At 35.7% G+C, this 124,862-nt stretch overlaps 9 protein-coding genes across 11 annotated transcripts; 5 read left to right on the forward strand and 4 right to left on the reverse strand.

The window, feature by feature from the left end:
- Positions 1 to 7,746: 7,746 nt before the first annotated feature.
- LOC113399280 (uncharacterized) lies at positions 7,747 to 10,904 on the forward strand. Its single transcript, XM_064219587.1, has 3 exons — positions 7,747 to 7,900; positions 9,834 to 10,079; positions 10,693 to 10,904. The coding sequence occupies exons 2-3, from the start codon at positions 9,863 to 9,865 to the stop codon at positions 10,902 to 10,904; spliced, it is 429 nt and encodes a 142-aa protein (XP_064075657.1). The 5' UTR covers positions 7,747 to 7,900; positions 9,834 to 9,862.
- A 4,405-nt stretch (positions 10,905 to 15,309) lies between these two features.
- LOC113399277 (phenoloxidase-activating factor 2-like) lies at positions 15,310 to 36,115 on the forward strand. 3 transcript variants are annotated; one of them, XM_064219849.1, is made up of 11 exons: positions 15,310 to 15,398; positions 19,124 to 19,230; positions 20,463 to 20,504; positions 21,013 to 21,133; positions 21,828 to 22,018; positions 27,874 to 27,988; positions 28,245 to 28,359; positions 32,321 to 32,426; positions 33,489 to 33,670; positions 35,044 to 35,212; positions 35,903 to 36,115. In XM_064219849.1, the coding sequence occupies exons 1-11, from the start codon at positions 15,388 to 15,390 to the stop codon at positions 36,064 to 36,066; spliced, it is 1,323 nt and encodes a 440-aa protein (XP_064075919.1). In that variant the 5' UTR covers positions 15,310 to 15,387; the 3' UTR covers positions 36,067 to 36,115. The 3 variants fall into 3 exon arrangements, with proteins under 3 accessions (XP_064075919.1, XP_026494155.2, XP_064075918.1); XM_026638370.2 differs by having other exon boundaries at positions 35,044 to 35,208; positions 35,896 to 36,115; XM_064219848.1 differs by having other exon boundaries at positions 35,044 to 35,208; positions 35,899 to 36,115.
- A 5,112-nt stretch (positions 36,116 to 41,227) lies between these two features.
- On the forward strand, positions 41,228 to 49,365 carry LOC113399281 (phenoloxidase-activating factor 2-like). The gene is made up of 9 exons (XM_064219869.1): positions 41,228 to 41,310; positions 43,657 to 43,802; positions 44,331 to 44,436; positions 44,936 to 45,133; positions 46,415 to 46,532; positions 47,183 to 47,288; positions 47,829 to 48,010; positions 48,643 to 48,807; positions 49,176 to 49,365. The coding sequence occupies exons 1-9, from the start codon at positions 41,306 to 41,308 to the stop codon at positions 49,338 to 49,340; spliced, it is 1,191 nt and encodes a 396-aa protein (XP_064075939.1). The 5' UTR covers positions 41,228 to 41,305; the 3' UTR covers positions 49,341 to 49,365.
- Positions 49,366 to 54,195: 4,830 nt separating this feature from the next.
- Positions 54,196 to 63,089, reverse strand: LOC113399273 (phenoloxidase-activating factor 2-like). Its single transcript, XM_026638367.2, has 9 exons — positions 63,017 to 63,089; positions 61,198 to 61,343; positions 60,629 to 60,734; positions 59,405 to 59,605; positions 58,472 to 58,586; positions 57,757 to 57,862; positions 56,443 to 56,624; positions 55,274 to 55,438; positions 54,196 to 54,398 (listed from the first exon to the last, which is right to left on the reverse strand). The coding sequence occupies exons 1-9, from the start codon at positions 63,019 to 63,021 to the stop codon at positions 54,234 to 54,236; spliced, it is 1,191 nt and encodes a 396-aa protein (XP_026494152.2). The 5' UTR covers positions 63,022 to 63,089; the 3' UTR covers positions 54,196 to 54,233.
- Positions 63,090 to 73,321: 10,232 nt separating this feature from the next.
- On the reverse strand, positions 73,322 to 78,653 carry LOC113399269 (phospholipid phosphatase 5). Its single transcript, XM_026638362.2, has 6 exons — positions 78,483 to 78,653; positions 77,436 to 77,622; positions 76,400 to 76,469; positions 75,401 to 75,529; positions 74,174 to 74,341; positions 73,322 to 73,569 (listed from the first exon to the last, which is right to left on the reverse strand). The coding sequence occupies exons 1-6, from the start codon at positions 78,557 to 78,559 to the stop codon at positions 73,349 to 73,351; spliced, it is 852 nt and encodes a 283-aa protein (XP_026494147.2). The 5' UTR covers positions 78,560 to 78,653; the 3' UTR covers positions 73,322 to 73,348.
- A 4,925-nt stretch (positions 78,654 to 83,578) lies between these two features.
- Positions 83,579 to 91,531, reverse strand: LOC113399270 (pyrimidodiazepine synthase-like). The gene is made up of 6 exons (XM_026638363.2): positions 91,375 to 91,531; positions 86,807 to 86,977; positions 85,656 to 85,822; positions 85,106 to 85,208; positions 84,424 to 84,557; positions 83,579 to 83,794 (listed from the first exon to the last, which is right to left on the reverse strand). Exons 1-6 carry the CDS (start codon positions 91,400 to 91,402, stop codon positions 83,675 to 83,677), a joined length of 723 nt encoding a protein of 240 aa, XP_026494148.1. The 5' UTR covers positions 91,403 to 91,531; the 3' UTR covers positions 83,579 to 83,674.
- Positions 91,532 to 92,359: 828 nt separating this feature from the next.
- On the forward strand, positions 92,360 to 96,053 carry LOC113399271 (gastrula zinc finger protein XlCGF49.1-like). The gene is made up of 4 exons (XM_026638364.2): positions 92,360 to 92,571; positions 92,866 to 92,974; positions 94,387 to 94,577; positions 95,169 to 96,053. The coding sequence occupies exons 2-4, from the start codon at positions 92,877 to 92,879 to the stop codon at positions 95,459 to 95,461; spliced, it is 582 nt and encodes a 193-aa protein (XP_026494149.1). The 5' UTR covers positions 92,360 to 92,571; positions 92,866 to 92,876; the 3' UTR covers positions 95,462 to 96,053.
- A 3,291-nt stretch (positions 96,054 to 99,344) lies between these two features.
- Positions 99,345 to 105,222, forward strand: LOC113399268 (phenoloxidase-activating factor 1-like). Its single transcript, XM_026638361.2, has 10 exons — positions 99,345 to 99,504; positions 101,011 to 101,111; positions 101,900 to 102,025; positions 102,118 to 102,256; positions 102,647 to 102,804; positions 103,353 to 103,477; positions 103,827 to 103,976; positions 104,163 to 104,292; positions 104,520 to 104,639; positions 105,012 to 105,222. Exons 1-10 carry the CDS (start codon positions 99,435 to 99,437, stop codon positions 105,210 to 105,212), a joined length of 1,320 nt encoding a protein of 439 aa, XP_026494146.2. The 5' UTR covers positions 99,345 to 99,434; the 3' UTR covers positions 105,213 to 105,222.
- Positions 105,223 to 108,655: 3,433 nt separating this feature from the next.
- On the reverse strand, positions 108,656 to 119,829 carry LOC113399278 (salivary plasminogen activator alpha 1-like). Its single transcript, XM_026638373.2, has 10 exons — positions 119,660 to 119,829; positions 118,167 to 118,205; positions 116,976 to 117,064; positions 116,050 to 116,185; positions 115,458 to 115,523; positions 113,872 to 113,985; positions 111,145 to 111,329; positions 110,299 to 110,438; positions 109,388 to 109,522; positions 108,656 to 108,816 (listed from the first exon to the last, which is right to left on the reverse strand). Exons 2-10 carry the CDS (start codon positions 118,172 to 118,174, stop codon positions 108,673 to 108,675), a joined length of 1,017 nt encoding a protein of 338 aa, XP_026494158.1. The 5' UTR covers positions 118,175 to 118,205; positions 119,660 to 119,829; the 3' UTR covers positions 108,656 to 108,672.
- Between the last annotated feature and the right edge of the window lie 5,033 nt (positions 119,830 to 124,862).

The raw sequence follows: 124,862 nt of genomic DNA on the forward strand, positions 1-124,862 counted from the left end.
ACAAAAAATGTTATTTAGGTAGGTTATTTTAATATTACAGACACTCCAATTTTATTATATGTATAGATTTGTATTTATTTATTTTCTGTTTGTGGTGTACAATAAATCATAAAGATAGTGAGTAAGTAAGTATTTCTTACAATTATAATATATAAATGTATTTATACTTTTTTTTTTTTTACTTTAGGAAATAAAAAAAGGCTTAAAGCAAAGGCTAAATATATAGAGAAATGACAAAAACATTAAAGAACTCATATAATATGCAACCGACTATTCAATTCTATCTCTTCTATCAATTAAAGATGGCCGCCTCGCCGCTCGCGTATCATATATTTTCTTATGGCGCGTCGTCTGTCCGGTGACGTCACTTCCCCGGCGACGTCACTCAAACTTCGTTCAACAATAATATTATTATATACAATACAATATATTTTTCTTCTCTTACAATTTCAAAATAGACTATCATTAATAGTGAGTTATTTTTTATGTTCTCATGACATACTAAACCCCTCTCTCGCGTACGGTTACGGCGTTGTATGGGTAGAGGTTTGTGTTAACGTCTGCGATTGTATAGCGAAGCTGCTCGTACGGGCAGGTCTTCGTTAAGGACATACGGCAGCTGAGTCCTCTGAACAGCTTCCAGTGGAAAATCTTGCTCCTCGAACATATTCTGTAAGAAAATGTCAAAATAGACAAGAAATAAACGATGGGCTGACAGTAATTCACACAGACTGATGATCAGATAAAGAACGAATGGACCACCTGATGTCGCCTGGTCCCCTTTATTCACAGTGTAAAATACTGACAATACAACCGCCTCCAAATATATAGATATATCACACAAATATGCGCCGTAAATCCGTTCTCCACGACAGTTGGCAGTTGACTTCCCCTTCCCAACCTCTGTACACTATTTATAAGCTACACTACACACAGTATATTTCTTATTTTTTTTAATGTATTACGTAGATGGATTGGCAAAGGTACCACCTGAAGGTAAGTGGTCACCACCACCCATAGACATGGCGCTGTAAGAAATAATAACCATTTCTTACATCACACAAATGTGTGAATGCGTCATGTCCCTTGTGCCGGTAGTTACACTGGCTCACTCATCCTTCTAACCGAAACACAACAATACCAAGCACTGCTGTTTGGCGGTAGAATTTTGATGTGTATGATTTCGACCGTAAGAAGTATAAATAACTTCTTAATCCGATATAACAACATTTTGAACAAATATCACCTGAAACATATCCGGATCCCTCTTCCTCCTCAGATAGTTGAAGCAGCAAGACCGGAAGTGCCTCGTGCCGCACGCTGGAGCGCACTCCATCCCGCACGAGTTGCATGAGCGACCCGCCGCCAATAACTTGCCTGGGTTAAGTTTAGTAGTTAAAACCTCACAGGAAAATTTAACTTTCTTCGCGGATAAACAGTTGGTAGGTATTACATTAGCTTACAAGGTTAGCGGTGAATTGACGCGTGTAATACTTAATATTCTTACACTGCAAATGTCTGGGGGCGGAGCTTTTGTTATGAGGCGGGCGGGCGAATGTGTTACCTCATGGTAAGCAGTCAGCATCGGCATAAGGCGCCGTAAGAAATTTTAATCATTCCTTTTTATAGCAACCTTCAGAAAGGCAACCGGTTCCCGGAAATAGAATCGGTTTATGTGGGATTCGTTCCCTACCGACATCGGCGTGGGTTCGAGGGGGGTATGGGAGCGTTTCGGTTTACCGCATTCGAGGTACCTGCAGCGGTCATGCAATTTGTACGGCGGCGTGACCTAAACTAACTTGTCTCCTTGTAATATGATATTTATGCCAAATAACTTGATAACCTGTTATCTTACAGCTATTCTGCCACGGCAGTTATTAATAAACTCTTTTAAATAAACTAATATTATATATTTACCAACAAACATCAAAATCAAAATGGCGGTTATCTTCGACATGTTTATAGCTGTAACGAAACGCGGTACAAAATGGCCGCTGAACAGCTGACGACTGAATAACATCGGCACGTAACAACCCGTTTTTATATAAAATGAGAGTTTACTTAGATGTAGACGGCTAGACTTGTACGTAATACTATTTGATTTAGAGTATTCTCTTACGTACTCCATTTGGTGCACTCAGGAATTTCAATATTTAGTTTGGACAGTATTTCATTTAAACGAAATTGTTCTGAATACTCTTAGTGTAGGTCCTTGGATTAAGACCAGTGATGAAGTTGGATCGTTCCAATCGAACACATCTTTATTACTACTAATGTTTCATGTGGAGCACATTATTAATAATGTTGTTCTAATTAAAACTGCTTCTGACTGGGGAACATAGACAGAGTGACCGAATCAGTCGGAAAATGGAAGAATCCGTTACGCACGTCCCCCACATGAAGGGGTCCAGGGGACGTATCGGTGCCCAGGCCGCCTAGTGCACCGTAATAAACCGGTGTATGTATGTACTAGAAAACCTCCTTCTTTTCGGCAGTTACGGGATCGCTTTAACCATGTTACATGTACAATAATAATAATATTTTTGTTATTTGAAACAGCCTGGAGGCGAACATTTCATTCCCAAGGTGAGCAGTCAGCTAAAAAGTCTTTAGCGTTGTAATATCCTTTAGCACACGAACGATCCTTTTGAGTTTTATAATTGAATAATTTTGAACGTTTTCTGGGATCCTGTTGTAAAAACGTATACATAGTCCCAAAAAAGATTTACTAAACCTGTGTAATCGGGTACTTCGAGTAACAAGTTTATTCTTGTTCCTAGTATTAATGGAATGTACGTTACAATTTCTGGAAAAAACATTTATGTTTTTGCGTACATACATACATACATACATTATCAAAAACAAATAGAGAAGCGACAGTCATTATTTTAATTTCTTTAAATTTACCTCTTAACGAATCATTTGGACCCAGGTTATAGATTGCGCGAATAACTCTCTTCTGCAGTACAAAAATGGTATCAATGTCAGCTGCATTACCCCAGAGTAGGATGCCACACGACATTATACTGTGGAAATAACTAAAATACACAAAGCGAGACGTATCCACTTCAGTCAAAAGTCTAATTTATTTTACCGCATAGACTGCAGAGCTGAGTCTATTCGCCAATTTATTTATATGGGGGCTCCATTTGAGCTTAGAGTCTATTGTCATACCAAGGAACTTACACATCTTACATTGGGAGTAGTGAATTTAATATATTTTGTCTTTTTACTATCTAGCATTAAATTATTAACACTAAACCAATGTACTATTTCAGAGAGAGCATTGTTCACATCGTCATATATTGAAAAACGTCTTTTTAAAGAAGTATCATCAGCAAACAATACTATCTCGAGTTTATCACTTAGGAGATGTGGCAGGTCATTTATATAAACAAGAAAGAGAAATAGTCCAAGAATTGATCCTTGAGGGACCTCCACAGTAACTGGAGCCCCGGGAGATCTATTTCCATTTACATCAACCATCTGAATCCGATTATTTAGATACGAAATTAGAAGAATGAGTGCAGTGTCCCTAATTCCATAATGACGTAGCTTCCTGACCAAAGTTTCGTGTTGCACACAATCAAAGACCTTAGATAAATCACAAAATATGTCGAAGGCATCCTGTGACTCCTCCCAGGCCTTATTTTTAACGAGCTCAACACCAGCGTCAGTTGTCGAGCGACCCCTTGTAAATCCAATTTTTTTCTTGTGTAGTAACTTGTTATTGTTAAAATGTACTAGCAATTGAAATCAATTTTAGTAATAACTTTTCAAACTTGTCTTCGTTAAACAAAGTCTCGAACTGGGGCCGGCTAAACCTAGTCCATTTCAACCCCAAAAGGACGCAAGTTTGCGCGTTAACTGCTAAAAAACACCATGTCGTATGTCCACTATTTGAGAACATTCCATTAGCCGCCACAGCTAGTATAGGAATACTTGGCGTCGATATTTCAAGCCTCGTTCAGTTCCGCGGTCAATTGTAAGGCAAAGCCAAATTGTCATCAAAAAAGCTCGGTGTGCTCAGCAAGGCAACTCAGTATTTCACGTCGGCCCATCGTCTAAGACTCTACAAGGCACAAATTCGGCCACACATGGAGTACTGCTCTCACCTCTGGGCGGGTGGTCCCCAGTACCAGCTCCTTCCATTCGACCGTATCCAACGTAGAGCGGCTCGAATTATCGACGATCAAGCCCTTTCCGATCTGCTTGATCCTTTGGCTTTGCGTAGAGATGTTGGATCGCTCTGCATCTTCTACAAAATTTATCACGGCGAATGTTCGGATGAATTGTTCGGATTAATCTCGGCTGCTGAATTTCACCTTCGGACATCTCGCCAAAATTCAAAATATCACCCGCACCACCTAGATGTCCGAAAATCCACAACAGCGCGATTTTTAAGACATTTTCTGCCTCGCACAACCACTCTGTGGAACCAGCTTTCGCCGGCGGTTTTTCCGAACCGATACGACTTCGGAACCTTCAAGAAAAGAGCGTACTCTTTCCTGAAAGGCCGGCAACGCACCTGCAAGCCGCCCGGTGTTGCAGATGTCCATGGGCGGTGGTAGTCACTTTCCATCAGGTGAGCCTCCTGCTCGTATGCCATCTATAAAATTAAAAAAAAAAAAAAAATTCAGCAGCCGGGATTAATCCGAACAATTCCTCACAACATTCCCCGTGAAAAAATCTGTAGAAGATGCAGAGCGATCCAGTGACGGTAGGGGTTGCCTTATGCCCGCTCCGCTTGTCCCGAACAGTGGTGAGCGCAAAAATGACCCCCCCCAGAATTCAAAGAGCAGCCTGGGTATCCCTGCTCAGGCTGTGTACGTCCTGAGCATGGTTGTTACCGAATCCTTTTTTTTTTGTTTTTTGTAATCACAGGCACAAGGGACATAACATCTTAGTTCCCAAGGTTGGTGGCGCATAGGTGATGTAAGGAATGGCTAATATTTCTTACAGCGCCTTTGTCTATGGGCGGTGGTGTCCACTTACCATCAGGTGGCCCATATGCTCGGCTGCCAACCAATGCCACAAAAAAAAAAGAAGATTTACCTGATATGAAATTTGATGAAATTAATATTGATATTCTGGAACAAGTTACAAACAAAATACATAATTGGTAAGCTCTAGTAGCTTATATGTACCGTGTATACATACATATGCATTTAGTTAAACGCGGTTATTTTAATATTACAAACGGACACTCCAATTTTATTACACGTATAGATTTGTTATAAATTTTAATTGTGTAAATATGGGAAATAAAGTGAAACCCGTGAGGAAAACTAAAAAACGTTCATATAAATTAAGCGCCGAAAGATATTAAAAGTTAAGAGTATTTTATTAGTAAAAATATATATTTTTTTTATAAACCATGAATATTGGAAACATCTATTAGAAAAAAAAGTGCAATCAGTTCGCATAGAAGCAAATTTTTCAACATCTTTTAACGATTACGATAGAGTATCTGGTCAAAGTAAAGAATTCCATTGTGAGTGACTAGTTCGCTCCCCACGAATTTGAAGTAATATGTATTATATTTTTTATTAAAAGTACTACGGGGCATCTTTAGATACAAAAAACTTTTTTAAATACTTATATAATTAATAAAATATAATTACTAACATCTATTCATTTTTACAGAATAAAGAAAGTCGAAAACAATAACACGGAAGCTATTTATATTGCGTAAGAGTTTAATTTTATCGATTTTGTTTATAATAGGAATTAAAGTTATGTATGAATTAATTTTAATAATGAAAAAAATAAAGTTAAGTCGACAAAAAAAATATCTAATTGTTGTGAACCAAAGAACTAGAATATTTAGAAGTGTCGTTTGTATGTAATTCAATTTTTTCGAAGCATCAATGTTGTATGGCATTTTTCCACTCAGTTATTATTATGTAACTCCTCTATCTGAAGTCTTTCTTCATCATTGTAGAGATCTAACTCTACTAAGGGCGAGCTTTGTATCCCAGGTATAGAACAGCGTAATTCAGCCCTTGGCACGTACTTACTTAACATTGGGTGAAGGCATTTGACAAAAGTCATTAATCACTTTTTTGTAACGTCCGCCATATTGAATCTAGAATGACGTTACTTTTCTTGTTGCATTTTTTTTATCGCGATCTTTCATTTGATACCCATATCATAGGGATTGCTGAAAAAAATTCTATCGCCATTTTGTAACGTCCGCCATATTGAATTAGATATGGCGGCAATTAATGAATCGTGCATTGTCCTCGAGACTAAATATGTATGTCAAATTTCAGCTCCATAGCTTCAGAAGTTGAAGCTTGGAAGTGGGTGAAATATTGATTGCAAGATTCCAGGACATACATACATTCATACATACAAGTGAAATTAAATAAAAAAATTATTATTTTAATAAAAAAAATTAAAACTAAATGTTTTTTTCTTATTCGTAGTACCAAATATAAATAAAAATATTTTAAGAATTTAATCAGTTATATTTTTTAATCCTTTTCGAATAACAGTCAAAAGCAATACAAATAATTCTAATATCCTATACATTTTTTATGAGATTATAGTAAATATTTAAATTTTGTTTTTTTTTTAAATATAATATATATTTTTTCTTTGTGAATCGATATTAATAAAACGAACAAACACTACGCTATATGTTACCCCGCGGTTACTGCACTACAGATTTCGAATAGTTACGATTTTATTATATTTAAATGGATTATCAATAAAATTAAGATCGAGATTATCAAACTTTTATAAAATGTTAAAAATAGGTATGTTTTAATATAACAACTATTTGTGGTATAATATAAATAAAAGAAAAAAAAAAGGTTAAAACTGTCTATTTTTTGTATACAAAATATAAATAAAAATATTTAAAGTTTAATTGAATCAGTTTAATTTTAAAATCATCTATTAATTAACATCAAAAGAATTAAAAATAATTCTGTTGTCCTATTTATTTTTATGAGATTTATGATTGATCTCACTTCGCTCGGTTTGGCGCCATCTATTAGAATACTCGGGCGTAACTAACCTCTTAAGAAGACTACAAGAGCTAAGTGCCCTTGAGAATCGCACGCACACACTTACAAAATCAACAAAAGCGGCAAGCCCGTGAACTAATGGTTAAGCGAGGTAATGAAGTTACGCCCAAATATTCTAATAGATGGCGCCCAACAGAGCGAAGTAAGATCAATCATAAATCTCATAAAAAATAGATAGGACAATAGAATTGTTTTTATTTCTTTCGATGTTAGTTAACAAATTATTGTAAAATAAACCTAATTCAATTAAACTTACAATATTTGTATTTTTATTTTGTATACAATAAAATAGACAGTTTTAACCTTTTTTTTCTTTTATTTGTATTATTATACCACAATTAGTTCTTATACTAAATATTAAACATAAGTACCAATTTTTAACATTTTATAAAAGTTTGATAATCTATTTATATAATAAAATCGTAAGTGTTCGAAATCTGTAGTGTAGTAACCGTGTGGTAACATATAGCGTAGTGTTTGTTTGTTTTATTAATATCGGTTCACAAAGAAAATATATATATTCAATTAAAAAAAAAACCATCTAAATATTTACTAGAAAAAAATGTCGTCAAGTCGATTTGGTTGATTTTTCCCCATGCACGTGATATGGACTTTTAATGTACAATCTTTGCCTAAAATAACTAAAAAAAAAAATTATGTCAAAGTCGAAATGTCATCACTAACTTAATGTATTAACAAAATGTATTTTTAGTAATATTTCACCATCACTCCCGACAGTGATAGTTTGCAACTAGAGCTGATCCACGCAAGGTCCAAAGACCCAACATGAATATAAACGAATAAATGTACTTTATTAAGGACATTTAACATGTAACAAAAACCATTGCACGAATTATGTTTTTGTGAGTAATGATAATTTCGAAACATTATATTTTGAGTATAATTATATTTTTCTAGCGACCCGCCTCGGCTTCTATGCTTATACTAAAATAAGTATACTACAGAATATCTTACAACGTTCACAGTTTTTTCAGTCATTGGACAATACAAACCGCCATGTCCCTGCGTTTTAAATCTGTGATATCTTCGAAAATATTCATTCAAATTACGCGCTGTAAAGGACCTTATTGATTTATATTAACATATACCATTGCGGACTTTTTTGAAGACCTTTTTAAGGTGTACAATACTGTAGAACATTATTTTGATCTATCTCGTAGGGCGCAAAGCGCAAAAAATGTGTTTATTTATGACATCGCTTCATAAACCTCTAAAATGATCAGTGCTTCTCTACTATATCGTGCGTGTATTATACATATAAACCTTCCTCTTGAATCGATCTATCTATTAAAAAAAACCTCATCAAAATCCGTTGTGTAATTTTAAAGATCTAAGCATACACAGGGACAGACAGCGGTAAGCGACTTTGTTTTATACTGTGTAATGAAGTTAAGCAAATTACAAATTTTATCTTACGCGCGACTTACTAATATTTCTGTTATATAATATACACTACAAACAGTTATCTGTTAATATTTCCTCATTCAAAATCAAAATGTACTTTTTTCACGTAGGCTTTTGCAAGCACTTTTGAATCGTCATAGAAAAAACTATATTAAGTGAAGCTACCACCGGTTCGGAATGTTGATTATACCGAGAAGAACCGGCAAGAAACTCAGTAGTTACTCATTTTCGGCAACATTAATAATACTTCAATTTTACTTCGAACGTTCTGATAATAATTATATCAACCAATCATATCTCGTCAGTCCAATGTGAAGATTATCTTTCTTAATTTTGTATATGATTGGAATACAGTTGTACAAGAGCCATTACAGTACAAGAGCCGAGATGGCCCAGTGGTTAGAACGCGTGCATCTTAACCGATGCTTTCGGGTTCAAACGCAGGCAGGCACCACTGAATTTTCATGTGCTTAATTTGTGTTTATAATTCATCTCGTGCTCGGCGGTGAAGGAAAACATCGTGAGGAAACCTGCTTGTGTCTAATTTCAACGAAATTCAGCCACATGTGTATTCCGCCAACCCGCATAGGAGCAGCGTGGTGGAATATGCTCCAAACCTTCTCCTCAAAGGGAGAGGAGGCCTTTAGCCCAGCAGTGGGAAATTTACAGGCTGCTAATGCTAAAAAAAAAAAATTACAGTTATGATTTTTCTTGGTGGTAGGGCTTTGTGCAAGCCCGTCTGGGTTACCACCCACTCATCAGATATTCTACCGCCAAATACACTATATAACAGTACAGTGTATTGTTGTGTTCCGGTTAGAAGGGTGAGTGAGCCAGTGTAATCGCAGGCACAAGGGACATAATATCTTAGTTCCCAAGGTTGGTGGCGCATAGGTGATGTAAGGAATGGTTAATATTTCTTACAGCGCCTTTGTCTATGGGCGGCGGTGACCACTTACCATCAGGTGGGCCATATGCTCGTCCGCCAACCAATGCCATAAAAAAAAGCTGGATCAAGGTACCGTTTCATGTTGATTATCTAAAAAAAAAAAAGAAAATAGAAGATTATATTTAAGCTTAGCTTAGTAGATCGCCTCAATTCGAATTATATAAATATACGTCTGTATGTCTGTACGTGTGAAAATCTAAGACTCGAACAATCGCTGTGTCAAGTTTAATTACGTTAGTAATTAGTTGTACGGCAGTAACACTCAACCACTGTTCAGTTGTAAAGTTTTTGTTGGCGCAATTGTTGATCGAATCGTACTTAATATAAGTTGATTTTTATGTGTTAAACAAATGCCGTTTTGGAACGAAGATTCTACCGAGACTTATAACAGTATAAATACTAATTATATATTTCACATTCAGGCCGACCCTCTAGCGGAGATTGCACGGAAATGTCGGATTACGAAAGTATGCTTAAGGAAATCGACGAGACGTCACTGCTGAAGTTACAAGAAGGAAACGGCCCAGTTGATCAGTGCCTGTGCCCCCTATTTTCGTCACCAGACAAGAAGAGTCTCGCGGAGTCAGTCAAGAAGGCATTCAAATCTATTGGGACTCGGATAGCTAAAAACAAGAGCAAAAATGTTCCCATTCATTTTGATAACGCCGGTAAGACCGTCACTCCTTATTGTATCAGCTATCTGCCAGTGAAATATCCATCAAAATCGGTCCAGCCCTTCCAGAGATTAGCCGGAACAAACAGACAAACTGGCAAAAATCATAAAAAATGTTTTTTTGTCACATTCTCCGTAAATACATACATTCAGTACAAAGCGGTTATTTTAATATTACAAACAGACACTCCAATTTCAATATATGTATAAAGCATTTTGTGCTAAAGCTTTTAATATGATTAACCGGAATATTATAATTATAATTTAAGAGGAACCGACCAAACCGACATCACTTCAGAAACCTCTAAAATAATCAGTGTTTCTCTACTATATTGTGCATGTATTATACATATAAACCTTCCTCTTGAATCACTCTATCTATTGTAAAAACCGCATCAAAATCCGTTGTGTAATTTTAAAGATCGTTATGGCTGTATATGAATAAAAAATTAAAAAACCCAATTTAAAACGTGCAAACAGACGTCGTCAGTTTAAAATGGAATTAAATCAAAACAGAACCCGTCATGGATTTCGTAATTCGACCCTCTAGTATATATTTAATCTTATTAGTAAATCTTCCTTACGTGTGAACATTGGTTCTTTGCCAGGATTCAGCAGCACCAAGGAAGTGGTGAAACGTGTGAGATCCTGCCGGAAGTGCGGGTGTGACAACGAGAAATTTATCCTCAAGCACTCGTATGCCAATATACGTATCACCAGCCCTGATATATCAGCCATTTGCCCTTGCCCGTTAGATTGCCTACCAGGTAAAACGTCACGAGTTACTGTGCCCATCGCCCATCGCGGCCATGCCAGTTAACAGAATCTTTAAATGCCAATCGTAGTCTTCCGCATCTAGTCCAATGTGATCTTCAAGCCATCGATAGTTCCTTATCCTTGGTAATATTGTAAAGCTGAAGGTTTGTATGTATTTATGTTTGTTACTACGCAAAAAGTACTAAATGGGTTACGATGAAACTTAACAATAATAGTCTGTACAACAGAATCGGCTGTAATTTATAAATATACTAGCGACCCGCTCCGGCTTCGCACGAGTGCAATACTTACAAGACATTTTTCAGATGTAAAAAGCTGTAATACATTATTTTGAACTATCTCGTAGGGTTCGGCCAGCGTTTGCAATGTAAGGGTAAAAAATTATGTTTATTTACATCAGTCTTTCTCTACAATATTATGCATGTATTATACATAAACCTTCCATTTGAATCACTCTATCTATTAAAAAAAAACGCATCAAAATCCGTTGCGTAGTTTTAGAGATCTAAGCATACATAGGGACAGACATACAGACAGCGGGAAGCGACTTTGTTTTATACTATGCAGTTATAGTGCGAACAATACCGAAACTAGTCAGGTTTCTAGTATAAAATTAATTAATTGAGTTAATTTTAATTCACTTTACAGATAAAGCTAAATTAAAAGATAATATCAAAGTCATCATTGAACATGCAAATGTGACTAATTCATATAATGGCGTGGAATTATCGAATGAAAATAATGAAATGGATTTGAAACAAGATTAATAAAGAAATATTTATTAAAATGTATCTTAATTTCGACAGTCATTTGACATTTCAACTGGTCTCATTTGAAATGTCAAAGACCGTTTATTTTACCCTGTACAAGATGGCATGATCTTTTTGACAGATATAATTTTTTTTCTGATCGACATAACCTTGCAATGACGGACATATTATTTTCTTATTTTAATGATTTTAAAAATTGTAAAAATATTTAAAAAAAAATACGTATAACACAAAACTCTGTAAAGATTCGAGCGTTATCCGAAAATTTTAAGACGTTTTATTGCTTCATAGAAAAATTTAAATAGAAACACTGATAATAATAGACGCTTGTACAACGTTACATCGGTCGGACGGTCGGGACACGAATAACAGGCAGTAACTGTTACAAATATCGATTACAAAAAGTCGTTATTAAAGATCATTGTTAAGTTATTATTACGAACTGGGTTCATTTTGGTTGGTGTTTTTTTTTGGCTAGTGGTTGGGGTCTCTTTAGCTGGTATAACTCTTTTTAGAAAAATAAGGTTTAAAACAAAATTTGAATTCTTCTTTGAATTACGCATTCCATCGTTCCATCGACTGTGATATATGTTACATTTTCTGTTTCCCATCATTAGCCCGTCTGTCAAAAACATCAAGCTAACTTGAACAGGGTATAATTAGTTTTTTATGTTAATCAAATCCATACAACTTCAAGTGTCTGTACTTGCAGATGAATCTTGTATTTGTAGATGAATTCCATAAAAGATTGATCTAAAAATAAGAAGGTTATTGTAAGGACTTGGCCTCAACTTAGAAATAAATCTATTGTTAATAGGTTTTCTTATTTTATCTTATAATAAATTATATTAATAATTTCGTGAAGGTATACGATAGACCCGCAAAATTCATACAATCGAGATATTTCGATATTAAATCCGTGAATTTCAATGACATGACACTTCAACGGGCGGCCATGTTTGACAAAAGGAACTTAACGAATACTTACTATATACTTTTGAACGGAATGTCAAAATTAGTTAAATTTCATTATTTTCACCACTTAAATAAAAATTATAGACGTTTGATAATTATATGTTATTTAAAAAGGAAATGATAAACCGTATTTACATTAGCAGCCTGTAAATTTCCCACTGCTGGGCTAAGGCCTCCTCTCCCTTTGAGGAGAAGGTTTGGAGCATATTCCGGCACGCTGCTCCAGTGCGGGTTGGTGGAATGCACATGTGGCAGAATTTCGTTGAAATTAGACACATGCAGGTTTCCTCACGATGTTTTCCTTCACCGCCGAGCACGAGATGAATTATAAACACAAATTAAGCACATGAAAATTCAGTGGTGCCTGCCTGGATTTGAACCCGAAATAATCGGTTAAGATGCACGCGTTCTAACCACTGGGCCATCTCGTGTTTGTTTAGTTTAATTTATTTCACCCGAGCGAAGCCGGGTTTTCATGTAATAACATTTTACTCGATCAGCAATGAAAAATCCGAGAGTCAATTTTCCCGCCATGACGAGTATCTGTCAATTTTTATGTTGACAGATTAAAAAGATAATATCAATATACAACAGTGACAGGCACGTGACATTGGCGAAATAATCTGTGCCTTTTTGGCACAAACAAAAGCGACAAAAAAATGTCTGTGATATAATACAGATAAAAATAATTCATATAATATTTCATATAACGAAATCCAAATTGAAAAAAAGTCTTTATATCATGCTAACATCTAGGTGACACGTCGTGATGTGTGGTTGCTAAAAGAACACTTTCTTTTCTTTTGACATAAGTTTTTTTTAATCGTAATAATGACAAGATATCGTCTAGTTGAGCCTAATTTTTTCTCTTTCGATTCGATGTATCACATACATATTTTCGTTAGCCAAGAATCAGTCGACTTTCGACCATTGAGTGATATTAATTAAATAACTATGTCAAGATTGTATATTTAAAGCCAGACATATCAAAATATAACCTTCATCGTTATAAGTTAATAAAAAGCTTCGATTAAGCTAAACAAATAACATTATTTGTTACTATAATACAAAATATTTGATGTGTTGTGCAAAGAGTCGACGAACTCTGGGAGAGATTTTTAAAAAAATATAGATACATACAAATATTTACACAAATAATAATAATCCTTATACTTAATCTTAATTAATGCCCCCACCGTGACAGCTTCCACGTAACTATGATAATATATTTTTTAACAGCTTTAATAAATAAATTTCAATGCATTAAAGTATTAAGTGTTGTTAATATTTTTGATATATTCAAACTACTTTTACGCGTGAGAAGGGATGTTAGTAAGGGTAGGGGTTGTGTCTTCCTAGTACGTCATCAGTAACTATGATCTCAAAAGTAGGTAGGAAGCTGGGATTAAAATTCCCTTGTTTATTCTAGAAGTATTACACTTTTTATAACATAACATAAACATAATCAGCCGGTAAATTTCCCACTGCTGGGCTAAGGCCTCCTCTCCCGTTGAGGAGAAGGTATGGAGCATATTCCACCACGCTGCTCCAATGCGGGTTGGTGGAATACACATGTGGCAGGATTTCGTTGAAATTAGACACATGCAGGTTTCCTCACGATGTTTTCCTTCACCGCCGAGCACGAGATGAATTATAAACAAATTAAGCACATGTAAATTCAGTGGTGCCTGCCTGGGTTTGAACCCGAAATCATCGGTTAAGATGCACGCGTTCTAACCACTGGGCCATCTCGGCTCATATATAATACTTTTTATATAATAAATAATAGGCCATCTGATGGTAAGTGGTCACCACCACTCAGAGACATTGGCACTGTAAGTTTAACCATTCCTTCCGTCGCCAATGCGCCACCAACCTTGGGAACTAAAATGTTACGTTCCTTGTGCCTTGACGACCTCCGTGGTCGAGTAGTGTGTACACCGTACACCGTGTTTTCATGGGTACGCCACTCCGAGGTCCCGGTTTCGAATCCTGGTCGAGTCGATGTAGAAAAAGTTTATTAGTTTTCTATGTTGTCTCGGGTCTGGGTGTTTGTGGTGCCGTCGTTATTTCTGATTTTCCATAACACGAGTGCTTTAGCTGCTCACATTGGGATCAGAGTGATGTATGTGATGTTGTCCAATATTTATTTATTTATTTATTATGCCTGTAGTTACATTGGCTCACTCACCTTTCAAACCGGAACACAACAGTACTGAGTACTGTTGTTTGGCGGTAGAATATCTGATGAGTGGGTGGTACCTACCCAGACGGGCTTGCACAAAGCCCCACCACCAAGAAAAATCTATTTATCTTATTTATTAATAGTTTTTTTTAATTTTATTAAACGATGGATTGAAATTTATATGTAGATTTTTTTTTATATGAGCGGAAACCAAAACATAACATATCTATTTTTTTACTATGACATTTCGAGGGCGCCATTTTGAATAAATGTCAAAGCGTTAAAACCAAAGCGCCTCTAACGAGACCACATTTGTCGAATTATGGTAAGCATGATTAAAAACATAATACTTAACAAAACATCAGAACATAAATACAATTAAGTACTATATTGAATCGATTCAATTATATATATATTAGAATATGACTAATACACATATATATATGATTATTATGTTAACCTTTACGATCGTATATGTTATGTCTAGATAAATATGTGTAAGCAGATCGAGGCTCGCCAGTTAAGCGTCAGACGCCAGCTGAATCGCGTCTATCCGTAATAAAAAAATATAAAAAAGCGCTTAAGCGCTTCGAGCAATGTATTCGAGGTAGGCAAATATTATAGTGGATTTTACGTCACGTTTTTTTTATAACAGGAAAATATATTTAATATATACAATGTATACGTGTATCTTTGTAATATATAAAATATTCGAACTTTGTATATTTAATGTGATGTTTATTGATATTCTGTGGTACGTTTTGAAGGGTGAGTGAGGTGATGTTATTCAATAATCTACGGTAATTTTCGACTCTTGAATATCATAATAATACTGATGATGTGACGTCGTTAACGCCAAAAGTGTTATTTGATATATTTAATGAATCAAATAAAACTCTGCCGTTCGACTAATTGATATAATATTAAATATTATTAATTAATATACAATTACGTCAAGCGGGTAAGGGTAATGTTACATATTTATTTTCGCACTGGAGTCCCATACGAAAGTGAGGGAAGGATTTTTAAAATTTCGTCAAATCAAATCAAATCAAATCGAAATGTATTCTTTATTCAAGTAGACTTTAACGAGCACTTTTGAATCGTCATTTAACAAACTATATTAAGTGAATCTACCGGTTCGGAATGTTGATTCTAACGAGAAGAACCGGCAAGAGAATCAGTTGTTACTCTTTTCCAATATTTTAGTTAGATACAATCATATATAATATTATATTTCCTGTCTGAAAGTCAACAAGTATTAGCTCCACGACTTTATATCATTCATATAATCTTGTATTGAATAATACGCTTAATTTATTAAGATTCTTTTTTTAACAAATGATTTGAATTTTTAAATTTAATTTAAAAAAATACCAATAGGTTTCAGGGATAGGTTGACCAAACAAAAAACACGCAAAATTTGACCTAGATAAAAAGACTTTTTTATGGTATAATGGACCACCTGATGGTAAGTGGTCACCACCGCCCATAGATATTGGCGCTGTAAGAAATCTCGAATATTGGGTGGTACCTAACCAGACAGGCTTACACAAAGCCCTACCACCGAAAAATATTTTTATTTTTCATACAATCAAATTGTCAAATATTTTTATTTCTTTTTTGGGTCCTACGATTTCTGTGTAATATGTTTGTCTTGTACAATCAGTTATACTATTATTAAAGTAGAATATCCTCTTGAATTACTCTGTTTATCGATTGAAACCGCATTAAAACGCGTTGCGTAGTTTAAAAGATCTCAGCGCACAGACAGGAGGACCACTTACCATCGGGTAGCCTATTTGCTCGTCCTATATATTTCATAGAAAAACATATATAAACACCGGACGAACTTATGGCTAATCTGCCATCTCTAAAACGTACGAACGTAACCAGGGCCGGTCGTGCAACCGAAACACTATAGTAGCGGCACGCTATGATGGCCGTTTTGACGTTTGCCCGCTCATGAAGTTTCGTATTTAATAAATAATCACATCAAAGGAGCCAATTGTTGTTCTTTATTGTCAATGGTGACGTGCAGTTAGTCATAAAATTTATCGAATGTGATTTCTAAACTACAAATATTAGGGTACCGCGAAGATAACTTTTTTATTTATTTTTTCGCGTAAACGTGTACGTGCGTGTTGTGTGTGTGTTTTTGGTTTCTTTTTTTGTATCGATTTATTTCTTGTATGTAATGTGTTTATAAAGTTATTCATTCTAATTCAAATTTTTGATTTAAATTGATTTCGTTCGAATATATTACTTAAACTTATTTTATATTTTTTTTTATTAAACCTTTTTAATCAGATACTACTTGCAACAAAAACTTGAATTAAATTACTTGCAAAAAAACAAAGATTTGAATATATTATATCGATAAGAAATTTACATTTCACATCACTTTTTTAATGTGTCTAAACGGCCATCGTATCTTGCCGCTAGAATAATGTACGAATTAAACATATACGCTTTGTGTTTTTTTCTTGTTTTTTGATTTTTATGCCGTTTTAGTCGTTATTTAAATATATGCAGCTTTCGTTGTATGAACGTGACATAGTTAAATTTTAAAACTTTAAAATAATCATTGATGTTATCACAGAACTGTTTTTAGAGTACGTGCGTATTGAAAACACATAGCGACTTTTGTCAGGCGCAACGCCGATGTAAAATATAAATAAATAAGTATATCTTGGACAACATCATATACATCACTCTGATCCCAATGTGAGTAGCTAAAGCACTCGTGTCATGGAAAATCTGAAGTAACGACGGTACCACATACACCCAGGCCCAAGACAATATAGGAAACGAATGAACTTTTTCTACATCAACTCGGCCGGGAATCGAAACCGGGCCCTCAGAGCGTACCCATGAAAACCGGTGTACATACTACTCGACCACGGAGGTCGTCAAATATATAGCCTATTCCGATCGAAGTAGGCATAAATATAAACAAACCTTAGATTTACGTATTTCATGCGATTTGCTAAGACCTCGGCTATATTGTGCGCTGCTATGAGTTTATGATTAATATATCTTTATTTATAATACGACTCTTTTACACTTAACTACTTATTTTCACATAAATTTTACTCCGGATTTCGAAAATTCCGATAGCAGTTTCGACGACGTTCAAAACGCCATTTTTTCGCAAATCCATAGTGAATATCACAGAGTAATCAAGCTCTCGACCGACGATGTCGCGTTAATTTGCTGTCAAATGTTGTTTATTTGGCTTTTCTCCTTTTCTGTTGGAACGCTTCTGTCTTTTAAACGTCAAATAAACGATAGTCAAAGCATTTTCTGTCCTCTTCTAACACACATTACATCATATGCGTGTTCTCGCTCATACAAGATTACAGTGTAGTTGGTAACTAGAATCCACAGATAATTAAAATTAAAGTAAAATGCGTCCATTCTGTTTGTATTTTTAACAATCAGATAAGGTAACTCGCTGGTTAATTTGGTTAAAGGATGATTAAACAATCTTCCTTTATTTATCTCAATTATTATTTGGTTAATGATATTCAGCAGATTTTGAAGTGATAACTTCTTATCGGAGGGTACACCGCTTCGTTACGTAACGCGTTACGGCGCCAGTCTGCGGCCTCCTTTCTCTTAAGCATATTAACAATGTATATACACAAAATTCTAATGTACATAATCAAGAATTGTAACTGATTAAAAAAATATATTTTATAATCAATAAAATGTTATGTATAAGCATATGTAAAAGCCGAGATGGCCCAGTGGTTAGAACGCGTGCATCTTAACCAATGATTTCGGGTTCAAACCCAGGCAGGCACCGCTGAATTTACATGTGCTTAATTTGTTTATAATTCATCTCGTGCTCGGCGGTGAAGGAAAACATCGTGAGGAAACCTGCATGTGTCTAATTTCAACGAAATTCTGCCACATGTGTATTCCACCAACCCGCATTGGAGCAGCGTGGTGGAATATGCTCCATACCTTCTCCTCAAACGGGAGAGGAAGCCTTAGCCCAGCAGTGGGAAATTTACAGGCTGATTATGTTATGTAAAATGTTTTGTTAATAAATAACCTTCCGTTACATTGTAATATTAATATACATAAAATTCAATTGATAACCGAAGGTATTCTCGAGTTAAATTTCAATATTAAATAGTTCAATTTAGATTAGTTTAAGTTATCACTTCTGTCGGACAACCCGAGACGCAGAATTTGTTTTTTTTTTTAAACATAGAGCTTTATATGTATGTTATATTAGAGAAAATCCTGAAAAAGCAAGAATTTCTCTCTCTCTGTTTGTTGTCCGGGGCGATAAGTGCTATAATTAAATTTAATTTGCAGGCCCAGTTTGATTGCCGTCCTAATAATCTCATATATATCAACCAGCCTAGCAGCCAATGACGAAGATACGTCAAAATGGATTCAACAAACCTTTAACAAAACAAAGGGTAAGGTGTTCATGTGATTAAGTTAGGTCACGGACGAAACCAATCACTGAACGATAAAAAAGGGCAACGCGTTCTAAAGAAGTAAATTTCAGTTAAATTATAAAAAAACAGTTTTAATGTTAAATAAACGTTTACAATAATATTTCGACAGTTTACTGCGCGAGGTAGATTACAATCTAACGGTATTTGCTAGTGTTGCATATCTATAGTTAAGGTGTTAGAGATACTATCGATATTATCGATAGTATCGATAGTATTGCCGTAATCTATGATAGTACTATCGATATCCTGAATGGCTTTCGAGGTCAACTATTCTGCAACGCTGATTTAAAATTCTACGGTGACAGATACATGACTGCGCACTCGTGGCGCCATCTTTTGAATTACGTCGGAACTAGATTTGACAACTACTCGTAACTGTCAAAATCTAACGGAGCGTCGTGTGGATGGTTAGCGCGGCCATGTTGACGGCCAACTGACGAACACGACGAATCGCTTTTGTTCCGCGTAATCTACGATAGTTTTTGTTAATTTCGTTTGATTTGTGATATCAAAGTGTTTATTGAGACTATTAAATTGATCCTTGGAATAAACTTTGATTACAATTTTATTTGAAGAAGTAAAGTGATTATATAATCGATTTTGGAGTTTTATCTCGCTCTCCGATTGCCCACGTGTCATAAATCGTGGCTAATCCTGACAGAGGTCATCATTCCCCTCAAAATTAAAGCTAGAATGATCTTTGATTGCTACGCTATGCTACGCCAACGCTGTCAATTAAGGTAGCAGTATCATTCGCGCTAACTGCTCTCTAAGGCATCGAATCACTAAATGAGCCCTTTTCTCAATCTACCTTATTGATTATTCTAGCTTTATAAACGCGCGTAATAACCTGCTTCCTTTAGATTTTCGTGTTGCCATTCAGTGTGAAATTGGCAGGTATTACAAAAGATATCTTAGGATAAAACTCAGTGGTACTTAATCTTCGAGATAACTCATGATGATGTTTACAACTTCAAATTCGAAAATATGGTCAAGTATATATTACTGATATTATAAGTCCAAAAGAAACTCTGTCTGTTTTTCATAGCCAAACCACTGAATTTGGTGAAATTTGCTGCCTATTTCATACGTAACACCCATGACCGTGCAACATCCCCCCCTTTCGAAAGTATTTCTTCATAGGACTATGTAAACTTTCGGTGTAAAAAATTGTATTCTTTTGTTTGCAGAGGAAGAAGATGAAGTCCTTGACTTGTCACCAACGGGAGACAGTGAGTATAAATTTAATTGAATAATATAGGTTGTGAAGTTAGTTATCCAAAAGCGTGATGAAATATTAAAAAGAAAATGACTCAGGAACTGGACATTTTTAACGTCGGTAGGTGGACGTGATCATCTGATGGTCACAACCGCCTAAAGACGTTAGCGTCTGCGTTCGAAATCTTTAGTTCAACAATGCGCCACCTTGAGAACCTATTTTAAATCCTACTGAAAATTGCCTAGACCTAGGGTTTGAATCAAGACCTCTGATTCTACGGCTTTATTGACTAGCCAGTCACTAGGTCAAGTATGACCAACCAGTATTGAAAAAGAGTAACTACTGAGTTTCTTGCCGGTTCTTCTCGGTAGAATCTACATTCCGAACCGGTGGTAGCTTTACTTTAAATTGTTTGTTAAATGACGATTCAAAAGTGCTTGTAAAATCCTACTTGAATAAAGTATATTTTTATTTTGAGTAGCCAGCTAAGGCCGAGACTTAATTTCTTAATTTTTCTGCAGAGTTAAATGATCTAGACTGTTTGACGGACAGCGGTGACGTAGGTACCTGTGTGGTATATTATCTATGTGATCCGGACACCCACACGATCATCTCAGATGGGACAACGATCATTGATATGAGGTAAGTTTATCTGTTAAAATAGCCGTAAATACCCTAATTTTGGACATGACCTTCCTAACCTTTTTCTTGTATAAATAATAAGGCCCACCAGTTCTGGTAACTAACATGTTATGTCCCTTGTGCCTGTAGTTATCTAACTTATTCTTCAGACGGAAATACAATAATATATATATATAAAAGAGAAATACAACTCACCGATTAATCACGAAATTTCAGATATTGTAACACCTAGAAATTTGAAATTGGGAAATAGGTTCCTTATAGGCTGTTGACATCCGCTAGGATTCCGATACGGATTTTACGAAACTCCACCCCTTGGTAAATTTCCCACTGCTGGCCTAAGGCCTCCTCTCCCTTTGAGGAGAAGGTTTGGAGCATTCCACCACGCTGCTCCAATGCGGGTTGGTGGAATGCACATGTGGCAGAATTTCGTTGAAATTAGACACATGCAGGTTTCCTCACGATGTTTTCCTTCACCGCCGAGCACGAGATGAATTATAAACACAAATTAAGCACGTGAAAATTCAGTGGTGCCTGCCTGGGTTTGAGCCCGAAATCATCGGTTAGGATGCACGTGTTCTAACCACTGGGCCATCTCGGCTCTTTCCGTCTATAAGTGTATGTTTAATCTATCTTTTTGGTCTGCGATAAAGCATATTATTTTCGATTGGTTACACTTAATTTTCTGTTTCAGGCAGAGGCAATGCCTCTCATACCTGGACGTTTGTTGTGGACACAAGAGTGTTCTATCGGAAAACATGTTGGTTACAACACCAAATCAACCGACTCTGAACGCTCACGATATTATCAATTTTAAAGAAGAAATTAAAACAACAACAGCAGCTTCTATGGATAACAAAATGGAGGACACCTCACCTCTTAAAAGTACGTAAATAATTAGAGAAATGCTGACAGCGATGTCGTCCTGACCGATTTCAGTCACGGCGGCTAATCAGAAGACCAGTCAACTACGCACACGGACACTTTAATCCCTCGCTCTGATTTATTTTTATTTTTTAGATAGGTGGATTAGAGAATGGGTCACCTAATGGCAAGTGGTCACCACTGCCCATAGACAATACCACTGTAAGAAATAGTAACCATTCCTCGCATCGCCAATGTGCCACCAACTTTGGGAACGAATATATTTTGTTCCTTGTGCCTGTTGTTGTTGCCTGTCCGTTCATTTCAGCGAATGAACTCATTCCTTTCTTGTCGAATTTGGGTACTGACCCAGTGTTGTTGTTTTCCGCTTTGAATTGTGAGTGAGCCAGTGTAACTACAGGCACAAGGAACATAACGTCTTAGTTCCCGAGGTTTGTGGCGCATTGGCGATGTAAGGAATGGTTAATTTTTCTTATAGCGCCATTATTTGGGCGGTGGGGACAATTTACAATCAGGTGGCCCATTTGCTCGTCCGTCAAACTATACCATAAATAAAATTGTAAATCAAATTTTCCCTTTTCTCTTTCTCTGTTCCTCATATCTTCCTTCTCGCTCGTGTAATGAAGCGTGGCTAAGCGTGAGGCGTATTTAAAATTTTCCTCTCAATGCTCGTCCGCTTTGTCCGAAACTTCGTACAAATTTTAAGTAGGCACCTTTTCAAGAGATCGAAATCGATCAGACGAGCCGTTATGGTCTCGCTCGATTTAAACGTACACAGGATAAACTTTGCTATAAATTATGTCGCCGTATATTATACGCCTTATGTAAACACTAGCTGAACCTGCGGCGTTACACGCGCGAGAAATATAAAACTACATATATCACAAAAAGCGTTACGTCAATTTTATTCCACTCGAGGAACATATAAAAAAAAGTAGCCAAAGTCCTTTCATTTGTAACCAAATACCATAGACTTGCGCTAACGAACTAGGGAACTAAGATATTATTTCCCTTGTGCACGTAGTTCCACTAACTCAGCCCTCAAACCGGAAAACAACCGTACTAAGTGTTTCTGCTTGGCGGCAGAATATCTGATATCAGTGATGATGCACATGTAAGCAGGCATTATTACAATAAAAATATCTCAACTATCGAATGTTAACTTTATATAATACTAGACGAAAACCCGGCTTCGCTTGAGTGGAATAAATAAAATTAAATACGTTTTATCATTTACTTTTCGTATATATTATTTATAAACACTGACATTTCTTTTTTGGGTCTTTTATTTGTGCCAAAAAGGCACAGATTATTTCGGCAATGTCACGTGCGATGGAGAAGACACGACGGAGATTGATCGGTACGGTCGAGATTACAGGCTCGAATTAATTTTGAAGGCATAATAATAACAGTACTAGATTGGTAACCCATAACCTAAAACAACACAATACTAATAATTAGATAAAAAATTAATAAAACAAATAAAACTTCTATTAAAATACATAAGAACAATCACAAAACTATTTTACAGCTTAATCTTATTACGTTCAATATATTTACATAGAAATTTACAAAATGGACTAAACCCAAACATTAACAAACATTCAACATTAATTGGACGAGGGACTTTAGGAGGGAGAACGTTGTATATAGGATAGATGAGTTTGGGGCAGGAGAACAGTATATGGGATAAGGAACCTTCGTCTAGACCAAAACACTGTAATTATCAAACCTCTATATTTTGTATTTAGGTGATGAAAACTTATAATAATCACTCTTTACGCAGCTTTGTGAACGCACCCGTAAACGTCAAACATGGCCGCCCGTTGAACTGTCACGTCATTGAATTTCACGGATTTTATACCGAAATATCTCCATTATTTGAATTTTAATGATATATGTTGTTGACTTAAAATCAATATTTTTTAACGATATATACTTGTGATTAGGTTTCGGTCGAATCTATCGTAGACCTGCACGAAATTATTAATATAGAATTAAATACATACATTACATTACATTAGCAGCCTGTAAATTTCCCACTGCTGGCCTAAGGCCTCCTCTCCCTTTGAGGAGAAGGTTTGGAGCATATTTCACCACGGTGCTCCAATGCGGGTTGATGGAATACACATGTGACAGAATTTCGTTGAAATTAGACACATGCAGGTTTCCTCACGATGTTTTCCTTCACCGCCGAGCACGAGATGAATTATAAATACAAATTAAGCACATGAAAATTCAGTGGTGCTTGCATGGGTTTGAACCCGAAATCATCGGTTAAGATGCACGCGTTCTAACCACTGGGCCATCTCGGCTCATTAAATACATATCGTGTAATTATTATTTATTATTAAAGTATTATTTGTTTATTCGTAAAAATCTTACTCTTGTTGTATTGACGACTGACTTACAGTGATACGCCATTTTGATACGTTTATTTTGGTTATTATTATAGTCAGCATCTAGAAACGCGGTAGCGTGTCAGCCAAGTTCAAGTAACAGAACTGGCGAGCAGCACCGTGTGTAATATTACACGAACCATTTGGAGCCACTTTTGACCTCCTCATAACTCAAAAACTATTTGACATAAACGTGTCAAATATATTAAGACTCGCGAGATACATTTGTGTTCCAAATTTCAAAAACGCATCTCAAACGGTTATTTAGATATTAACGTCTAAAAATCGTCATTTTTATCACTGACTGACATATAGATCAAAACTATAACCTACTTCCAGGTGACCTAGAAAATTCAAATTTGGCATGCAGGTAGATAATTAGGCCAATACAAAGGAAAAAATCTGAAACTGGTAATTTTTTATCATTTTATTATAATTTTTCATTTTTTTGGGTATATTGGGAACACTTATATACTTAGTTCCTGTAATAACTGTAAAAAAAATATGTAAGAACCAGCAATCAAAACTTATGACAGTCGGTCTTAATGTGGATTTTAAGGTCTTCACATGAATATATAACGAGTTGAATACCACCCTTAATTTTTTTAAAGCCAAATATTTCTGTTTTAGTACTTATGACAATATTCGACTTTCGTATTAATTACGATATTAACTGACATTTGGCGCACATCAATGGTGCAAAATCATTATACTTTAAAAAATAATAATAATAGGCATTTCGGTACACGGCGTGCGACGCGACGCCGGAGCAGCGGGATAGGAGCATTGCGATAAAACCTTGACGCGGACGTGTCCGAGCGAGTGGCAACCGCACTCATACGAATTATTCCAATGCCTTCCGATGGAAGCTGTCTAGTCTATTCGATTGCATATGCTTTGTTTGAGTATACTAGTATACAACATAAAAATAGGTTTCGTGAGACTGTAGTGGGTATGTATATCGTAACTGGGATAATTTAAGTATGTACTCTAGCGCTACAAACGGGGATTCTTATTGTTTGGAAGAACAGTATCGAACAAGCATGCTGATAGATAGATAAGAACTAGCCAAGAGAGACCTTACGCTACAATATATTATCCTAAGTTATAAGAAGAAATGATATTTTATGTAGTTATAAATAAATTTCAGGAAGGACCATTGAACTTGGCACCCATTTAGATCTCACTTCTTTTGTCGTTGAAGTCAACAACCTAGGTATATATCATAATATTGGACTTGGCTCTCATTTTTACATTTATGTTTTTGATGGGATAGTATATCACATTCGAACGTTCCACGATCGTGTTCTGAAATGAGTTGCGAATAGGCTATTCGACAATGCGAAAAATAAAGTGTCAATTATTATAATCAGTATATATTATGAGTTTAAAAATGGAAAATAATAATTAATTTATTCAGAAATTCATTAATAAAAATGTTTCAATTTTTTTTAAACGTTTGTCCCGTGACACAAAACGCTCCTGATTGGTCGGGTTTATGATGACGTTACTTGCTTGTTAACCTCGTTTGCCTACTGTATGTGGATTATATGTGCCACAGATTACAATGCAGGCAAGTGACGTTACCGCATTGCAGCGCCATATTGTCAAAGTAGCGTTTTCGCGCCCTATTTAAATATGGAATTTTTAATTTGATATTTTTCAGCAAATATGTACTAGAATTAAAAATAAACAACTTTTACTGGGTTCCTTAACCTCTACTAAATAATATAAAATTGATTTTAAAAACCAGTCAAATAGTCTATTCTTTCGACTGAATTAATATTTGTTACGGACACTAGACATCACGTCTACGGACAGTTGTTTATGGACTATTATCAGCATAATTATATTAATCATGACAAAGTATAAAACAAATTCGCTTGCCGCTTACTAGCACAACGGATTTCGATGCGGTTTTTCTCAACAGATAGAGTGATTCAATAAGAAGGTTTATATGTTTAATACATGCACAATACAGTAGATAAACATAGATAATAAATTTAGAGTATTTTAATTATATATCGTAAGTAAACACATTTTTTTGCGCGTAAATTGCAAACGCTGGCTTAACCCTACGAGATATCTCAATATAATGTACTTCCTACAGTATTGTACACCTTAAAAATTACTTCTCAAAAGTCCACGATGGTGATATGTTATCCTTTACTTTTTATTAGTAGTAATGGCTTGTTTACGTAGCAATTATAAGCAATCCATCAATAATCCTTATCCAATTAAGTACCTTAAATATGACCCTTTACGGCATGTAATTTAAATGAATCGTTTCGAAGATATTAAAACGCAGGGACATAGCGGTTTATATTGTCTAATGACTGATAAAATGTGAACGCTATAAGACATTCTGTAGAATATTTAAAATAAAAACAATAAATGAACGATGTAAGAGACAGGTATACAGATAGAGAGAGAGAGAAAATGTCGAAGCTTAATATACGAATCGGTGATATCACAGACGTCAGTTAGTTTACAATTAGTACAGGAAAATGTTTCTAATATTAATAGCTTCGGCCTAATGAGATTAATAAGGTGGTGGAAACCCAGTACCTGTCACGTGTCCTCAAAGGTCATTGGCATCAGCGGAAGGTTATCGAAGCTGATTTTGTTTTAATAACTAACTGTTATTTGCGATAAAATATCAAGCAGAGGTCGCTTCTGATTCAAAACAATGAATATTTATATATTTTTTTTAAATATAGATAAGCAGACAGGCAAACAGGCCTTACGATAAGTGGTCACCATCGCCTGTAGGCATTGGTGACGTAGCTAATATTTATCGTACCTTAATGCACCACCAACCGAGATGGCCCAGTGGTTAGAACGCGTGCATCTTAACCGATGATTTCGGGTTCAAACCCAGGCAGGCTGGAAGGGCTCTGTGCAAGCCCGGCAGTAACCCTTCTATATTCTACCACAATACAGGCTCAGTATTGGTGTGTTCCAGTTTGAAGGGTGAGTGAGCCAGTGTTACAGGCATGAGGTTAACATCTCCGTTGTCAAGGTTGGTGGTGCATTTACCTGTAAATTTCCCACTGCTGGGCTAAGCCCTCCTCTCCTTTTGAGGAGAAGGTTTGGAGTGGAATACACATGCGGCAGAATTTCGTTGAAATTAGACACATGCAGGTTTCCTCACGATGTTTTCCTTCACCGCCGAGCACGAGTTGAATTATAAACACAAATTAAGCACGTGAAAATTCAGTGGTGCCTGCCTGGATTTGAACCCCATATCATCAGTTTATATATCATACGGCTCCAATGTCCATATTTGAAAGGTCAAGAAAAATCGTTGTCACAGTGGCACACTTTTTTTTTAAACCTGCTTGTGTCGTGATTGTGACGTAAAGGATCGAAACTATCTCCTTAACTGGAGATCTTAGCCCAGTATTGCCAGCCTAGATTCTAAATTATGATATTAATAAAACACTCTAATTACAGAGGATTTGTCCATTCAGTGTGGCTGGGACGAGCCGAGTCTGTTCGTATTTCCGAAGAATGATGCAGCAATTTATGCGAACTATGGCGAATTTCCGTGGGCTGTCGCTCTTATAAAGTAAGTTGTATTCATAATTATTCTACTTGGTGGCAAGAAATCTTGCAAGTCTGTACAAATTTAAGCATACACATATCAAAAACAAAATATTCTCTATTCAAGTACGCTCGTAAAAGTCGGGACATACGTGTCATTAAACTAACAACCGTTCATCCTCGTGTCAAAGCAATGGTGGTCACCGTTTCTCTCGAAAACATCTATATTGTGAATATACGTGTATACAATAAATTGTCTTAATATTAAAATACATTGTCAGGAAAAGGCACACCACAGCATGGTCACCGAACGACTACCTCGGTGGCGGCACCATGATACATCCGTCGGTGGTGCTGACAGTAGCACACAAGGTCGATAAAATGACTGCTAATAAGGTATGTATCTGACACACACAACACACAGTAAGATTTAACACAGTCAAGATGAAATCGACAGCGCAACGCCGCATCCCTTGTCCCAACGTAGTCGTATACATATAAACATAATCAGCCTGTAAATTTCCCACTGCTGGCCTAAGGCCTTCTCTCCCGTTGAGGAGAAGGTATGGAGCATATTCCACCACGCTGCTCCAATGCGGGTTGGTGGAATACACATGTGGCAGAATTTCGTTGAAATTACACACATGCAGGTTTCCTCACGATGTTTTCCTTCACCGCCGAGCACGAGATGAATTATAAACACAAATTAAGCACATGAAAATTCAGTGGTGCCTGCCTGGGTTTGAACCCGAAATCATCGGTTAAGATGCACGCGTTCTAACCACTGGGCCATCTCGGCTCTACAACGTAGTCGTAGTCCCAAATTTTAGCGCGTAGGCTATCTTGAGATACTGAGGCGTATATTATTCAGAAACGTCGTTCTGAGATGCCGAATGAGTTGAACATCCGCTCTGCTGCGCGGCGAGGATACCCATTGTTGTTTTCTTACGATTCAGTACTTAGAATCAGCCGGAATCTTTAAAAAATCACGTCAGCGTCGCCACTTTAGTGCGTAGGCTATCTTGAGATACTGAGGCGTTAATTATCCAGTGACGGATCCATGTAGAAATAATATAATTTATCTAAGACACGTCACAACTATTCGAGTACCCCGTACTAGGAATGTGTCCGATCGAAACTAATTTAAAATCGGTTGTCGTTGGAATATCAGATGTCATTGTGACCGGCAACGGGTTTCACCACAACTAGAATGTAAATGAACGATATATATCTTTCTGGTACGTCAATGCGTTCAAAGTACGATAAAATTAAACGCATGAAACGTTCGTCCTGTCTCTCTTTAACTTTACGGCGACCCGTCTGTGGGAAAGAGACGAAGCGAATCTGAAACCGATTTCGTTATCACATCCGTGTCATCTCTTTCTCACAAACCGTACAATCTAAAGTTAAACAAAGACAGCACGATATCTGCAATCGGATGTCATGGATATTTAATCGATATATCCGTTTTACAAGCTATGTCACAAAATTCGAATATCGCCTATGCCTGTTCTGACTGACAATATTAAAATAATGCAATGAGAAATAATGATTTCGACATTATGCCGAATATGAAGTACAATAAAAATGGCGGGGACTGACGGCGCAGTCATTGACCTTAGAAAAATGTACTTATACTATAAATTACAAATATTTCAATGTAAACAGTTAATACGTAATTAATTTCTTATCTCCTATGTTATATAATTATAAAAAAAAAAATATTTTGTACTATATGTTAAATTTTTTGTAATTATTCATACATTTATAAGGTATGCTACGAAGCCTATATTTTAAAATAAATTAATTTATTATAAAAAAAAGGAAATTAACAACCTTTAAACGACCCACTGCTGGGCTAAGGGCTCCTCTAACTTTAGGGTTAGCTTGGAGCTTACTACGCTTTTCCAATTTTTTTACTTATTAGTTACAGGCAGGTTTTCTCACGTCGTTTTCCATCACCGACCCCGAGACGAATAATAAACACAAATTAGGCAATTAGGTTTGAACCTATAATCATCGGTTAAGACGCACGTCCTAACCACTGGGTCATTACGGCATTCATGCTCAAAATTGTAGTAACAATAGTTTTAATTGTGTTTCTTTAAAAAAAAAAAAGATGTGTAATTCACACGGAAAACTAAATAATTGTAATCTTTTTAGATTTTCTCTGTGTCGTGCAGTTTCATATTATTGACTTTAAAACATACAAACATACATTCTAGATAAGATTAACTTCAAAACATAATGGCACGGATAAACCACCATGGTATTTAATCAATACCACCAAATGAACATAACTTAACAAATTTTAGGTATTCTACTTTGTTTGAAAAAGAACTTTCCTAATAACGAAAAATATATACTTCGGCAAAAAAAACGCGCCGTAAAATTAAATTAAATTTTAAACATTTCCTTTATCCCGCAAAAACGCTGTCAGACATATTGGTGACGTCACATTGGTAAAAACAACAATCGTGTAATTTTGAATTATATGTATTTTTTTTAATTATTTTAAAATTTTTGAAATCATTAAATTAAGATGATATGTTCGTCGTTGCAAGGTTATGTCGATCAGAAAAATTTACATCTGTCAAAAAGATCAAGCCATCTTGTGCAGGGTATAGGATCTTGATGTAAAATGTTTAAACTATGTTTTATGTTCATTGAAACTCCAGAAAAGTTGTTTATCAAAGTGGCAGGTGATATTGAATTGAGGAATGTTCGGTTGGAACTCGCAAAACGAGAATATAGAATATTATATGTCGCAGTAATAAAATTCCGCAGACATTTTTAACTTTGCCGTTTCATAGATTCAAGTCCATTGTAAAAAATACATTGGTAAAGAAGGCATATTATTCGATACAAGATTATATTGATGATAAAAAAGCGTGGAGTTAATGCTCGTTGACTTCCAGGCGGGAGACATGACATACATATATAATTGTATTTAACTAACATGACTGTATTTTTAGATGTTGAAAAAGAGTGACTGCCGAGTTTCTTGCCGGTTCTTCTCGGTAGAATCTACATTCCGAACCGGTGGTAGCTTTACTTTAAATAGTTTGTTAAATAACGATTCAAAAGTGCTTGGAAAAGTCTACTTGATTAAAGTATATTTTGATTTTGATCTTTGTCAGTCATCTGGTTGAATCTGCTATTTGATTGTATGATTAGCGCGTTCATTGATTGACGACATTTAGTTGCATGACTAGGGCAGAACGTTGATTGAACGAGCGTCACTCAACGTCCAACTAGTTAGCGGATTGTAACATATCCCCTTGAACAGAGCGGACGTAAAACAGTCAGGTGATTGTAATTTTTCATTCATAATTTTTTTCCTATTGTTCATGTTCATTTTTTAACATAACCTTACCTAACCAAACATCACAAAGTCAACTATATCCCATTCAACGACTATGCTAAGTCACGTTCAGTCAAGACGTTGAACGTTACATGAAACAACTTGACGGGTTGTCCTTTAGTCATACAATTAAATGAACGCGCTAGTCATACAATCAAATAGCAGGTTCAACCATATGACTGCGTTATGTATATGAGGATAATAACGCTCTACCCTTTCTGCTGTGTACGTATAAACAAAGTTGAAGGTAACATAACATTTCAATTACTGTGAAAGTTGGTAAATAAGTACCGAGTTCTTTACACTGAACTGACAGTTTTTGCCTTTATGACGTCATACCGACCCGGCTCGTGTCATAGGTCACGTGCTGTATAGACTAAACATGACGACTTTTTATTTTAATCAAAATCAGAATGTTTAAGTATATTTCGACGTAAACTTTAATAATTATCAAATCTAATAATTTATTTTTCACTGCCGAAAGTACATTATTGTTAGTTTTTTTTTATTAGTTCAATGCCTCACTACAAGGTACTATATATAAATATATTTACCCCTACATTTAAGTTTAGAGTTTGTGTTGGGAGCGAATACGACAATATCCTAGCCTGTAAATTTCCCACTGCTGGACTAAGGCCTCCTCTCCCTTCGAGGAAAAGGTTTGGGACATATTCCACCACGCTGCTCCAATGCGGGTGATACACATGTGGCAGAAATTCGTTGAAATTAGACACATGCAGGTTTCCTCAAAATGTTTTCCGTCACCACCGGCCACGAGATGAATTATAAACGCAAATAAGGGACATGAACATTCAGTTGTGCTAGCCTGATTTTGAAGCCGCAGTCATCGGTTGAGGTGCACGCGTTCTAGCCACTGGGCCATCTCGGCCCTTGAACCTTGAACCATTGCACTGTTGCCTTAAGTGCACCGCATAATTACCATTCTAGAGGCTGACCAAGTTCATACTTGTACATTCAATCTCTTTTATTTAGATAAAAATCCGCGCTGGAGAATGGGACACACAGATAGTCTTAGAGAAATATCAATATCAAGAACGAAATGTCAAGAAGATCTTAATACATCCCCACTTTTTTAAAAGTAAGTCGATCCCCTCCGTATTCTTAAAATCGAAGTTCATTAAAGCACTTTTAGATCCTCATGTGGCAGTGTTGAATTAAAATGTAAAGATACCACCGATTCGGAAACTAGACTGTACCGAGAAGAACCGGCGAGAGACTCAGTGGTTGTCCTTTCCACCATTTCAACTACAGAGTATTTAAATATATCCTGCCTGGTAATACTACAAATACTAAGACCACGTTTTTATCATTTATATAATCTTGTATTGAGTAATATGACGAGGACTTATTCTACCGCCAAACAGCAGTACCCAGTATTGTTGTGTTCCGGTTAGAAGGTTGATTGAGCCAGTGTAACTACAGGCACAAGGGACGTAACATCTTAGTTCCCAAGGTTGGTGGCGCATTGGTGATGTAAGGAATGGTTAATATTTCTTACAGCGCCATTGTCTATGGGCAGTAGTGACCACTTACCATCAGGTGACCTACTCGCTCGTCCGCCTACCAAAAACATAAAAAGAAATACATCAAAATCATCAAATCCATCATTGGTAAAGAAGGCATATTATTCGATACAAGATTATATAGATGATAAAAAAGCGTGGAGTTAATGCTCGTCGATTTCCAGGCAGGAGACTTAACATACATACATATATAACTGTATTTAACTAACATGACTGTATTTTTCTTGCCGGTTCTTCGGTAGAATCTACATTCCGAATCGGTGGTAGCTTTACTTTAAATAGTTTGTTAAATGTCGATTTAAAAGTGCTTGTAAAAGCCTACTTGAATAAAGTTTATTTTGATTTGATTTGATTTGAGCAATCCAGGAAAAGAGGGATTCATGAGATCAACCAAGAACATACAATAAACCTAATTTATTCAGTATACTGCATATAAAACTAGATTTTTCTAGATCTCTAATTGCTAGTCACGTTCAGGAATCGCATCTGTGCTTATTATTATAAGTACAAAGAAATATTTTTTCCAAATTGATTATTCAATCAAAAAGTTCTGAACAAAAAAATCAACCACCATTTTTGAAGTCACTAAATTTTTATTTATTCTTTCTCTTCGGCAGCCTCATTGTACTTCGATGTCGCAATGCTCACCATGGAGAGTCCATTTGACCTTGCGGCTGCACCTCACATAAAACCAGTTTGCCTCGGAACGAGTCTCCCATCCCCTGGGACGGATTGTTTCAGTATGGGCTGGGGTCCGGATTTCAACAAAGAGGACAAATATGCGACCATCTTGAAGAAGGTGAATATGTTAAATTTTTGCTGTCGCATACCACATAGGCCCACACACAATAACGGATAAAATATTTTCGAGTAGACACACAACACAAAGGCAGGCTTGTATGACCAGGAAATGTTACGTTAAAAGTGAAAACAGTTTAAGCAAACAATATACAGTGTGAACGGGATTTCTAAGGTTTTTAAACTTCGCGGAGTAATGTCTTGGTGGTACCACCCACTCGTTAGATATTCTACCGCCAAACAGCAGTACTCAGTATGTTGTGTTCCGGTTTGAAGGGTGAGTGAGCCAGTGTAACTACAGGCACAAGGGATATAACTTAGTTCTCAAGATTGGTGGCGCATTGGTGATGTAAGGAATGGTTAATGTTTCTTGCAGTGCCATTGTCTATGGGCGGTGGTGATCACGTACCATCAGGTGGCCCATTATGCTCGTCCGCCTACCGATACCATTAAAAAAAATATTTCTTATACATACATATTTTGTATGGATAGTTACATGAATAGAAGTTTAATTTAATAAATTATCTCGTCCATTTGTTAAAAAAAATAACAAATAACACGTTGTTTTAACAAATTTTTATCATCGTTGACTTAGATAAACATCACCGGGTTCGGACGAGTCCGACTTGAAGTGTCTGAGCCGGTTTTACAATTTTATGCAATAAAAAAATATTATGAAAATGGCAGAATGATTGTATCATGACTATTGGTTAAATGAAACTCTTAGTCAGATATATATCTGAATGAGAATTACACAGTACAGTGTCTACCGGTAAAAAGTCGCTACCGCAATCACCATAGCCACTGTAAGAAATATTACCTGATAGCTATATTTACAATACCCGATTACCACCTTGGGCAGGGTAGCTTGGTAGGGCTTTGTGCAAGCCCGTCTGGGTACTCTGCCATTTTGATTACCTCCAGTCGTGACCAGAGAAGCATAGTTTTCATCAAATTTCCAAAGTTTAAACGCGTGCAAGCACTGAATTTTCATGTGCTCAATTCTTATTTATAATTGTGCTGCGATGAGCACTGTGGTAAAATCACAGATTCTAACCTATTGCTGGGTCAAGGACTCCTCTTCCATTGAGAGGATTTGGAGCTTATAACACCACGCTGCCCCAATGCCGTTTGGTGGATACACATGTGCCAGAATTTCGTCGAAATTAAACACATGCAGGTTTCCTCGCGATGTTTTCCTTCACCGAGCACGAGATGAATTATAAACACAAATTAAGGACATGATAATTCAGTAGTATTTTCCTGGGTTTGAACCCGATCATCGGTTAAGATGCATGCGTTCTAGCCACTGGCCCGTTAGGTTCAACATCCCATAAATATTCTAGACATACGTTTATGGTATTCCTTTTATAGATTCAAGTACCACTGGTCGGTTCAGAAGATTGCACGGAGAAACTCCAGCAGGCTAGGCTTGGGATGCATTTTAGAATCCACTCGTCCCTAACTTGTGCTGGGGGTGTTAAAGGTATCGATACTTGTCAAGGCGACGGCGGCTCCGCACTAGTTTGCCCCATCGAAGTGAGTATATTATGTTTAATATTATGGAAAAACGAATTACTTAATGGTATTTTAATATATTGAAAAATAACTATTGAGCTTCTTGCCGGTTTCGGTAGAATCTACACAACGAACCGGCGGTAGCTTCAGTTAATATAGTCGTGTTGAATAAGAATCTACATAAAACATATATATCTTTGTCTTGTTGGTCTAGTGGCTTGATATAAGCCTCAGATCTCGAGGTTCTGGATTCAAACCCCAAGTCTCGGTGCGCACGTGAAGCCTTTAATCGTACGCTTGAACTGTTTACGGTCGTGTTGAATTTGCCTGATTTTTCTTGGTGGTCCTCATCAGATATTCTATCCAAACAAAAGTACTCAGTATTGTTGTGTTTCAGTTTGAAGGCTGAGTCAGTGTACGGGCACAAGGGACATAACATCTTAGTTCCCGAGGTTGGTGGCGCTTTGGTGCTGTAAAGAATGATTATTATATCTGATAAAGTTTATGGGCGGTGACTACTTACCATTTAAGTGGCCCATGTACCTTTTACATAAAAATATATATATATATATGTATGTATGTTGACCGAGTCTTAACTTCATGTATCAGTTTTAATTCTGAAATCACTTCAGGCCGAATAATCTATCAATTGTAAGGAAAGATTTTTTTTTCATTCCAAAAAATGGAATTAATCCATTCCGATTCCAGAAGAAAGGTAATACTACTACACGGTATGCTGCATACGGCTTGGTGGCGTATGGAATTGACTGTGGTGTTGCTGACCGTCCAGGTGTCTACGCGAACATTCCAGCAGCACTCGACTGGATAAACCAAGAAATGACGAAACTTGATTTTACTACTGCAACATACACCGCTTGAACAGTGTACATATTTTGTAACGTAGACTAAATAAATGTCTTTAATTTTTTTCATGATTTTTAATTATACTAATAATTTTACATAACATAAACATAAACAGCCTGTAAATTTCTCACTGCTGGGCTAAGGCCTCCTCTCCCTTTGAGGAGAAGGTATGGAGCATATTCCACCACGCTGCACCAATGCGGGTTGGTGGAATACACATGTGGCAGAATTTCGTTGAAATTAGACACATGCAGGTTTCCTCACGATGTTTTCCTTCACCGCCGAGCACGAGATGAATTATAAACACAAATTAAGCACATGAAAATTCAGTGGTGCCTGCCCGGGTTTGAACCCGAAATCATCGGTTAAGATGCACGCGTTCTAACCACTGGGCCATCTCGGCTCATAACTAATAATTTTAGTATGGTATATTTCTATTATGTATTCTGGTGCAATTTTTTACATTAATATACAACGGCTTCGCACGTGTGCAATACTGATATTAAATATACTACAGAATGTCATTATTTACAATATTCATTGGACAATACAAACCGCTACGTCCCTGCGTTTTAAATCTGTTATATCTTTGAAAATATTCATTTAAATGACATGCTGTAAAGGGCCATGTCGATCTATATCAAATACATAATGTATTTGAAGTACTTTATTGGATAAAGACTAATGCTGGACTGCTTAAAATCGCTTCGAAAATAAGCCATTATTTCTCGTAAAAAAAGTAAAGGATAAAAATGGTTATTACGGGTTTTCTCTACGAGATAGACATATCACCATTACGAACTTTTTTGAAGACATTTTAAAGGTGTACAATACTGTAGTACATTATTTTGATCTATCTCGTAGAGTTCAGCCAGCGTTTGCAATGTAAGCTCAATATAATGTGTTTATTTACGACATCTAGATCTAGACCTAGAAGAATTAGAAACTCCGGACATAAACAAAAACCGTTTTTTTTTTTTCAATTTAAAAACATTTACAAATGTTATTGTTTTTTAACATTATTAATCTCGATCAAACAATCACGATCGAAGGTCAAAGGTCAAATATGTTTACTAATCTTCTCTTCTCGTACTCACAAATACATCGATTCTGCATCGACTCACTGACAATGTTTTTAATAATACTTCGGTAATAAAATACCGGTTTGTTCAAGGGCGAGGAATTTTTAATTTATTAATTTAATCAAATAAACGTCTTCCCATACAGTAATCACGTTGAACTTACTATGATTATAAACCAATATACAATACAAGGTTTACGTCCTGACTTCGTACGCGTAGAATTCAACGTTAGTTAAACGTTTGAATGCTTTAAAATACATCATTGTGTTTAATATTATGTGCAGCGAATTAATATCATTCGCTTCGAAACGGCTTCTCGGTCAAAATTATTGAATTATTACAATTCTATTTTTAAGTCAAACGACTGATGTATAATATTGGCCTTGTTTGGAGCCGTGTTCCTTGCAAGGCCATTTGGAAGAGCTTAATAAAACTTAATTTTAATAAAAAGTGATTAGAGCTAGCTTAAAAAAAAAGTGATTTATATGGTAGACAATAACACAAAGTATTACTTAATTTATTTATTTATTTATTTTATTTGGGAAACAAACAGTAACATAATACACAAATATATGATTAAAAAAGGTAATACAGATACCAATTAAGTTTCCACTTACAAATAATACAGAATTAGAGCAATTTGAATACGAAAAGGAATTAAGAATTAGGAATCAAATTTTTAACCAGTTAATTAACGAATAAAAAGTGTTTACTCGTTATGGTGGCTTTCCAAGGTCCACCCACTTTGTGTACGGAAAAATATTGATGATTTTATGTTAAAATGTAATTCTCATAGCATTGGTACAAGGAACAAACAAACTTGTTACTCCTGTTACTCGACTCCGAGTCAGTGACTCTTTTGTGGGGGCTTTATACGGTTCTACAACGGGATCCCGGTGAGCGTCCACAATGTCTCTGTTGCCAAATTAAAAAAAATATATTAAAGAACGCTTGTGTGCGAAAGGTTATACTACTAGTGATTTTATGGTTGATAGCACACTTTGGGGATGAAACGATCTCCTATAAGGCTGTATCTTTTCATATTGTATATTTTTAAATAATAAAATTGACAAAAAAAAGACCCGCCGTTTCTTACGCCGGTTCTTTGTCAGGTTATGGTAGTGTTTCATTTCAATGCTTGTTTATCGAATACATTGACGACCTCCGTGGTCGAGTAGTGTGTACACCGGTTTTCATGGGTACGCCACTCCGAGGTCCCGGGTTCGATTCCCGGCCGAGTCGATACAGAAAAAGTACCTTAGTTTTCCATGTTGTCTTGGGTCTGGGCGTTTGTGGTGCCGTCGTTACTTCTGATTTTCCATAACACAAGTGCTTTAGCTACTTACATTGGGATCAGAGTTATGTATGTGATGTTGTCCAATACTAATTTATTTAAAGGAATTTGATTTCATCGAGCAGATTTTACAGTTAGGCATTAAAAAAAACGCCCAGTCATATGTTAGTAAATAAAACGCATATAGTTTGAACCGGTTATACTTGAATATTTCCGGTCGTAGCTTTTATAATTATAATTTTTTTTTAACCCGGAAACTGGTTTACTGTAAAAAAAAATCGTATATTACATTGGCTTGATAACTTAAAGAGTTTGCATGTGTACCTTTGAGCCCAACTTAACCCTCTTAAATGGATAAATTAAAAAAAAGTTGTCCATTTCTTTGCGATTCAAACTTGTTTCGAGCCCATCAGAATCGTTTCAATGGCTCGACTGTGTAAACGTAACAGACAGACAGAGTTTCTTCCGCGTTTATAACATAAGTATAGATTATAATTGGTTAGTGTGATATCTACTCGGTGGTACCGTTCATACCCAGGCGGCACATTCGTCCGTTCTAAGTTATTTAAAAAAAAAAAGGATGCGTGTGAGTTCTACTTAACTAGCAGTTCTATTTAATTGCATTCAAATATTAATAATATATATATATATATAATTAAACATACTTATAATAGTAACAGAATGTAGATTTCCCACAGCTGGGCTAAGGCCTCCTCTCCCTTTGAGGCTGCTCCAATTCGGGTTGGTGGATTCACATGTGGCAGAATTACGTCGAATTTAGACACGTGCAGGTTTCCTCACGATTCCCTTCACCGCCGAGCACGAGATGAATTATCAACACAAATTAAGCACATGATAATTCAGTTGTGTCAGAAATGTACGCGTCCTAACCGCTGAGCCACCTCGGCTCAAATATAATTAATTACGATAAAATAATTATGATTATCACAATAAAACTCATTCATATATATAGCCTGTTCCAATCGAAGTAGGAAAAAAGATAAACAAACCTTAGATTCACGTATTTCATGCGATTTGCTAATAACTCAGCTATATTGCGCATTACTAAGAGTTTATGATTAATATATATTTATTTGTAATACAACAGTATTGCACTTAACTACTTATATCCAGTTTGATTTTACTTCCAAAATTCCGATGACAGTTTCGTCGACGTTCAAAACGCCATTTTTTCGCAAATCCATAGTGAACATCGTAAATTAATCGACCTCTCGACCGATGATGTCGCGTCAATTTGCTGTCAAATGTTGTTTATTTAGCTTTTCTGCTCTTATAGTTGGAATAGTGTATAGGAAACGTTCATAATTTAAATTCGTAATAAAATAAACATTGTATTAAAAGATAAAGTGTGAAGTTGTCTATTTCGAGCGACTTGACAGTTGACCCTTCAATGTCGGTTCAGCGAGCAACTTCATCGTGTAGTTTTTTTTTTATGTTATAGGTTGCAGTCGAGCAGCAGGCTCGCCTGATGAAAAATGAGGGGCTTGCAGGTGCGTTGCCGACCTTTCAGGACGGAGTTCGCTCTTTTCTTGAAGGTTCCCAAAAGTCGTATCGGTTAGTTTTAATGGCACCCTTCAAGCACAGGATAGAAAGGCAATCACATATTTTTCAAAAATCGCCAAAAGAAGTACAACTTCAAAAAGATTAAGATCTTACGTTTTTAAGCCTAAATTCATTTGCATATCCCGCCCCGTTTCTCAATCATTTATATAAGATTCGAAATATAAATAAATTAGGCTGAACTGGACGATACCTTGACATTGTTACAAAAAAAAACAAAAAACACAAATGTCAAAAATAGCGTCATTGTCCTTTAACTTTGACGTCACAAGACGTGTTTTGTCATCGACATTATGAACGCAAACGATGAATGATTAATATTAAACATGCATATATGAGTAACAAACTTTTTTTTTAGGGGGTCGGTTGTCATGTGCTTGACAACAAAAGTAGCCTGTATCGTTCCTCGGAGTTCAAGTTTGCTTCATACCAAATTTCGTCAAATTCATTGGTTTGGCAGTGAAAGAGCGACAGACAGACAGATTTACTTTCAAATTTATAATATTAAGTATATATTTAAATTTATTTTTTGTTATTGATTTTGTTCATACAGGATATTTAATGACAATTTTATTTCGTTTTGTTTGATTTTTTTCTTAAACGTCTTTAATTTATTTGATCATAATTTATTTTTTATTTCCAATGCACATTATTCCAAACCTTAAGTTTCTGCACTTGTTCAAAAATTTGCACATTCTATCACCTGCGATTTTTTCTTTGAAAAACACAAAGATCGCTTCAAATTAAGTAACTAATTACCAAAGCTATGATATCAGACTGACGTTTAGTCCTCACTAAACTTTTGAATTAAATTCTTATGGGAGGGTAAACCGCTTCGTTACGTAACGCGTTACGGCGCCAGTCTGTCTTGCGTCCCTTTCTCTTACGCACACTGCGGAAGGTAGGCAATATTGTTGTACATTCACAAAATTCTAATGTAAGAATTGTTACTAAGAATAAAATATATTTCATAATCAATAAAATATATTATTAATAAATAACCTTTATTTATATTATCATATTAATAAACATAAAATTCAAATAATAACCTAAGCTTTTCTCAAGTTAAACAATTTCATTATATAATAGTTCAACTTAGATTAGTTTTTTCAAATCAACATTGAGCAACAATCGAACTGTCAGGTTTAAAACATCGATACATTAACCATAGAGTTACATCACTAGTGTTGTTCCGAACGTATATTTAGACCTGTACGCCGACCAGTCAGTCGTCAATGTGTTTCCCTTGCGTGACGACCCGACCGACGTTTTTATTTTGTTTATTAACAATAAAATTATGTGGTGAGTTGTGTTTATAATTAAATATATTTCGTTACTAAATCGGCAACTATGTTAATAAGTGTAAATATATTATCTGTGTGTTTATATAACAATTTTTAATTAGATTGACTTCATTGTATGTTTTTATTTTATTCGCATGTTATTGTAACGTGACGGAGGGGGGTGTTATGAGGTCATTATAAAGTCTAGTGATCTTTGTTTGAATATATAAATCTATATATATATACATATATAAGCTAAATACCAAACGTTGTTTAATCAAGAAATCTCAGAAACTATAAAACATACAAGCCTGGAATTTGGCAGGTAGGTTCCTTATGTGTGTAGACATCCGCTAAGAATGGATTCAATGAAAGTCCAAGCCTTAGGGGGTAAAAGGGGGGTTGGAAGTTAGCATGAAAGTCCTATAGTCGGGCTTATTATAATTATAATTTTGTAGCTGATATGATTTCAAGGGAAGATTATTAGAAGTTGTGAATTAATGTCTTTAAATTAACATCCGTTTTTATGACTTGGTGCTATTTTAAATTCTAACAAGTCGTAAAATTTTTCACGAGTATTACTTTAATTCATTGATTGGTATATTCAAACGTCAATAACGCAAAGATTTACCGCTTGGGATGTTGTCGTCCCCACTCCCAACACAAGTGATGAGCTTAATAATTCCTTATTTAAGGGGGCATTGCTACTAACCTTAAAAAAAAGAAAAAGTATCGTCCTTATATTTGTAACAATATGTTTAAAAATACGTTCTTAAACTTAATGAGGGTTGAAATGAAAATTAGCTCATATCATCCAATAAATACCCGTGGCGATTACAGGGTGGGATTCAGGGGTGTTGCAAGGTGTGTTAAACGATTTTCTTAGTTGATTAGCTACAGTTACTGAACAGGTAGTCCATTGCTAGTCTCCCAAAATTCATATGTTAATCTAAATCTTAAATTCCTCGTATATCAAGATGGACGCACTATAAAATAACTTAACACAAACGTGCCAATATTATTGTCTTGGTGTGTGACAGACACCCTTGACACGTAACAGCATACCACTTCACTAGTGTGAGTGAACTTAGTATACAACGGTTGGCTTCTATTATCGACCTAATCTCAGCTATGGCAACCAATATATATTAATAATCACAAATTCGGTAATACGGTATTTTCAATACCGGTTTATGAAGCAAGAACATATTTATCATTTCATATATTTTTTCCTCCTAATGTTCGAATTATTCAAACATTTCGACACGCTATCCATTTGATAAAATGACTCGCGTAAAGCGTTTGGTCATTTTATTAAATTGGGAAAATAATCATTTTAAACACAGTAACGGCATGTAAATTTCCCATTGCTGGGCTAAAGCTCTCCCTTTGAAGCTTATACCATCACGCTGCTCCAATGGTGGATACACGTGTGGCAGAATTTCGTTTAAATTAGACACATGCAGGTCACCGTCTATCACGAGTTGAATTATAAACACAAATTAAGCACATGAAAATTCAGTGGTGCTTGGGTTTGCGACCTCAATCATCGGTTAAGAGGCACGCGTATTAACCACTGGGCCATCTCGATTCAATAATTGTTATATTTGTCAATAAATAATTAATAATTAGGATGACAACACTTTTGAATTAATAACAAAATCAAAATATACTTTATTCAAGTAGGCTTTCACAAGCACTTTTGAATCGTCATTTAACAAACTATATTAAGTCTTTACTTAAGTTTTTACTTAATATAGTTTGTTAAATGACGCTCGGAATGTGAACTCTACCGAGAAGAACCGGCAAGAAACTCAGTAGGTACACTTTTTCAACATCTAAAAATACACCCATGTTAGTTAAATACAATTATATATGTATGTTAAGTCTCCTGCCTGGAAGTCAACGAGCATTAACTCCACGCTTTTTTATCATCAATATAATCTTGTATCGAATAATATGCCTCATTTACCAATAATATTTTTTACAAATGATTTTAATCTATGAAACGGCAAAGTTAAAAATGTCTGCGGAATTTTATTATAGAAGCGGATACCTTGCCCCAAGAATGATTTATTGACTTTGACCTTGAGAACTAATATGTCCCTTCTGTACAATACTGAGTACTACTGTTCGGCAGTAGAGTATCTGATGAATGGATACCTACCGAAACGGACTTCCGCAAAGTCCTAGACGTGAAATAGATGTTGCTCAATGTATTTATTAATTAATTTATATATTTATTGTTAAAGTTACACCATCACGAAGCACTTAAACATTAATATCCGATGTGGGTAAGATTCTAAGTGATACATCTTTGAAGGTGTAAGCAACGTTGAGCATTCAAGCGTCTTCTTTATCGCAGGATTCATCTGGTCCATGTGATCGGCTGGTTGATGCTGTGCAACGCGGCGAGCGACGTAGATGTCTCTCAGATAGAAACATTCCTGCTAGAAGTTGCCGATGAGAAAGAAAAAAATGAAAACGTGAAATCAACAGTTCAAGCTAATTGTACGTTTCAGATTTTTTTTTTTATGACATACCTGATGGTAATTGGTCAGCGCCCATAGACAAAGGCGCTGTAAGAAATATTAACCATTCCTTACACCACCAATGCGCCACCAAACTTGGGAACTACGAAGCCCTACCAACATTGCTTTTCTGCAAATATTTTAAAACGGCTCCCCATAAATGTAATATTTCTAACAGTTTGTACAGCTGTGTTTACCTTGTCTTGTAAAATGACGATTCGAAAGAGCACGTACTATTCCAGACTACTACAATGTGCGATAAGACTGAGCAGATAGGATTCCACCCGTCTGGGTAGGTCCCATTCGCCACTGTACCGCTACACAGAAATATTTTTTATTGTTCTACTCGCCTTAAAGGATGAATGAGCCAGTATAACAGGCGCAAAGGAGATAACTTGGTCCTCAACTTCAGCGACTTATTTGGGTATATATAATGGTTACCACTTACCATCAGGTTTTCCATTTGCCAATTAAGAACAGATGTGTTTACTTTAATATATATTTTCAGATAAGTTATGTAATCATGAAAAGGGCCTTACTGCGCGGTGTGTCAAGAAATCCCTCTGTGGAGATAAAGCCCCGCCCGTGGATCCCGCCACGACTTTTACCTTCAGGTAAGAAAGGACCAGTCCAGAGGTTAAAACGTGTTTAGCTTGAGCACGTCACACACTTACTTGCCTCTTTATAATATTTGCGTCTTAAGTTTATAAAGGGTTACTTCATGAATGGTGTGTTACCTTATGAAGTACTCCCCGGGGTGTTTGGTATGTTAGTGACTTAAAAAAACCAGTATTGTGGCTTTTTATTATAAATGTGAAAGTAACTCTGAAAACCACTGAACCGAACTTGAAGAAATTTGGTACGAATCAAGTTTGAACTCCACGGAAGTACACAGGCTAAACGCCTACTCCTAACAACTATACCCGTAAACTCGAAACGAGTAATATACAGTTATAGAATATATAAATTTCGATCCAGATTAATTGACTTACAGAGATTATTATATATTATTTGTTATATATTATTTTAAATTGAAAAAAAAAAGTCAGTGTAGGCCACGTCTCCCAAGAAAGTATAAAGGATAAAAGTAAAATGTAAAAAAAAAACTTACAGAGAAATAGGAGGGACCTGCACTTATTTACAGACCTGCTGTCCCGAAAATAAAATAAGGACTGAACCAAAGAAACCTAAAGTACAGAAGAAACGTGGCTGCGGATACAGCAACCCTGGAGCGAACGTCCTGCGAGAACTGGCTGATAAATATGGATACGCGGATTATGGAGATTTCCCGTGGATGATTGTTATAATGAAGTAAGTACTGTTATTATATTTAAACTTCTGACTTCTGGTTTACATTATTATAAGTCGCTTTACAGTTAATTTTAAAAAGCATTGAAGTCTTAGAACGTTTAGTATTATTAAAAACGCATTGAGCATTGATTGGAAGATCATTTATATACATTTAAAATATAAAGGGATCTAAAGTTGAACCTTGTGGAGCACCCATTTTTAAAACAGATACAGAAAAAATAAACTGTTACGAGACTTAATTCCAAATTTGATTTATCATTTGTCCAATGTAGTAGAACCATTATAGTTAGGCGCTCTGTTTTTATAATGTCCATCAATATCAGAACAGGACGAATACTATTTTTGCGAATATGAATGACACCTGTAGTATGAAAAATAGACTAATGTACGAATAAACTCGAAAATCATTGCAGACGGATTCGTTATATCAAAATGTGATTTACGATATTGAATAATAATAATTATATCGTTTAAATAATTCGAGCCTTTTACGTAGGAAGTGAGTTTTATCAGAAAAATACTGCTACTCAGATCGTCATGGGCTAAGCTCGAGATTATTAACTTTTTTTTTTTATAAATAAATATTGGATAACATCACATACATTACTCTGATCCCAATGTAAGTAGCTAGAGCACTTGTGTTATGGAAAATCAGAAGTCACGACGGTACCACAAACACCCAGACCCAAGACAACATAGAAAACTAATGGACTTTTTCTACATCGACTCGGCCGGGAATCAAATCCGGGACCTCGGAGTGGCGTACCCATGAAAACCTGTGTACACACTACTCGACCACGGAGGTCGTCGAGTAGTGTGTACACTGGATCATCGCATGTAATTTAATGGCTAGATCCCGAAGCTTAGGTAAAGCTCGAGTCGATGCTGATAAAATTTCTCCCTGAGTTTGGAATTTCGATTTGTGTACACTCATGTGCCTCGGTAAGGACGTAAAGCCGTTGGTCCTACGCCTGAACTCTCCAGTCACATCGGATTTGGTGAGAAAAAGTATTTGTGCACTCGCTAGAGCCCTATAATATCTTGGACATTTTTTAAATAGCTTATATTTCTTTTTTGTTTTTTAAGATATTTATTAAAGTTTATCAACATAAGAATTAATAACATTAAGTGCTTAAATATATACAAATATGAATTAAAATATGTAGTTAGTGTATAAATCTTGACATAAATAAATAAATTTCAGTTAAATAAGAATATCTGGCGTGAAATTAATCAGGGGGACGTCAATGTCATACCATTTTATTACAAACATTGTTACAGGAAGGGAATACCAACGGGTCAGTTCGATAAGGCTTACGTAGCTGGTGGAACTCTTATTGACCCATCCGTCGTCATAACCGCAGCTCATAAAGTAGACGATATAGAAGACAATTCCGAGGTGTGTACATTGTTACTGATATAGCGTATTCCAATCTAAGAAACAACAAATCAAATCAAATCAAATCAAAAATCTTTATTCAATATAGAAGTGTTTACACTTGCTTATTGATTGTCAAAAATCTACCACCGGTTCGGAATTTAGCACCTCGGACCTGAGAAGAACCGGCGAAAGAACCTCAGCGGGATATTTTTTTTTTTTTTTTTCATTTTGCATGTACAATAATTATTATATTTTAGTTATTTGAAACAGCCTGGAGGCGATCATTTCATTCCCAAGGTGTGCAGTCAACTAAAAAGTCATTAGTGTTGTAATATCCTTTAGCACACAAACGCTCTTTAACGATTCTTTTGAATTTTATAATTGAATAATTTTGAACGTTTTCTGGGATCCTGTTGTAAAAACGTATACATTGCCCCAAAAAAGAGTTACTAACCCTGTGTAATCGGGTACTTGGAGTAACAAGTTTATTCTTACTTAGAACTAACCTTAGATTTACGAAATCGATGCGATTTGCCAATAACTCAGCTTCATCGTGCACTACTTGTGGGCTTGAACCCGCAATCATCGGTTAAGATGCACGCGTTCTAACCACTGCGCAATCTCGGCTCACATTTGACTATATTTCACCCAAAACTTTTTCATCCCAGATAATGTGTCGCGCTGGGGAATGGGACACCAAGACAGACGACGAATTCTTCAAGCATCAGGACAGAGACGTTAAGAGCATCATTATACATAACGAATACTTAAGGCGTACGTATTATATGTTACCTTGATATTATTATTTGGACTAGACTCCGGCCGTCGCTACGCCAATGAAAGGGGGGGGGGGGCTCATAGTTATATTTGGAATAGTAGTCCAATGAAACTTCATTAAAAGTATAACGCCTCGACTTACTGCCTCCACTGGTGCATTAGCAGCCTGTAAATTTCCCACAGCTGGGCTAAGGCCTCCTCTCTCTCTGAAGAGAAGGTTTGGAGCATATCACCACGCTGCTCCAATGCGGGTTGGCGGAATACACATGTGGCTGAATTTCGTTGAAATTAGACACATGTAGGTTTCCTCGCGTTGTCCGTCACCGCCGAGCACGAAATGAATTATAAACACAAATTAAGCACATGAAAATTCAGTGGTGCCTGTCTGGTTTTGAACCCGAAATCATCGGTTAAGATGCACGCGTTCTAACCACTGGGCCATCTCGGCTCATATATTTGTTAAGTTTTATGTTATTAAAAGCTGTATAATTTCTTCTAATAAATAAATCTGAAGTTAAACTTTCTTATCACAACCAGTGAAAGCCCATAACGATGTTGCGCTCATCATCCTGAAGGAGCCGTTCAACTTGGACGAAGCTCCTCACATAGGAGTGGCGTGCTTGGAGAAGAAGCTGCCAAGTCCTGGAACGGAGTGCTTCAGCATGGGTTGGGGCAAGGACTTCGTTAATGATCAAATGTATGCTGCTATACTTAAAAAGGTAAGTAAGATTCTATTCATTTTTAAGTCTAGCGTTTGTTATAAAGTAAACCAAAATCCAAATATTCTTTATTCAAGTTATTTTGATGACTTCCGTGGTCGAGTAGTGTGTACACCGGTTTTCATGGGTACGCCACTCCGAGGTCCCGGGTTCGATTCCCAGCCGAGTCGATGTAGAAAATGTTCATTAGTTTTCCATGTTGTCTTGGGTCTGGGTGTTTGTGGTACCGTCGTCGATTTTCCATAACACAAGTGCTTTAGCTACTTACACTGGGATCAGAGTAATGTATGTGATGTTGTCCAATATTTTATTGATCTATTCAAGTAGGCTCATAAAAGCACTTTTGAAGCGTCACGTTACAGTTGCATTAAATGTAATGATACCACCGGTTCAGAAAGTAGATTCCACCTAAAAGAACCGCCAAGAAACTCAGTAGTTATTATTTTCCACCATTTTAAATAGATCAATAAAATACAACTAAATGTATATCTTGTTTATATATCAACAAATACTAAAATTATGATCTCGTATTGAGTAATATACCTTATTTATCAATGTTCTTTGGACAAGAGCTTTAATTTTTTCAATAGTGTAACCGACCTGCCTCAATTCAATGGCTTAAATTGTTTTAGTTGAAACTACCGCTGGTCGCTGCTGACAGATGTCAGAATCTCTATCGGAACAGCCAGCTGGGTCAATCGTACAGCTTGCACAAGAGTCTCACGTGCGCTGGGGGGGAGGCAAACGTCGATACTTGCATGGGAGACGGCGGCTCATCACTCGTATGCCCTATCCCTGTAAGTATTACACTTAGGAACTTAGGAACCTTCAAGAAAAGAGCGTACTCTTTCCTGAAAGGCCGGCAACGCACCTGCAAGCCCCCCGGTGTTGCAGATGTCCATGGGCGGTGGTAGTCACTTTCCATCAGGTGAGCCTCCTGCTCGTTTGCCACCTCTAACATAAAAAAAAAAAAAAGTATGGTGCTTAATATTTCTTACAGCGGAAACGACTAATAGTGTCGACGGTCTATCAGGTAGCCCATTGAATACCTGATAAGGCAACCAAGTAATCTGTAATAGTCTGTGTTCAAACAAATTAAAAGTGCCTCAAAATGAAATTTGTCTATGAACCATGGGTGGTCGAAGATGTTCTTTTTTTTTTTCAGGATAAATCTGGTTTACGCTATTCCGTCGTCGGGATGGTCGCTTACGGACTCGGTTGCGGAATAGAGAATTTGCCGGGAGTCTACGTGAAAATACCTGAGGTGTACGATTGGGTGTTCAGGGAAATGGTCACACAAGGCTACAACGAGAAGTTCTTTGTCAGCTAGAAAGCATAAAGATGTGTTTTTTTTTTAATTTGTTGTTTTTTTTTTTTATTTACACAATTTTCTCACACTTTTGTACATCTTATTCAAACAATCAAGAGACAAGTTAACATCCTTGACATCGAATTGAAATCTTGACCTTTGATATCATCGGTGACCTTGAATAAACTATCCATAATGGATTTACGGAAGCTGTCATCGGAACTTTTGAAGCAAAATTAAAGCGGATATAAGTAGTTAAGTGTAATAGTGTTATTAAATGGTATGGTGGCAAATTGCATGGAATACGTAAATCAAAGGTTTACATTAACACATTAACCGCCTGTAAATTTCCCACTGCTGGGCTTATATAAATTCATATATTAATTGAGAACTGTTTCTAGTGCATGATATAGCATTAAATAACGCTCATCAGATGTTCTACCGCGATACAATAGTGTTGCGTGAACGGCTCGGTGTTTAACGCTCGAAGGGCGTGTCATGTTAATATCCAGTGACTATAGGGCTTATGATATAATAGTAACAGTAAATTTCCCACTGCTGGACTAAGGGCCTTTTGAGGAGAAGGTTAGGAGCATATTCCACCACGCTGCTCCAATGCGGGTTGGTGGATTCGCAGAATTTCGTTGAAATTAGACACATGCTGGTTTCCTCACGATGTTTTCCTTCACCGCCGAGCACGAGATGAATTATAAACACAAATTAAGCACATGAAAATTCAGTGGTGCTTGCCTGGATTTGAACCCGCAATCGTCGGTTAAGATGCGCGCGTTCTAACCACTGGTACATCTCGGCAAATCTAAGGTTTGTTTATCTTTATTCGATTGAATTTAGCCAAATTAATAATAAATAAGAAAATAGCTCCTTGCATATCGTATATGTCCGATGCGTTGCCAAAAATTTTAGCATCAAATACAATAAAACCATGAAACTATTACAAGAAACACTTATTAGCAGAGATAACCCATAAAGTCTAGCTTAATCAAAGATGGTGATTTCATATATTTTGATTTTCTGGCTGGAGGAACGTGATACGCGTCTCCACCACGAAGTAGGGGGGAGCTCGCCGGGACCCAGGCCGCCTAGTCATGGGATCGCTTTCGGAATCTGGACAACACCACTCAAACAATCTCACACTATAACTCCAAACCCTCGCCTTCTCATCTTAGCCCAGGAGTGATAATTTTTTTTTGTGATAGTTGGCAAACGAGCTGGAGGATTACCTGATGGAAAGTGCCAACACCGGGGGACTTGCAGATGCATTACCGGCCTTTAAGGAAGGAGTACGCTCTTTTCTTGAAGGATCCCAAGTCGTATCGGTTCGGAAAAACCGCCGGCGAATGCTGGTTTCACAGAGTGGGGATTGCAATTGAAATTTACAGGGTGTTACTTACTTACACGTAAATATTTAATCTAAACTTATTCAGTACACTTTGAAGCTCTACGATTTAACATATTACAATCGAACAGACATACTTAATGGTCCAAATATTTCAAGCGCTCCGCATTTAATGTTGTACCACAAATCGTATCGTATGTGGTACATTAATACAGCACTTATGATCCGGTGTTAGCCTCATAAATTCCTTGGACCACAGCATAAGCCCAATAGTAGTTTTTCAAAGCTCCATTTGATGGGACACCACATCATCAAACTACAATTATTGGCACACCAAAAGCATATATATGGCAACTGATACCGATGATGATGAAATCATTCACAGAGGTCCAGAGCCGTCGTTTGAGTCGAAGATATCGTTTACATTGTTCGATGAGCAGGGATTATTGAAACGTTTAGAAACACAAGTAAACGTAACAAGAATCAGGTCTATAGAATCGAGGTCATTATTATGTCTACAAAACCTTTGGAACAACAGGATTATGTTCTAATTTGATTGGAATGTAGGAATATTAAATAGTTTATATGCTTTTATACGGGGCAAGCGAGAAGGAGCATTAACTTGAATCTTTTGTAGAAGATTACTACAATCTATCACTCCGTGTATTTTCCGTGTACTTTGAAAAAATGTTTTTAAATGTGGATTGTAGCGATGACCGCTCTTTGGACAGCCGGCACTACGAGCTCCTCCAAATCAGCTAGCCAGCGCGTTGTCCAATCAGAAAAACGACGTTAAAGACGTCGGGTTCACCACAGTATTGTGAAATAACAATATTGCACAATACTAGTAAGGTAGAAACAGTTCAATCCCTTCTAATATTATAAATGCGAATTTAACTCTGTCTGTTGCTCTTTCACGGTCAAAACACTGAACCGAATTTGATGAAGTTTGATATAGAGATAGCTTTAGTCCCGAGAAATGACGTAGGTTAGTTTTTTCCACGGAAATCATCCCATAAGGGTGTGAAAAAGTTTTGGGAGTTAATATTTATCTTAACTAAGGAATATAAAAATCATTATAATTTAACTTTTCGATAACTTAAAACAAGTCAACCAGAAGATGATTTGATTTTTTTAAGAACTTTGTATACCGTGTCTGCTATCTATCGATACTGACCACTGCGAGATTTTTTTGATATCGGTAGGCGGACGAACAAATAGCCCACCTGATGTTAGGCGGTCACCACCGCCCATAGACAGTGGCGCTGTAAGAAATATTAACCATACTAAGATGTTATGTCCCTTGTGCCTGGAGTTGCACTGGCTCAGTCATCCTTTAAACCGAAATACAACAATACCAGGTACTGCTGTTTAGCTGTAGAATATCTGATGAGTGGGTGGTACCTACCCAGACGGGCTAGCACAAAGGCCTACCACCAAGGTATTATATTTAACAATTGAATTAATTTATCTATATATCTATCTATCTATCCTGACCGTTCTCGGTCACAGCAACTAGGATCTGACTATTGAGAACTTCTGTGTGTGTGTTCTGAAGTGACTGACATAGCAAGTTTTTGCAACGCATGTACGACCACATTCGCTGCAGGTCAGCACCCCTCCGACATAATTGGTCATGGTCACAGGTGGTCGGGCCTTGAGCTCATCCCGTAAACCACTGCAAGCAAACTTGAACTCCAAGGAAGGAAGGGTTTTCCATGTTAAGCACCTGTCGACTAATCCCTAAAACGAGCGACGCCGCAACCAACGACTATTTTGCCATAAGAATATACTGTCATTGCAACTAAACCAAGTGACGAGACTTCATAATCAGCTTGGAAGATTTGATCTAAACTAACAATAATTGCCAGTTAAATTAAAGTTTTTAATAAATAAGAATGATCCTCAACTTTTAATCAAATCAAATCAAAATATACTTTGTTCAAGTCGGCTTTTACGAGCACTTTTGAATCGTCATCTAACAAACTATATTAATTGAAGCTACCACCGTTACCAATAAACAGTTTGATGGCTTTGTAGTACCCGTTTGGGTAGGTACCACCCACTCAGCATATTCTAACAGAAATGGTAGCAATACTATTATTATGATTGCGACAAAAACTGTCTGTTACCTCGTCACGCTAAAACCGATAAAACGATTTAGATCAAGTTTGGTCAGGAGATAGTTTGAGTACAGGACATTTAGGCTGCTGTTTCAATTCACCCCTCAAAGGGTTAAATCGGTTTATGCGTAAAAGTTTGTACGTTTAACACGAGTGATATCGTAACGGCTCATCTGATCTATTGATCTATTTCGATTTCTAGGAAAGGCGCCTGTGAAAATTTCACGCTTCATTACACGAGCGAGAAGAATGATACGAGGAAAAGAGAAAGAGAAAAGGGAAAATTTGATTCACTCTTGACGGCTACCTCCAAATATATAGTAAAAACAACATTCGTCTTCTATTCATCGACCTTATCAATCCATCCACATGTATCCAAATGTCTTAAACGTATATGTGTGGCGGATACATAACATAAATAACATAATCAGCCTGTAAATTTCCCACTGCTGGGCTAAGGCCTCCTCTCCCGTTGAGGAGAAGGTATGGAGCATATTCCACCACGCTGCTCCAATGCGGGTTGGTGGAATACACATGTGGCAGAATTTCGTTGAAATTAGACACGTGCAGGTTTCCTCACGATGTTTTCCTTCACCGCCGAGCACGAGATGAATTATAAACACAAATTAAGCACATGAAAATTCAGCGGTGCCTGCCTGGGTTTGAACCCGAAATCATCGGTTAAGATGCACGCGTTCTAACCACTGGGCCATCTCGGCTTATGGCGGATGGCTATTGGCGGATACGCAAACATCGATCTTTAGTAGTGAACTGATAGATCGACCGCAGCCCGTTCCGGTTGTTCTGTCATAGCTACGTCACCGAGGCGCGGCGCTTGCGCCGATCGGCAGTCAGCTGTACGCTTACACGCTATCAACTCATCTCATATTCTCACAAATTTACTTGGTGGTAGGGCTTTGTGAAAGCCCGTCTGGGTACCACCCACTCATCAGATATTCTACTGCCAAATAACAGTACACTGTATTGTGTTCCGGTTAGAAGGGTGAGTGAGCCAGTGTAATCAATACAAAAAAGTTTGGTGGCGCATAGATGATGTAAGGAATGGTTAATATTTCTTACAGCACCTTTGTCTATGGGCGATGGTTACCACATACCATCAAGTGGCCCATATGCTCGTCCGCCAACCAATGCCATAAAAAAAATTGTCTCCGCCGCGTGCTATTTAAATCTGTAAAGACTGTCTCTGTGGAAATCTGGGCTAATCTTTCGTTTCTTCTACCTCTTCTGACTTCTAGTGTGTGTTAGTGCTTTTAACTTTAAACAGGTCTAGTGGCTTGACATAAGATCAGAGAGCCTTAGATTCTAGGTTCAAATCCCAGGTCAGGCCGAAAAAAATATTATTTTTGGCTATTGGGGTCTGTCCAAAAAAACTTCATAATTTTGTTCATAATATTTATTGGTACAAAATGTATTCTATCTTACAAATAACTTATCAGTAAATCCTTGTAAAACAGTTTCTTTAAACACCCAATCGTATACTTCCGGTATTTTAACATAGACTCCCGGCAAATTCTCTGCACCGCATCCGAGTCCATAAGCGACCATGCCGACTACGGAATATCGTAAGTCGGATTTATCCTGAAACAAATCCGAAATTAGAGGCGCCAGTTCCAAGATGTCCTGCCGAATTTCCAGTCTAGTCGACTGCTATTATTCTTTCAATATGCGTAAATCTATACTAGTGTCCTATATATTTAGGAAATTCCTCTATCCGTAGAACTGCCTAGACGGATAAAAATTTGAAAAAAAGCGCGCGAAACCGAATTAATCGGCCGTAAAAATAAAATTCCGCAGACATTTTTAACTTTACCGTGTAAAAAATACATTGGAAAAGAAAACATATTATTCGATACAAGATTATATTGATGATAAAAAACGTGGAGTAAACGCTCATCGACTTCCAGGCAGGAGACTTAGCATACATATATAATTGTATTTAACTAACATGACTGTATTTTTAGATGTTGAAAAAGAGTAACTACTGAGTTTTTTGCCGGTTCTTCTCGGTAGAATCTACATTCCGAACCGGTGGTAGCTCTACTTAATATAGTTTGTTAAATGACGATTCGAAAGTAAAAGACTTGTAAAAGCCTACTTGAATAAAGTATATTTTTATTTTGTTAATTGAGACTGTAAGATCGATATTGGCGCGACTTGTAATTTGTTAAAAGTGTCCGTTGTGCTTTATTTTGGACCTGTAAGCTTAACCGAGTAAGTTTATTTCAAGTTTGATTTGATGATTTATTTATGTTAAGATAAATTCGAAGATGGAACTATTTTTGTCTTTTTTTTAAATCAATTTCACTTCTGTACACTAAATATACATGAAAAATGCGTAAGTAACTCTGTCTGTCACCTCCTCAGGCTTCAGTTCCATAGAAGGACATAAGGCTACTTTTTTTATCACCTCAAGGGGGTAAAATGGGGTGTGATCATTTGTGTGATGTGCTTACAGGGATAGGGCATACGAGTGATGAGCCGCCGTCTCCGATGCAAGTATCGACGTTTGCCTCCCCCCCAGCGCACGTGAGACTCTTGTGCAAGCTGTACGATTGACCCAGCTGGCTGTTCCGATAGAGATTCTGACATCTGTGAGCAGCGACCAGCGGTAGTTTCAACTGAAAGTGTTACAGTATTGAAAATATTCAGTCGAACGGGCTTAAAATATGACGTCCAATACTTTGTTGACTTTCAGGTGGGATATATATATACGTCTAATATAATGTATCTCAAATGCTAAAAGATTAGCTACTGAGTTTCTTGCCGGTTACCTACATTCAGAAACGGTACTTCCTAAAGCTTTACTCTTAACACAGTTCTATAAAATGACTATTCAAAAGCGCTTGTAAGACTTGAATAAAGTATATTATGATTTTGTTTTTTTTTTTTTATTTATTTATTTGGGAAACAAACAATTATACTTACACTTAATAGTAAAAAAAAAACAAATATAAGAAAAATATAAATCAATCAAGTTACTTGGTGGTAGGGCTTTGTGCAAGCCCGTCTGGGAAGGTACCACCCACTCATCGGATATTCTACCGCCAAATAACAGTACACTGTATTGTTGTGTTCCGGTCAGAAGGGTGAGTGAGCCAGTGTAATCACAGGCACAAGGGACATAACATCTTAGTTCCCGAGGTTGGTGGCGCATTGGTGATGTAAGGAACGGTTAATATTTCTTACAGCACCTTTGTCTATAGGTGGTGGTGACCGCTTACCATCAGGTGGCCCATCTGTTCGTCTGCCAACCAATGCCATAAAAAAAAATAAAAGTTTCCACTTAAAACTAATACAAACAAATGACAGCTTACATTAAAAATAAAAACAAAAACAGAAATTATAAGAAGCAAGTAAAACAGTTACAGTTTAGTAATATGACGTAAACTAAATTTAAATTCACTAATTTTGTGAGTTAAATATATCTAATTATTTACGATGTATCTTTTTTATCATTAGTGGTGTTCTTGAAGATCTATTGAACTCGAGAAATTAAGCCACCGATGGATATATTTCTCTTCTGAAGAGGCATTCGTACGACCGTTGAGTATTTTTGGGTAACTTTAATGAAATTATAGTTATTAACTTCGATTAATGTAAAACAACGGATAGGGGACGGCACCTTTTTAAGAATAGAAGCATATTTATCGCCATTTAAAAAGTCTTTGCCCCAGCCCATGCTGAAGCACTCAGTTCCAGGTCTGGGTAGTTTTTTCTCGAGACACGCCACACCAATGTGAGGAGCTGCGTCCAAATCGAACGGCTCCTCCAGTATGATCAGCGCCACGTCGTTTCGAGCGTGTTCTGTTTATGTTAAAAGAAACATATACATATGTATAGACATTTTATTGGCAATATCAGGATTGTTCGAGATAAGTGGGCGTATATTCAAACGATTTTATATATAAACGATCCACAAATTTACTCAGTCTAAAAACTTACTAAATTTGTGGATATATTAACCAAATCAATTACACAGATATATTCGAAATAGTCATCAATATCGATTCGTTAATAAATCATATACACAAACACACATAAATCACTGAATCTTTTACAAAAGAGTAAATAAACTGTCGGAAATTAGCGGTTCGTCGTACACGTGGCGCGCGGGAAATCTTGAATGTAACTGTCGATCCAAGATGGCCGCCGCGCTACCATCGACGCGACGCTTCCCTAGAGCGCCGTTCAACTCCCATTGACACTCTTTTCCAACCAGTACGAATAAACAAGATGGCGCACCATGAACCGTCATACGTTTATAATCTACCGTTATGAAGCAACACAGGACTGATTTAACGATCACTGTAATTGCTAACGTAATTGTTAATCTTTATTTAAAGGAACTATGCTAGTTTCATGCCATTTCTTCTCGATGGGAGCTTTGCGAAACGGTGAAGTTTACTTGAATAAAATTGATTTCATTCGATTTGAATCCCGGGAATTGCAGTATTTTATCGCCAAGGCGCATTAGATTACATTTTTTACATTAGCAGCCTGTAATTTTCCCACTGCTGGGCTAAGGCCTCCTCTCCCTTTGAGGAGAAGGTTTGGAGCATATTCCACCACGCTGCTCCAATGCGGGTTGCTGGAATACACATGTGGCAGAATTTCGTTGAAATTAGACACATGCGGGTTTCCCCACGATGTTTTCCTTCACCGCCGAGCGCGAGATGAATTATAAACACAAATTAAGCACATGAAAATTCAGTGGTGCTTGCCTGGGTTTGAACACGAAATCATCGGTTAAGATACACGCGTTCTAACCACTGGGCCATCTCGGCTCAATAACCTTGAGAATGAGATTTTATATCTCTTGTACAACAAAAAATACTAAGTACGCTGTTTGACGACAGAATTAATGGCGGGGCTATCTAGACGGACTGGCACAATAGCCATAGCCTAGCCAAGTGATCCAGCGATCTAAAACACTCACGTCTCAAATATTCGTTATGTATAATGATCTGCTTCACTTCTCTGTCCTGATGCTTAAATGCTTCATCCTCTGACTTTGTATCCCACTCCCCAGCGCGACACATCACCTAGAAGGAAATTCTGTATTATAAAAACGTTTAAAATACAAAAAAAGGGTGCAATTTTAAACTAAGGGTACCAGTACCACTGAGTTCATTGGCTTAGTTTGTGTTTATGATTCATCTCGTGCTCGATGTTAAAGAAAGAACGTTGTAAGTGGTGAATGACAGTCTGCCACGTGAATCCACCAATCCGCATTGGAGCCGCGTGATGGAATAACCAGACCTTCTTCTCAAAAGGGACATGAGGCCCAACACGTTATACGTTAACTTTAACAGTCAGTTCAAAAATCAAAATATACTCCATGCAAGTAGACTTTTACAAGTAATACAATAGTCATTTTAGACAACCGTTTTAAAAGTAAAAGGATATCCTATCGAGAAGAACCGGCAAGCAACTCGGTAGTTCATTCCCCCTTTTTTGTAGATAAAAAAAACACCAGAAGAGTTATGATTACAAACAACAAAACGTAAAACGACAGTGTCGTTGATTTGATACGGTGTACGTATTGTTTAAAGTTTTATTGGTGTTAAAAATAACTAAGGAGTTTCTTGCCGGTTCTTGTCAATATAATCTTCGAAGCACACAGCACACTTGCTACTAGTAGAAAAAAGTACCTCTGAAGCGCTAATTTCGTCCACTTTATGGGCTACAGTTAGTACAATAGACGGATCTATTAGGGTTCCCCCGCCGATGTACGCTTCATCAAACTTCTCCTTGGGTACGCCCTTTCTGTAACAATGTTCGTTGAACTATTGTACTGTAGGATTTACATAATACTTGGAGGTAGAGCTTTGTGCTGGCCCGTCTGGGTACCGCCCACTCATCAAATATTCTACCCAGAATCGTCTCAAGCTATGCTAGGCCCTTGGGCACCCTTGAATTTGTTTATTTGAAAGTATACTTAAGTATAGTTTCAAATAAACGGTGAGGTAATTTTCGTAAATTTGTAGGAATCTGATTGGTTGTACAATTTTAAGGCTATAATATATCTATTTCTATAATGAAGAGCACGTCTATAGCTCTCTACTTTTAATATCAGCTATCGTAACTAGCCTTTTAATAAACATGTTAGTTATTTCTTAAAGATATGACAATTCCGAAAATATAATGTATAGCAGTCAACGTAAGCATAAACGTGTGAAACATATTGTTGGTTCTTCGGGGCCCTCTAAGGACGGAGGCCCTGGACACGTGCCCCGGGTGCCCTATGGTAAAGACGGTAATGATTCTACCGCCAAACAGCAGTACCCAGTATTGTTGTTCCGGTTTGAAGGTCGAGCGAGCCAGTTTAACTGTAACAAGGGACGTAACGTCTTAATTCACAAAGTTGGTGTCGCTTTTGGTTGTGGCACGTTTGCTCAGACGCGTACTCATACCTTTCTTCAACCTTCGAAGTAGAAAAAAATACTGCATTTCGTAAACATGGTGCAATGGCGGGCCACCCGTCCAGCATCAAAAAATCATACGACAACACTGAGTCTTTGTCATTGGTAGAAAACCATGAAACACCTTTAAAAGCTCGATTAAAAACATAGAACACAACTTACTTCATAACAACGACCATCCATGGAAAATCGCCATAATCCGCGTATCCATTTTTAGTCGCCAGTTCTCGGAGGACGTTCGCCCCAGGGTTGCTGTATCCACAGCCTCGTTTCTTCGCCGCTTTGAGTTTCTTTGGTTCAGTCCTTATTTTATGTTCAGGACAACAGGTCTGTAGGTAAGTGCAACCACCTTCCACCATTTCTCTGAAAGGAAAGGACTTTGGATTACGGTTTTGTTACGGAATTAAATTCATAATGTTAAGACATTTTATTGAATTTAATCGTTTTAATTTCAGTTTTATCCATGAAACAGTCTGAATGTTTCTAAATAATAAAGTTGACGAAAAAAAAGATTCGCTGAGTTTCTTTCGCCGGTTCTTATCAGGGTATTTAATCTGGGTTGGATTTAATTTGCCAATCAATAAATAAGTGTAATGCTTCTATATTGAATAAAGTAATTTGAGTTTGAGTTTTTGCAGAGAGCATTCTCCAACCAGGTGGGCCGTAAATCATTAAAAGATAGACCCGAATGGATATATTACCGCATTCTTTGAAGTATTTTGGGAGACCCCTATGTCCAACATACTGCAATTGAATGATAATGATAACATGATATGTTCTATACAGAATTATACAGAATAGTATGGGTTATCCAGTGGAAATTTTGGTGCGTGCTTTTGTAGAAGAGTTTATAAATTGATTGGTTGGAATAAATATTAATTATATTAGTAGTAATATACAAGTTATTTTTTATGTGAACTTCATATTACTTGGTGGCAGGGTTTTGTGCAAGCCCGCCTGGGTAGGTACCATCCACTTATCATATATTCTACCGTCAAACAGCAGTACTTAGTATTGTTGTGTTCCGGTATGAAGGGTGAGTGAGCCAGTGTAACTACAGGCACAAGGGACACGATGTCTTATTTCCCAAGGTTGACGGCGCATTGGCAATGTAAGGAATGATTAATATTTCTTACATTATTTATGGGCGGTGGTGACCACTTACCATCAGGTGGCCCATGTGCTCGTCCGCCTACCTATAAAATATAAAAAAGTTAATTGAGTAGCAGATTGGGAGGATGTTCGCATGGCTGATATCTTCCAGAATGATTTCTGTCACGCCAGCAATTCTTAAGATGTGGGAAGCGTGTAGAACGAGGGTTACTGCAACCCCATTCTTATAATCCCATGGGATGGAACGTCAAGGTGCGGTAAGTACTTTCTTACCTATAGATAAAGGTCGTGGTGGGATCAAGGGGGGGTGCATTCTCATCACACAGAGATTTCTTTACACATCTTGCATCCTCGCCGTCTTCGTGGTCACATGGCTTAACTGAAAATATTGATTTAAAATCAAAAAATATATATATATATATATATATTGACTGGGTAGGTACCATCCACTTATCATATATTCTACCGTCAAACAGCAGTACTTAGTATTATTATGTTCCGGTTAGAAGGGTGAGTGAGCCAATGGTATCACAGGCACAAGGGACATTACATCTTAGTTCCCAAGGTTGGTGGCGCATAGGTGATGTAAGGAATGGCTAATATTTCTTACAGCGCCTTTGTCTATGGGCGGTGGTGTCCACTTACCATCAGGTGGCCCATATGCTCGTCCGCCAACCAATGGCATAAAAAAAGAAAAAAATTGAATGCCATTCATGCACACTGGGAGCTTTACTGGCATTAACACATGCGTGACTTATGCTTACTCTACAAGAGACCGTGTCCAATTGTGTAAGCTTTAAAATTACATTTTAAATAATATCTTACAAAAAATCGATACTTACATTTTTCAAGACTACGTGTTTTATCCCTTTCTATATCTGTGCCTTCGTCGAGAGCTTGTAACAAGAATTCCTCTGTTTGTTCAACATCCGTGTCAGACTGAGCGACGGACAGCATCAAACAGCCGTAGACGAGGACCAAATTGATCCTGCAATACGAAAACAACCGGGTTCGGAAGTTACGCTTAAAAAAACTATTCGTGGTAATTTGTAGATGTAAATATACTAGAGGTAAATATACTAGATGAAAAACCGGTTTCGCTCGGGTAATATAAATAGAATTAAACAAATATCAACAAATATCATAACTACCATACACTTTCTGAACGCACCCGTAAACGTCAAACATGGCCGCCCGCTGAACTGTCACGTCATTGAATTTCATGGATTTAATATCGAAAAATCTCGATTGTATGAATTTTGCGGGTCTATCGTAGACCTGCACGAAATTATTAATATAAATATATACATATCACAGCTCAGGTTCTGCTAGGAATTACGATATTGCTCAACAGCCTATTTGAAAACTATGAGTATTTGTGCTCGTCTTATAAACCGAAGTCATTCCACAGAAGTACCCTGGCGGGCTTAGAAAAGCTTAACTTGAAATTGTCGACCTCTATTTCCTAGGTGCATTCGCCACCCTTGAAAAATAGGGTTGAATTTCGTTGTTTGCGATATGATACGAGATACGAGAATTATGAAAGGATAAGTTTTTTTTTTTTTTTTTTTTTTCATTTAAAGAGCTTGGTCACACAAATGACTATGACCCTCTATACGTCTTCCTTTACCAGAAAAACTGGGTTTGAGACATGATGATCTTGATCATCTTACCCTCAAACCCAATCTTACAAGTTTATAAAGAGCCCTGGCACCCGCGGATAAAGGATATGCCAGGACGCAGTTTAATCCTCTAATAACACCATGAGACATAAATATTTCAGAACGTAATGGTTCGTTCCGGATACATTCCATAACAATATGATACACATCCTCGATTTTATCACATTCCGCACAATAAGGGGAAATAGTCTTATTCATCATAATTATAAGCAAACTTGTTCAATGGAATGTGTCCAGATCGTATTCTTAAAGGTATTATTATCTAATCTATTTAAAGCTATTGTTGATCCAAGGAGAACTCATCGGTTCCGGCTGAATAGTCTTGTACCAAATACTCTTCTTGGTGGACCTTTCATCGAAATATCTTTTCCATAAATCCGAGCAACGGCTCTTAGAAATAAATAAACACTCGCTATAGAACGGTTCTCTATAATTTTAGTTCTATAAATTTTTAACCCATCATTGATGGTTATTGAGATATCGACCGCAAACATGACGATTTTTTTGCTATTACGATCTTGGAGCGCGTTTAGCATGTACCTGATCTCTCAGATCAGATCGGCTTTGCGGCTCAGAGTTACAAAGATACCCAAAGATGAGGTCAGCGAAGGAAAAATCAAGGATCAATTAGCAACGCAGTGAAACCCGCGTCACCCGACATTTTGTAGCTCATATCGTCAAATGTAAATCTGTGTACTCTTTTCTAAATGTACTGGACTATTGAAATTACCATGATTACAACACGACCGATTTAAGAAGTAATACAGTCGCGTGACACAAATCAGAAAGCTTGTGACTTTTGAAATTCCTTTGTTATTGTTTCACGCGAAATCTTCTAAATTCTGGATGACATTTGGAAAAAATATCTGACTGACATAACAAATATGTAACCTAGCCTACCTCTTTCACACAGGAGTGGAAGCTAGTTTAAAATATCTGACGTAATTATCTAGTTTATCTAATTATAAAACATACGTACCACATGTTTAATTTTTCAAAATACAAAAGCACAAAACCAACGATTCGTCGTGCCAGCGATCGACGACTGATTGGTCGGGAAAAAATCTTAACATTTATCACAGTACTAGTGATGTAGCACTTATGTTATCGATATCGATGCTGTTGCGAAAGTACACAACTTCTGTTGAAGATATGCTTCTTTTGTGCATTTTACGTTCACGATGACGATACATATACGCATCACGACGATTTAGTGTCAAGTTGCTCGAAATAGACAACTTCACGCTTATCTTTTTTTTTATATTGTTCGGATAGACATATGACTTCACTCCACCTGATGGTAAGTGGAAGTGGAGTCCAAACGCGAAGACGACTAGTACAGTCCGGCCCGCAAGATGCTTTCACGCCTAGTTTGAAACGTCTTATTTTACAAGTGTAATTTATTAAAAAAAAATATGGCGCGATTTGTAAATTGTCTTATATCACCTTTATTCTAGCTTCTAAGATCGTACTCGAATCGATTTCAATAAGCTCAAGATCAAGAGTTTCACTTGGTGGTAGCTCGTTTGGGTACCACGCACTTATCAGATATTCTACCGCAAGACAGCAGTACCCAGTACTGTTGTGTTTCGAGGGGTGAGTGAGTAGCTACAGGCACAAGGGACATAACATCTTAGTTCCCAAGGTTGGCGCATTGGTGATGTAAGGAATGGTTAATATTTCTTACAGTGCCATTTTCTATGGGCGGTGGTGACCACTTACCATCAGGTAGCCCATTTGCTCGATGTCTACCTATCATAAAAATGCTTTTTGTCACTGCCTCATTGGTTATTACCCAATCAATCTCTGATAACATTTGAGTTAAATTTTTAACTTTACCGATTCATAAATTCAAATCATTTGTAAACAATATATTAATAAAAAAACATATAATTCGATACAAGATTATACAGATGATAAAAAAGCGGGGAGCTAATACTTGTTGACTTCCAGGCAGGATGTTACATACATATATAATAGTATTTAACTAACATAACTTCGCATTTTAAATGTTGTAAAAGAGTAACCACTGAGCTTCTTGCCGGTTCTTCTCGGTAGAATCTACTTACATTGCGGACCGGTGGTAGCTTCACTTCAAAATGAAGATTCGAAAGTGCATTGTAAATCATCGATATATTGTGTACCGACGAAGCGCCTCACTATTTCATAAAAACGCACTGAGGTCAAAATAATATGATAAAAGCAGGAAAGAAAAACAATGTTTATGTATGTATGTGTTTGTAATCGTATCAATTAATTATTGATTACTGTATTTAACTTTGATATTTGATATTTTAAATTAAACAAAATGGTGATTAAATAAATCTCCGATGCATGTCAAATCGACAATTCACCGCCTCGTCAATTTAGTGGCTAATAAACCCTTAGATCTCAATGTCTTGGGTACAAAACCCAGGTCGAGCCGATAACCCTTTAGAGTCATTGGGTTTTCCTGTAGAAGTGTCTATATACACTTACCACTGAGAAATTAATTAGCAGTAGATTTAATACTAATATTTATACGTATTTATTAGCTTTAGTTGTAGACAAGCTGTGCCCGCGACTGCGCGTTTGAATTTAACAAAAAGATATTGTTGTAGCCCAAGTTACTCATTATGTCAGCTGTCAATCAGACCCGTCAAAATCGGTCCAGCCGATCCAGAGTCGGAATAAAAAGACAAAGAAAATTTTTAAATATATGTTATTTCGGTATATGTGCCGTGTATACATGCATTTATTAAAAGGCTGTTATTTTAATATTACAAACAGACACTCCAATTTTATTATATGTATATATTAATGTTATTTTATTTATTATTACAGCACCACCTCATTTTCTATGAGCTATCACCTACGCCGTTGGTTGCCTGGACGAGATCGCTATGTAGCGATAAGGCCGCCATAATTGTACGCGTCTTTTATTTAGGCTGTATCCGTGTTTTATTAATTTATTTTCCAAATCACTGAATCGATTTTGATGACATTTGTTATGAAGCAAGCTTGGACTTCTTTTAATTGAACCCTCGAGGTCAAGTGGGGGGGTCAAGGTTTGTTTGGGTAACGCCGCGGTTTCAGCTAGTATTTATATAAGTTCACTAATTTACTGCTTCGTTGGCGGCAGATTCAAAGGTTTTGGGTTCAAAATCCGAGTCGAACAAATTGGATTTGTCAGTTAATGAGATTAGATAGTTATTGGTTACCAGTGGGTCGCCCACGAAACTTCGCGTTTATTCAAAAGGTATTTTAGGAATTTCGAAACCTATGACAGGTTTTGTTTTGATTTCGTTTCATTGTAAACTGCAAGTCACTCGTCTAAATTCGGCGCCAAAATGATGAAACTCTATTTGAATGAAATTTTGTAATGTCAAATAGTAGGTATACATTAGTTCAGTTAGAATTGGAGTCTGTCGATGACAATTTACTTTAATTCTGTTGACGTTTTCTTTTTTTTTTTTCTTATACCTACTATAACCGGCCCGTACCTTTTTTTATGCCATTGGTTGGCGGACAAACATATGGGCCAGTAAGTGGCCACCACCGCCCATAGACAATAGCGCTGTAAGAAATATTAACCACTCCCTACATCACCTATGCGCCACCAACCTTGGGAACTAAGATGTTATGTCCCTTGTGCCTGTGATTACACTGGCTCACTCACCCTTCTAACCGGAACACAACAATACAGAGTACTGTTATTTGGCGGTAGAATATCTGATGAGTGGGTGGTACCTACCCAGACGGGCTTGCACATAGCCCTACCAACAAGTAAAATCTTAACTCTTAAATTAATTTATTTTTAAATTGTAACAGTTTAATATTTCTTACTTCTTTAATGTCTATGGACAGGCGTAACCATATGGCGATTCACTTACCTATACGATAAAAAAAACATACAGTAACGCACAGAATCAAGCAGCCGCAGATCAAATTAGTCCTGCAATACAATCGTATCGAACATTTATTTAACAGATGACAACGCCAACTCTTTAATATGTATAATAGTAGGGTCATATGGAATGTTGTTATGGGGTAATGCAGCAGATATTGAAATAGTATTTATTTATTCTGCAGAAAAATGCTATCCGAACTATTTACAATATTAGCTCTAGGAAATCATTACGCGAAATATTTAAATAAACAGGTGTATTAACGGCTGCTTCACAATATATTTATGATAATATAATGTTTATACAGAAGAATATACAAAAGTACCTATTCCATAAAAGCGGATATACATACTATTAATACGAGAAATAAGAATAAACTTGTAACCCCTACTTTCCGTTCGCATACGGCACAGAGAACGTTTTTGGGCAATGGTATACGCATATATAATAAGATACCGGGAAATGTAATCAATTTGACATTTACAAAATTTAAAAAGTTCATTAAGACGAAGTTAATAAATAAATCTTATTATTCAATTTAAAAAAAAGCCTAGATTTAGGCTCGGGTTCCATCACAGGACACTGATTATTGTAAAAAAACAGCATTGTAAATCTGTTTATTTGAAAAGAGCAACTATGCGAGTTTCTTGCCGTTTCTTCTCGCTGGAGGCTGCTTTGCGAAACGGTGGTAGTGTTTAAATATTGACGATTTAAAAACGCTTAAAATTAATTTCATTTAGTTTGATTTGAATATAGTACATAGATCTAAAGGTTATACAGATTATAAAAAAAACGTGGAGCTAATACTTGTTGACTTCCAGGCAGGATGTATTGTATACATATATAATTTTATTTAACTATCGTAACTTTTTATTTCCTATTTATTATGGACATTTACCATTCGTAATCGGTAAATCTTAGGTTTTACTGGAAAATCTTAAGATTTACTGTAGTTCGATCTTTTACAGTAACATATATATATTTTTAATGTAGGTACTGTTTAAATAAATAATTAACACCACAATACGACAATATACTATTTATTAACTTTCCTGCCTTACATATAACCTTTTCCAATCGGAGGAGCAGATACAAACGAACCTTTAATATACGACTTGCTGGATAACTCAGCTATATTGTGTACTATAAACAGTTTTTGATTAATATATCTTCATTTATAATACAAGACTCCAACTTGTACGCCCTTCTAGTTTTGAAGACGTAATATTTTCGCAAATCCATAGTGAATATCATAGATTAATCAAGCTCTCGACCAATGATATCGCGTCGATTCAAGGTCAAAGTTGTTTATTTGACTTCACTCCTCTTGTGATTAGGGAGTCTATATATTTATAATTTAATTTTTAAGATTTTAAATGATAATGATTTTATTTATTTTGTACAATAGGCTATTTGACAATGCGAAAAATAAAGTGTCAATTATTGTAATCAGTATATATTATGAGTTTAAAAATGGTTATTTATTAACGATAGTTGAAAATAATAATTAATTAATTCATGAATCCATAAACAAAAATGCATTTTTTCAAATGTTTGTCACGTGACACAAAACGCTCCCGATTGGTCGATGACGTCACTTGCTTGTTAACCTCGTTTGCCTACTGTACGTGGATTATATGTGCCACAGATTACAATACAGGCAAGTGACGTCATCGACCCCATTGCAGCGACATATTGATACTTTTCAGCAAATATGTACTAGAATTTAAAAAAAAAACAACTTTTACTGGGTTCCTTAACCCCTACTAAATAATATGAAATGGATTTTAAAAACCAGTCAAATAGCCTAAGTCAAGATTTATCGGTTATCAATATTCAACGAATCGTTATTACAGCTGTGACCGGTTTTTGAATTACCTGTCAGTCATTCCTTAAATTTTTTTACGTAATAAATATATATACATACATATATTTTTGGGACGTTTACTAAATACGCCTCGCCTAGACACCTGTGTTTGTCGTAGGGCTTTGTGCAAACCCGTCTGGATAGGTACCACCTAATTATCACATTCCTTCGTAACTAATTTCTTTGGATAGGTGACGCGACAAGACAAAGTGCAAATGTAGACATATTTATTATTATTGTATTCCAATTTGAATGGTGAGTGAGCCAGTGTAACAGGCACAAGGGACATAACATAGTGTTATTTCAGTGGTTTAAGACGACAAAATAAAATCACGTTTTATAATAATTCTCCAACAAATATATTTTTTTTTAATACCTCGCAACCATCTCATTATTTCTCGTGACATATCAATCTTTTTAAAAAAAAGAAATTATATATATGTACCTGTGACAGTCTTAAATGATATGCCAAATAAAATTGTATTAATTAATGTTTAACAAATTATTAAACAACTAATTATAACAATAAGTAAATAAGCTTTGGCAATTTAATGATGTCTTACGGCGCAATTGTCTATGGTTGGTCACCGGTACCACAATTCTGTCATCCGTAAGCAAAACGATTCTTTACTTGAATATAATAACCGTGCATATATCTAACGTTATATAAAAACAATATCTGTAGTAAAATATCAAAATGTTGTTTGACTTTGTTGATATTTGGACATTTTTCTGGTTTAATGGTTGAGCTTACCTTCGTCAGACTTAACAGGGGCGTACCCCCCTATAGGCAGATTAGGCCGATACTTTTTCAATAGTCGCGACCTCTTTGATCCTACACGTTAAAGTTTAAGGACTAAAAATGTTTTGTCAACCGTACGTGTCCAGAAAAGGTCTTCAAAGTTCTTATACGTATATAAGAATACTTAAATTCACCTATTTTTTTTCTTCATAAAATTAATTGATTTCATTTGGGGCAGTTATTAAGTTTGGGGCACTTTTTTCGTTTTTAAGGTTAAAAATTTTAAGTCATAATTGAATTCTTAACTTAAAAATTGTAACTCATAATTTAGCTAAACTACGCTACGACTAAGCTACGACCGTAAACCCAAGTCGAGGCTGTCTAGTGCACGAAGGGACACTTAAGCATATAATGTACTTACTTATTTATTATGCTAAATATACAATTTCATTAAGAACATAAATATATATTTCATCAATTCCTCGTTACGATTTACAATCGCCTTTTAATATTAAACTATTTTACAGAGCAGCGTGGTGGTAGATCTTGCCCAGCAATGGGAAATTTAATATACATTTCATATAAAACATTTAAAAGAGTCGAGATGGCCCAGTGGTTAGAACGCGTGCATCTTAACCGATGATTTCGGGTTCAGGCACCGCTGAATTTTCATGTGCTTAATTTGTGCTTATAATTCATCTCGTGCTCGGCGGTGAAGGAAAACATCGTGAGGAAACCCGCATGTTTATTCCACCAACCCGCATTGGAGCAGCGTGGTGGAATATGCTCCAAACCTTCTCCTCAAAGGGAGAGGAGGCCTTAGCCCAGCAGAAGGGGAAATTTACACGCTGCTAACGAATGATGACAACATTTAATATCAACTATTTCAATTAAAACCTTAAATAAATCAAATCAAATGTAACACAGGGAATCTTGGAATTAAAAAATTGGAACATTTTTTTTTTATATTAAACTTCCATTGTCTTTTACCATAACGGCAAACATTCTCATAAGCCTTCAAACAGACCCCCCCCCCCACTCTCTCCTCCTTCATATTCGTATCACAGGATACGAAATACTTACAAAAGATATAAAAAAAAAAAAAAACTTTTATTTTACTAACGAAGCTCTGTTTTTTTTATTAACTTTACTCCGTATTCATCAGTTTTCTTTCATTAAAAATATGTTACAATACCCATCGCATCGATGTTACATAACTACCGGACTTACGGCGGCCATTTTTGTTTTTTTATCGACATTTTTTTTACAAAAGCGAACATCTCGCATGCCTTCGGCCAAATTAGGTCTAAGTAGAGATACTCCAAACTTTAATCAATCTACGTATTTATATTTTCATTACCTTCATGGTAAATCACAAAAAATCAAAGAAATTTATAATAACGTCGCCTGCTGCTAAAAAGGGCCGAATTTAAAACAAATGTTGCCATTTGCGTAAACGTTAAAAAAACAAGAAATTGGTCCAAAACGACACAAGCTTAGCAAGTTATATTTATAACAAATACCGACATGACGTGTCAAGTTTGGCCACGTCGGCCTATCCCAAGCGAGACCGGCCTCTTGTAATCCGATGGGCCGAGATCCGACCGAAGAGTTCAGGCGCAGCTTCGAAGCACGGGAAGCATGTTACTGAGAATTTTTTGATAGAAAAAAAAATCAATAACTTTTTATCGACCCAACGATTTCGATTTTTAAGACATTTTCTGCCTCGCCCAATCACTCTGTGGAACCAGCTTTCGCCGGCGGTTTTTCCGAACCGATACGACTTAGGAACCTTCAAGAAAAGAGCGTACTCCTTCCTGAAAGGCCGGCAACGCACCTGCAAGCCCCCCGGTGTTGCAGATGTCCATGGGCGGTGGTAGTCACTTTCCATCAGGTGAGCCTCCTGCTCGTTTGCCACCTCTGACATAAAAAAAAACCTGGAGTTTGAACCGAGAGCTCCGGAATGTGCGACCTTGTAGACAATGTTTGCCCAACGACACAAAAACGTATATTTTTAAAAGCCTCTTTAGCAACAGACCACCGAACTAAATAAAAAAAATATATATTATGTACAAAATTACTATCAAATATAAAATTAATAATAAAATAATATTATATACAAAATAAAAAAAAAACAATAAATTCGTTTTTAAATACATCTGGTAACAAAATATATCACAAATAGTCGGAATGTTATTATATAACGCAATATAATTAATCATACTAAAATATACACTGGGTGGATATTTCGGTGAGCCAGTGGTTCAACGTCTTAAGCGGCAGAATAACGACCACGGCACGTAATATTATTTGAAAATATATTCAATTCAATCATAACTAGTATCCGCCCGCGGTTTCAGATCCCCACCATTTAAGGGGTTAAATTTAAATATCGATTTCTAATCGTTATCTATGAACAAATTCCACTGGAAAACTAAATTATCCATTTGCGATATTATATACCGGAAATTTTAAAACGTAACGACCTAAATTGTAAACAAGGTTATAGGTTTTCCTTGGTGGTAGGGCTTTTGCGAGGTACCACCCACTCATCAGATATTCTACCGCCAAACAGCAGTACTCAGTATTGTCGTGTTTCGGTTTGAAGGGTAAGTGAGCCAGTTGCTGCCATGCCAGCAGTAGCTACAGGCACGAGGGACATAGTAACTTAGTTCCTAAGATGGCCCTATGTCTAACGGCGGTGGTGACCACTCAGGCTCGACCACTAACGCACCGATATAAACATAAAATATTCATATATATCAACTCGTCACTTTCCAACAATATTGGCCATTATTGGTAAAACACATTCAAACCGAACATATCACGTTGGCTCCAAATTAGTTTATTAAAGATATTTAAAAAAAAAAAAAACTAACTTTACAAAACCGTATATAAAATTAAATTAGACAAAGCAACCTCGTCGCAATCGGGTACCCCACGAAACATTTTCTTTTATTTAACTAGGAATGCACCTCCTGATGGTAAGTGCTCACCAATCCATACAGTCGCCGTAGGGCCGAGATGGCCCAGTGGTTAGCGCACCATTGAATTTTTACGACCTTAATTTAATTTAATTCCAACGAAATTCTTCCACGTGCGAATTGGAGCTGCGTGGTGGAACATGTTCCTAACCTTCTCCTCAAAAGGCCCTTAGTCCAGCAGTGGGAAATTTACTGTTACTATTATATCATAAGCCCTAGTCACTGGATATTAACATGACACGCCCTTCGAGCGTTAAAAACCGAGCCGTTCACACAACACTATTGTATCGCGGTAGAACATCTGATGAGCGTTATTTAACGCTATATCATGCACTAGAAACAGTTCTCAATTAATATATATTTATACTATGATACTTATATATATATAACAACTTTAATTTTACTTCGAAACGGTAAGTATCGTCGACGTTCAAAACGTCATTTTATCGCGAATCCATAGTGAATATCATAGATTAATCAAGCTCTCGACCAATGATGTCGCGGCGATTCAAGGTCAATTGTTGTTTATTTGGCTTTTGTCCTCTTATGATTGGAATAAACAATATATATATATATATATATATATATACATATATATATATATATATATATATATATGTGTTACTGTAAAAGACTCGAACTAAGGTAAATCTTAAGATTTTCCAGTAAACCCTAAGATTTACCGACATGAGTTGGTAAATGTAAGTATTTATTGTAAAGGGACGACTTTTTCGGACTTTCACCATTCCAACCTAACCTAACCTAACATGTAAATCCTAAGATTTACCAAGCGAATGATGGTAAAAGTTCGAATCCCAAAGTTTTATGGTCATTTACCATTCGTAATCGGTAAATCTTAGGTTTTACTGGAAAATCTTAAGATTTACCGCAGTTCGAGCTTTTACAGTAACATATATATGTCACGTAAGTCAATCTAGTATCAACAATAAATTAAATATATATATATATATATATCTTTTTAAAATAAAGGACGCGTTGCAAATACCTAACACCTGATTACCAACCATTAAAACACAGAGATCAGTTGCTTCGCCTGGGTAGAATTCTTCGAAATCATTTAAATAACCTTCCATCCCAAACATCATCCTTTAGATGTAAATAAAAGAGGTCGTTTTTGGGGTTCAAGCTTGATCATATCAAACTTCATCAAATTCGGTTCAGCAGTTCAGTCGTGCGTAACAGACAGACCAGAATATATAACTAACCAAACTAATATTTTTATAATATTTGTTCATTTTTTGTAAATGGCAACACCAAATCAATCGTGACCACAGATAAAGTAATAACCATGTTGATGTCCCGATCAATATGACTGCGCAGACATCCGGTGCACAGGTGTGTGCACACGAACGCACTCCTCGTTCCCTCGCCCTCCCTCACCTTCAAGGCAAAAGATTGTAAGTACTCACAGAGCGTTATACGTCAAAAGATAACACTTAAATTAAAAATTATTGACAATTGAAGACAATACTGGACAATTGTATTGGCTTCTTTTGCTCGACTGTAATATTTTGCTTTTCGTTTTTTTTTTTTTTTTTTATATATATGAAATAAGCACTGCTTACTTCCTTTACCCAGGCATTATTTTTTTTTTTTTATAATTACTTCGAACAAGACGATACTATATACATTTTCAAATCGCATAGTACAGACTGACAGATTCCAGGATTACGTTTAAAGGTGAATCTGGTGGAACGGTCGCCAGAAAGTCATTATCAAATTTTTTCAACAACAAAAAAGATGCCGATTTTTTTTTATCATGGCCGATTCAAACGTGGCAACGCAATCGCGTACTGTCATCATGAAAACATTAAATCCATTTATCATCTTTCTTTCCGTTCAGCAACGGTGTAGATTCTTCTTTACAGTCTTTAATCGGGCTTATATCCGGTTTGCCGTTGAAGTATTTAGCGGAGTTCGCCTTGGAGACTATGTAGGGCACGCCCGCCAAGTCCGACGTGAGAGGGTTGTAGTACTGACGATAGCACAACACGGAAACCGTGAACCCCAAGGTCGATCCCACCAGGACATCTGAAAACCACAATCCCATTATTGATATATGTGAAGTTTTGCGTCAATTTTTTAATCAAAATCATAATATACTTTATTCAAGTAGGCTTTTACAAGCACTTTTGAATCGTCATTTTACAGACTATATTAAGCGAAGCTACCAGAGATTCGGAATGTAGATTCTACCGAGAAGAACCGGCAAGAAACTCAGTATATTACATTACATTAGCAGCCTGTAAATTTCCCACCGCTGGGCTAAGGCCTCCTATCCCTTTGAGGAGAAGGTTTGGAGCATCTTCCCACACGCCGCTCCAATGCGGGCTGGTCGAATACACATGTGGCAGAATTTCGTTGAAAATAGACACGTGCAGGTTTCCTCACGATGTTTTCCTTCACCGCCGAGCACGAGATGAATTATAAACAAATTAAGCATGTGAAAATTCAGTGGTGCCTGCCTGGGTTTGAACTCGAAACCACCGGTTAGGATGCACGCGTTTGGAAATTTACATTAGTATAACTATACTTTTATGTCTAGCAGAGCTATTAGAAAATCGGTTGAAACACGTAAATCTAAGGTTTGTCCATCTTCGTTCCTTCTCCGATAGGAATAGACTGTACAAACTACCTTGCCAGTGATGGTGGTAGTCACAGGTCCTGGACAGTGCGATGCAGCCTGCCATCACGAGGGGTATGATCGTGGTCAACACCCTGGCCCCCGAGCCACGCTTTCTGGATATCGTGCCCAACCTTCCACAGATCCAAGCTGACGCAATACCCAATGAACAGAACGACACTGTAAACAAATTGAAGATACGTATATTGAAATTTGAAAATGATTCATGAAAATATTGAAAGAATGACTTTGAGTCGAAATGTTTATTCAATATATGAGCGTAAAACTTATTTATTGACTGTCGGAGATAAACCCCTCGGAGCAGAGCAGGTCCGACTTAACCAAGAATTGCAATGCAAAATTCTAGGCCACGCTTGGGGGGCGCCTCGCAGATAGTTGAGTCTGAGACCATCGGAGAGACGGAAGGTCTCTTGAAACTAAAAATATTTGGGGGGGGAGATCGCCAGAACATCGCTACCTGATTTGTTGTGCTTAAGACGGGGTTGGACATGAGAAGAACCGGCGAAAGAAACTCAGCTTGTTTTACATCTCAAATTTAACTTCGTAATATTTAAAGGTTCCGTAGCCAAATGGCAAAAAACGGAACCCTTATAGATTCGTCATGTATGTCTGTCTGTCTGTCTGTCCGTCCGTATGTCACAGCCACTTTTTTCCGAAACTATAAGAACTATACTGTTGAAATTTGATAAGTATATGTATTCTGTTAACCGCATTAAGGTTTTCACACAAAATTGAAATAAAAAAAAAACAATAAATTTTTTGGGTTCCCCATACTTAGAACTGAAACTCGAAAATTTTTTTTCATCAAACCCATACGTGTCTATGGATTCAAAAATGATATTGAGGTTTCTAGTACCATTTCTTTCTAAACTGAATAGTTTGCGCGGGAGACACTTCCAAAGTGGTAAAATGTCCCCCCCCTGTAACTTCTAAAATAAGAGAATGATAAAACTAAAAAAAATATATATATGATGTAAGTACGTTACCAAGCAAACTTCCACCCAAAATTGTATTAAGTAGTTTTTTTTTAATACGTCACAAATCGTAAACCGCAACCGCAAACGTTCCTTGACGATCCTTTCGAAATCGAAATCAAAATCTAAATTTAAATTGTATACAGTAATTGTGTTTGAATAACCTTCACAAGTCGAAAGTATTAACAATGTCTGATACGAAAATAAAATGTTGCCGGTGTATTAAATTGTTTAATGTGCTTACAGCTGCTGTGTCCACTAGGAAACGACTTCCTCCCCTCCATAATGTCGGATATGTCGCCTGTACATTGAAGCTCCGGCGTTTCAATGCCATCGGGGAAGCAACGGTAGAAGAAATCGGGGCGCGGTCGACCTAAAAAAATTAAATTAAAACGTATGTAGGGTTTGCATTCGAATACGGGGGTTCCCCTAAGCTCTACGATGCTGTAAGAAATCACTAAGTAAATCATTCGTCGAATATTGTCAATCGTAAATCGTATATCATATTCTGATATTTCAAGCTTGAATTCGTGTAAAAACTTTAAATAACTTTTTGATTTTTTTATAAATTGTATATGATATAAATATGTAATAATGATAACATAAATAAGTTTTGTTAGTGTACTGTATATATATACATATATTCATTTATGTGAACTCTTGCAGAAGTAATCGCTATTTTAACGAAAACAACGCCTTTTGTACAAATTATATAAAATTTATCTTTGCATGGTCATTATTGGGACAGTAATGGCCAACTTAACAACTAAACCCCCCCCCCCCCTTAACGTTTTTTTTTATCTCGCTATAAAAACTTTACGCGTTTCCCCCACATGAAATGGGGGTACTTGTGACTCGCTTATGCCTAGGACGCCTAGCGCGCCCAAGTACACCCGAATACCCGATAAAAAGCAAATGGTACCCTCTTCGTCTTTTCGGCGGGCGTCACGTGTTCGCTTTAGCATGCCATGACGAACCTCCCCCGACTGTCTTAATACTAAACTAGTATCAAAATTAATCGATGGTGGCTGACAGCTATTCTCAAGGAGTCCAGCTCCACCCCTCCCACTTATAAACCAATGATTAGGCAAATCTGACTACCAGAATGAGTTTACGCGCTGAACCAAGGGTTTTATCGGTCCAACCTGGTGTTCGAACACAGATCCTTGGGATCTTTGGCCATATATCCAGCTACTACACCAACGAGGCAGTCAACATATCATAAAGAAAAACAATCACTCACCAACAATTAATTTAACCGTATCAGTTAACACTCCCGTTATTCCCAAAGCGAGCGACCAGGAGAGCAGAAACTGTAAACATAAATACAACTTTATTTACTCTGTGGCATCCTATAAACGTCATCAACAAGAGGTAAAAAGCCAAATAAACAACATTTGACGGCAAATCGACGCGATATCATTGGCTGAGAGCTTGATTAGTCCATGGATTTGCGAAAAAATGGCGTTTTGAACGTCGACGATGTTGATCGGAATTATGGAAGTCAAATTAAAATTGATATAAGTAGTTAAGTGTAACAGTGTTGTATTATAAATAAAGATATATCAATCATAAACTCTCAGTAGTGCACAATATAGCCGAGTTATTAGCGAATCGCATGAAATACGTGAATCTAAGGTTTGTTTATCTTTTTTCCTACTTCCATTGGAATAGGCTATACATGACGCCACGACGCATGGTACTGGTGTAGTACTTCCAAAAATGCGTCAACAACCTGTGGTACTGAGATGTCATGTCCCTTGCAACTGAACTGACTCACTTTCAAAGCGGAACGCCACTAGTAACCATACTTATAAACAGCTCATCGAGCTCCTCTGACTATAATCAAACTGTTTTGTATCAAGCCTATTAAACATATCGGTGGACGTACAAGTGGACCACCTGACTTTAAGTGGTCACCACTGCTCATACATTTCGTAAGCATTCCGTAACTCGCCAACTTAGGGAGCTAGATGCTATGTCCCTTGTGCCTGTAGTTACCACGCGCGTCTGAACTCACTCACCGTTCAATGCGGAACAAAACAATACTAAGTACTGCTGTTTGGTGGTAGAATATATATATATAGTACCTACCTGCCATCAATTTTGTTATTAATGACAATTTTTGTTATTAATGGCATGACAAATATAATTTGAATAGCACCTCACAAAAAAAATCCTAATTTAGGTATGTGATCGGCAATCTACCATAACCTAGGGCAGACAAAGTACCAAATCAGTCCCTGCCAACGTTATTCGTCTGCATTATCAAGCCTCACCTCCAAAGCATCATTGCAATCATTGCATACTGCCCACGCTATCAATGACAGCACACATGGAACTGATAGTACAATGGACCAGAGCATTCCGCTGGGAACGTAGGATTCATGCCGAGGATATTTACAGTTACTTTCAAGTTCTGAATGTGGTATCACTCTGATGAAGGGATTCAATGATTCCATATAACTGGAAAATAGAAAATTTATCTTTAATATTTGACTTCAAATAGATCCACCTTAGTCGCTTATTTTTAGTCAAGATCTATTTATATACTAATATTATAAATGTGAAAGTAAATCAATCTGTCTGTCCGTTGCTCTTGCACAGCAATACTACTGATTCTGAATTTGATATTTTGTATGAAGCAAGCTTGGACCCCGAGGGCATAGGCAATTTTTTATCTTAATTACTGACAAGCCAAAACTAAGTTAAAACCGGGAAAAAATATTTATTTATAAATAAATTTTGTTACTGTATTTATTTAATATTAAAATAAACAATATCTAAAGCAGGGTTCACCTTGCAACACCTTTAAATTTGATAAAATACGGTAACACAGTACGGTATTGATATCTCATGAAGTTTTGCTCAATTGCTATAAACAGTATTGTAATAGTAAATTTAAATCATTATTATTATGATTTTCTTGTATCTCTTATGGAGGCTCTAGAACACTTACCTCCATCAATATAAATTCATAATTTAAGAATTTTTAGATACAATCAAATAAATATTATTTATTAATGTTTAAATAGCTTAAATAATAAAGTGTATAAATTAATCTCTTTTATAAGTAACTCTCTCTTTATTGCACAAATCGCGCGCTGCGGAAACCCACGGCGGAAATAATTCACATTAAAAATTAATGATTAGTTTGAGTACATATTTTTCAACACAGAATCGTTTTTAACTCAAATATATTTAATGTTCGAAGAACATTAATTAATAATAAAGTAATAAATATGCATTTAACATATATTCGGTATATGTTTCATTCATAAAATGTTATCGAAAAATTAGATTATAACATATGGAAGCCAACTCACCAAAAAGCGGAGAATAAAAGAATACGAAGAAGAATTTCTATGAATAAATTATAACTGGCCGAGCGTATAAGTGGCATTTTTAAAAATAATAGTTTATTTTAATGTGCAACAATATATCTTTATTGTTAAATTTTATTATTTTGCCAAAACATTGTCTGTAGTGGGGGTTGGGAAATTGTTTGACTTTTATTACGGTATTGCCAGTGCAATCTGTAAAATATCCCCAATAAAGTTACCAACTAAGTTATTACTTAGTAAAATAATGTTAAAACATACAACAGAAATGATTATCTTCAGTTTGAAAGATAATGCAGAAGTAATATACATAATTTTGCTAAATAAATATAATTATTTTTAAAGCAGTTACAATAATGATAAGTTAAAATTGACCTTCGTTAGCTAATATTTATTTGAAACACACTGTTTATTAATACTTTATTATTCAACAAAAAATATAAATATATTGTAATTTTTAATACTTTAACTTGAATCGGATGGTCTGATCATTCTAGTATTTTTCAAAGCTAACATCATATATCACTATATCATATGTAAAAGTTCTTCCTATAAAATAATTTAAGTACTACAGAAATTAAAAATTATTGCAATAATTTATGATATTTCCTTCCTACTGAATTATTTAAAAAAATAATGTAAATATTTTGTGTTTAAACAAAACTCAATTACACAGTATTTTTTATAATGTTGCTAAATCATAATTATTAATTTGTTATTATTGACGTATTGATGTATTTCCCTGATCTCTCTTACTTGATTGTAATAAATTAAAGACTCTGAAAAGGCAAATCTATATCCTAGTAACACTAATTTAATGTCAGAAATTGGCGAATATTTGACATCATTGTCAACAACCTTAAATAGCAGTAAATTTATGCTTTGTTGCCATTGCCAATAAATTATACTATTAAAAAAGTCTAAACATATTAGTTACAACATACTTAATATCCCTTAATTTTGTGATTAGCTTTTCTACTTAAAAATGTGATTAATATGATAACTTTAAGAATTATGATATGTCAATTTATTAGGTAAATTAAGATAAGATGCGTTCACTGAACGTCTTATCGATAAAATATATTAAACCTCTTTACTTCTTAGTATAATATTTTATTAAATATTATTCAAACAGACAACAAGACTTTCGTTCGTTTCGAGAACAACAAGTTCTCGTGAACAAGACATTCGTAGATAATGTCGAAATATCCCGTTTTAAATACTGATAGTAATAAAAATAGCCATGTTCATTTAAATCTTAAACAAATGATTTCATATTGTAATAATTATAATATATATATGTTATTATAATGTCACTTATTGACATTATAATAACATACGACCGTCGAAATCCAGGGACGCACCCCGAGTAAATTAAACTAAACACTGGAAATAGTGTGTACACTTGGTAAAGAAAACGATCGTGATCGACATGGCTACACCTATAATAGAATGTCATTGCCATAGCTGTTTCAAGCAACACTTAGGAGTACAGCTTGGTGTTTACAGCTACAAATTAACAAAATACCGTAATTAAAAAATATATTAAGCTCTATAAATCATCATCCGATATCAATATTTTATGTATAGTTTTTGTCGTAATCTCGTGAGAATAAATAAAATTAAAAACAGATCCGTAGTGTTTCTTTATTGTGTTGATATCGTTAAAATAAAATTACAGCTTTAAGTACCTTAGAAATGCAAAAAAAAAATACAAGAAAAATAACTTAAACCCTTATCAATTTAAATACAATTTATATATAAATATCAGAAAATATTTTGTTAATAATTAATAACTTTGACTTACATATAACTTAAATAAAAAAAAAGAAATGTTTCTTTGAAAGTATGTATATACTTAAGCTTTAGCTATGCGAAGACAACGAGTTCCATAAAACTAATTAAAAAAAAAAACAAAAGAAATATACATAATATCACGAAATATATCGTTATTTAAAAAATACCTTCTTAAATATTAAATCATAATAATTTTGACATAGACAATGTTCCAGCTATAACCTTGAATAATTTTACCAATTTTCCATTGCCTTAATCAACCCAAATCACAGATGAGAAAGAGCGCTGGATCAGTTTTTTATATCTATAAAAACAGAGACTATTGATGACTATCGATAGTTGACCTCGAAAACTATTCAGGATATCGATAATACTATCGATAGTATCGTTTTAGTCAATACTATCGATAGTATCGATCTATCGATATACAACACTAGTGTCATTGGACACTCGCTTGGAACGAATTTGATTTTACTATATATATAAAGTGTTAAATAATAGATACAATATATTAACAATGTTTGAGTTGATTCGTGTCTGAATTAAAAAAAAATATAACAGATACAATATTGTATAACACCGTATACGACAACAAGAGACGGAGATGAAAAGAGGGAAGATGGTCCGAAGTGGGGCCTTCCTTATATTAACGATTTCTTCCAATTCACTCAACTAACTACTACTAAAGAACTTCGTTCCAAAAAAATATATTTTAATGTTTGTAAACCAGATGGAAGATAACATAACATAATAAAAAAAGATTCATTTTTATATAAAACATAACCAAAGTCATTCATTAAAATCTATTTACAAAAGAGTTTACAAATCCTATGTAAGAACAAAAACTTACATAAAGACATTACGTTGCTGAATATATCACAATGATAACGGTAATATTGGCTATTCTCTTTAACACCATACGTGTGAAAGAGATGCCAATAGATATGACAAATTATTTAGAATTACACTGCTTTCATTTTCAAGTTAAATCCAATCCAATATACTTGAATCAAGTAAATTTTACGGTAAAGAATTTTGATATTATTAGATCTTCGTGTAAACATCGTTGGAATTTTCCATAAGAATCTAATGGAGTCTTTAAAATAAAAATGTTTACGACCTTGAAAATCAAATAAAACTCACTACAAGTCAACAGACATTAACCTTTGTTGAATAACGTTGATCAACTGAAATCGTACACGTTAACATTTAAAAACTCGTAGTCAAATTATAATGTCATGATTTTGACAACTAGTAAAAGTTACGGTTCAGAAAGTTTTCTTTATGCTACTCCGCACTTTCACGTTCAAATATTTCCGATTTAATTTTGATTTTATGTAGACCCTATTCACTGTGTATGGGCATATTTTCATAGTAAATATCATACCCTTAAGCCAAAAACGATATCAAAATATGTTATTAAGTAACGAATTTAATATAATATATACAGAAATCCGCAGTGACATTCTAGAAAGATTTATCCCTGTGGTGTACAAGGATAGTATTATAAGGTCCATTAATAAATTTCTCAAATCCTCATAAGGTTATATTATTATAAATTTATTAAGACTACATTTCACTCCAACACACGAATCGCAACGACAATATATTCACATAGATAACGAATATTCGAATTTATTTTAATGTCAAAAATGACATAATAATTGGCGCGAATTTCTCCAGTCGTTTTTAAGCGGGAATAGTTTGACATTTGTTTATTTCATTTTCATTCTTAGTTTTAAATATCGAATATAGTCGATATATTAAATACTTGTTGGTTGCCGGATATTCGCTTCAATCTATGGTTTGGTTTAGTGTTTAATACAATAGTTTTATTCACACTGATGTATATATATAATAAAATTAATTAATGTATGAAGGTATGTTAGAGTACATATGTAATATAATAGCTGAAATTAAAATTGTGTCTAAAGCTGGGTCTAGACTAGAGAATTCGATTGTTTCGTCTAGAATCGTTTAAGGCGGTAAACATCAAATCATACTGAAGGAATACTTAAGAGTTACTGTATATGCTTACACAGATAATATATTTAATAAATCATTAAATCTACAGCTACAAGTGACATTCGGAATATCAAATTTTAACTATATCAGTGGAAGTTCACCTTAAGTTTTCTTTTTTTAACAATCCACTACAAAATAAAACTTAACTTTAAACTTGTTAAATATATATTAAAAACAATACTTTATAAAAGATTCTAGGAAATGCTGTTTTTTTTTTGAGAAAATTGCCTATAAATTCACATTTAAGTCTAAGTTGGACAATAATGAATGCACTTATGAATTTTGATTCGGGGATGAAATAAATAGTGCTATCTTCTTCTGACAAATGTCAGAAACAAATGTCAGAAGGGGATAAGTGTGTAAATAAACCGATAAATAGCATATATTAAATAGGGCTACCACACATGAACACGCCACGAATTCGTGACCAGATTAACTAACATGAGACATGGTACGATGCAACGTGCTTCGTCACGATGGTAAGTGTTTATGTAGGTCAGCGTTAGGCCGTATGACATTTTCCTTTTTTTTTTTTTTTTTGATATCTTGTTATGATGAAATTTTTTCGACTTTATAAATAATATTTAGGATGTGTTTATTTGAACAACACTGCCTTTTTCCTTCAAATGTGAAATCAACGATGACTGAATGAGGTGAATCGACGCTTAAAAAATTTTATGCAAGGCAGTTACCTACTATAAGGCTAGAGTTAGACCTCTGCGATTAAGACTTACAGAGAAGCGTAAAGTTAAACTTTATACATAGCTACAGATGTAAAAACTGCACAACAAAAATAGTGACTTCAAAAACTTCGTTTCTTATGAAAATGCAAGTTAAATCTTAAACCAATGTGTGGACTTATATTAAGATATTTATCGACTGATTATATAGCGCTATACCGTACTATACAAAGCTAACGTGTTATCTAGATATATATTTTTTTAAGAGAATATTTAATGTAAGTAAACTTTACATTAATATGATTTGCGATTTCATCATTCAGTTCTTCGTCTGATTGATGATATGACGTCATAAGAGATGACGTCTGATGACATCAAAACTATCCAAGGACCCACTAAGAAGACCAGTCACATATATATAGCATAGGATAGTTGACTATCGATACGATAATACTAATAAATGTACCAATACGCAAATACGGAGCATATTATGTAAAAATATATTAACGTAAGACGTTCAAAGGCGAACCTAGTTTTTTTAGATAGTCCTAATTTGTTTAAATAGTACAATGTTATAACAAAGTTGTTCCATTCGACTTGTATTTAAACAGAAAAGTATCGCACGATATCGCGCTATACAATACAACCAGTGGACATTTATCTTTATATTAAACATTATAGATAGTAGCCCATTGCATGTGTCCTAGCGTTTTCGTAATAATCGAAATATTCTGACGGCGAATTCGAGTGTTTTTTCACAACTTCATCGAGCTGCATTTGGTCACCCCAATCAGCCTGAAACAAAGGAAATTATTAATTACTCGACGAGCAAATGGGCCGTCTGATGGTAAGTGGTCACCACCGACCATAGACAATGGCGTTGTAAGGGATATTAACCATTCCTTAAATCACAAATGCGCCACCAACCTTGGGAACTAAGATGTTACGTCCCTAGTAACTAGAGTTACTAGAGGCACAAGGGTTTGAAGGGCGAGTGAGCGAATTAAGCCCATAAGTACAATGGGTATACTATCTTAGTTCCCAATGGTGGCTCACTGGCAAAGCATCCAATACGTTGGTACATACATGTGGCAAACGTGCAGGTTTCCTCACGATGTTTTCCTTCACTGCTCAGCACATAATGTATTATAAGCCCGCAATCATTATTTAATACCCATTTATTCTAATTACTGGGCCATTCAATTATCTAATGGTCAGAAAAACACAAGATATTATTGACAAGTGTATGGAATGGTTTTTATTTCTAAATTTTCAAACACCCCATGCCGTTACTAAACACCAGAAGAATATCACCCATAACAGTTTCTGATGCGTTTGCTGTTTTGAACAAACCGCGCTCCGGGAAAACCTTATGAAGATCAACCCGCACGTCCGCGTATAACATAAATTAAATCAATACTTACAAAATTAGGGAACCTCGATCTTTTTTCATCAAACTTCTTCTCATTGATGCATCGTAAAAGATACAGCCTTTCAACCCATGGCCATATCATGTAGTCCAACATACCTGGTTTGTTTCCGCCGAAGTAATTTGTACCTTAAAACAATAAAAATAAAGCTCAACGTCCCTTATATAGCGATCTAAGAGTTCTCATCAGACGTTCTTCTGCCAGATAACAAAACTTGTGATTGTGTTCCAATTTGAAAGGTGAATGGTTAAAAAGGTTAAAATTTCTGACAGCGCTAATGTCTACGGGCATTGGTGAACAACCAAGTAACCCAGTTACCAGTCCGCCAACCTCTGTTAAAAAAACCGGGCAATTTCGCAATCTCACGCACTGAAAGTTTACCGGAACCACCAGACAGATAGACATACAGACACTGATATAGCTATAAATTTACGGTTTTCTATACGTGTGCTACAGGATATTGCTTCTTGCGAAATGTCATGATTCTAGGTCAATGAGAAGTAGCCCAAGTTTGATTCCCTTTGCGAATGTTTGCCGCGACATAAACGGCTATATCTTTTGATGGACTTCGACTCAGTATATGGTATTAATGCGTTCCTGAGAAAGAAAGGTCTTGACGAACAGACGGCTAAAGGAGTTTATAAGGTTTTTTTCTTTTAGGACAGAAAAAACTCACCTCTCAACGCCAATTCCTTCTCGAATATTTCCATCGTTTGAATGATTTGCTCGCTGCCAAAAGCGAAGTTTGTGTCGAAACATTCTAAGCTTCCTTTTATTAACTGAAAATGAAGGAAAACGTTACATCTATTCCCTTAAAATCGGTGAGAAGGTCATTCGTTTAATAGTGCTGTGCTCTTCTATCAAATCTCAAATCTATGACATCAGAAAGAGAAGAGAGATATCGTTGTTGTACCAAGCAAGATGATAGGACTTTGTGTAAGCCCGTCTGGGTAGGTACCCACTCGTCAGGTATTCTACCGCCAAACAGCAGTACTTAGTATAGTTGTATTCCGGTTTAAAGGGTCAGTGAGCCCATGTATCTACAGATACAAGGGACATAGCATCTTGGATCCCACGGATGACGTATTGGCAACGTATGGATTGCGAATAGTTCTTACAGCACCGATGTATTCGGTGGTGCTTACCGCTCACCATCTGGTGGAACATGTGTACTTCCGCCTTTCTAAAACATTAAAAATCCATTAGGGAAACGCAAGACGACTTACCTCATTGAATCTCTCTATAAGCAGTCTATCCTGTGCTTTGACAAACGGATCTCTGGAATGTAACGGGTTCCGTGCGTATTTCTCGTCCAAATAGTCGCAAATAACAACACTCTCGAATAAACATCGATCTCCTTGTTCCGTTGGTATTTCGAGAACAGGAATTTTTACTGTAACAAAAATTTATTACGACGTTGAAAATATTATGGAACTTTTCGCCGGTTGTTCTCGGGATCTACATTCCGAACCGGCGGTAGCTTTGAATTTAATTCTATCATGTAAAATGAGCCTACTTTAATAAGTATTTTTTACTTTGACTTTGAATGTTATATTGAGAACTGTTAATGACCAGCTGGGTAAATTCTGCTTCTCTTTTGAGGAGGATAAGGCATGGAGCTCATGGCACGCTACTCACATGTTAGTTAGCAAAGAAAATGTTTAAGTAACGGCCTGTAAACGTCAGACCTTTGGAAAAAACCTCCCTATTTACGATGGTTCGGTTTGTACCATCATATTGCTCCAGTACGGTTTGGTTTTAACATATAAACCAGGTAGGCTTATCACTCCACTCTACCTGGTAAGAGCAAGTGGAGTCCAAACGCGAAGACGGCCAGTACAGTCAAGAATGTACTACACTAGTCGCCTTCGCAAGATGAATCTCACACCTCGTTTGTTTGTCCTCGAATACATATCCCATTGTTTCATACGACACATGCAGTGCTCACAATGTTTTACTTCACGAGCACGAGATGAATTATAAACACAAATTAAGCACATGAAAATTAAGTTGCACTAAGATTTAAGCCAGTGACATTGAGTTATACTTCATGCTTTCTATTCATTAACCCACTTCAGCTGATTGAAGACCTATGCTAATTAATTTTAATTTAATCTTTAGTGAGCACCTATTTTAAAAAACAAACAATTATATAATATATCTTTCTATACATAAATATATATATAGAGAAATGTAGCTGTTGACTGCCGAGGAGTTTCATCCTTTGGAGCCCATCCTGCGCTTAAAATCAGATCATGCTTGTTGTAAAAATACATTATGATCGGAACTAAACCGAAAAATAAAATTTCAACTCCGTATTTTTAATTCTAAACTACCCACATATCAAGTTAAATAAAAGCTTCGAAAAAAAACTCACGTCTTGGGTTTTTCGCTTTGAACCATTCCGGTAAATGGAGGGGGTCGAGCCGGTAGATTTCATATTTAGCTTTTTTTGCTTCCAATATCAATAAAACTCGGTGACCGTAGGGGTTCATGTCTACATGGTATAGCCGGAGCTTGTCTGTGAGCCGTGGTGGTGAAACAGCACCTGAAAGAAAAGTTGTGACGTTATTACAACAACTGTGATATTATGCTACAGCCACACTGTCGCGTAAAGATTCGTCTATCGTTTTCGCCACAAAATGTTATGTTCAAACTCAAACTCAAATTATTTATTCAATATAGAAGCATTACACTAGTATAGATAGATAGTCAAATTAAACACTACCGCCGTTTCACTGTCTATCTATCTATTATTATACCAGTTTCAATTCGCGGGGGGGGGACAGGTTTTAGCCGTGAAAGCGTAACAGACAGATTACTTTCGTATTTATAGTATTAGTATAAATAATGTGTCAGTGACGTCATCGCATTAAATGATAACCCCTAATAATATACATCGCTTAAGACCAAACACAAGAAAACAATCAAATACGTTCGTTAATTTAGCCACGGGACTTTTTTCATTTCATTAATTCACAACATCCCAAGAGTCAAAGTCAAGTCAAAAATCCTCATTCAATATAGAAGTGTTTACACTCGCTTATTGATAGTCAAAAATCTACCACCGGTTCCGAATTTAACACCTCGGACCTGAGAAGAACCGGCGAAAGAAACTCAGCGGGATATTTTTTTTTTTTTTGCATTTTACATGTACAATAATAATTATATTTTAGTTATTTGATACAGCTTTCCCGTAACATTATCGAATATATTGTTACGTAAACGCTAGCGGGTCAATAACTTCTCATAAAAATTGGTCGAGCGTTGCCGCTCCGAACTATTCATTCACAGATTATAAACCTAAACTAATGCCGGCTGCGATCACAGGAGAATCTGATCTATGTTAATCAGAACGAATAGTTTGATAGCTGGAAGTCCTAAATATAAACAGACGTTAAAGCTGCGTGTTGCAGTATTTAAGGACGCAGCGATTACACACCGAGAATCTATGTCAAGGCGACCGCGTCAAAGAATTACGAATCAAGAACTCACTATCGTATCATGTGTATGTCATCGAACTCCTAAACGGTTTTTCGATTTAATAGTTTGACGGTAGATAACCATCGACCATAGACATTGGCCGTTTCGAAATATTAACCATTCCTTACATCGCCCATGTGCAACCTATCATCGGAACTAAGATTTTATGTCCCTTTTGCCTGTTACACTGGCTCACCGTTTAAACCGAAACACGACAATACAAAGTAATACGGCTTGGCGGCAGAATACCTGATGAGTTAACCCAGACGGGCAAGCACAAAGCCCTGCTTGGGAACATTACAATGATTTATTGTGTCTATTTGAGTGGGTCGCTGGTTGGTGTATATTGGACCAAATACAGTTTATTCCAATCACAAGACGACAAAACCCAAATAAACAACATTCGACCTTGAATTGACGCGTTATCATTGGTCGAGCTTTAATATTTATAATCATTATGAATTTGCGAAAAAATTACGTTTTAAACGTCAACGAATCTGTTATGGGCACTTTGGAAGTAAAATTAAAGTGGACATAAGTATTTAAGTGGTATAGTGTTGTATTATAAATAAAGATGTATTAATCAAGAACTGTCAGTAGTGCACAATATAGCTGCATGCATTAGCATTAGCAGCCTGTAAATTTCCCACTGCTGGGCTAAAGGCCTCCTCTCCCTTTGAGGAGAAGGTTTGGAACATATTCCACCACGCTGCTCCAATGCGGGTTAGCGGAATACACATGTGGCAGAATTTCGTTGAAATTAGACACATGCAGGTCTCCTCACGATGTTTTCCTTCACTGCCGAGCACGAGATGATGATAAACACAAATTAAGCACATGAAAATTCAGTGGTGTCTGCCTGGGCTTGAACCCGAAACCATCGGTTAAGATGCACGCGTTCTAACCACTGGGCCATCTCGGCTCTCAATATAGCAGAGTTATTAGCAAATCGCGTGGCTTACGTAAATCTAAGGTTCGTTTAACTTTATTCCTTCTTCCATTGGATTTGACGAATAACCGTCAAAGTCAATGTCAAAAACTGTATTCAACATGGAAGTGTTACAGTTTTTTTTTTTTCTTTAGGCATGTATTTATCCTACTAATCCTAAAAAGAGTTTAGTTGCTTGATAGTCAATAACCTACCACCGGTTCGGAAATTAACACGTCGGACCTGACTAGAACCGGCGTAAGGAACTCACCGCGATTTTTTTAATTTCATTTTAACAATAACATTAAACATATTTTCGTTAATCGAAACAGCCTGTAGATGATCATCTCATTCCCGAGGTGTGATATCAACTAAGAAGTCATTTGTGTCGTAATATCCTTTAGATCTCAAATACTAGAGATAGATTCGACTAACAATTAAACTTTCAAAAACTCCTAATTAAAATGTTTTCATTGTTACTTTCGCAGAAATCAAGCTACCGTGAAACAAATGACTGTGTGAAATTTTAAAATCAGTTTTTATCTCAAAAATAACATTTTCTCTTATCGTACATTATAATTTTATCAAAACACAAATGAAACGTCATATACCTTATGTTATAAGGTTTTTATTTAATTTATTTATTTAACAATAATAACGACTGTCCGGAAATTTTATCAAGATTCTACTTAAACGTCCGTCGTATCGGGAATACGAGTAACTTCTATTATACCTTATTATATAGAGCGCAATTAGGAAATCCTTCCTATAGAGATTATCATTCTTATAAATAAAATCAGTAATCAAGTAAAATATTTAAACATATGTCACGATGACGCCTTCCGTTCAATCGAAAAATAAAGAATTTTATTTGGTCTCATTTCTAATTTTATGGTAATTTTATTGGTTATATTAATTATTATTTACTATATAATAAGTTAAAAAATGTATTATAATTATATTCTCTAATCATTGATTATGTTTAATTTATATTTTTAATACATATTGTGTAATGTAAATGGTGAGACTACCTGAAATAATGGAACATTTGCCGAGATAATTTTGACATGTAATTTTTTTTTTTAAATGTGATATTGTATGTATGTTGGTCGTCCAAATTTATTATTATTATTTTTTTATATAAACAATACACCGCGGAAAGCATGTAGCCGTTGTTTCGGCAATAAAATTCTTTCTAGTCGACTTGTCGCGTCCTATCGGATGACAGTGTGGGTATAGAGCAGTGTTGCATGTCGATAGTCCACTATCGATAGACTATCGATAGTATCGATACCTCCTCATGAGCAATACTATCGATAATATCGATAGTATCAATAGTATCGCTTCTACCAATAGTATTGCTTACAGAGAGCTAGTACTATCGATATACTGAATAGTTTTCGAGGTCGTATAGAGCTAACTCTGGTATAGAGACATAGACAAGTGCTCCATAATATGTCCTGCACAGTTTTCGATTAAGGTTTGCCGCCTTGGCCAAAATCGGTTAAGGTATTATCGTGTTAATTAAATCACTAAATATAATTTTCAACTGTCAATATTTTTGTTAAATTCGAGAGTGGATTTTTTTTTTTTTTTTTCTTATATTACAATAAAATAAATGGACTTTAAACAAAATATCAATAAGTTTAACTTATATTTATAATTAAATAGACGAATGAAAATTTTTATAATACTCGGATTTCCGGAAAACCGGTTTTTATTTAAATATGCAAATTTTATGAATCACACGAACAATACGAGTTTACATCATTTTTTTTTAGTTCAATTAGGAAATTCACAAATATTTAAATAAGTGTAATATTCACAATGTTTGTTATGACAAAACAAAAAAAAAAAAAAAATACATTATAAGAACCAAAACAATTGCTACTAAAATAACTATAAATAATTCATTACTGGTAATTGCTTATTAGAAAAAAACATACAACGTGCTATTAACTTACGTACTAACTATTATTTAACGACGATAGTAATTTCTTTTAATTAAACGAGTACTTATTACGATCAGGTCGAAATTAAATTTTTGGACGAATTTGATACGACTATAATTCTTTATTATTTATAATAATAACTCAAAAAGTACTCCTATTCGTCTTAATTTTATAATATTAAGTAAGACTCTTATAATTTTTACTGATAGCGAGATAACTTCGTATACACTTGCACCAACGAAACGTTGCACCAATGACATCATCAACAGCTGTTTTCTATTTACACTTGTTCATTATATTGTTATTAATAAATTAAAAATTTTATATTTTATGCCTTAATTTTCCGTTAAAATGGTAAATAATATGTCATCACTAAAAATAAATAAAAATTTAACTTTATTCTAATAAAAAATGTAAGTACCTAATTTTAAAAAGATTCAAGCATCTATTTTGATAATGAATTACTTATCTTAAATAGAATTGAATAACTAATAAAAATGTAATTAAAAAAGATAAAACATTTGAAATATATGCAAAAATATCGGAAAATTAAATCAATTCAATATAAAATAAACCGCGTACCTGCTCTCCTCGGTGAATAATATGACATTTTAGCACTTTTCTCTCAATTAAATAAATAACACAAAAAATCTTTTTGGAGTGTACTATCGCGTTCGGTATCCAATGTGGAAATAGATACGTCACATTTAAAATAAGCTGCTGTGACATCATGCCGACCCGATTATCAAAAACCCGGACGTTTTGTGTAAATATAAACATTGTATGAAAATGCAATGCGGCGACTTCATTTCAATTCGGTCGGGTTATTTTATAAGGTCGTGAAACGTAGACGTAAGTTTAGGTAGGTATTTTTTTATTGATTTACCTACATCATTCATGTAGTTTTTAAATGTAAGGTGTATTCAAAATGTAATTTTAAATGCAATTGACCCTACTATATTTAAACATAAATAAATTTTAAGTTAAGTAATGAATGTAAATGCATTTTTATTAAGTATATCTAATTGTAAGTATAAAAAATTAAATGTGCACTAATAAATTATACCTTAAGCTTATCACTTAGAGTAGTATAATTTATTATAGTAGAGAGTTAAACGATAACTTTTGTAAGAAAAATTTTGAACATTTATATTAAAAGTATATATACTTTCAAAGTACCTACATATAGTACTTAAATTTCATAATATTCATTAGCATAATAAATTTAACAAGTAGATATTTGGGATGCCATATTAAAAAAGTGTTATTTTGTTCAAAAAATTAATTTAAAATTATTTTAAATATTCTTTTTCTTTTCATTTTTAACTATTTGTTTTGTATTCAATAACTCAACAGAATTTTTTTTTGTACTTAAATATAAAAGATAGTAAGAATACTATTTTTGAAGAAAAGTATGACAAGTATCATCAGTTGTAGCAATTATTCTGAAGACGGAATTTTATATGTTTCATAAGCGTAATAACACAAATTTTAGGGTAAAATGTAAATACTTCAAATATACAATTGAGTACTAGGTAACACTATCAAACTTTCTATCATTTTTGACAGTATACGATTATTGAATTTTTCTATTTCGTGTAAACAATCAACTAAATACAATTTAATGACTATTATTTATGAATTAATTATAAGTGAAACAATATATGTATATTAAAAATATAATTATTATAACAAGAAAGTTATGTGGATGATATAATAACGGCAATTAAATGCATGTTAATAACAAAAAACTCGTCAAACAAGTTACGTGAGACCAATGTATGACTTATTTATTTCATTATTTGTGTCAATATCTTATTATTTTAAATGCAATTAAATATATTTTAATTTAATTTATGAGTTTATTTTATGAAATATCCACGTGATGTTCAAATTATTAGATATTATATTATATAAACAAAACAATATAACAATAATTATATTAAGTACGAATAATTTAGAAAAATCGTACATTTACCATAAAAATAAGATATATTAAATATATAAGTTTTTTTAACAATAAAAAGCAATGATTCTTTTATTTACTTCAATACCTGATTTTATAATTTTCAGAATATTTTACAATGGAAGATATAGCAGTACATCCCGTGGAAGAAATAGTTATAAAATGTGAAGTTATCGAAATATCTGACGAGGATGTAGAGACACAAGAACCTAAAAAGTTTGTTAAGATTTCGACTTTCTTTGTTTGTTCGGCATATAAACTTTCAGAGTTTGAAAACAGCTCATGATAATCAATTAATGCACCTTAATGTAACTTAAAGACCAACAGTACTGATTATTTTTAAACCTCAAATTTACAGTTTACAGATATCATAAACATTTTATTCCGACTTGTATATCCAATATTGTAGTTCTTTGTTTTGATATTATTGTTTAATATACACATTTTCATATAAACCATAAGAACATGAAATACATGCTTGTCTCATCAATAATTGAAAGCAGGGGAAATTAGGAAGAGTGGCTAATATATATCGAAACCTCCAAAATGTGGTGCATGCCCCAGTTTAAATAAATAAATTTATTTACATATTTATATATACATATACAATATAGCTGAGTTATTAATAAATCACATGAAATATGTAATTCGAAGGTTTGTTTTTCTTTATTCCTACTATGATTGGAATAGGCTTATATATATAACAATACTTTGATTTACGTATTTCATGCGATTTGCTAATAACAGCTATATTGTGCACTACTTAGAGTTTATGATTAATATATCTTTATTTATAATACAACACTATTTCACTTAACTATGTATATCCACTTTAAATTTATTTCCAAAATTCCAGTTTCTTCTATGTTTAAAACATCATTTTTCGCAAATCCATATTGAAAATGATAGATTAATATCAAGCTCTCGACCAATAATATAGTGTCAATTTGCTGTCAAATGTTTATTTGGCTTTTCACTTCTTATGGTTGGAATAGAGTATATATGTATGTATATATATTATATATAGCTAGAATAGAATAGCTAGGCATAAAGTCATATGTTACTATACGATGATAAGTGTTCAACACTGACATAGACATTAACTCTCAGAACTTATTACCATTTTTTACATTGGAAATGCTTCGTCAACCTTGGAAGCTAAAATATTATATCCCTTGTACCTGTAGTTAAGTCACCCTTCAAAACCGGTATTTAACAATGTTAAGTATTTTTGTTTGGTAAGGGCACAAATTGAGCCGAGATGGCCCAGTGGTTAGAACGCGTGCATCTTAACCGATGATTTCGGGTTCAAACCCAGGCAGGCACCACTGAATTTACATGTGCTTAATTTGTTTATAATTCATCTCGTGCTCAGCGGTGAAGGAAAACATCGTGAGGAAACCTGCATGTGTCTAATTTCAACGAAATTCTGCCACATGTGTATTCCACCAACCCACATTGGAGCAGCGTGGTGGAATATGCTCCATACCTTCTCCTCAACGGGACAGGAGGCCTTAGCCCAGCAGTGGGAAATTTACAGGCTGATTATGTTTATGTTAAGGGCACAAAGCCCTACCAAAAAGTAATTTGTGATGTTAGTTGTAAACATTATTTTTTGTATTTTTCAGAAAACGTCGTAAACGGCTCACACCAAAAGAACCCCAGCCCTGTGATATTTGTGGTAAAACTTTCCAAACCGGCTACGAGCTTAAGAAACATAAAAGAACACACACAGGCGAACGTCCATACATGTGTACGACGTGTGGGAAGACATACACACAGCTCGGACACCTCAGTATCCACAGTTTATCACATAAAGGTATATGCAGTATTTGTGATACCTGTTCACCTCATTGGTCTAACGTCTGGCTTATACATGGTCAACCAATAAAAAAGTTACCGTAGTAATTCTGTAAAAATGTATATTTTGTATAGTCCGATGCCTAGAGAAGCATATAAAATCACCTATACTTTAATTCTCTCTGAGTCAGATTTGCAATTCCATTGGCTTATGGAAAAGGAACAGTTTCTGGGATGAAAATATTTATACACTATATTAACACCGACACATTCCTTAAGGATGTTACTGACTATTACTCCTTATCCCACAGCGTTACAACTCATTGTACACTTTTTGTCTGCCATAAATGCTCAGATGTCTTGTTCGACATCGCTTTCACGATCAAGAAGAGCAAAGTTGACCAAATACCGACAGCGGGCAAATTTTTTATGAATTGTGAATTTTCTTTTTTTAAACACGGAGTTATCCTATGCTGTTTTCTGTTTCCCTTGTAATTTAATTAGCAAAATTTCATGACGATTGGTGTATTATTTAAGTTGAACAAACAATCTTGCAATTTAGTTATTATTTTGTATTTTTTGTTTTATATAAATGATTTTTTTATTTCAGGTATAAAAAATTTCAATTGCAACGAATGCGGGTCTTCGTTTTACAGGAAAGCAGATTTGGACAGACACGAAAAGATCCACACGGGCGAGAAACCGTTTCAATGTGAGATATGTTCGAAGAGTTTCACACAGAAAAACAATTTGGTGATGCATTTCAAAATGCATATCGGTGATAAACCTCACAAGTGCGAAGTCTGTAGCAAGAGATTTCTAACGAGGAGTAAAATGATGCTGCACTCGAAGAAACATGATAAAGAAAAGAAAAAAAAACACGACTTTTTGGGGCATATTTAGTTTTGGCGGGAAACAAGTGTCAATAGTGTCATCTGTCTAGTGTTCGGTTAATTTCGGGATCGTCGGGTTTTTTCGGATTGCGGTTTGCGAATGTGCGAATTGGTGTCTTAAGAAAAAAACACATGACTTTATGGTATATTTATTTTGACGAGAAACGATTCAATAGGGCTGTCATCTGTCGACTGTCGGTTAATGTCGGATTTCATAGATACTTTTGGAACGTGGTTCTTGCATGCAAATTGTTGTTTCTTAAATTATATTTATACATATACATATAATATAATTGTTGCTTTGTCTGTTCTTTATATTTCGTGGTCTTGACTTGATTGATGTTAAACTAAAAAAATAATCTTTGTTTTGTCTAGACGATGAATTTTTGCTATCCGATAGATGTCGCTGTTGTCAATTAATTCACAAAATCTATATTTAAATGGACCAAAGTAACGCATATTTACAATACGAAATGTATTCGTATAAAAATATTAAATGATTTAATATCAAAATAGTCAACATCTAAAACCGATGGATGGCGCCGCATTGTCGAACTATTATATTATTTATTATCTGTATAATTAAATGAAACAGAAATAATTGTCTGTGATTTCAAATGTCTTTTATTTAATATGATTATTTACCATAATTAAAAAAAAAAAATTATTTGTTTCATGTTGTCTACGTATTGGGCAATTAACATTTTATAAGCCAGAAGAAAATATCTAAACATACTATACGTGTATATATCTAAGCTATGGTTTATTTATATGTTTAATATTTTATCCAAAAAGATCGATTCTATGAAAAGTCATGACAGCTTAAAGTTTACCTGCATATTTGTTTCTCGCTAGCTAAGCTTTTACGGTTGTGTTTACTGGTTGAATTCGTTTTTAAAGCTTTAGTCTATTTCAACTATAAGGAGAGGAGCCTTAAACAACATTTGACAGCAAATTGACGCGATATCATTGGTCGAGAGCTTGATTAATCGATGATTTTCACTATGGATTTGCGCAAAAATTGCCTTTTGAACGTCGACGAAACTCATCGGAATTTTGGAAGTAAAATTAAAGTAGAAATAAGTGGTTAAGTGTTGTATTATAAACAAAGATAAATTAATCATAAACTCTTAATATTTCACAATATAGCTGAGTTATTAGCAAATCGCATGAAATACTTAAATGGATTTATATTTAGCCTTCCAAGGTTTGTTTATCTTTTTTCCTACTTCCATTGGAATATACTATATATAAGGTTATTTCCCAAAACCAAATACATAACATATATGAGAAATTACATTTACTTAAGCTTTTATTGGGCACATCGAAAATGCACAAGAATGACAATTGACAGGTACAGACTAAATATAAAATAAAAAAACTACATCAGTTAACAGATTAAGCGCAACTATATTTAATTAATTTATAGTAAGTTTTACAATATATTATATTTAAAAATATATCTATGACCTATTCATCGAGGTCATTCCAATGACAATAAATACGATACGTTTGATTTAAGCACAGGAAAGGAAATGGGGGACATAACACTCCCCCCCCACATACTGACAAAACTGCGGGAAACTACTCTTACTAGAAACAGTTAAAAAGAGTTCCGCAACTTTGGAACAAAGAAGGGGATTTTGGGTGTTAAAACAACGCAAAGTAACAAAAAAATCATTCCACAAAAATGTACGTATTTCAACTGAGAACCGATTTATTATGAAAAATGGAAATTTAATCCTTTTTTCAAGATTATTGCACAAGGATTTTATGGTGAACATGTTAAAGTTAAGCTTTTCTAGAACCAACAGCATCCAAAAATTTGGCTTTCTCGGTTCATTTGAATTTCCAAATGTATATAATTACTAGAATAGTCGTTATTTATAATTTTATTTACAATTGAATTTAACGATTTACGAACCTTTTTCGGATTTGATACGATAATCGGATTCCCCGTTTATTGGTACCAGTGAAATGGAAGTGATATATATTTTTAATAAATAACATGAATCATTAAACTCTTTTCAATTTTTATTGCACTGTTACGCCATACTTATTTTGGAAATATTTTGGACAAAAAAGCAGGTGAATGACGGTACACGGTTTCTCTTGTGATTTTGATTCGACGCAGGATATGAAACACTGAAGTCGCATTTGAAAAGTGTCAGCAAAAATGCTCAATACACCACCTCCTCTGTGCATAATGCCATTATAAATTTATGCTAGGATATCTTCAAGATTCCAGTGTAGGGAAATTCAGTTATATCTGTACTGTACTGATTGACGAAACAATAGACATTTCTAGAACTGAACATTGTAGATTTACGTTACGTTTTACGTTAGAACTTGACCTCACTGGCGAAGGCATTACATCATGCATAATTAACCGTTTGGAAAACAGTGTAATAGATACCTACTGCATTTGCTTAGATAATACAGTTGTGTCGGTAAAGGCTATGATGGCGCTTCGGCGATAAGTGGAAGTTTCAGTGGTGCCCAAACTGTAATAAGAAGAAACGTTTCCACGAGCACTTTACTTGAATTGTAATACTTAGTCGATTAATTTTCAAAACTCGGAGCCTATTTACGGATTTAGCCTTTAGGTACTAAAACTTGTGTCGGGGTTTTTTGCACGTATTTCCACTACGTTCGACTGTACTGACGGAATCAATCGAAAGTTTGTCTGATTCTTGGCACAAGATATTAATAGCAATGTGCGAAACTCGATGGGTCGAGAGATACAAAGATGTGGTATGCCTTGAAAGCTTTAACTAATTGCTGGACACGATTCAATGTTAAGATTTTCTTATCAATTTAAACTTAACCAACAATTCGATTGATTGAAGTTGAGATCCAGCAATTTTGACCTGCATAGCGCAGTCTACTTTTACAGTCCTAAATTTTGAAGTGGAGTTTGTAATGTGTGTGTTTATAGGCCTACTAAGCCACTACGACTAAAGCTCTGGATAACTGTAACGTAGTAATGTTCCCTATGATTCACAAGCTTCTCTTGAACATGTAGCGCCTACAGCACGCCAGAGTAGTGTTGCATATCGATAGTCCACTGTCGATAGTTAAGGTGTTAGCGATAGCGGTGTATCGATAACTCCCCATGAGCAATACTATCGATAGTATTGCAAAAACCATTACGTTTAACCTAAACTATCGATAGTCCAAAACTATCGATACTATCGATAGTATCAGTAGTATCGCTGTTATCAATAGTATTGTTTACAGAGAGCTAGCGATGCTATCGGATACTATCGATATCCTGAATAGTTTTCGAGTCCAACTATAGTCAAACTATCGATAGTTCTGTAACGCTGCACCAGAGCATACTTTACCTCATTGAGGAGGCTGAAAACATTTTTGAGAAACAGCACTGAACAGAGAGACCTTAAACAGAATTAATTATCTGTGTCGTCGATTGTCTTTGAATTTATATTATATTTATGCAAAATGTTGTATTATTTTTTTTATAATATCCTTATTTCAAAATAAAAGTTGAGTAATAGCTTTTATTTGCAACGCCCCCCCCAAAAGAATTCCTGGCTACGGCTAAAAGCTAAACCGTTTTGTACCTTAGCGCCTTAAATTAACCTTGGACTTTAATTGACTACGGTCGCTAGCGAGGTCCAAGAGTCATGTCGGTTTGAATGTCAAATAAAACCTCAGATTAAAGATTAAATTATTCGAAACATTTTTTTAAATTATATTTAGTATACATTTCATAAACAACAATTCGAATCGTGAATTAATATTTAAAGAAATAAATAAACTAGTACCGAACAAGGAAAATATATAAAACCCGTCAGATAAAAACATCGTACATTATTATAAGAAACCTGTATTTTAAAATGTTTATATCATTAATATTTTACAAACCACGAGACACAAGTCACAAGTGATACGTCCGTGGCGATTGAAGGTCGTCTAAAAAGGTTTTATTAAAAATGCACTTGTGACTGTGAATATATAAAATGGGTGTTTTTAAATACATAACTGTGTTATTTATATTGATTGAGTGTGTACTGTGCAAAAACAGAACGGGTAAGACTATTTTATTCTAGTTTAAATCCTCTGTCTTTTGATTATTATAGCAAAAGTATTAATACGCTTTTAACGTCGATAGTCTGCAAAGCGGGGGAAACTATGAAGCTCAGATTATATAATATTATTATATACTAAAACCTTCTCCAAAACGCGCTGTTTATTTATTTAAATTATATTTAATTTAGGGCCGACCTTAACCATCTTGGCTTGCTAGACAAGCATTTGGCGCCATTTTAGTGTCAAGAGTCCGGTTGATTTTGGGGCGGTTTTTGACCAGAGTAGAAATCACGGACTATATTTTTTCGTATATATCGAGCTTATGTGATCGTTGACCGACTGTAACGATGCACAGAACACAGTTTTAGGATGTACAGCACGATAGGCAGAAGACTCGAGATCTCGGCGCCCTCCTCAAATTCCCGGTCCCAGGCCGTTGCCCCATCGCGTCTACCCTGAAGGCCGGCACTGATTTAATTTAAGTTTTGTGTATATTTTTATTTAGGCGTTACAAAAGATACGTCCTACAATAAATTTATATAATTCAAGATCAATGATTCAGTCTCGTTGATTCATACAGGATATTGAAATTTAATTTTTGTATAGTTTTCTATTTAGTCTATTCGTGAAAATGTATAACTATGTTTCTTGTTGAATATAATTTACGAATTGGTGATTTATGATTCAATTTAAATCTGTAAAATTACGATCCAAAAGTTCTTGTACGATCTTGAATAAGTATAATTTTTTTATATGTGAAAAAGGGTGTCTTCTCGTTTTTGAGTCGTTTAAGTGACTTAACTTTTGGCTGACCTTTAGCTTATGACGTAGGTAGGTAATCTTAATTGCTTATCTAATAATGTCATTTTTTTTTTAAATAAAACTTATGATTATTTCTTTCGTTTGTTAAATGAAAAAAAAAAGATTAACTACTAACACTCAAAATTGTTATATTATTTACTAGTTTTCGTCCGTGGCTACGCCCGCATTTTAGGAGTTAGTCAGGTGTTAGGCATGAAAAGTCTATGTCCCCCTCCCCTTTGAGTTCCAATTAGCTTCATACAAAATTTCATCTAATGCAGTTCATCGGTTTTGTCATGAAAGAGCAGACAGACAGGCCGATAAAGTTACTTTCACGCTTATAATACGAGTACAGATCGTACTTATATATTAACGCCACCGCAGCAAATAAAGGAGGTTTATTCCTCCTCACGATTTTGGGAAAACAGACAGGCAATAATCTACAGATATCGATTCTTGAGAAATAACTCAACATCTCTGATGACGAGTGAGTTGTGTGCCGTTCTTCACTTTTCTTAGAACCGTTATAACCAATATTTCTTCGGCAACCCCAAATGCCGTCGAAACATTGTCATCAAACTACCAAAGCACAATACTAGATTGGCTCCAGACGAAGCAACTGAAAGGTCAAAAGCATTGACTCGTATCCTTGTAAATCAAAACTGTTTTTGAAATAATGTCCTTCTTATTATACTGTGTTTTTAGGAACACCATGTAGCGAAGATGACTTGACTGGTGTTTGCAAAAGGATATATCAATGTCCATACGCTGTGAACTTAGTCGACGGTGAAGAAAAGAAAGCTCCTGTAAGTTATTCGGTTGTAGTGCTTTGTGTAAGCCCGGTTGGGTACCACCCTCTCATCACATGTTCTACGACCAAGCTGAAATACTCAGTATCGTTGTGGTTTGATGGTGAGTCAGAGAGTAACATTCATCACTCAATCACAAGTGACATAACATCTTACTTTTCAAGATTGATCACGTGTTAACAATGTAAGAAATGGTTAATATTTCTTACAGTGGCAATGTATATGGGCGGTGGTGAACAATTACACCATCAGGTGGTCCAATCAGGTATATGAAATAAAGTAAGTAAGTAAGTAAAGACGTTTTAATGCCAATTACTGTTGGGCTGCTGTTACTAAGAACTGAGATGTCCGAGATGAACCGATGATTTCGGGTTCAAACCCAGGCAAGTACCACTGAATTTTCTGTGCCTGCCTGGGTTTGAACCCGAAATCATCGGTTAAGATGCACGCGTTCTAACCACTGGGCCATCTCGGCTTGTAACTCAGTAGATACTGTATTATTTACATACTGTGATTATTGTATCCAAATCAAATTGTAGACAATTATTGTGTTTCTATTACCTTCATAAGTCGAAATATTAACCATTCCTTACATCGCCAATACGCCACCAACCTTGGGAACTAAGATGTTACGTCCTCGTGCCTGTAGTTACACTGGCTCACTCACTTTACAAACTTCAACATGACCATTGGACCATCTTGACTCAAATTTGAGATTTGGCCTTGTTTGAGAACCAATAATTCCTATTATTCTGGTTTTTCGAAAAGAACGCGAATATTTTCAGACATGTGCGTTCGATGGCTTGGTCAGAATTGTATGCTGCCCTTCTCAAAATCTCCTTTACCGGACGGGTGTTTTGAAGGATTACTTCAAGGGATCGAACGATGGAGTCATCAGATCAAAGGATATGGTAATTAGACTTTTTTGTTGTTGAGTTAGTTAGATAAATACTTGGCATCAAAACCCTGTAACATTTATTAACTATATCATTACGTATTTCAGACCTGCCGTTACGAAGGCAAGCAGCCAGTTCTCTGCTGTCAGAACACACCAGACATACCAGACCCACCAGAACCAAAACAATGTCCTCCACTGTCGCAACCGAAGTTAAAAACAAAGGTTCAACATTTCGCTTGGCAAAGTAAGTTTTTTTTTAATTTTTATACTGTAAGTAGGCTAAATGGGCCATCAATAGTACGTGCTCACTATCGTCTACAGCGATTGGTCCAAGAAATATTAACCATTCCTTACATCGCCAATTCGCCACCAAACTTGGGAAATAAAATGTTATGTCCTTAGTGGTTTCAGTCACACTGGCTCACTAATATTTTGAACCGAACTAAGTTTTGTTGTTTGCTGGAAGACTGTGATGAGTGGGTGGAAACCACCCAGATTGTCAATAAAGGCCATTAAATTAATGGTATAATTGTTATAGTCAATGACGTATGAGTATCTGGCAAGTCACGATCGAGTTCTGTGGTGAGTGACGAGTTCGTTCTTAATACCATTATGTTACTAATTTGAATTTCAGAATGTGTGAACTACCAACGATACTTCAACAAATGCATCTCGATGAACGACCATCCGAACAGTTTCGAAAGAATAAACACTTGCGGTATACCGAATAACAATACAGTGTTCAGAATCTTTGGCGGTACCCCAGCTGTGCCCAAACAATTCCCACATATGGTGAGAGAACTTTAATCTGAATCTAAATATATCGAACGAGAACATGAAACTCGAGCTCGTGACGTCAAAAATCTTAATTTTAAAGCGGGTGCAACTTTATACAATAAAATTATACACTAAAACCTTCTCCGAAACGCGCCATTAATTCTGGTATTATACGAGAATATATTGGTTTAGTAGATTTTTCAGGAAGGCATTACCAAACTATAAATTGAATCATTTATAAATTGAAGATTGTTATGTTTGATCTGTTCATTGTATCATAAGAGAGACAGCCTCCATGTAGAATACCCTCTCAGGCGGTTTCTGAATGTCAGATTTGAACTTTGCTGGTCGTTCTATGCTATCCCCAAATATTTCAAATTAGTCTGAGTAAACTTCCTTTTTGGGATGATGATGCTGTGCAGGTATCATCTTTCTATCTAAATAGAACTCTGTTCAGTTCCACCCATTTTTGGTGCTCGTTCCAAAATAAAATGTTGCACATCGTTATAGAATATATTTACATTAAATATAATCTCGAAATTATCTGATTCATGAATTTTTAGGCTGTTGTCGGCTGTCACAATTCGATCTACACCGAAGATGTGGACGTTATTTGGGTGGGAGGAGGATCGCTGATCAGTGAGAAGTTTATACTAACTGCTGCGCACGTTTTGGTAGAAAATTTGCAGTAAGTACATTCAAAGATTATAGATTCTATCTCGTTTCATCTTTAAAGTTTCACATATAACCTGCTCCTCAAAGGGGAGAGGCCCTAGCCCAGCTGTGGGATATTTAAAGGCTGTTACTGAGTTATACAAATATTATATATTTATAATGGCTTCCGGAATAGATACTTAAATAGCCATACTGTGAAATATATAGTTTTGGCCATATCATAGATATCATATTAAGGCCATAGACCATTAGTATGTTTAATAATTAATTAATTGTATACCTATAACAGTACGAAGATGTTATTGCGTGGTTTTTACTTCTAGAAGTAAGTTATTTATATCTTATCAAAAAAAATTTTCCAGCGGCCGCATTCGTTACGCGATGATGGGAACTCTGAACAAAACTGACACAAAATCAGGCATTCTCTACAATGTTATAAGGATAATAAACCACAAAGCTTATCAAAAAGGGGCAAAGTTTCACGACATAGCTCTCTTGGAACTCAACGAGAGGTGAGATCGAATCGAAGGTTCTGGAACTTTTACATTACATAAACATGTACGAGAGCCGGAAATTCATAGTTGTCATGTCGAAAGTTTCAGCCTTATCTATATTAAAACATGACGGCGTTTATTTCCGTCACTGTAAAAACTACTAAACCTATATGCATAAAATTAAAATTAATTTTGTTCGGTCAGGGTGAAGTTCAACGAATTCATTCGGCCAGCTTGCTTGCCGGTACCTGGACGAGAGCTGGAAAAGGGGTTGAGCATAGCCGGATGGGGAGAAACGGATGACAGGGGGAAAGGATCAGAAGTCCTGCTTACTGTAAGATGAAAAATAAGTTAAAAAAAAGAAAGTTAAGTCTCCTCGGTGGTAAGACCCCCTCGTATGCCAAACGTCATGGTTTCTTTCTCCTTTCTCAGTCCGTCATCTCCAGAGCCGCTCTAGGGAGTATCCCTTATGTGTGCCTATATTTAATTATTGATTTTCTTTAAAATATCAAATTCGTTGTTTCTTTACCTGGTGGCTATACTTTTTTAATAATTTTCCAGGCAAGTGTTAATGAGGTTAGACATATTTGCGAAAACAGATTCGACAGCGGCACTTTTACACCGGAGTCTATGATATGCGCTTCAGGGGACGTTGGGACGAACTCAAGTGACGCCTGCAAGGTAAAAACGGAGGATTTTGAAACTTTAGTGTGGCATTAAACTAATTCAAGGTTATCTATGTGCCAATGTTATTGTAATATAAATGTTACTTGGTGGTAGTTCTTCTGAATCGTCGGATACTCCATCGCCGAAGTAATATTGTTTTCTGATTTGAACGAACCACAGTAACTACAAGCACGAGGGACATAACTTAGTTCTCTGGGTTGGTGGAGTGTTGGTTATATGAGGAATGGTTAATATTTCCCGCAGTGCCAATATACATTTTTGACCAACTAACATCAGGTTGACCATTGTCTGTAATCAATAGAATTTTCTAGCTGATAAAATGAGTTTGCCTACCAATAAACTGATGTTATTTCCATTATTTTTCAGGGTGACAGTGGAGGTCCTTTGATGGCCAAATTCACAAATCTGAACTGCTCCTACTCGATAGAGGGGGTCGTGTCCTATGGACCACGGTGTGGACAAAGCGTCGGCGTATACACTCGTGTGTCGTATTATTTAGACTGGATAGTAGAAAATGTCTGGCCAGAGGAATTCCGGGCTTATAAAGAGATGATTAAAAATAAATAATCAAAATGAATTTATAGTTTTATTCTTTTACTAGCTGGTGCCCGCGACGATTCGCGTGATTTTAAGCCTCAAAAGTGGGAGTATCATATGGATGACATAACTGTGTACCTTTGAGTCTGTCGTGGCATTGTGGTTCCCAATGAGTATTTGTCTAATTTCATAATGTATATAACGCGATATTACACGCAGTGCCGTCGGGGATTAAAGCATAGATTTTTTTGCAGTTGCGAACACGCGACAGAGCCACAAAGTCAGGCTAGCTAGTGTACGCTGGACTCGCTTAAAAGTGATTTTTTTTTTGGAATGAGAAGGAACCGTGGCTTAAAGATAAAATCAACTGCTCCGCAGCCATTTATACTTATAGTATATTTATTTTCAAACACAAAGGGATGATGTAACACCACTGGAACTCTGTAAAAAGGTTTTAACCTCATCAGCCCTGGTGCCATAACATCAAAAAAACCATACTACAGTATTAATCAGTGAAAGCCGCATCCAAATCGGTTAAGCCGATTCCAAGATTAGTGGAAACAAACGAATAGGTAAACAGAAAAAAAATCTAAAAATCATATGTGATTTGCTTTAATAGATACCCGCAGTAATATTTTTTGACTCATACATTACATTAGCAGCCTGTAAATTTCCCACTTTTTTTTATGTTAGAGGTGGCAAATGAGCAGGAGGCTCACCTGATGGAAAGTGACTACCACCGCCCATGGACATCTGCAACACCGGGGGGGCTTGCAGGTGCGTTGCCGGCCTTTCAGGAAAGAGTACGCTCTTTTCTTGAAGGTTCCTAAGTCGTATCGGTTCGGAAAAACCGCCGGCGAAAGCTGGTTCCACAGAGTGGTTGTACGAGGCAGAAAATGTCTTAAAAATCGCGCTGTTGTGGATTTTCGGACATCTAGGTGGTGCGGGTGATAATTACTGATAATTTAAGAGGTTTCTAAAATGATATCGTAAATAAACATATTTTTTCACGCTTACATTGCAAACGCTGGCTAAATCCTACGAGATAGATCAAAATAATGTACTACAGTATTGTACACCTTATAAAAGTCCGCGATGGTATGTCTATCTCTTAGAGATGATCCACAATAACATTTTTTTTGTCCTTTACTTTTTACGAGAAATAATTGCTTATTTACGAAGTGATTTTAAGCAATATAGCACTAATCCTTATCCAATTAAGTATTTTAAATATATTGTGCATTTTATATAGATCAATATGGCGCTTTAGAGCATGTAATTTAAATGGATATTTTCGAAGATATTACAGATTTAAAATGCAGGGATGTAGCGTTTTGTATTGTCTAATGACAAAAAAAACTGTGAACGTAATGTATCTGTATATTTAGTATCAGCATTGCACCCGCGCGAAGCTGGGGCGGGTCGCTAGTTGAACATAGAATCACCAACTCGGAAAGTATTCAACGAGAAACTTGTTAAACATTCTCACAAATGAATTAAACTATACTAATTTTATAAATACGAAAGTAACTCTGTCTGTTACCTCTTCACGCTTAAACTGCTGAACCGATTTAGATAAAATTTGGCGTGGAGATAGTTTGAGGCTCGGGGAAGGATATGGGCTACTTTTTCCTCCTCGAAGGGGTAAAATGGGGGTGGTGTTTTGTGTGTCATACTGAACAAATATAAATTAAACTTACATTAAGTCACTGCGTTGAGAGGTATTGTCGTGGGGCGATAACCCAGGATGCCAAATTTGACGAGGGCGCCGAGATATGGAGTCTCCTGCCTAGCGTGCTGCATACCCTCAATACTGAGCCCTATGCACTGCAACAGTTGTTCCTCGATCAAACTAAATTTACGCTCGCTATGTACGAAAGAAATAGTCCGTAATTTCTACCAGGGCCCAGGAAAGGTAGAAAAACTCTCCTGGAACCAACCAGACCCTTGGCTTTAAAATTTCGGCTAGATAGTTAAGGCGGGCCTTGAATGAAATATATTTTAAATACAGAATATTAAACGCATTTCGGAGAAAGTTTCAAGTATATAATATTGTTATATACTTTATAATAATATACAATTTACCCCGCTTTACAGACGGCAGATAAACGTCAACGCTCTTGTTGTAAGATAGATAATTTGAAATTGTCGACCTGGATTTCCTATGTGCGTTCGCCGCCATCTTGAAAAAAGTGTTGAATTTTGTTTTTTTGCGATAACTCGGCTGTGCGTCGTTAAACGAGAATTACGATAACATTTTTAACCTACCGTTGATGGTTATTGAGATATCGAGGATGCGAAAGCGTGACAAACGAACTCACGTTCGCATTCACAATATTAGTAAAGATTTACATAAAGTTTTATACATAATCCAAAGATAACCAGTTATGATACAGCCAGCACCGTCTCAAGCATAACAAACGGTCGGATGCAAGCAGTGTTTTGGTGATTTATACCCTAAAAAGACCTTCTATCCAAGACCAGACCATTATGAGGCGAGGAACCAATTGCGACCTGTAATACGAGGGTCCTTGATACACCCTCCAGGAATACCAAATTCTAGATTAAAAATAGTTATCAACCACCTATGATATATTCTGCACAGGCAGTAGTACTCAGTATTGTTGTGTTACGGTTTGAAGTGTCAGTGAGCCTGTATAACTTCAGGCACAAGGGACGTAACATCTTATTTCTCGAGGTTGGTGGCGGTTGGAGGTGTAAGAAATAATTAGTATTTCCTACAACGCCAACATAAAATATTTAATGCAAACGAGCAGGAGGCTCACCTGATGGAAAGTGATTACCACCGCCCATGGACATTTGCAACACCGGGGGGCTTGCAGGTGCATTGCCGGCCTTTAAGGAATGAGTGCGTTGCTGGCCTTTAAATGATGAATGGATACGCTCTTTTCTTGAAGGTTCCCAAGTCGTATCGTTTCGGAAAAACTGCCGGCGAAAGCTGGTTCCACAGAGTGTTTGGGCGAGGCAGAAAATGCCTAATTATAGCCGGTGGTGACCGCTTACTATCAGCTGATGCAGTGTCATCAATCACATCCAACTTCCAGAGTCTAACCGGTACTTGCCCGGGTAGGCCAGGGCAATTCAGGTGTGTACCTATTTCGATTTTAAATCGCCCAATAAATTTGGTGTTCCCATGAGAAAAAAATACAAATGGTGTGATTTAATTGGCGATGTCCGTAATTAGTAATCCTAATATTAACTGAATCATTAAATCTTTGTTGAAAATTATATACAAATGTTAAGTAAATATTCTTGACGGTTCTTCTTGATCGAATCTACATTCCGAACCGGTTGTAGCTTTACGTTTAGTACAGTTCTGAAAAATTACGATTCAACACGGGTTACCCTCAGGCAAACTTGTACGGTTAGAAAAAAAGTTGTATTTTTTAATTACATTCATTGGGAAACTATTCGTGTATGTGTTGGACTCTGTACGGTTAGAAAAAAAAAGGTTTAATTATTTAGATGTTTATTTAGATAATTCAAGTAATTTATCAATCTGGTCTTGAATCCATCCGTGGAAGTGGGTGACGTTTGTATGAACCATGATAGAGGTGGTGCCGCTGCGATACAGGGTGATTCCATATGCCATATAGTATATCGACTTCACTGCCTGAAAATCAAATCGGAATATAGCATATGAACGGTTACATAGCAATTTAAAGTGACCATTGAAGAAAAAACAAAGAGCCGAGATGGCTCAGTGGTTAGAACGCGTGCATCTTAACCGATAATTTCGGGTTCAAACCCAGGCAGGCACCACTGAATTTACATGTGCTTAATTTGTTTATAATTCATCTCGTGCTCGGCGGTGAAGGAAAACATCGTGAGGAAACCTGCATGTGTCTAATTTCAACGAAATTCTGCCACATGTGTATTCCACCAACCCGCATTGGAGCAGCGTGGTGGAATATGCTCCATACCTTCTCCTCAACGGGAGAGGAGGCCTTAGCCCAGCAGTGGGAAATTTACAGGCTGATTATGTTATGTTATTGAAGAAAAAGGTCGTGTCAGAAATTCGAATTTGTTTTTTTTAAAGGAGGATCATTACATTTGTGGTAACACACGCACACAGATAAATTAATAAAAAGTACTGAGTTTTTGGCGGGATTTTAGTTGTAATACACAATCCCACCATCCGAATAATTGCTTTTAAGTATAAAAAATCTTGACAATTCCGGTACCTCTTCAGGACATATCAGACCTCCCCCCACTTCCGGTTCGTAATCGTTCCGTGCTCCAATGGTACATATGAATGAGTTGTCTAAGGGAATGTTGCCTTCCACACACTTGCTTTGCTGGGGTATAACTGTATTTACCTGAAAATAAATTTAAGTTGAACACATTTTTAAAACCAACAAACATCATCTTTACTTTTGTCCATCGAAGAGTTATTTCATCTGGAGCCAATCCTGAGTGTGTAATCGGGTTATATCAAATCAAATCAAAATATACTTTATTCAAGGAGGCTTTTACAAGCACTATTGAATCGTCATTTAACAAACCATTTAAAGTAAAGTTACCACCGGTTCGGAATGTAGATTCCACCGAGAAGAACCGGCAAGAAACTCCGCAAAGTCAATAAATCAATCATGGGGCAAGGTATCCGCTTCTATAATAAAATTCCGCAGACATTTTTAACTTTGCCGTTTCATAGATTCAAGTCATTTGTAAAAAATACATTTGTAAAGAAGGCATATTATTCGATACAAGATTATATTGATGATAAAAAAACGTGGAGTTAATGCTTGTTGACTTCCAGGCAGGAGACATGACATACATATATAATTGTATTTAACTAATATGACTGTATTCTTAGATGTTGAAAAAGAGTAACTGCCGTAACTGAGTTTCTTGCCGGTTCTTCTCGGTAGAATCTGCATTCCGAAACGGTGGTAGCTCCACTTAATATAGTTTGTTAAATGACGATTCAAAAGTGCTCGTAAAAGACAACTTGAATGAAGTATATTTTGATTTTGATTTTTGATTACGAGGCAATAGAGAATGCATGGACATGGCTGGTCTCCATTGACCACAAACGATCAGGACGTCACGGTCATTCAATATTGTCATATATATAATAAAGTATACATACGTAATAATCTTCACTGGACACAGCCACACAGGACGTAGCGAAAAGTCCTTTGGTTTCTGAACGGCATACCGGCTTGACCCACGACGGCAGCGAGTCGTCGTACTTCAAACCGAGTATTGCTATATCATTGTATCGGGTTTCTGTAACCACAGGTTTTTCATTTTAATAATATAGTTAGTCGTACGAGCAGTAGGTGGTCACCACCGTTCATAGATGTCGGTGCTTTTAGAAATATTAACCATTCCTTGGGTGTCCCTTACGTCTATAGTTTTGCTGGCTTACTAAACATTCAAACCGAAACACGACAATACTAAATGTTGCTGTTTGGTGGTAGAATAGCTGATAAAGGTGTGGTAGCTATCCAGACGGGACTGCACAAAGTCCTACCACCAAGTATTAAACGTAATTCTCTATTGGGGATGGTGCTGTTTATTTGTAATTGGAAAAGGGCACGGCTGACTTTTATCTGTAGACATCTGCTTGACGATCACCGATCTTAAATATAACACACACAGAAGAGAAACACAGCAATGCACAGTACAGGAGTTTCGTGACATGTATAGTCTGCAAATATTTAAATAGATAAATATTGGACAACATCACATACATCACTCTGATCCCAATGTAAGTAGCTAAAGCACTCGTGTTATGGAAAATCAGAAGTAACGACGGCACCACAAACACCCAGACCCAAGGCAACATAGAAAACTAATGAACTTTTTCTACATCGACTCGGCCGGGAATCGAACCCGGGACCTCGGAGTGGCGTACCCATGAAAACCGGAACACACTGCTCGACCACGGAGGTCGTAAACACACGTCATAATAAAATGTCGTAATACTCACCACTGTCAAAGTATTTGTGGATATACACCTTTTTGACATCATAAGGATAGTAATGGTCTTTCGAGAAACGTACGACCATGGTGTCTTCAGGGTATTGTTCGATGCAGTACGCTGACGTCATAAGTGCACGTGACTCTTCGCTGATGAAGACAGCCGCACAGAGGGGTACGTTGGGGTTGGATTTACTGTAAATTTATATAACAGTCATCGATTCGATAGTCCATTATAATACTTATGTGATTCTACCTAGACACGCGGTAGGGTGTCAAGCCAAGTTCAAGTGAACTGGCGAGCAGCACCGTGGGTAATATTACACGTACCATTTGGAGGCACTTTTGATCTACATTTGAGGAGAAGGTTTGGAGCATATTCCACCACGCTGCTCCAATGCTGGTTTGTGGAATACAAATGTGGCAGAATTTCGTTGGAATCAGACACATGCGCGTTTCCTCACGATGTTTTCCTTCACCGCCGAGCACGAGATGAATTATAAACACAAATTAAGCACATGAAAATTCAGTGGCGCTTGCCTGGGTTGAACCCGAAATCATCAGTTAAGATGCACGCGTTCTAACCACTGGGCCATCTCGGCGATAAACGAGTAAAATTTATACATTGAGACTTGAGACATACATATGTGCTCCAAATTTCATAAACACATCTCAAACGGTTATTTAGATATTAGCATTCAAAAATCGTCATTTTTATCACTGACTGACCTAAACTCTAACCCAGTTTCAGGTGACTTAGAAAGTTCAAATTTGCCATGCGGATAGGTAGTCAGGTGAATTAAAAGGAATAAATCAGAAACTGGTAACTTTTATCATTTAATTTTCTCATAATCGATTCTATTAGGAACACTTGATATACTTAGTGCCTGTAATTATTCTCTTTATGTTGATTTTAAAGTCTTCACGTGTATATTTTCATTTAATATTATAATCATTTTTTTCTTATCCAAATATTCGTATACTTAAATCCGAATGAGTTTCAGAATGAGAACTTATTGGTAACAAACTTGAAAATTCAATGGATAAGATGTAATTTGTTACGTAATCGTCTCAAATAATTATCTTTTCGCTACGTATATTGTACAATGAGTCTTACAATAGAATTACGGTTGGGTGACACACTTAACTTACATCAAATTATTCCAATGCCTCCCGATTGAAGCTGCCTATTCCATTCGATTGGATATTCTTTGTCTGAGTATAGTAATATACAACGAACGATTGATTGAGACTATAGTAGAGTATGTATGTCGTAACCGGGATGATTTAAGTATGTACACTATCGCACCAAACTTGGAAACTTACTGCTCTGAAGAATAAATAATAAATAAATAAATAAATATTGGACAACATACATTACTCTGACCCCAATGTAAGTATCTAAAGCACTTGTGTTATGGAAAATCAGAAGTAACGACGGTACCACAAACACCCAGACCCAAGACAACATAGAAAACTAATGAACTTTTTCTACATCGACTCGGCCGGGAATCGAACCCGAGACCTCGGAGTGGCGTACCCGTGAAAACCGGTGTACACACTACTCGACCACGGAGGTCGTCGTCGAAGAAGAGTATCGACAAATTATGGAGCTGCTTCTGAATTATATATAGTAAAGGGCAGGCTTACATTGGACTCCCCGGAGTTAATACCTTATATCTTATCAATTTGGATCCAAGTCAAATCATGGCACAAAGGAGATCTATTGTAGAGTATAACCGTCTGCGCACTTTATACCGCCCCGACTTGACCAAATTAAGTATAAACAGAAAAAAATCCGGATACTGAATGGGCAATTCACTCGAACGTTTCAAAGGTACAAGAGAATATTGAAAATAACACAAATAAAAATACAATTATAAACCGTAAACGTAGGAAAATACAGTTAGTTTAACAAAAACCATTTGGTATTCGTTTTGTTACTAATAAGGAACTACTTATAATTTACTCAACAAAAAATTATTATATCCCAAAAATCTAAATGTGAAATGAGAGCCAAGTTCAACGGTCAGTCTTAAAATATATTTATTTATACACAATATAATTTCTTCTCAAAAATTTGGGTAATATATTTCTAAGGTCTGAGTTGGCTAGTGTTTATAATAAAAAATTATAACTCAGAACATCAAAGGCGAATTAAGGACAGCTCAGTATTGCTTAGTTAGAATTAACTTACATTAAGAGCTGCGATGGTCCAGTCATTAGAACACATTAATCTTATACTTATTATATTAAAAGCTGCCAATCTTGTGCTTACTAAACAACAAAACGACAACAAAACGTGATTTAAAGGATATCTAGCAGTTATAAAATTCTAATTATTAGAAATATGTACAGTTAGTCATAACAGGCTCTTAGACAAGTCCCTCATTACCACTGCATGGGTTGAATTGAATTGAATTGAATTGGATTTGGATCATTTGCGTTGTCTGGAAGAGATGTCAAATTAGCCATAAGTCCGCCCGTTGTACAACACATCAAATATTTGTTTTTCTTTTTAGTATTATTTCTGTTGTTTTTTTTTTTTTTATTTATTTAGAACTAATATTTCTGTAGTTCATGTTTGTGGTGTACAATAAGGTATATTAAAAATAACAATTAATTTGGGTTTAGGGGAGAAAAAATAGTTTGGTAGGGCAAACCGCTTAAATAAACAAACAAAATATATCTTAGAAAAGAAATTTGCGGAATGTGTGGTCAGAGAAAAAGTATTTACCTGTGTACCCAAGCCCTCCACGGGTACTCCCCTGGGAGAACTGACTTCAAAGCGTCCCTCACTCTCCGGGGATAACCTTCAGGGTTGCTATTACCGCAGTTGGCACCTCCTGACCTTAGAAATTTAATAATTATAACCAAAGTATTAATACATATGTCCAAGATAACGACAAATAACTTAGTTTAATTCGACTAACACTTTAAGCACTTGGTTAACGAGATCAATAATCATTTATTTATTGAAAAAATTACACCATCGATTTATCACTAAACACTTAAAATTAATATCTGATGTGGGTAACATTCTAAGTGATGCGTCTTTAAAGGTGTAAACAACATTACGCTAAATCATACGCGAAAGAGAAATATATTTTTTAAATGAATCCAAACCATGCAAATTCAACCAGCATTCAACCATGCTAACTTTTAACCTTTTGGAGGGGTTTTGGGCGAGTCCATTTGGATAGCTGTCAAACATTCATCACATTCGACCGCCAAACAGCAATGCTTAATATATAAATAAATATTGGACAATATCACATACATTACTCTGATAAAGCACTACAGCTAAAGCACTCGTGTTATGGAAAATCAGAAGTAACGACGGCACCACAAACACCTAGACCCGAGACAACATAGAAAACCAATGAACTTTTCTACGTCGGATCTAATTTTCTAATCGGAGTGGCGTACCCAGGAAAACCGGTGTACACACTACTCGTCCACTTAAAATAACTATGATTCAAAATTGATCATCAGGATCATAGTCAGCCTGTATTAGTCCACTGCTGGACATAGGCCTCCTCCAAGGCGCGCCACTGAGTCTGATCTTCGGCTTTCTACCAGCCACCTTCCGTACATCATCGCTCCACCGTGCCACAGTAGAACCTTCTTGCCCAGTGCTTTTTCCAAAATTGATCAACATTTCGAAATCGAAGAGTTTGTGAATTAGTTCTTAAGGTACATTGGCGATGACAACCACTTACCATCAAGAGGACCATATCTCAGTCTGTTTACATATTTAACAGATAGTGTAAAACAATACAAGCTCAGGTGGATTCTTAATACCCTCACTCTCAGAATAATAATAATAAATGAGTGTTCCGCTGACAACTTCAAAATTCCTAGCTGGTACTAAGAATTCTTTAAAGGACCCATAGGAGTAGCGGCCGAACGAGCCAAACACAAGGCAACTTGTCTGACACACTAAATAAAAAAATGGCCAAGTGCGAGTCGGACTCGCCTATGAAGGGTTCCGTAGCAGCAAGTAACAAGGTTTATTATAAATTGCGGTTTTCGATTTATGATGACTATGACGTATTAAAAAAAACTATTTACTAGATTTCGTTCAAACCAATTTTGGGTGGAAGTTTCCATGGTAATGTATATCATTTTCATTTTTGTGTGAAAACCTTAATGCGGTTCACAGAATACATATACTTACCAAGTTTTAACAGTTTAGTTGTTATAGTTTCGGAAAAAAGTGGCTGTGACATACAGACCGACAGACAGACAGACATGACGAATCTATAGGGGTTCCGTTTTTTGCAATTTGGCTACGGATCCCTAAAAAGGCTTTAATCCTACCTGAATATGTTCTGCAATTGTGAAAAACAACATATGTCGGTCTTTGAACACTTATTGTCGTGCAACCTGTAAAAAAAAAAAAAAAGTAATTAGTATTTTCTTGTCGACGTGAAACATCCATATATTGCGGTTTCAAACTCAAACACACGACACTTCACTTTAACACGCATGATTATCATTTATAATGAATCTTATGCATTTTTATGGCATAGGTTGGCGGACAAGCGTACGGGCCACCTGAAAGTAAGTGGTCACTACCGCCTATAGATAAGAAATATTAACCATTCCTTACATCGCCAATGCACCACCAACCTTGAGAACTAAGATGTTACGTCCTCGTGCCTGTAGTTACACTGGCTCACTCACACTTCAAACCGGAACACAACAATACTGAGTACTGTTGTTTGGCGGTAGAACATCTGATGAGTGGGTGACACCTACCCAGATGGGCTTGCACAAAGCCCCACCATCAAGTATGCATATCATATCATTAAAAACTAATATATATATCCATATTTTTCATCCCATATGCTGTTACCAACTTACATTAAAGCCTTAGCCCAGTTGTGGGACATAAACAGAAATAACTTACTGAAATTCAATTTTAGCCTTTCCCCGGTTTCTCTGTCTCTGAACCTCTGCATCAGAACAGACGTAGCACTCGTAACATCCCTTCCCACTGCCTTCGATATTGGAACAATTCATTTGACTTGGACTGTAATTGTCTTCTACAATAAGATAATAATTAAAACATTAATTGGTGCCCTGTTTGGCTGCTGGAAATTGGTGGATATCCCGCTGATTCATAAGGCAATTCACATCCATTTAGTGTTACCATTTGAATATCATAGCAGACATCGATCGGATGAGCAGAAGGACATATTCCGTCAAAAAAAGAAAAGAGCTGATGATCTTCAAAGAGTTAACAGCAATGATCTATTATAAGGGAATACTAATATAACTATTTACCCCTCCATTTAAGCTTAGAGCTTAAAGTTAGGGGAAAGTGGAGACAATATAGCCCGAGGGTTTCTGCGCCTTTTTACATCGCTAGGTGGCCAATAAACCATTGTGCTAACGCTCTGTGCTTTGCACTTGGAATACAACAATATCATTCGAGTCTGTACCTGTCAAATCAAAATTATTTGATCCGTTCAACTGACTTCTTCTTACGTATTGGGAATTGGTAACAGGAGGTATAAATACTTTCGAAATAACTTCTGAAACATCGCGGGGAAACCTGTGCGTGGTAGAGTAAAATCAACATCATTTATTTACCAAATTGCACTGGAACAGTGTGGCGTCATGAGCCCTTGTAACTTTCGAGAGAGGATCCCCTTTAATAATGTTCTTCTGACCGAATTTCGGATACGTCGAAGTTTTACTCAATAGTTAGGCAGATGGACAAATTGGCCACCTCATGGTAAGTGGTCACCACCGTCGTCGGTGACCATCAACAGGTAGCCTATTTGCTCGTCCGCCTGCTATAGCATAAAAAAAACATTCACAAATATGTACCCGCAACTTGCTCGAAGACATCTTGTAACGCTTCGTCCCCTTCGAGAAGAGCAGACGCTACGGCGAATAAGTAACATATTGCTACGATCCTGAAAGATAAATTAAACGGGATGTCTTTCGTTGTAACACAATCGTACTCAAACGTACCACGGATTAACTTAGCTTAGGTATATTCACGGAGACAATCATTGTATGAAAACGAGGGAAGGTAAACTATATAAAATAGCTCCTAGTTTCCGACTTCGCAAAGTCAATACATCCTTCCTTGGGTATTCGTATCTATAATAAGATTCCACAGATATTTTTAACTTTGCCTATTAAAAAGTTTACTCAATACAGGATTTTATTAAAGATGACGTGGAATTAGTATTTATTGACTTCTAGGCGGGATATATAAAAAATTAATGTGTTTTACTGACATTCTCTGTAATTAAAATGGTAGAAAAGATTAACTATTGAATTTCTTGCCGGTTCGTCTCGGTAGAAACTACCTTCAGAAACGGTGGTAGCTTTAAATTTAAATCAACACAGTAAAATGACGATTCAAAAGTGCTCTTATGAGCCCACTTCAATTAAGAATATTTTGATTTTTTTATTTTTCAATTGGACATACACTTCCAGTTAGAAAAGTCCTTTCAAACATACAATCCTCCAACTGTGAGCCCGTAGATGTTGTAATTTAAATTAAAAAATAAAACCTATGAGGTTCACCTCATACATAATATCTATCTCATAGAATGCTTCTTATCAAATTTGATTCAGTGGTTTGATCATGAAATATTAACAGATATTTACACTATTAGCATGGATAAAAAAGTTAACATAATCACGTGACACACACACACACGTGAGATTGCCCTGTGGTTTGAACGCGTGCATCTCAACCGATGATAGCGGGTTCAAACCCAGGCAAGCGCCACTGAATTTTCATGTGATTAATTTGTGTTTATAATTCATCTCGTGCTCGGCGGTGAAGGAAAACATCGCAAGGAAACCTGCATGTGTCTAATTACAACGAAATTCTTCCACATTTGTATCAACCAATCCGCATTGGAGCAGCGTGGTGTAATATACTCCAAACCTACCCAAAGGAAGAGGAGGCCTTAGGCCAGCAGTGGGAAATTTACAGGTTGTTAACGTAATTGTAATGACTTACAGTATTACAAATATTTTGATTGGTCAAATACATACCTTAACATTTTGATGTATAATAAACACGACTTTGAGTACCTGAAACAGTTCATTATTTAAATTGCTTATTAATGTTGCAAACTATTTTTTTTTTATGACAATGAATACATAATACATTAAATTATCTTTATTAACGAAAATTATCTTCGAACAGAGGCTAAACAGACTAAATATATAGAGGTGTTTTATACGAATTAACTTTTAGGTAAATAATTCGCACACACAAAACTAATGTAATGTTGACCCGCTGAGTTACTTTCGCCGGTTCTCAGGTCAGGGTGTTTCCTTTTCCGAACCGGTGGTTGTGTTTAAATTGACTATCAATAAGTATACTGCTTCTATATTGAATAAAGGAATTTGAGTTTGAGTTTAATACTGAACACTAGTGGGTCTCCTGCGAAACTTCGCGAAGTTCGAAACCTATGATAGGTTTTGTTTTGATTTCATTTCATTGTAAACTGCAAGTCACTCGTCTAAATTTGGCGCCAAAATTATGAAACCTTATTTAAACGACATTTTTAATATCAAACAGTATGCATAAGTTCAGTAAGAATGTTTACGTTTTCATTTTTTTTTTCATCTCTAAAATCAATTCTTTGTTAAATCGTAACAATTTAGTAAATTGCAATCAAGAATCCTCTTTAATTTTCTGCACATACGGCTGGCGCTCGTCGCAGAATCGCTGGGACAAAAATCGGCTCACGCTGTTAATACATATAAGACAATTGTTAATTGTTATCAATATAGTTTATTTTTTGTTTATAAATGGGTATTAAATAGATATATAAACAATTCCTTACATAAACAGCACCCCGCTATCCTTGGGAAGTAAGATTTAATGTCATTCGTATCCTCATTTAATGACATTTCAAATCGGATCACAACGATTAAAATATTACTGTTTGATTGTAGAATTTGATGATTCTACCCAGAAGGGCTTGAACGAAGCCCTACCAAAGCACTACCCAGTAGTCATTGGATCAATGAAATCACCGTAAGCTCAACCCATTGCGGTCGTGTATTGGCTGACTCGGTTATGAGTTTAAAGGAAGTATTCCTATGTTTGCGTCTGTGCTGTTTATATGCCCCGCACAGATAGCTAGTGTCCTTTGTGAATTGCCGCTATGGCCTAAATTGGTCAGGGGTATATTTATTTATATATAATAATTCTAAAGTGTGATGTGTCATTTCTGTTAATGGCTCGACTCCGTGTGTGTTTCAGTGAGTGTCTGAATGGTTAAGATTGGATTCGGTACGTATTGCTGTAAGTTTAAAGATTTTGATTAAATAAAATTCTTATACGGACGGGACTACTAATCATAATATCAGTAACAAATTTTACTTTATTAAGAAGTTCGTTACACTTTTAAATGACAAATTAATATATATGTAATTCGTAATGATTTGTTTAAGTGAGTGTCTTAATGTTAACGCTTCCTACCTATATAACAACATATCATACGAGGAAAATATAATATTAATATATCACTTACCTTTTAAAACACAAAATGATATCACTAAAACCGGATAAACGATAAATAAATATTCGACTATTTTCCTTGTCGAAAATATTTTATTTAAAAACACAATGTTTTAATCATGAGTTAAGTTTTGACCTTAAACTGATAAACGCTACCACGAGTGGTCAGACGTGTTTGCACACTGACCCTGAGGTCTGTCATGACAGCTCGACGCCACTAGATAATTTAATTTATAAATTAACAAAAAAAAAAGATAGTGTTTTGATATGTTGCTAATGTAATACAGGACTGATTTGACCGCTTAACTTTGAAACAATACTGCTTATTCGTAGACGGGGTCGTCAGTGAAATCAAATAATTTTATATATTTCGATCATATCAATAAAATCAGATTTATTATGTAAACTAAAAATATTTGCATCGGTATTTTTAAATATATTTTTTGTATACAATTATACGAACTGGCAGCCCTCGATATTAGTGTGATGCTAGTTCGGATAGGATCCAATAGATGGCGCTGTTACGAATTACGTTGAATTTATTAGGATGTTGAGTGATATTAAAGCTTGACCATAATGACTAATAAGGCACTTTGGTGGCGCGTGTAGGTGACTAGTGTATATCGGGGTGTATTTAAATCAGAGTTGTAGAACTATCTATAGTTGACCTCGAAAACTATTCAGGATATCGATAGTACTATCGATAGTATCGTTTTGAACAATACTATCGATAATATCGATAGCTGTCTGTGAGCAATACTATCGATAGTGGCAATACTATTGCTAATATCGATAGTATCATTAGTTTTAGACTATCGATAGTTTTAGACTATCGATAGCCAGCGGTTTTTTTATAGTATTAGTTTTTTAATGTAAGTAATGTGTTCGTAATGTATTCTAAACGCTGCACTCAACATTATTACAAAAAAGTTTCATTGCAATGCCACCGTCCTCCTAAAAGTTTTTTTAACGTTATGAGTATTTATAATGTTCGTTCATAAATCAAACACAAAAAATATTGACACAATTTTTCACATTTAAATTTTTTCATTATTCCTTATTCCGCACAAAATGTCTTAATTCTAAAAACAAATATTGTGGTAAATTTAATTTCATTTATTTAAATGTACACTGTAGTCGGCCTACTAAATTAATACTATCGGAAATTACTGGCTATCGATAGCACAAAACTATCGATAGTATCGATACTATCGATAGTATTGACACGTGACAATACTATCGATAGACTATCCATCGCTAACACTTTAACTATCGGTAGTCTATCGATAGTGGACTATCGATATGCAACACTGATTTAAATTCATTTTATTTTTATAAAAATAAAAGATTTTATTTACGATATTGCAGCTAGAAACTCCCTTCGGGATATTTTTAACGATGAGGTAATACTCAAAATTGCGTCACAATATATTTACAACAATGTTATGGATACATAGTCACAGTAACATTGATCACTTTGTTATAATCAGTAATAATATTAATTGTATGTAAACGAGACGTACGGATGAACTTGTGACGCCAAGTTTCCGACTCCGCAAAGCCTATAAATCCTTCTTGGAGCAAGGTATCCGTTTCTATAATAAAATACCGCAGATATTTTTAATTTTGCCGATTCATAAATTAAAATGTCTCTTGTAAATGGCATATTATTCAAAAAAAGATTATATAGATGTTAAAAAGCGTGGAGCTAATGCTTGTTGACTTTAAGGCAGGATATATTTATATATATATGTAATTATATTTAACTAACTAGCTGTGCCCGCGACTTCGTTCGCGTAGTTGTCTGAAACACTATCATGATTATCGTTTGATTGCTCACGTTGGTTTTTGTTATTATAATCGTCAATAAGATTTAATAATATATTTTACAGTACTTTAGCGTAGATTATATTTTTAGTTTTATTTTCTTGGGGTAGAAGAACATACTGATTTTGCCCGCAACCCGATCTTGACAACGCAACATATAGTTGGGCGTGTGAAAAGCAGTCTTGACGTAAATCGATTCCTACGTGTTTAAATGTTTGGCCCTGTGATTTATTAATGGTTACGGCAAAAGATAACTTAATGGGAAATTGAATTATTTTAAAATTAAAAGGTAAATCATTTGGAATCATTGGGATGCGAGGTATAAGCACTGTTTGACCAACTGCCGGACCAGTCAAAACTGTTGCAACGATCACGTTATTGCGAAGGAATTTTACTTGAAGGCGGGTCCCGTTACATAAATTTGGTGGTTTAAGATTTCTGAGTAAAATTATCGCAGCACCTATTTTTAACTTCAGGGAATGTGGTGGAAGGCCGCTCGGGTTTAAAGAATTGAGAAACTCTTGCGGGTAATGGACAGCATCTTCTTGATCCATTACATTATCAATAGATGTGTAGGTAGTTATATCGCCTGGAAGTTTGGTTAAAATTAGGTCGTTAATTTCGTCAACACTACTATTTCTCGCCGCCAATATTGCCCTTTGACACATCCATTGGTAATCTTTATTTTCTATTTCGACGATATTAGGGTAAACTTTTGATATTAAATCCTCTATGCTAGTCACTTTTTCTCCTAAATCGCGATCAATTTCAATTTTATTTTCAGAATGAGGTACTTTTCTATCTCCTATTAGAAGTAACTTTGAAGGAAAATTTGTACTTCCTCCCCCCAAATGTGCTCTCATATTCGTAGATAGTTTTAAGGTATGGACAAATTTCCATAACGGTGAACTTTTAAGGCAAGACCTTACAATGTCTGCTCTAGTTCCTCTTAAAATTACCGGTAAAGTATGTCTAAATAAATTACCAACATCTGTGTTTTTATTGCTTATTGTTATACGGTCAATTATGACAACCCTTTTCTTAAACATAAAAGAAATATTGTACAATAGTGTACGATTGCGAATATTTTTTTTGTTAACAATTCGATGCAGGTGTATCGACATCTGGATGTAAGACAAGAAAAAGTCAATTGTAAATAAATAAATCACAAACAAAATTCATACTCTGCCAAAACAAACAAAACGTTCAACAGGAAATGTAATAGTAAATCTGAATGACTTTTCTTTGTCTTGGATTAGGAGAAAAGTTCATGAATTGTAATACCTGACGGTAGACACGTTTGCTTAAACACTCAATTTTGATTCCAATTTTCTGTCATTATATAGGACCACTATGTACGTATAGGGTTTAAAAAAACATCAAGAAGAAGTGTATTTATCGATAGACCAGATTTACAAATTTGGAGTATATCATATATTTACAAACCTACCTTGGCTGACACCGCCTCCAAAAATAACAATAATTTTAACTATAATATATTATCGTAATAACTTTGCTGACTTTTAAATAGTCTAAATATTTTTAATTTCATTTTACATAGTATAAATCTAAAAAATATTGTGATCATTGTTTGTTATTCATAGGTTTGTGTTAAGTTAGATTTAAAGTGGGTAGGTACATACTTATCTCCTTGCGTGGAAACACAGAACGTACCTACATATTGGTAAGTAGAATAAGTTACTTGATTATTAAGTTGTAGAATAATAAGCAATTATTTTTTACTTTTTAGAGCATATTATTTTTTTTCTCTATTGAAGTCGGTTTTTTTTTGTCAAAATTTTTGTTTCTAAAAGATTCGGCCGAGTATCGCTAACGTGCTCCTTGGAATTGTTCCGTTCCCTTCCGTACCGTTACTTTGTCATGGATCCTATGCTCAGAACCTTACCAAACTTTCACCATAGTACCCTTGAAGTATATCCTTTATAATAAAAAAAGAATCATTAAAATTGGTTGGCACAATTTTGAGTTATTCACCTATTTATCGCGCACATACATAATGCACATTTAAGACTTATATCGTTTTCATAAGGATACCATCATCGTAACAGGATAAAATTAAAATGGGGCCCCACGGGAAGCACTACCTTTCAAACAAAAAAAAATTATCAAAATCCAGTGAAAAGTTATGAGGTAACAGACATATAAAAAAAAAAATACAGACGAATTGATAACCTCCTCCTTTTTGAAGTCGGTTGAAAACAAACAATATTAACTTAAACGTAATAAGATAAACAAACCGAACAATAAGAAGTTTAGATTGTTTCTCCTTTGGTGTTATTATTTCATAAGGTGATTATAGTACAACCGTGTTGAATATGCTTGAACGTAATAGAAATTACTTGAAATATTGAACTACTAATTTATTTGTGTAGTCATTTTAAACGATATTCACCTATTTGCTTATTTGCATAATTTATTTTCTCAGTGATGATTAATCTGCATCGGTGAAAGTATCGCTCGCCATTTTGAACTTTTTTACGTGTGTAATGTAATTTTTATACCTTATTTATACCGTGAAACGTTTGAAATGTTTACTTGCAAAGTACGAAGGAATGTTCATTGAAATTTTATCTTATATCGTAAGTTAAAACTACAGCAGATTATGATTTAAATGTAACCGATTTTAAACGATAAAAAATAATGAGCAAATAAGCTGATAACAAAACCTAATTTTGATAAATAATTTAACTATTAAGAATGTTAATTTTTTTAAGTCGTTATGTGCATTGCTACTTCGCAGAACTACACCTGCGGGTGAGAGTGGCGAGCGCGGCGGCGGGGCTGACCCGCCTCCCCCTCATCCGCCGCCGCGCCCCGCCTGCTAGCACACTCTTAACAAATAGACATATAGTGTCACGGACTTTTTTTTTATTATTAAAAGAGGAACATATCTTTCATACACATTTTTTGAGTAACTTAAAACGTTTATGCTGCGCACGCATCGAAAGTCCATAAATGTGAATAATTTTCCCCGTTTTTGCAACATTTCTCACTGTCGCTGCGCTCCTATTGGTCGCAGCGTAATGTTATATAGCCTAAAGCCTTCCTCTATAATTGGACTATTCAACAAAAAAAGAATTTTTCAAATCGGACCAGTAGTTCCTGAGATTAGCGCGTTTAAACAAACAAACAAACAAACTCTTCCGCTTTATATATTAGTATAGATATAACTTTGTATTTTAAATGTTGAAAAAAAAGTAACTAATGAGTTCTTACGGATTCTTATCGGTAGAATCTACACTCCGACCCGGTAGCTTTACCTTTAACAGTTCTGTAAAATTATGATTCAAAAATGCTTGTGATTGAAAAAAGCCTACTTAAATAAAGTATATTATTATTTTAATTGTGATGGAGGTGCAATATCTGTC

The sequence above is a fragment of the Vanessa tameamea genome, chromosome 29, assembly GCF_037043105.1.
Source record: "Vanessa tameamea isolate UH-Manoa-2023 chromosome 29, ilVanTame1 primary haplotype, whole genome shotgun sequence".
Lineage (NCBI taxonomy): Eukaryota > Metazoa > Arthropoda > Insecta > Lepidoptera > Nymphalidae > Vanessa > Vanessa tameamea.

What these genes read in the sequence shown, in the direction of transcription:
- LOC113399280 (XM_064219587.1), top strand. Translation starts at nt 9,863, where the DNA reads ATGTCGGATTACGAAAGTATGCTTAAGGAAATCGACGAGACGTCACTG. An exon ending in CATTCATTTTGATAACGCCG is followed by an intron (nt 10,080 to 10,692) that starts GTAAGACCGTCA and finishes GTTCTTTGCCAG; the next exon opens with GATTCAGCAGCACCAAGGAA.
- LOC113399277 (XM_026638370.2), top strand. An exon ending in ACAACGATCATTGATATGAG is followed by an intron (nt 21,134 to 21,827) that starts GTAAGTTTATCT and finishes TTTCTGTTTCAG; the next exon opens with GCAGAGGCAATGCCTCTCAT. An exon ending in ACATCCCCACTTTTTTAAAA is followed by an intron (nt 32,427 to 33,488) that starts GTAAGTCGATCC and finishes TCTCTTCGGCAG; the next exon opens with CCTCATTGTACTTCGATGTC.
- LOC113399281 (XM_064219869.1), top strand. An exon ending in GCCACGACTTTTACCTTCAG is followed by an intron (nt 44,437 to 44,935) that starts GTAAGAAAGGAC and finishes AAAAACTTACAG; the next exon opens with AGAAATAGGAGGGACCTGCA. An exon ending in ACATAACGAATACTTAAGGC is followed by an intron (nt 47,289 to 47,828) that starts GTACGTATTATA and finishes TATCACAACCAG; the next exon opens with TGAAAGCCCATAACGATGTT.
- LOC113399273 (XM_026638367.2), bottom strand. An exon ending in TGGATGGTCGTTGTTATGAA is followed by an intron (nt 58,587 to 59,404) that starts GTAAGTTGTGTT and finishes ACATTGTTACAG; the next exon opens with AAAGGGCGTACCCAAGGAGA. An exon ending in ATGCTTCTATTCTTAAAAAG is followed by an intron (nt 55,439 to 56,442) that starts GTGCCGTCCCCT and finishes TAACACTTTCAG; the next exon opens with TTGAAACTACCGCTGGTCGC.
- LOC113399269 (XM_026638362.2), bottom strand. Translation starts at nt 78,559, where the DNA reads ATGCCACTTATACGCTCGGCCAGTTATAATTTATTCATAGAAATTCTT. An exon ending in TACGGTTAAATTAATTGTTG is followed by an intron (nt 75,530 to 76,399) that starts GTGAGTGATTGT and finishes TAATTTTTTTAG; the next exon opens with GTCGACCGCGCCCCGATTTC. An exon ending in TCCTAGTGGACACAGCAGCT is followed by an intron (nt 74,342 to 75,400) that starts GTAAGCACATTA and finishes ATTTGTTTACAG; the next exon opens with TGTCGTTCTGTTCATTGGGT.
- LOC113399270 (XM_026638363.2), bottom strand. Translation starts at nt 91,402, where the DNA reads ATGTCATATTATTCACCGAGGAGAGCAG. An exon ending in TTATTCACCGAGGAGAGCAG is followed by an intron (nt 86,978 to 91,374) that starts GTACGCGGTTTA and finishes CTTTTCTTTCAG; the next exon opens with GTGCTGTTTCACCACCACGG. An exon ending in GAAGGAATTGGCGTTGAGAG is followed by an intron (nt 84,558 to 85,105) that starts GTGAGTTTTTTC and finishes TATTGTTTTAAG; the next exon opens with GTACAAATTACTTCGGCGGA.
- LOC113399271 (XM_026638364.2), top strand. Translation starts at nt 92,877, where the DNA reads ATGGAAGATATAGCAGTACATCCCGTGGAAGAAATAGTTATAAAATGT. An exon ending in GAGACACAAGAACCTAAAAA is followed by an intron (nt 92,975 to 94,386) that starts GTTTGTTAAGAT and finishes TGTATTTTTCAG; the next exon opens with AAAACGTCGTAAACGGCTCA. An exon ending in CCACAGTTTATCACATAAAG is followed by an intron (nt 94,578 to 95,168) that starts GTATATGCAGTA and finishes TTTTTATTTCAG; the next exon opens with GTATAAAAAATTTCAATTGC.
- LOC113399268 (XM_026638361.2), top strand. Translation starts at nt 99,435, where the DNA reads ATGGGTGTTTTTAAATACATAACTGTGTTATTTATATTGATTGAGTGT. An exon ending in GTGAAGAAAAGAAAGCTCCT is followed by an intron (nt 101,112 to 101,899) that starts GTAAGTTATTCG and finishes GAATATTTTCAG; the next exon opens with ACATGTGCGTTCGATGGCTT. An exon ending in GTTTTGGTAGAAAATTTGCA is followed by an intron (nt 103,478 to 103,826) that starts GTAAGTACATTC and finishes AAAATTTTCCAG; the next exon opens with CGGCCGCATTCGTTACGCGA.
- LOC113399278 (XM_026638373.2), bottom strand. An exon ending in TGGAGGGCTTGGGTACACAG is followed by an intron (nt 111,330 to 113,871) that starts GTAAATACTTTT and finishes ATAAATTTACAG; the next exon opens with TAAATCCAACCCCAACGTAC. An exon ending in CCACAAATACTTTGACAGTG is followed by an intron (nt 110,439 to 111,144) that starts GTGAGTATTACG and finishes CTGTGGTTACAG; the next exon opens with AAACCCGATACAATGATATA.